The sequence below is a fragment of the Ascidia mentula genome, chromosome 2 (genome assembly GCF_947561715.1).
Source record: "Ascidia mentula chromosome 2, kaAscMent1.1, whole genome shotgun sequence".
Classification (NCBI taxonomy): domain Eukaryota; kingdom Metazoa; phylum Chordata; class Ascidiacea; order Phlebobranchia; family Ascidiidae; genus Ascidia; species Ascidia mentula.
Genome location: NC_138567.1, coordinates 12805097 through 12946822, shown reverse-complemented (window position 1 = coordinate 12946822; position 141726 = coordinate 12805097). Strand labels below are relative to the sequence as shown.

Here is a 141726-nt window from a genome sequence, read left to right as displayed (position 1 = left end):
TGTGTAAAACATAACATCAGGGTATAAAATTATGGCAATTTTTGTTTAGTCAGGATATCAAATTACTGACAAAACACGAGGCTGTATTCCTTTAAAAAGCGCTATTTAACTCATACTATCTACGGTGGTTTATACATAATATATTACCTCTTTGGCAAACTTTGTAGTTCTATTTCTCTCGCGGTAGTGTTATCAACGTTTGGGGTATTCAGCAGCCCTAAGCAAAAGTCCTCGTCTGCTACGATCGCCACATCAGGCAACATTCCATCAATTTCAAAATGTTGCAGTTCTTCTCTACGCAAAAAAAAATTTTTAAGTTGTGACGATTTGACATTTTTTATTTATGAATCTAGATCTTTGTGTAAAAAGTAATTTTAATCGTGGCAAATTTTTTTTATCAAATTACTGACAAAACACGAGGTTATATTCTTTCAAAAACTAATCCCATGAAGTTAAGTCCCAGCGTTCTAAGGAAACGTGCTTGTTAGCTTCGATAACGCCACTTGTAATGTCTACAGTTAAAATGTTTTTAAGTATGTCGGCGACCGCTACATGGCCTCGCTGTGAAAACAAGATTGTTTAACTCCCTCTGTCTAACGGCGTTTTATTCGAAAAGATATAACCTCTGTGGTAAACTTTGCAGAGGAATTTCGTTTGCCGGAGTGATATCAATCGTTGGAGTATTTAGTAGCCCTAAGCAAAAATCCTCAAATTGGTGAAGTTCTTTTCTAAGCATAATTTTATAAGATCATCATTGGATCACTTTCTGTTCATAAATTTCGCTTACCTTCCATCGGCAGTACTTTTAACATCGACATCATCTAAGCCCGTATTGCAATTTAGTGCGCCAGCTTTAAAGTTCCTTTAAAATGTTATCAACGAATTCACATGCAAACTGATGTTCATCGCAGTTGTTGCTAAATGAAACTATAACGTTGTAACATAAGGATAGACTTTAAACCAATAGCTATTTTATACTTAGAAGACATGCTAATATTAGGCTTGTAGAGACATAATATAAAAAAGGACTTGGTTTAAAATCACTCTTACGTATTGGATGCTCCAAACATAGGTTCTTGATTTTCAATGTTGTCAGTAGTGACTTGGTTTGACGGTTCTGTTGCTAAATTGACCAATTTCTCAGCGGCTAGTCCAATAGTTTTTCTTGTTGGCGTTGGTCGTGGATTTACGGTGGCGCCAATTGGTTCACTAAGGTCCGCATTTTCTGTTCTGTTCACTAAAAATCGCATTGGGCAAAAACGGAATTCATTTGATTTCATTTTATTTTTTAACAACAATTCCATTTACCTTGGCTTTTTCCGAACTTCTGCTCCACAATTGTCAGTGTCCGATGTACGTTTTGTCGTTCTACTGCAGAAACATAAATTAGATTTTAAAAATGTAAAACAATTTCATGCAAACTTACCTGTTTCTTGAACCGTGGATTTTCGGGCAAGTATTTTTTAAATGCCTTTGTAGATTCGACCTCGCACCAAAACTAACAAGCAGAATAAAATACAATTAGAACCAACAAACGAAAATTAAAAAAAATATTCAGTACTTACACTTTTTCGCAATGATCACATGTAACTTGTTTATCGCAAGAGGACAAATGTTTTTGCAAATGTTCTTTCTTCCAAAATCTAGCACCACAAGCGGCACATGGGAACGGCCGTTTCTTTCCCGGTGGTTTATCCATTTCTTAACGGAAACCTTTTGTAAAAAGTAAGCAACTAAATCAGTTTCGATCACACCTGCATTATAAACTATATTATATCTCTACCTTATAAACTATATTCAAACTTTCATTATTATTACTTTCTTACTGTACACATTTTTTAACTTTGAACTAATCTAAAGACCAACCTTCATCTCCACTGCAACTGCAATCTATTACTACTGAACCCTGTTACAACTCAGAACGCAAGTGAACAAACCGAAAGCCTTCACACCCACAACTCTTTTATACCATCTAGTGACCAATGCTCATTCAAAAAACTTCTCACTTGGGTTTACGTCCTTACTCGACCAACTCATTCACCAAATGAACCACTCTAAGTTATATTTCCTACAATATGGGACCAATCCCAACAGTGCGCGATTCCACAGAACAGTGCGCGATCTCAAACCAAGTTAAGATTGCCCGATCTCAGACCAAGTGAAGAGTGCCTGATCCCACATAACAGTGCGCGATTCCACAGAACAGTGCGCGATCTCAAACCAAGTGAAGAGTGCCCGATCCCACAGAACAGTGCCCGATCCCACAGAACAGTGCGCGATTCCACAGAACAGTGCGCGATCTCAAACCAAGTGAAGAGTGCCCGATCCCACAGAACAGTGCCGGGTCCCACAGAACAGTGCGCGATTCCACAGAACAGTGCGCGATCTCAAACCAAGTGAAGAGTGCGCGATCCCACATAAGTAAACAGTGCCTGATCCCACATAAGTGAAGAGTGCCCGATCCCTAATAAGTGAAGAGTGATAGCTTTCGCGGGCTGGACTCTACTACACCAATCTTAGTTGTAAACGGGTTCATATGAAACGTATGAAACCAACGTTTATATTTCGTTAGAACAAATGTCCAATCTTAATTATAAACGTATTCCTTTGAAACGTATGAAACCAACGTTTATATTACGTTAGAACAAATGTCCAATCTTAGTTGTAAACGTATTCCTTTGAAACGTATGAAACCAACGTTTATATTACGTTAGAACAAATGTCCAATCTTAGTTGTAAACGGGTTCATATGAAACGTATGAAACCAACGTTTAATTCACGTTAGAACAAATGTCCAATCTTAATTATAAACGTATTCATTTGAAACGTATGAAACCAACGTTTATATTACGTTAGAACAAATGTCCAATTTTATTTATAAACGTATTCATTTGAAACGTATGAATCCAACGTTTATTTCACGTTAGAACAAACGTCTATTCTTAGTTACAAACGTATTCATTTGAAACGTATGAAACCAACGCTTATTTTACGTTAGAACAAATGTCTAATCTTAGTTACAAACGTATGAAACCAACGTTTATTTTACGTTAGAACAAATGTCCAAACTTAGTTATAAACGTATTCATATGAAACGTATGAAACCAACGTTTATATTACGTTACAACAAAAGTCCAATCTTATTCATAAACGTATTCATTTGAAACGTATGAAACCAACGTTTATATTACGTCAGAACAAATGTCCAATCTTATTTATAAACGTATTCATTTGAAACGTATGAAACCAACGCTTATTTTACGTTAGAACAAACGTCTATTCTTAGTTACAAACGTATTCATTTGAAACGTATGAAACCAACGCTTATTTTACGTTAGAACAAATGTCCAAACTTAGTTATAAACGTATTCATATGAAACATATGAAACCAACGTTTATATTACGTTACAACAAAAGTCCAATCTTATTCATAAACGTATTCATTTGAAACGTATGAAACCAACGTTTATTTTACGTTAGAACAAATGTCCAAACTTAGTTATAAACGTATTCATATGAAACGTATGAAACCAACGTTTATATTACGTTACAACAAAAGTCCAATCTTATTCATAAACGTATTCATTTGAAACGTATGAAACCAACGTTTATTTTACGTTAGAACAAATGTCCAAACTTAGTTATAAACGTATTCATTTGAAACGTATGAAACCAACGTTTATATTACGTCAGAACAAATGTCCAATCTTATTTATAAACGTATTCATTTGAAACGTATGAAACCAACGCTTATTTTACGTTAGAACAAACGTCTATTCTTAGTTACAAACGTATTCATTTGAAACGTATGAAACCAACGCTTATTTTACGTTACAACAAACGTCTAATCTTAGTTACAAACGTATTCATTTGAAACGTATGAAACCAACGCTTATTTTACGTTACAACAAACGTCTAATCTTAGTTACAAACGTATTCATTTGAAACGTATGAAACCAACGCTTATTTAACGTTAGAACAAACGTCTATTCTTAGTTACAAACGTATTCATTTGAAACGTATGAAACCAACGCTTATTTTACGTTAGAACAAATGTCTAATCTTAGTTACAAACGTATGAAACCAACGTTTATTTTACGTTAGAACAAATGTCCAAACTTAGTTATAAACGTATTCATATGAAACGTATGAAACCAACGTTTATTTTACGTTAGAACAAATGTCCAAACTTAGTTATAAACGTATTCATATGAAACGTATGAAACCAACGTTTATTTTCCGTTACAACAAATGTCCAATCTTATTCATAAACGTATTCATTTGAAACATATGAAACCAACGTTTATATTACGTTAGAACAAATGTCCAATCTTAGTTATAAACGTATTCATTTGAAACGTATAAAACCAACGCTTATTTTACGTTAGAACAAATGTCTAATCTTAGTTACAAACGTATTCATTTGAAACGTATGAAACCAACGCTTATTTTACGTTAGAACAAATGTCCAAACTTAGTTATAAACGTATTCATATGAAACGTATGAAACCAACGTTTATATTACGTTACAACAAAAGTCCAATCTTATTCATAAACGTATTCATTTGAAACGTATGAAACCAACGTTTATTTTACGTTAGAACAAATGTCCAAACTTAGTTATAAACGTATTCATATGAAACGTATGAAACCAACGTTTATATTACGTTACAACAAAAGTCCAATCTTATTCATAAACGTATTCATTTGAAACGTATGAAACCAACGTTTATATTACGTCAGAACAAATGTCCAATCTTATTTATAAACGTATTCATTTGAAACGTATGAAACCAACGCTTATTTTACGTTAGAACAAACGTCTATTCTTAGTTACAAACGTATTCATTTGAAACGTATGAAACCAACGCTTATTTTACGTTACAACAAACGTCTAATCTTAGTTACAAACGTATTCATTTGAAACGTATGAAACCAACGCTTATTTTACGTTACAACAAACGTCTAATCTTAGTTACAAACGTATTCATTTGAAACGTATGAAACCAACGCTTATTTAACGTTAGAACAAACGTCTATTCTTAGTTACAAACGTATTCATTTGAAACGTATGAAACCAACGCTTATTTTACGTTAGAACAAATGTCTAATCTTAGTTACAAACGTATGAAACCAACGTTTATTTTACGTTAGAACAAATGTCCAAACTTAGTTATAAACGTATTCATATGAAACGTATGAAACCAACGTTTATTTTACGTTAGAACAAATGTCCAAACTTAGTTATAAACGTATTCATATGAAACGTATGAAACCAACGTTTATTTTCCGTTACAACAAATGTCCAATCTTATTCATAAACGTATTCATTTGAAACATATGAAACCAACGTTTATATTACGTTACAACAAATGTCCAATCTTATTCATAAACGTATTCATTTGAAACATATGAAACCAACGTTTATATTACGTTAGAACAAATGTCCAATCTTAGTTATAAACGTATTCATTTGAAACGTATAAAACCAACGCTTATTTTACGTTAGAACAAATGTCTAATCTTAGTTACAAACGTATTCATTTGAAACGTATGAAACCAACGCTTATTTTACGTTAGAACAAATGTCTAATCTTAGTTACAAACGTATGAAACCAACGTTTATTTTACGTTAGAACAAATGTCCAAACTTAGTTATAAACGTATTCATTTGAAACGTATGAAACCAACGTTTATATTACGTTACAACAAATGTCCAATCTTATTTATAAACGCATTCATTTGAAACGTATGAAACCAACGCTTATTTTACGTTAGAACAAATGTCTAATCTTAGTTACAAACGTATTCATTTGAAACGTATGAAACCAACGTTTATTTTACGTTAGAACAAATGTCCAATCTTATTTATAAACGTATTCATTTGAAACGTATGAAACCAACGTTTATTTTACGTTAGAACAAATGTCCAAACTTAGTTATAAACGTATTCATTTGAAACGTATGAAACCAACGTTTATATTACGTTAGAACAAATGTCCAATCTTATTTATAAACGCATTCATTTGAAACGTATGAAACCAACGCTTATTTTACGTTAGAACAAATGTCTAATCTTAGTTACAAACGTATTCATTTGAAACGTATGAAACCAACGTTTATTTTACGTTAGAACAAATGTCCGATCTTATTTATAAACGTATTCATTTGAAACGTATGAAACCAACGTTTATTTTACGTTAGAACAAATGTCCAAACTTAGTTATAAACGTATTCATATGAAACGTATGAAACCAACGTTTATATTACGTTACAACAAATGTCCAATCTTATTCATAAACGTATTCATTTGAAACGTATGAAACCAACGCTTATTTTACGTTAGAACAAATGTCCAAACTTAGTTATAAACGTATTCATTTGAAACGTATGAAACCAACGTTTATTTTACGTTAGAACAAACGTCTAATCTTAGTTACAAACGTATTCATTTGAAACGTATGAAACCAACGCTTATTTTACGTTAGAACAAATGTCCAAACTTAGTTATAAACGTATTCATTTGAAACGTATGAAACCAACGTTTATTTTACGTTAGAACAAACGTCTAATCTTAGTTACAAACGTATTCATTTGAAATGTATGAAACCAACGCTTATTTTACGTTAGAACAAATGTCTAATCTTAGTTACAAACGTATTCATTTGAAACGTATGAAACCAACGTTTATATTACGTCAGAACAAATGTCCAATCTTATTTATAAACGTATTCATTTGAAACGTATGAAACCAACGCTTATTTTACGTTAGAACAAACGTCTATTCTTAGTTACAAACGTATTCATTTGAAACGTATGAAACCAACGCTTATTTTACGTTACAACAAACGTCTAATCTTAGTTACAAACGTATTCATTTGAAACGTATGAAACCAACGCTTATTTTACGTTACAACAAATGTCTAATCTTAGTTACAAACGTATTCATTTGAAACGTATGAAACCAACGCTTATTTAACGTTAGAACAAACGTCTATTCTTAGTTACAAACGTATTCATTTGAAACGTATAAAACCAACGCTTATTTTACGTTAGAACAAATGTCTAATCTTAGTTACAAACGTATTCATTTGAAACGTATGAAACCAACGTTTATTTTACGTTAGAACAAATGTCTAATCTTAGTTACAAACGTATGAAACCAACGTTTATTTTACGTTAGAACAAATGTCCAAACTTAGTTATAAACGTATTCATTTGAAACGTATGAAACCAACGTTTATATTACGTTACAACAAATGTCCAATCTTATTTATAAACGCATTCATTTGAAACGTATGAAACCAACGCTTATTTTCGTTAGAACAAATGTCTAATCTTAGTTACAAACGTATTCATTTGAAACGTATGAAACCAACGTTTATTTTACGTTAGAACAAATGTCCAATCTTATTTATAAACGTATTCATTTGAAACGTATGAAACCAACGCTTATTTTACGTTAGAACAAATGTCTAATCTTAGTTACAAACGTATTCATTTGAAACGTAAGAAACCAACGTTTATTTTACGTTAGAACAAATGTCCAAACTTAGTTATAAACGTATTCATTTGAAACGTATGAAACCAACGTTTATATTACGTTACAACAAATGTCCAATCTTATTTATAAACGTATTCATTTGAAACGTATGAAACCAACGTTTATTTTACGTTAGAACAAATGTCCAAACTTAGTTATAAACGTATTCATTTGAAACGTATGAAACCAACGTTTATATTACGTTACAACAAATGTCCAATCTTATTTATAAACGCATTCATTTGAAACGTATGAAACCAACGCTTATTTTACGTTAGAACAAATGTCTAATCTTAGTTACAAACGTATTCATTTGAAACGTATGAAACCAACGTTTATTTTACGTAAGAACAAATGTCCAATCTTATTTATAAACGTATTCATTTGAAACGTATGAAACCAACGTTTATTTTACGTTAGAACAAATGTCCAAACTTAGTTATAAACGTATTCATTTGAAACGTATGAAACCAACGTTTATATTACGTTACAACAAATGTCCAATCTTATTTATAAACGCATTCATTTGAAACGTATGAAACCAACGCTTATTTTACGTTAGAACAAATGTCTAATCTTAGTTACAAACGTATTCATTTGAAACGTATGAAACCAACGTTTATTTTACGTTAGAACAAATGTCCAAACTTAGTTATAAACGTATTCATTTGAAACGTATGAAACCAACGTTTATATTACGTTACAACAAATGTCCAATCTTATTTATAAACGTATTCATTTGAAACGTATGAAACCAACGTTTATTTTACGTTAGAACAAATGTCCAAACTTAGTTATAAACGTATTCATTTGAAACGTATGAAACCAACGTTTATATTACGTTACAACAAATGTCCAATCTTATTTATAAACGCATTCATTTGAAACGTATGAAACCAACGCTTATTTTACGTTAGAACAAATGTCTAATCTTAGTTACAAACGTATTCATTTGAAACGTATGAAACCAACGTTTATTTTACGTTAGAACAAATGTCCAAACTTAGTTATAAACGTATTCATTTGAAACGTATGAAACCAACGTTTATATTACGTTACAACAAATGTCCAATCTTATTTATAAACGCATTCATTTGAAACGTATGAAACCAACGCTTATTTTACGTTAGAACAAATGTCTAATCTTAGTTACAAACGTATTCATTTGAAACGTATGAAACCAACGTTTATTTTACGTAAGAACAAATGTCCAATCTTATTTATAAACGTATTCATTTGAAACGTATGAAACCAACGTTTATTTTACGTTAGAACAAATGTCCAAACTTAGTTATAAACGTATTCATTTGAAACGTATGAAACCAACGTTTATATTACGTTACAACAAATGTCCAATCTTATTTATAAACGCATTCATTTGAAACGTATGAAACCAACGCTTATTTTACGTTAGAACAAATGTCTAATCTTAGTTACAAACGTATTCATTTGAAACGTATGAAACCAACGTTTATTTTACGTTAGAACAAATGTCCAAACTTAGTTATAAACGTATTCATTTGAAACGTATGAAACCAACGTTTATATTACGTTACAACAAATGTCCAATCTTATTTATAAACGTATTCATTTGAAACGTATGAAACCAACGTTTATTTTACGTTAGAACAAATGTCCAAACTTAGTTATAAACGTATTCATTTGAAACGTATGAAACCAACGTTTATATTACGTTACAACAAATGTCCAATCTTATTTATAAACGCATTCATTTGAAACGTATGAAACCAACGCTTATTTTACGTTAGAACAAATGTCTAATCTTAGTTACAAACGTATTCATTTGAAACGTATGAAACCAACGTTTATTTTACGTTAGAACAAATGTCCAATCTTATTTATAAACGTATTCATTTGAAACGTATGAAACCAACGCTTATTTTACGTTAGAACAAATGTCTAATCTTAGTTACAAACGTATTCATTTGAAACGTATGAAACCAACGTTTATTTTACGTTAGAACAAATGTCCAAACTTAGTTATAAACGTATTCATTTGAAACATATGAAACCAACGCTTATTTTACGTTAGAACAAATGTCCAAACTTAGTTATAAACGTATTCATTTGAAACGTATGAAACCAACGTTTATTTTACGTTAGAACAAACGTCTAATCTTAGTTACAAACGTATTCATTTGAAACGTATGAAACCAACGCTTATTTTACGTTAGAACAAATGTCCAATCTTATTTATAAACGTATTCATTTGAAACGTATGAAACCAACGTTTATTTTACGTTAGAACAAATGTCCAAACTTAGTTATAAACGTATTCATTTGAAACGTATGAAACCAACGTTTATATTACGTTACAACAAATGTCCAATCTTATTTATAAACGCATTCATTTGAAACGTATGAAACCAACGCTTATTTTACGTTAGAACAAATGTCTAATCTTAGTTACAAACGTATTCATTTGAAACGTATGAAACCAACGTTTATTTTACGTTAGAACAAATGTCCAATCTTATTTATAAACGTATTCATTTGAAACGTATGAAACCAACGTTTATTTTACGTTAGAACAAATGTCCAATCTTATTTATAAACGTATTCATTTGAAACGTATGAAACCAACGTTTATTTTACGTTAGAACAAATGTCCAAACTTAGTTATAAACGTATTCATTTGAAACGTATGAAACCAACGTTTATATTACGTTACAACAAATGTCCAATCTTGTTTATAAACGCATTCATTTGAAACGTATGAAACCAACGCTTATTTTACGTTAGAACAAATGTCTAATCTTAGTTACAAACGTATTCATTTGAAACGTATGAAACCAACGTTTATTTTACGTTAGAACAAATGTCCAAACTTAGTTATAAACGTATTCATTTGAAACGTATGAAACCAACGCTTATTTTACGTTAGAACAAATGTCCAAACTTAGTTATAAACGTATTCATTTGAAACGTATGAAACCAACGTTTATTTTACGTTAGAACAAACGTCTAATCTTAGTTACAAACGTATTCATTTGAAACGTATGAAACCAACGCTTATTTTACGTTAGAACAAATGTCTAATCTTAGTTACAAACGTATTCATTTGAAACGTATGAAACCAACGTTTATTTTACGTTAGAACAAATGTCCAAACTTAGTTATAAACGTATTCATTTGAAACGTATGAAACCAACGTTTATATTACGTTACAACAAATGTCCAATCTTATTTATAAACGTATTCATTTGAAACGTATGAAACCAACGTTTATTTTACGTTAGAACAAATGTCCAAACTTAGTTATAAACGTATTCATTTGAAACGTATGAAACCAACGTTTATATTACGTTACAACAAATGTCCAATTTTATTTATAAACGCATTCATTTGAAACGTATGAAACCAACGCTTATTTTACGTTAGAACAAATGTCTAATCTTAGTTACAAACGTATTCATTTGAAACGTATGAAACCAACGTTTATTTTACGTTAGAACAAATGTCCAATCTTATTTATAAACGTATTCATTTGAAACGTATGAAACCAACGTTTATTTTACGTTAGAACAAATGTCCAAACTTAGTTATAAACGTATTCATTTGAAACGTATGAAACCAACGTTTATATTACGTTACAGCAAATGTCCAATCTTATTTATAAACGTATTCATTTGAAACGTATGAAACCAACGTTTATGTTACGTTAGAACAAATGTCTAATCTTAGTTACAAACGTATTCATTTGAAACGTATGAAACCAACGTTTATTTTACGTTAGAACAAATGTCCAAACTTAGTTATAAACGTATTCATTTGAAACGTATGAAACCAACGTTTATTTTACGTTAGAACAAATGTCCAAACTTAGTTATAAACGTATTCATTTGAAACGTATGAAACCAACGTTTATATTACGTTACAACAAATGTCCAATCTTATTTATAAACGTATTCATTTGAAACGTATGAAACCAACGTTTATTTTACGTTAGAACAAATGTCCAAACTTAGTTATAAACGTATTCATTTGAAACGTATGAAACCAACGTTTATATTACGTTACAACAAATGTCCAATCTTATTTATAAACGCATTCATTTGAAACGTATGAAACTAACGCTTATTTTACGTTAGAACAAATGTCTAATCTTAGTTACAAACGTATTCATTTGAAACGTATGAAACCAACGTTTATTTTACGTTAGAACAAATGTCCAAACTTAGTTATAAACGTATTCATTTGAAACGTATGAAACCAACGTTTATATTACGTTACAACAAATGTCCAATCTTATTTATAAACGTATTCATTTGAAACGTATGAAACCAACGTTTATATTACGTTACAACAAATGTCCAATCTTATTTATAAACGCATTCATTTGAAACGTATGAAACCAACGCTTATTTTACGTTAGAACAAATGTCTAATCTTAGTTACAAACGTATTCATTTGAAACGTATGAAACCAACGTTTATTTTACGTTAGAACAAATGTCCAAACTTAGTTATAAACGTATTCATTTGAAACGTATGAAACCAACGTTTATTTTACGTTAGAACAAATGTCCAAACTTATTCATAAACGTATTCATTTGAAACGTATGAAACCAACGTTTATATTACGTTACAACAAATGTCCAATCTTATTTATAAACGCATTCATTTGAAACGTATGAAACCAACGCTTATTTTACGTTAGAACAAATGTCTAATCTTAGTTACAAACGTATTCATTTGAAACGTATGAAACCAACGTTTATTTTACGTTAGAACAAATGTCCAAACTTAGTTATAAACGTATTCATTTGAAACGTATGAAACCAACGTTTATTTTACGTTAGAACAAATGTCCAAACTTAGTTATAAACGTATTCATTTGAAACGTATGAAACCAACGTTTATATTACGTTACAACAAATGTCCAATCTTATTTATAAACGCATTCATTTGAAACGTATGAAACCAACGCTTATTTTACGTTAGAACAAATGTCTAATCTTAGTTACAAACGTATTCATTTGAAACGTATGAAACCAACGTTTATTTTACGTTAGAACAAATGTCCAAACTTAGTTATAAACGTATTCATTTGAAACGTATGAAACCAACGTTTATATTACGTTACAACAAATGTCCAATCTTATTTATAAACGTATTCATTTGAAACGTATGAAACCAACGTTTGTTTTACGTTAGAACAAATGTCCAAACTTAGTTATAAACGTATTCATTTGAAACGTATGAAACCAACGTTTATATTACGTTACAACAAATGTCCAATCTTATTTATAAACGCATTCATTTGAAACGTATGAAACCAACGCTTATTTTACGTTAGAACAAATGTCTAATCTTAGTTACAAACGTATTCATTTGAAACGTATGAAACCAACGTTTATTTTACGTTAGAACAAATGTCCAAACTTAGTTATAAACGTATTCATTTGAAACGTATGAAACCAACGTTTATATTACGTTACAACAAATGTCCAATCTTATTTATAAACGTATTCATTTGAAACGTATGAAACCAACGTTTATTTTACGTTAGAACAAATGTCCAAACTTAGTTATAAACGTATTCATTTGAAACGTATGAAACCAACGTTTATTTTACGTTAGAACAAATGTCCAAACTTAGTTATAAACGTATTCATTTGAAACGTATGAAACCAACGTTTATATTACGTTACAACAAATGTCCAATCTTATTTATAAACGCATTCATTTGAAACGTATGAAACCAACGCTTATTTTACGTTAGAACAAATGTCTAATCTTAGTTACAAACGTATTCATTTGAAACGTATGAAACCAACGTTTATTTTACGTTAGAACAAATGTCCAAACTTAGTTATAAACGTATTCATTTGAAACGTATGAAACCAACGTTTATATTACGTTACAACAAATGTCCAATCTTATTTATAAACGCATTCATTTGAAACGTATGAAACCAACGTTTATATTACGTTACAACAAATGTCCAATCTTATTTATAAACGTATTCATTTGAAACGTATGAAACCAACGTTTATTTTACGTTAGAACAAATGTCCAAACTTAGTTATAAACGTATTCATTTGAAACGTATGAAACCAACGTTTATATTACGTTACAACAAATGTCCAATCTTATTTATAAACGTATTCATTTGAAACGTATGAAACCAACGTTTATTTTACGTTAGAACAAATGTCCAAACTTAGTTATAAACGTATTCATTTGAAACGTATGAAACCAACGTTTATATTACGTTACAACAAATGTCCAATCTTATTTATAAACGTATTCATTTGAAACGTATGAAACCAACGTTTATTTTACGTTACAACAAATGTCCAATCTTATTTATAAACGCATTCATTTGAAACGTATGAAACCAACGCTTATTTTACGTTAGAACAAATGTCCAAACTTAGTTATAAACGTATTCATTTGAAACGTATGAAACCAACGTTTATATTACGTTACAACAAATGTCCAATCTTATTTATAAACGCATTCATTTGAAACGTATGAAACCAACGCTTATTTTACGTTAGAACAAATGTCTAATCTTAGTTACAAACGTATTCATTTGAAACGTATTAAACCAACGTTTATTTTACGTTAGAACAAATGTCCAAACTTAGTTATAAACGTATTCATTTGAAACGTATGAAACCAACGTTTATTTTACGTTAGAACAAATGTCCAAACTTAGTTATAAACGTATTCATTTGAAACGTATGAAACCAACGTTTATATTACGTTACAACAAATGTCCAATCTTATTTATAAACGTATTCATTTGAAACGTATGAAACCAACGTTTATTTTACGTTAGAACAAATGTCCAAACTTAGTTATAAACGTATTCATTTGAAACGTATGAAACCAACGTTTATATTACGTTACAACAAATGTCCAATCTTATTTATAAACGTATTCATTTGAAACGTATGAAACCAACGTTTATTTTACGTTACAACAAATGTCCAATCTTATTTATAAACGCATTCATTTGAAACGTATGAAACCAACGCTTATTTTACGTTAGAACAAATGTCCAAACTTAGTTATAAACGTATTCATTTGAAACGTATGAAACCAACGTTTATATTACGTTACAACAAATGTCCAATCTTATTTATAAACGCATTCATTTGAAACGTATGAAACCAACGCTTATTTTACGTTAGAACAAATGTCTAATCTTAGTTACAAACGTATTCATTTGAAACGTATTAAACCAACGTTTATTTTACGTTAGAACAAATGTCCAAACTTAGTTATAAACGTATTCATTTGAAACGTATGAAACCAACGTTTATTTTACGTTAGAACAAATGTCCAAACTTAGTTATAAACGTATTCATTTGAAACGTATGAAACCAACGTTTATATTACGTTACAACAAATGTCCAATCTTATTTATAAACGCATTCATTTGAAACGTATGAAACCAACGCTTATTTTACGTTAGAACAAATGTCTAATCTTAGTTACAAACGTATTCATTTGAAACGTATGAAACCAACGTTTATTTTACGTTAGAACAAATGTCCAAACTTAGTTATAAACGTATTCATTTGAAACGTATGAAACCAACGTTTATATTACGTTACAACAAATGTCCAATCTTATTTATAAACGCATTCATTTGAAACGTATGAAACCAACGTTTATATTACGTTACAACAAATGTCCAATCTTATTTATAAACGTATTCATTTGAAACGTATGAAACCAACGTTTATTTTACGTTAGAACAAATGTCCAAACTTAGTTATAAACGTATTCATTTGAAACGTATGAAACCAACGTTTATATTACGTTACAACAAATGTCCAATCTTATTTATAAACGCATTCATTTGAAACGTATGAAACTAACGCTTATTTTACGTTAGAACAAATGTCTAATCTTAGTTACAAACGTATTCATTTGAAACGTATGAAACCAACGTTTATTTTACGTTAGAACAAATGTCCAAACTTAGTTATAAACGTATTCATTTGAAACGTATGAAACTAACGCTTATTTTACGTTAGAACAAATGTCTAATCTTAGTTACAAACGTATTCATTTGAAACGTATGAAACCAACGTTTATTTTACGTTAGAACAAATGTCCAAACTTAGTTATAAACGTATTCATTTGAAACGTATGAAACCAACGTTTATATTACGTTACAACAAATGTCCAATCTTATTTATAAACGTATTCATTTGAAACGTATGAAACCAACGTTTATATTACGTTACAACAAATGTCCAATCTTATTTATAAACGCATTCATTTGAAACGTATGAAACCAACGCTTATTTTACGTTAGAACAAATGTCTAATCTTAGTTACAAACGTATTCATTTGAAACGTATGAAACCAACGTTTATTTTACGTTAGAACAAATGTCCAAACTTAGTTATAAACGTATTCATTTGAAACGTATGAAACCAACGTTTATTTTACGTTAGAACAAATGTCCAAACTTAGTCATAAACGTATTCATTTGAAACGTATGAAACCAACGTTTATATTACGTTACAACAAATGTCCAATCTTATTTATAAACGCATTCATTTGAAACGTATGAAACCAACGCTTATTTTACGTTAGAACAAATGTCTAATCTTAGTTACAAACGTATTCATTTGAAACGTATGAAACCAACGTTTATTTTACGTTAGAACAAATGTCCAAACTTAGTTATAAACGTATTCATTTGAAACGTATGAAACCAACGTTTATTTTACGTTAGAACAAATGTCCAAACTTAGTTATAAACGTATTCATTTGAAACGTATGAAACCAACGTTTATATTACGTTACAACAAATGTCCAATCTTATTTATAAACGCATTCATTTGAAACGTATGAAACCAACGCTTATTTTACGTTAGAACAAATGTCTAATCTTAGTTACAAACGTATTCATTTGAAACGTATGAAACCAACGTTTATTTTACGTTAGAACAAATGTCCAAACTTAGTTATAAACGTATTCATTTGAAACGTATGAAACCAACGTTTATATTACGTTACAACAAATGTCCAATCTTATTTATAAACGTATTCATTTGAAACGTATGAAACCAACGTTTATTTTACGTTAGAACAAATGTCCAAACTTAGTTATAAACGTATTCATTTGAAACGTATGAAACCAACGTTTATATTACGTTACAACAAATGTCCAATCTTATTTATAAACGCATTCATTTGAAACGTATGAAACCAACGCTTATTTTACGTTAGAACAAATGTCTAATCTTAGTTACAAACGTATTCATTTGAAACGTATGAAACCAACGTTTATTTTACGTTAGAACAAATGTCCAAACTTAGTTATAAACGTATTCATTTGAAACGTATGAAACCAACGTTTATATTACGTTACAACAAATGTCCAATCTTATTTATAAACGTATTCATTTGAAACGTATGAAACCAACGTTTATATTACGTTACAACAAATGTCCAATCTTATTTATAAACGTATTCATTTGAAACGTATGAAACCAACGTTTATTTTACGTTACAACAAATGTCCAATCTTATTTATAAACGCATTCATTTGAAACGTATGAAACCAACGCTTATTTTACGTTAGAACAAATGTCCAAACTTAGTTATAAACGTATTCATTTGAAACGTATGAAACCAACGTTTATATTACGTTACAACAAATGTCCAATCTTATTTATAAACGCATTCATTTGAAACGTATGAAACCAACGCTTATTTTACGTTAGAACAAATGTCTAATCTTAGTTACAAACGTATTCATTTGAAACGTATGAAACCAACGTTTATTTTACGTTAGAACAAATGTCCAAACTTAGTTATAAACGTATTCATTTGAAACGTATGAAACCAACGTTTATATTACGTTACAACAAATGTCCAATCTTATTTATAAACGCATTCATTTGAAACGTATGAAACCAACGCTTATTTTACGTTAGAACAAATGTCTAATCTTAGTTACAAACGTATTCATTTGAAACGTATGAAACCAACGTTTATTTTACGTTAGAACAAATGTCCAAACTTAGTTATAAACGTATTCATTTGAAACGTATGAAACCAACGTTTATATTACGTTACAACAAATGTCCAATCTTATTTATAAACGCATTCATTTGAAACGTATGAAACCAACGCTTATTTTACGTTAGAACAAATGTCTAATCTTAGTTACAAACGTATTCATTTGAAACGTATGAAACCAACGTTTATTTTACGTTAGAACAAATGTCCAAACTTAGTTATAAACGTATTCATTTGAAACGTATGAAACCAACGTTTATATTACGTTACAACAAATGTCCAATCTTATTTATAAACGTATTCATTTGAAACGTATGAAACCAACGTTTATTTTACGTTAGAACAAATGTCCAATCTTATTTATAAACGTATTCATTTGAAACGTATGAAACCAACGTTTATTTTACGTTAGAACAAATGTCCAATCTTATTTATAAACGTATTCATTTGAAACGTATGAAACCAACGTTTATTTTACGTTAGAACAAATGTCCAATCTTATTTATAAACGTATTCATTTGAAACGTATGAAACCAACGTTTATTTTACGTTAGAACAAATGTCCAAACTTAGTTATAAACGTATTCATTTGAAACGTATGAAACCAACGTTTATATTACGTTACAACAAATGTCCAATCTTATTTATAAACGCATTCATTTGAAACGTATGAAACTAACGCTTATTTTACGTTAGAACAAATGTCTAATCTTAGTTACAAACGTATTCATTTGAAACGTATGAAACCAACGTTTATTTTACGTTAGAACAAATGTCCAAACTTAGTTATAAACGTATTCATTTGAAACGTATGAAACCAACGTTTATATTACGTTACAACAAATGTCCAATCTTATTCATAAACGTATTCATTTAAAACGTATGAAACCAACGTTTATATTACGTTAGAACAAATGTCCAAACTTAGTTATAAACGTATTCATATGAAACGTATGAAACCAACGTTTATATTACGTTAGAACAAATGTCCAAACTTAGTTATAAACGTATTCATTTGAAACGTATGAAACCAACGTTTATATTACGTTACAACAAATGTCCAATCTTATTTATAAACGCATTCATTTGAAACGTATGAAACTAACGCTTATTTTACGTTAGAACAAATGTCTAATCTTAGTTACAAACGTATTCATTTGAAACGTATGAAACCAACGTTTATTTTACGTTAGAACAAATGTCCAAACTTAGTTATAAACGTATTCATTTGAAACGTATGAAACCAACGTTTATATTACGTTACAACAAATGTCCAATCTTATTCATAAACGTATTCATTTAAAACGTATGAAACCAACGTTTATATTACGTTAGAACAAATGTCTAATCTTAGTTATAAACGTATTCATTTGAAACGTATGAAACCAACGTTTATTTTACGTTAGAACAAATGTCCAAACTTAGTTATAAACGTATTCATTTGAAACGTATGAAACCAACGTTTATTTTACGTTAGAACAAATGTCCAAACTTAGTTATAAACGTATTCATTTGAAACGTATGAAACCAACGTTTATTTTACGTTACAACAAATGTCCAAACTTAGTTATAAACGTATTCATTTGAAACGTATGAAACCAACGTTTATATTACGTTAGAACAAATGTCTAATCTTAGTTATAAACGTATTCATTTGAAACGTATGAAACCAACGTTTATTTTACGTTAGAACAAATGTCCAAACTTAGTTATAAACGTATTCATTTGAAACGTATGAAACCAACGTTTATTTTACGTTAGAACAAATGTCCAAACTTAGTTATAAACGCATTCATTTGAAACGTATGAAACTAACGCTTATTTTACGTTAGAACAAATGTCCAAACTTAATTACAAACGTATTCATTTGAAACGTATGAAACCAACGTTTATTTTACGTTAGAACAAATGTCCAAACTTAGTTATAAACGTATTCATTTGAAACGTATGAAACCAACGTTTATATTACGTTACAACAAATGTCCAATCTTATTCATAAACGTATTCATTTAAAACGTATGAAACTAACGCTTATTTTACGTTAGAACAAATGTCCAAACTTAATTACAAACGTATTCATTTGAAACGTATGAAACCAACGTTTATTTTACGTTAGAACAAATGTCCAATCTTATTTATAAACGCATTCATTTGAAACGTATGAAACTAACGCTTATTTTACGTTAGAACAAATGTCCAAACTTAGTTATAAACGTATTCATATGAAACGTATGAAACCAACGTTTATTTTACGTTAGAACAAATGTCCAATCTTATTTATAAACGCATTCATTTGAAACGTATGAAACTAACGCTTATTTTACGTTAGAACAAATGTCCAAACTTAGTTACAAACGTATTCATTTGAAACGTATGAAACCAACGTTTATTTTACGTTAGAACAAATGTCCAATCTTATTTATAAACGCATTCATTTGAAACGTATGAAACCAACGTTTATATTACGTTAGAACAAATGTCCAAACTTAGTTATAAACGTATTCATATGAAACGTATGAAACCAACGTTTATTTTACGTTAGAACAAATGTCCAAACTTAGTTATAAACGTATTCATTTGAAACGTATGAAACCAACGTTTATATTACGTTACAACAAATGTCCAATCTTATTTATAAACGCATTCATTTGAAACGTATGAAACTAACGCTTATTTTACGTTAGAACAAATGTCCAAACTTAATTACAAACGTATTCATTTGAAACGTATGAAACCAACGTTTATTTTACGTTAGAACAAATGTCCAAACTTAGTTATAAACGTATTCATTTGAAACGTATGAAACCAACGTTTATATTACGTTACAACAAATGTCCAATCTTATTCATAAACGTATTCATTTAAAACGTATGAAACCAACGTTTATATTACGTTAGAACAAATGTCCAAACTTAGTTATAAACGTATTCATATGAAACGTATGAAACCAACGTTTATATTACGTTAGAACAAATGTCCAAACTTAGTTATAAACGTATTCATTTGAAACGTATGAAACCAACGTTTATATTACGTTAGAACAAATGTCCAAACATCGTTATAAATGGGTTCATATGAAACGTATGAAACCAACGCTTATTTTACGTTAGAACAAATGTCTAATCTTAGTTACAAACGTATTCATTTGAAACGTATGAAACCAACGTTTATTTTACGTTAGAACAAATGTCCAAACTTAGTTATAAACGTATTCATTTAAAACGTATGAAACCAACGTTTATATTACGTTAGAACAAATGTCCAAACTTAGTTATAAACGTATTCATATGAAACGTATGAAACCAACGTTTGTATTACGTTAGAACAAATGTCCGATCTTATTTATAAACGTATTCATTTGAAACGTATGAAACCAACGTTTATATTACGTTAGAACAAATGTCCAAACATCGTTATAAATGGGTTCATATGAAACGTATGAAACCAACGTTTATATTACGTTAGAACAAATGTCCGATCTTATTTATAAACGTATTCATTTGAAACGTATGAAACCAACGTTTATGTTACGTTACAACAAATGTCCGATCTTATTTATAAACGTATTCATTTGAAACGTATGAAACCAACGTTTATATTACGTTAGAACAAACGTCCAAACATAGTTATAAATGGGTTCATATAAAACGTATGAAACCAACGTTTATATTACGTTAGAACAAATGTCCAATCTTAGTTGTAAACGGGTTCATATGAAACGTATGAAACCAACGTTTATGTTACGTTACAACAAATGTCCAATCTTATTTATAAACGTATTTATTTGAAACGTATGAAGGCAACGTTTATATTACGTTAGAACAAACGTCGAATCTTAATCATAAACGGGTTCACTTGAAACGTGAAAAAACAACGTTTATATTACGTTGAAAAAACGTCGAATCTTAGTTCTAAACGGGTTTATTTGTAACGTTTTAACCGAACGTTTATATTACGTTAAAAACAATGTGCTGATTTTGTTTCTTTGAGGTTTTAACTGTCGTCTCGTATAACCCATACTGCTACGTTACACACAACGTATAAATCACGCCACAGTGATGTCTTTTTGAACGTCTTTGTTTAACGTTGTAGTCACGTTATTTTTTGCGTTCTTCGGTAATCCAACTAACGTCCATATTCTATGTCAAATTTTTTAACTTTTATTCGACATTTACTAAAAAATTAGTCAAGCATGTAACCATCTGTCGACTCTAAGGCAACGTTGTAAAAGTCGAAACTACGTAGTGTGTTTGCTGGGAGGGTCCTTTGTTTCCTTCACAACGGGTGTTTTCATGTTTTTCTTATGTATGATTATTGAAATGTGTGCTGCCTTTCAATATGTAAATAACTTTACCTTTTCCTGGCACCTTCTGTCTATATGCGGTTCCAAGCAGTTCGGCTCTCGTCATATTGCACTCGTTTACAGCGGTACTATACCTGCCTTTACGACGGAAACCATAAAATTATGAATTATAAAAACTTCATGTTCCAAATTTGCTTTCGGTGATGACCTTTATTTTCAGTAATAAATCCCAGTTTTATGGTAACTTAATACAGGGGCTCACAATGTCAAGTTACAACTGCATGAGGGTAAAGTTATATGTATGTGGAGGTTGACGCGTTGCCAAACCGTAAAAGTTTACAAAACAACCCGCAACCATTACAGCTTATCCTGACGTACTGCTCTTACTGTCCACTAAGTTGGATGTTGCCACAAACCCCTTCGGGCATTGAGCAAATGCGACGTACGCCCATTGTTAGGCACTTATCGGTTGATAATGGAACTGCGTTAGGCCAGATTAAAATTTGGGTGGGAATTGCACGTCCTGTCACTCTAAATTGATTATGGCCGAGCATTGCGAAATACGTACGCCCATTAGCGCGAATTGTCAAATAATCCGTGGCTTGCGCAATTGCGTAAAGCTATGGAACACTCGATGCAAATTTTTTGGGTAGTTGTTGCGCTGTAGTTTTACTACTATTACCTCGAAAGGTGTTGAATACATTTATAACCAAAAAAGGGATCAAATGTGCGATTACGTAGTCAAGAAAACATACAAATAAAAACTATTTTGCATGTCGTGACCCGCTATTGATCTTTGCACACTTGCATGCGCAGTTTTTCTTGAGACAAACTTCAAAACGTACACGCGTTAAGTTGCAACGTATTCAACAACCAAATTAATTGACTTTACACAAAGGAAAACCACATGCCATTGCAATAACGTAACCATTAAAAACAACCTAATTTGTCTTTGGAACGAAAAACGTAAGTTTTGAAACAGATGGCTAGTTTAAGCACCTGGTTTTCGAACTGGCCAAAACAATGCACGATTTCCATACCGGCAATCTACCGGCCTCCTACAACTCCTTATTTGCGTTAGTAGACACAGTGCACGATCATTTCACAAGAAATGCATCGAAAAAGAACCAATTTCACCCAAAGGTTAACACCACCTTCGACTTACGCATGCTAAAATTTAGGGGCCCACAGATATGGGAGGAAATGAACCATTTCATTAGATCGCTCTCCCGTTCATCATTTTAATAAAAAATCCGCCTGTCTTTCACATCCCAGTACTAACTAAGTCCTTTTGTCGTTTATTGCGTTTTTTTGTCCGCCTAAATGAACAATTTACTGCCGTAGGATACGTTGTCGTTTCAGGCCTAGGAGCGCCGCACACCGACATCACAACGTGCGATTGACCATCAACAAGACCTACGATGATTCAACAAGCGCAACCTCCATACGATCCCGACCGTCTCCAACCGAAAGCACCACGTTTGGACTGTCCTCGGGACGTTTAATATCTGTCGATGTGGATCAAAGGAAACGTTATGAGAACCGAGTTGGCGTTTGCATTTCGATGGGTTTTGCTTCGGCCAGCACGGCCGGGTGGCCACCTTTCGTCACATGCAACCTGTCGCAACCCATCACCTCCCAGTGCGACTGGCTGCGATCCTACGGAGAGGAAAATCTCCGTGAGGAAATCACCTTTACATGGGTGCCTGACTCGATAACCTTTATGGTTTTATCGGTGCCCATTCTATTTTCTTTCTTTATATATTGTTCTTACGCGTAGTTGCTTTTTGCAAAATAAACATGATTTGATTTAATTTCACGGGGTTTTAAATAGAAAAAAAATGCTTTGGCTAATATTATCTGTTAAACGGACAAAAATATTTCACGAATGGGGAGTCCGGACCCCTTAAACCCCCCAGGATACGCCAATGGCCATAGACATATACCAAAACATTGCAAACACTGGTGTATTCATAACCATTGAAAGGCAATTATATAACAATCGACATTTTGTATCAGAATTATAATGTTTAAATAAAAAGAAATTTGTTACCAAAAATTTTGGTATTATTGTTAACGAGGTGTCATCACAATTTCAAAAGGCTTTGGTTGCAAACTTAGCCCAGGAATATATTCTTCACTCAGTTTCCTGACTCCAGGTGGTCGTTTAAGCTGAAAATGTTGCAGAATTGCAACGAACATCATAAAGAGTTCTTGCTTTGCAATGTTCATGCCCAAACACATTCGTAAACCTGAAGAAAAAATTGTTTACAGTGTTATTCATGCAAATATTCCGGTCAAATATATTATTTAAAATAGTTATAAGGCAAACTATGCTTGTAAAAGTACCTCCACCAAATGGCATAAAGGCAGGTCTAATCCCAACTTTGCCATCAGGGTCAAGAAAGTTTTCAGGATCAAACTGGTTGGGATTTTTCCAATGTTCAGGTGAGTAGTGTATGGATTTATACAGTGGAAACACTATAGTTGATTTTGGAAGGACGTATTTTCCAAGATTGGCCTGTTCTAAAGTGGAGCGTACTATTCCTATAAACACAAAAAGCCACCAGTGTAACTTACATTGAGGCATTGGTTCACAGACCAAGAAAACTAAGGAAGCTTTGAAACAAACTGCTGATCAAATCGGGTAGTAAAGATCTTAGTTGCAATGAAGATGAAACAATGGTTAATAGAATAAACATTACTTTGATCCATAGTAAACAATAGCAAGCTTATATACAGATTATACTCTGTGGCACTCAAAACGATTTTGTTATCGGTGTTTGTGCTATTGTTGCTATTCTTACCAAAAGGTGCAATCGTGGCTTTTCTTTGTACTTCCAATATTGTTGCCTCTACATAAGGCATCTTTAGCTTGTCCTCGTATTTAGGTAGTTTTCCACTTTCCAAAACACTGTCAATTTCCATTTGTACCTTTTCTGTTGTAAAACACCTTTCCTGTTATACCCTTCATGTATTCTATTGTTTTTTGCAACCTTGTACTTTGGGGTTGTTCACCATATACACTAAAGCCCATTTTAGTGTTGTCTGAGTTGTTTCCGTTCCAGCTTGAAAAAAGTCTAGTATTGTTTTTCTCAGATCTGCAACAATAAGACTTCAATACGATGTTATATCTTCACAAATCAATACCATGTTATACAATTAAAGCTCACTAACATGATTCTGTAAATAAACTTGACTTTCGTGTTTCAAGTAAGTAATAATCGATAAAATCTCTTGGATTGTTTGGATCCATAGTGGTTTTGTGGTATTCAATCTCACCGGTCAGGAATTCTTCAATTTTTCTTTAAATCAATTTATTATTGCCGCTTACTTGGACAACTAAACAACTAGCAAACATTAATCACCTACTATATTCATGTATTTCCTTTGCATTTTTTGGAAGCCACAGTTTATAAAGGTAAGGAATGAATGAAACCAATAAGAATTGAGGTGTATTAACTTTAGTCACAAGCTGAAAGTACCTGTCGTTGTACTCAAGCAGGCGCTTGAATTTGGTATCACCATATGAATATCTACAAAGGAAGAAAAAAGTGTCCTCCCAAAAAATGCAGGCATTTTCTGCGCAAACAAAATCTAGCTCTCTAACCTGTTTCCAAACACAAAGTATGCAAGAACATTTAAAGTTGCCCACTCTAATGGGGAAGTTGGGTTTACAAGTGTTCCAGATTTTGCCGTAGTCTGGAATTCATTTATGAAATAAGGCAGCTCATCTGTGATAACTTTGTCGAAGTGATGATGGTTTAAACCCATGTTTCGCAACACAGTATAGAAAAATTTGCGATTGGCAACCAATTGGGGGTTATATGATGATGCACAGATGCCTTAAAAATATTATTAATTAAGATGCATTGAACTTTTTTATAAATAACTCACCCTCCAATTTTTCTCCTCTGGTTAGTTTCATTGCTAAATTAGATGGTCGCCCAGAAAATTGCCTTGGGTTATCAATCATCATCTTTACAAAAGTAATGTCGCCTTCATGTTTTAATTATGAGCATTGCAATTAAATTCAACTTTTACCTCTTTTATTAGATTGTATCCAGACACACAAACTACATTAGCGCCCTTTTGTTTTAAACTAAAAATATTTCCATATTTCCTGGACAACTTGCGTCCATCTGTGACATAAAATTTTATAAATGTTTGCGTTTTCAGACAGAAATCACTGCCACTCACTTTCTGTAAAATCTCCCAACAAGTAATGAAAACTTCCAATAAATGGTAAACCCCGTGGACCTGGAGGAAGACCTTTAGCCCTCCACATGCTGATAGATCCATTGTACATAAACCAGATTACCACAAGCAGTATAATTACCTCGATCCACATTTTAGTGCTTTCAAGAACGTATTGTCTTCTATAAACACTACAATAGCTGGTAGTATTAAAAAAAAACTGAAGTTGCAAACAAGAAGTCTTGAAGTCCGTTGCAAACAGTGTTGTTGAATCCAATATTCGTGATGCGAAACATTATTTCCTCAGACGAACGATGCAGCGTATTTTATTACGTGCGTGCGTGCGTGCGTGCGTGTGTGTGTGGGTGAAGCCACAGTTGAGTCCACACTCTTAAATCGTGACACAGTAATTTATATTTGGATGCGCTTTTCAATTGATTTAACAATTTAAATACATGGGGGAAATAACGTTTCCTTTTAAACTGAATGTGGGAAATAAAATAAGCAAACTGGTCATGTTATTTGTTGAATAAGTCTGCAGTATATAGCGCCTATAATCATAAGACAGGTTTTTAAGGTAAATAAACCAGTTTCGGGGTGTGTTTATTTTTGCATGTAGGCAAGTTCTTTGTATCAAATAGCAAAACGACTGTACATTTCCAGTAAACAGGTTGCGCAATTCCATCATGTGACATTGTACCTGAACTTCGAAATTTATTTGCTATTATAGGCTGGTACGATTTGTTTGTTCGTCCTTGAAGAACTATATCGTTGTAGTTCACGACCTAGTAAACAGGTTGCGCAATTCCATCATGTGACATTGTACCTGAACTTCGAAATTTATTTGCTATTATAGGCTGGTACGATTTGTTTGTTCGTCCTTGAAGAACTATATCGTTGTAGTTCACGACCTAGTAAACAGGTTGCGCAATTCCATCATGTGACATTGTACCTGAACTTCGAAATTTATTTGCTATTATAGGCTGGTACGATTTGTTTGTTCGTCCTTGAAGAACTATATCGTTGTAGTTCACGACCTAGTAAACAGGTTGTGCAATTCCATAATGCGACATTGTACCTGAACTTCGAAATTTATTTGCTATTATAGGCTGGTACGATTTGTTTGTTCTTCCTTGAAGAACTATATCGTTGTAGTTCACGACCTAGTAAACAGGTTGCGCAATTCCATCATGTGACATTGTACCTGAACTTCGAAATTTATTTGCTATTATAGGCTGGTACGATTTGTTTGTTCTTCCTTGAAGAACTATATCGTTGTAGTTCACGACCTAGTAAACAGGTTGTGCAATTCCATCATGCGACATTGTACCTGAACTTCGAAATTTATTTGCTATTATAGGCTGGTACGATTTGTTTGTTCTTCCTTGAAGAACTATATCGTTGTAGTTCACGACCTAGTAAACAGGTTGCGCAATTCCATCATGTGACATTGCACCTGAACTTCGAAATTTATTTGCTATTATAGGCTGGTACGATTTGTTTGTTCTTCCTTGAAGAACTATATCGTTGTAGTTCACGACCTAGTAAACAGGTTGTGCAATTCCATCATGCGACATTGTACCTGAACTTCGAAATTTATTTGCTATTATAGGCTGGTACGATTTGTTTGTTCTTCCTTGAAGAACTATATCGTTGTAGTTCACGACCTAGTAAACAGGTTGCGCAATTCCATCATGTGACATTGTACCTGAACTTCGAAATTTATTTGCTATTATAGGCTGGTACGATTTGTTTGTTCGTCCTTGAAGAACTATATCGTTGTAGTTCACGACCTAGTAAACAGGTTGTGCAATTCCATCATGCGACATTGTACCTGAACTTCGAAATTTATTTGCTATTATAGGCTGGTACGATTTGTTTGTTCTTCCTTGAAGAACTATATCGTTGTAGTTCACGACCTAGTAAACAGGTTGTGCAATTCCATCATGCGACATTGTACCTGAACTTCGAAATTTATTTGCTATTATAGGCTGGTACGATTTGTTTGTTCTTCCTTGAAGAACAATATCGTTGTAGTTCACGACCTAGTAAGCAGGTTGCGCAATTCCATCATGTGACATTGTACCTGAACTTCGAAATTTATTTGCTATTATAGGCTGGTACGATTTGTTTGTTCTTCCTTGAAGAACAATATCGTTGTAGTTCACGACCTAGTAAGCAGGTTGCGCAATTCCATCATGTGACATTGTACCTGAACTTCGAAATTTAATCGTATTTCAACAACTTTTCAATGCATGGAATATACACCGTTACGACAACTCTGTTCCAATCATTCACAAGCTGACTGTTTAGTAAACAAAGCTTGTTGGCACAATCACTGTGGAAGTAGTCGATGTGTTTGCACACGTGTGCCAACAACCTGTGTGGCCATGTAAAGACTGTTTTTGAGCCTGAAACAAACTTGTGTACTAATAAGTTTTGAAAGAAGTTCGAAACATGATGGTTACAAAGGTCCACGACTGCATTGGTCTATGGAAATACATGTATATTTATACTTAGCTGAAAAGGCATTTTTGTAGTTATACCGTAATTGCATGTAACCGACACTCACGTTGCATTGTACATTAAGCGTACCAAACATAACGTTGCAGATAAGTTAAGTTAAAACACACAAATGACAGCATATTAACCTGTTTGTGGACTGGTCACGACTGACCGTCGCAACACCGCATGGAAAGCAGCATACTGGAAAGCCTATTCGTCTGCCACCTTTAAGCCAATGCACTTAAATTTAAAAGGGTTTCTACAGTCCGATTTTAAATAGACGGTAGTATCACGGTGCAAAATTTGAGTAAAATTGAAGTTAAAACAAGCAAATGACAGCCTTGTTAACCTGTTTGTGGACTGGAGTTGATGCCTAAAGCATGCAGCATCATTTTGGCAGTTTGTTTTGGACGACAACACTGCACACAAAAAATGCGAGTAAATAATGTTTAGCATATATGAGGCAAAGTCACTGAAGAGAATACTTGATGCCTAAACCATGCAGCATCAGTTTAGCAGTTTGATTTAAAATTAAAGTACAACACTACGCAGAAATTAATACTGGTAAAGAATGTTTAGCAAGTATGTAGCAAAGTCACTGAAGAGAATACTCGATGTCTAAACCATGCAGTATCATTTTGGCAGTTTGTTTTGAAGTAAAAGTACAACACAGCATATACAAAAACACAAGAAAAGAATGTTTAGCTTATATGTAGTAAAATCTCTGAAGAGAATACTTGATGCCTAAAGCATGCAGCATCAATTTGGCAATTTGTTTTGACGTTGACTCTCTACTCTGCACAACTCTGCATCTGTGGTGTGACCTTTTTCTTCAAAAATGTCAAAAACATTAGTGATTTTGTTATTAACCCCGTTTACATGACTTCGATCTAACGCGGAGAGTGGTTTACGAGACAGCTTAATGCGATTAGGTCAGCTTAAACCCAATTGCGAGAAGTGGCGCGAAGAAGTTAGGTTTAGGTAATTTGTTTTTGAAGTTGTGGGTTTAGAAATTGCTGTTTACAACAAAACTTAAAAGTAATAAACTACTTCTAGTACAACTACGTGAGTATGCTGTATGTTGCAGGGGTTACAAAGATGTGCTTAACTCCAGTTTTGGTACATTAATTTTGATTACTATTGTGCAAGTGGTAAATGAATTGTGCAAGCATCAATATACAAAAAAGCAAGATTCATTTGAGGACCTAAGTTGCATTTTGGAGACCTGAAGAAAACAAATGCACTGCAGGGTTGTTGAACCTTGCTTTAAAGAAGAATGATGTATTCGTAAATATGAGACTCGTGTCCCTACTGATGTGACATGTACATTTTCGATCACAAAAAAAAAAATTTAGTTAACTGTTTTCATTTGCTGCTGGATGTGCTATAATAGAACAAGTCAATGCAAACTGGTTGTTTAATCATTTTTACTGCATCTTATTTATGCAAGGATTATGTGAACAACAATCAACCATAAAATATAAAACCAGGCTTATGTAAACCTTTTCTGTTTGACAAAATAAAACAAATATGACAAGAATGCCATGACACAAGTTTATGTTATGTAACTATCACATCTTCTGTATATTTGTTACAAATTAATTAACATTGGGCTGCTATGAAACATTCCATTCAGCCTTTTCTGACACTCAATTGTACATGGGATTACGTGATTAGACAGCTTCTGAAAAGGATCCTGTGAAGAAGGACAGAGATAATTAATACAACTAAACATGAAATTTTCACTTGAATACTCTTACCATGGTGTTGTTGTGAAGCATTCCATGAAAATTCAGCCTTGTAGTTTAATCAGAAATTAAAAAATATGGGTTGCAGCAGGCTTTCTAGTTAAATCATATATTATATATCTGGCAAAGTAAACTCACATTACAACCAAGGACAAATTTGCAGAAAGCCTTTAAAGGCGTAAACTATGTTTTTTTACTCAAAATTAAAGCAAAAAAAATTGGAGCAGTAGGACTTAATAACCAAAACACCTCTTTTGCAAATGTGAAAGATGTTTGCTGCATGAGATGGGGTTGATATCATCATATCACGCATCTCCATACACTTTCCCTCCATGATCTTTTCTATTGAAGAGAAAATGTTGCAGGTAAACAAAAACAGAATTTGATTACGTTGCATTTTTCAACAAGTTTCAAACATGATATTTTTGACCTGATATTTTCCTAAACATGCATCAATTATAAGTGAATGTCTGAAAGCGTATTGAAATGTTGGATGGCGCCCAAGCTTAAATGAAACTCAATCAATTTGCCTGACAAGCTGGCACAAAACAAATAATCTCAAAAACATCAATCAACAAGCAAAAAAATATAAATTGAAAATTCATATTGTTTGATGAGATTTGAAATGTCCGTTTGCCAAATTTGGGCGCCCAATCCGGTGGCTTGCTTAATTAATGCCTTCTAAAGGGTATTAAACGGCGTATCAGTTACAGAGGTCTGCAAAATTAAATTTTGGAACTGGGACGTTTGCTCTTTCGAAAAACTTTTTAAAAAATCGAACTTCAAAATCAAAATCCGAGGTAATTGCCTTTTTCTGAAATTGTGCTGGCTTGGGGGAAATGGGTTGCAAATGCCGAAACAACAGGCGTTTGCATCAATTTGTAATTGCCAAAAACAACAGGCTTTTGCTTTAGCAGTCTGTAATTGTAATAGTTTCCTATTGGTGGTGACAGACCGTTATGCCGGACAAACAATTGGCGCTAAACTATGTAAGTTTATAAAAATTTCCCCAGCGACCTAGGTCTTATGGGAGCTATTAGGCTTTTAAAGGGGTGAAACACAATATACCCTTTTAAAATCGGTTATTAATAAACAATTAAATGCTTATGCGAGCGGTTACAGTTTTTGAATTGTCCGTGTTTTTTGTTACTGTCGATGACTATTGTACCTCTCGTTGTGCAGAGTTGGTGCTGTTGTTCCGATCTCCTTCGCTGTGCTGGTCGGTTCCAGGGTGTTGAGTGGGGCGTCTTCCCTGTTGTGGAGACGGGTTCGCTGGTCCAGGTGGCGAAAGTGGTTCGTTCCTGATGTTGCGTTGTGGGGGAGGGGTTGAAGGTCCCCTGCTTCCAGATGGTTGTCTTCAGCGCCTAAGTGCGCTTAGCAAGCGGGGGGCCCATATTGAGTTGTTGCGTGGCCGAGAATAGAGTTGGAATTCCTGGTCGAAAAATATTTGAGAAGCTGGAGACAGATTGTCACCTGGGCGCCTGGTTTGGCGTACTGGTCGCCTGGGGTTGTACGGGCTTTCTTGACGGTTTTCCGGGTATCTTGATCTGCTGGCTGGTGAACCACGTCTGCTTCTTCTCTCTGATCTCAAGGGAGTTGCCGAAGACGGGGCACTATTGTAAATAACTCTAAGGGTCTCAGAGATATTTAACAGTGCCTCGATGGCCTGAGCGGTTATCGAGTCTCTTCGATTGTTAAACCTGCTTCTACCTCGTTCGATAAAAAGACCAGCTTCTGGATATCTTCCCGAATAATTATTGTAATCATAACTGTTACCAATTCCATTAAAACGGTACATTACACTTTCAATACAACGTTGATAGAATGTCAGCGTATAGAATGGCGAAGACTAGACTGGATTAGACTGAATTTACGGGTAAAAACTGGGTTCTTTAACGCTCTTCATTATGAGAGCTGATTGGTCAATAATGTCACGTGATATCATGAGGAGCTTGAAGTAATATAATACAAGAACATAGGTGTGATGTGACATAAGCATAGGACAACATTTTATGTGGTAAACAGGATGTTGAATTAATCACTTTACTCGAGAATATTCGATGAGTTTATCATATGGGCCGCAGTATGGGATTTTGCAAAAATTGTGCATTGCTGCACACGTGTGCCTACCAAACAGTTACTAGTTTTGTGGATTAGGCTAAAGATATTGTTCTTCGGCTATAAACAATGGGAAATGACAAACACATGCAACTTCAAAACATCTATTACACAACAGCAACTGACATACAAATAGCTTCCACCAGCGCATGCATTGATTTTCCACACGATAATGAAACAATATGGATTGTTACGTCATACAAGCTATGTGACGTGTTAATAGCTTCTTTAGGTGTGACACCGGAACACAGCCAGGTTGTCACTGCAACAACAAGACTTTTAGCAAAGATAGTTAAAGTAACAAGCTGCAGCTCACGTCAGCTTTTCCAACCTGGCTGTGTTCCGGTGTCACACCTAAAGAAGCTATTAACACGCCACATATGTTCCACAATCACCGCATAACTCGCCGCTTTAATAGCTGTCACTGCAACAGCAAGACTTTAGCAAATATAATTAAACCAACAAGCTGCAGTTCACGTCAGGTTTTCCAACCTGGCTGTGTTCCGGTGTCACACCTAAAGAAGCTATTAACACGTCACATCGCTTGTATGACGTAACAGTCCATATTGTTTCAATATCGTGTGGAAAATCAATGCATGCGCTGGTGGAAGCTATTTGTATGTCAGTTGCTGTTGTGTAATAGATGTGTAGGACCCATGAGATAAGTTGATTATAGTTGAAGTTGCATGTGTTTGTCATTTCCCATTGTTTATAGCCGAAGAACAATATCTTTAGCCTAATCCACAGAACTAGTAACTGTTTGGTGCGCACACGTGGCGCATGCATTTTGTGGCAAACAAGAAAAGGTGTAGGATCCTTGAAATTGTTCGTTAAGAGTAGAACCTATGTGCATTGAACTATCAGCGAAAAATATCACCTAGCAGATTGAACTTGTAGTTCGCACGCCAGTTTAGATATGCTATCAGCACGTGTGCAACTGAGAACAGCAAGTAGCGAATAAGGGAAATTCCCATGCGAGTATCTGCAGTTTCGACGGGTATACATGGGGTAATCCCCAATGAGGGTTTGCAACCTGGCTGTGTTCTGGTGTAGTAGCATTTACCGTCATAAAAAGGCTTCTTTTAACATGGATGAGAGGAGATAAAAAAATAGAATTTTAGACCAAAATAAAAATATTCCATCCCAGATTTTTTTTTAATGTCAATGGGATAACCTACACCAAGCAATGTACGACAGGTGGATGGGAGGTTTGCATGACCTTGTCTTTGCAACAGTTCTAAGAATTCATCTGCAGCATTGTGTCTTATCTGAAACTGATTTATCCAATTTACGAGTTCAACGTAGTTTTAACATCGTTTACATCAGAATCTGATGAATCAATACTGGAAAAGTCACAACTCATGTCATCCGCAAGTTCAGCACTGAAGTCACTTTGTAATTGTGATGTACAACCAATACTAGAATCTGCTTGTACAGAACTGCCATCATTGGTAACATTAGAAAATGACAGGTCTGGGTTATGAAAAAATATCTTAAACAGTTGGAAGAAATGGTACAATTTGTTGAGGATTCTGTCAAAGATGGCTCACATTCCTCAGAATCGGTGCTGAGCAAAATTGATTTGGTCACTTCAGCCAAACGGTCTCTTCTTACCTTTGCTCACTTTGTTTTATTCCACTTCCTTTGTAAATTTTTCGATTCGCATCCATTAACTTTACTATTAAATTATCTTGGTTACCGACAAGCTGCATTAAAATTTTTAACAGGAATGTGATTAAAGTCTGTCACATACTAAATAATCTTAGTTTTGAATTCAGTTTAGAATTCGATAACACAGTACATCAGGGGTTACTTTAAAGTGAGCCTTACTAGTGATTAATCAATGGCAAAATGAACCAATTTGTAGTAGAAGAGCCATAATATAACCATTAATAGTTTAAAACCTGGTTCAGTGCTTCTATCACACAATCTGCACGGTCGAATCAGTACCGATTTATATTATTGCATTTTATCTGTTATTTACATTAAAATGGTATCATACTTTACCGAATTCCTACCAGGTAATGCCAGAATTGTATCCATCACGTGCACGCTTTAAAAAGGAGGGAAATGACTAGAACCCTGCCTGTATGCCACGAAACGATTCCAGGTCTACGTCACAATTGTGTGTCACTGTAGCGCGTGTTGCATCACAAACGACGTTTGTAGGGTCTTGAAACAATAACTTGCTTTGTCGCATAAATTTGCTGTGGATGCAATATTGAATGTGTAGAGAAGTAATGTCTAAAATTAAATTTACGGACAAATCCGGTTATACCTATGGCCTATTATTTTTCTAACATAACCCGGTTAATCGCATAATGCCATTGCTTTGAAAGCAAACAAAATGTACTCACAGATCCAGTGAAAGGTTACTTGTGATTACCATGGTTGAGGTTTAAAACTGAATATTTTAATACAACGGGTCATTTGCTGTACATGCGAAAATGACTCCTGCGCTTCATGAAGAGAAATATTTTCAGTCTCAACCTATAACAAATTTTGTGAATATAGTTAATTGTTAGATCTCAGCTATTTTAAGTTAACACAGGATTTCCCATCACGCCCAAAGAGGCATCCTGTTCTGTGATCGTTGGCATTTTTTAATCAACCCAGACGCCTCGCCAGCAGCCATATGAAACTGGGTATTAATTTAAAATTGCATATGCTCGATATAGTTATTTACAAGCATATATCAGCTTCAAAGATAACATTCACATCATAATTACTTTAAATTTAACATCATTACACAATCAGGAATTGTGAACAAAAATGATCACTAAATAAAAAAAATGCTTAATGGTGGAGTTTCGGTTTTAGCCACACTTATATAAGCGTTCAGCGAGCATTGGGTTACCCGATACTAGCTAGTCGGCAACCACACAAAGGGTTCAGACACAATACAAAGTAATGGCCTAACGGTCAACCACATTCATACATAGGCTAAGGGACGTTCAATTTTGTAATGAAACTCATCCCTGTGCAGAACGTTTAGCCTTTTCAGACTTATTTGGTTGGTTGAACACACTTGTGCTCAACTAGGCAGCTACCTCAACTAGGCAGCTACCTTTACAGTGCACAAACAAAGTATTTGTCCTGATTTGCATTTTCAAGTACCAACACATCGAGTGCATTCAATCCAGTCCAGTTGTAAGAGGTCAGTAACATTATCATTGCATGATTTACATATTTTTTTGTCCATTGTATCATGAAGGCATTTATCCAGCAATCAAACTTAAGATTTCAAGCCTGAAGCTGTGCACAAAAGTGTTTTGTTGGAGACTTTTACCAGTTGCTAGCCATTTGGCATACATACAAATCATTACTCCACAACTTGATCCATCAGGTTGTTTAGTTCTTTGTGGACTTTCCAAAGTAGTAATTTTCCAACCAAATTTTGTTGTTAACAAATAGTTGACCATGACTCTTGCAGTTTTAACATTGTTGTCGGTTTGCAAACAAGGCATTGTCATTGGGTCGATGTACAACATTTTTCGGCTAAAGATGTCAACAACAAGCAAAACCCAGTGAAAACCTGAGGGGTTCCAAGGTATAAAAATTGCTTGTTTTGCCTGCAAATTTACTCCTTCCCAAACTTTTTTGATTGAAGCCTTCCTCTGCAATGTTTGAGCCACATTAGAACAAACATACAAGGTATGTGGGTAAATGCTTGTTAATTGCCATAGGTAGCTATTGATAACTTTATCATAAAGCCAACCAACTTTAAATCTGCTGTCACATTGTTTCAAGTTATAAACTTCCTCTGGCGGCAATGAGTCGTCAAGGGATTTTAACTCCAACAAGGAAATGAAATGAGGGCCATTTTGCAAAACCTTACTGGAAGCTTTGTAACCTTTAATGTGAGCTGTAATGTGTTGTTGTACCCCTGATTTTTTGCTTCTATCATTCATCAACGGCATTTCACTTGTTTGTTCACTGATGGTTGCCTTTGTTCTTTGTTTTTTCTTTGGTATGGGAAACAAAGTGGCTACCTGATGCAGTGGTTGCATGAGGTTTGCAAACTGCCCAACCCGTGAAGAAAATGGGTGTGGCTTTGGTCGCTTGCGAGGCAACTCATCATGAGAACCTTTTTCAGGGAATGTTGATCAACGCTTGAAACGCAGGGTTTAAATGCACTATGTTCAGCCGTGCCAGTGCACAAACGGCGTCTTTTAAAATCCAAACACATTCCCTTCGCTTTCAAAAAATCTGCTCCAAGCAGGGGTTTTGATACATCGGCAACAGTAAAACTCCACGCAAATTTTCCACACGGCAGTTGCAGGAAAAGCTTTTCTGAACCGAACGTGCGTATGTTAGTTCCATTTGAGTGCCGAGCTTTGCACCAAAGCGTTGATGGTAGTAACAGAAATTGTCATGTGTTTGGCGTAGTGTTGGCCGTAATTTGGCAACTGCAAAGTTGCAGCTGTCTTCACTGGCGTGCCATAAGAAATCTGCCTTCTTTGCTGGAGACCGAAGATCTATAAAGTCCCCTTTTGCCACATGAGTACGAATTTCTTCTGGTATTTGTTGGATAAACAAATATTCAAAAAGAAAGCAAGACCTATGTTGACCCAGCAATGCTAGCATCACGTCCATAATATCCGTAGGTTTTCGATCCCCACAACGGGGCATGTTTAGCAACTTAGATGTCGTTGCTACCGTGACAGACCAAACGTATTAAGAAGTGTATAAGAAGTGTTCTGGTGGAAAATCAAGAAAATCAATAAAACGTTGAGCAGTATCCTGATCCAAAGCCGCCACCACGTAAAAGTACTTGGTTTGGTCATCTAAAATTCTTTGCAAGGCGAACTGTGCTTCACCACACGCGGGGTTGTTTTACCGAAAATTGCGGTAACTTGAGAGCAACACCGTGTTCTTCCATTTTATCAGCAGTCGTGCTTAATACTCGGAGTCACCAATGTGGCGATGTTTATTCAGGCGCCAACAAATCAGAATAACGGGCACATCAACAAGCAACATAAAACGAGACACATGTAGAAACAGGCAATCGACTCATGTCACGGTTCGATAAATACGGAGTAGTCGGTGCAGTATAGCACGTCACGAAAAAACTTAATAACAAATAACAGAAAAATCGGCGAGTATCACAGACTGGGTCGCAAAAACGAGTAATTTGCGAAATGTTTGTCCGTTTTTAGGACAAAAATGCTTTCCTATGCGGTAAAATTAAGTCTATTATCCGGCCGGGTCCGGGTATTGAAAATTGGTCAATATCCGACCGGGACCGGGTACCCAAAACATAAGTATTCGTTTAGGTATTTTTATCGTTTTTGTTGTTTTAACCAACCCTTTATCATTGTCAAAAATTTGTAAAATTTCCTTGTTACCATTCGCGTGCCAGTTAACCAGATAACACCATTTCTTGAACGCAATGTTATTTATTTTTAAATCGTATCAAATTATTGCACGTTCCTGAAATTTTCCTCTATAATCTAGTTATTTTTTTGTTTTGATTCGACTTCGAAATTTCAATAAAAACAACGACTTCCACTATCTCTTCCTGGCTTAATTGGAACCTTCCAATATGGCCGGAGTCGTATTGAATTTACCTCAAAATTACTTCTGCGCAGACTCAGACTTGCGCTATCCAGTGTTTAATAGAGATTAGTAGGTACAGCAAATACAGGGTGGTGCAATAAAGCACAAATTCGCTATGGCGTATGTCCAAGGGGATTCGTAGGCCACAGGTTCACGTGACTGATTTTTTTAGGCATAACCATATGGCTTGAGGTTAAAGGAAAATTTCATGTTTAAAACGTGCAATAAATTGATTTAAAAATAAATAACATTGCGTTCAAAACATGGTGTTATCTGGTTAACTGGCACGCGAATGGTAACAAGGCAATTTTTCAAATTTTTGACAATGATAAAGGGTTGGTTAAAACAACAAAAACGATAAAAATACGTAAACGAATGCCTGAAGGCACACTTGATCCCAACATTATAAATTTATTTTGTCTTTCGTAAAATATAAGTAAGACGCGGTACAAGGCAAACCTGGACAAATTTTGTAGTGCATGTTAAAATAAAGTAATCACTGTACACAAAGAAAAACACAACTTTAATCATTAGTGGAAGCCAATAATGCATGCATGGACAGGTCATTTCAGCATGAGGTGCCTGAAGAAATATTGAACAAAACATAATGGTAATATTGTTAACGAGGTGTCATTACAATTTCAAAAGGTTTTGGTTGTAAACTTAGACCAGGAATATATTCTTCACTCAGCTTCTTGACTCCTGTTGGAGGTTTTAGCTTGAAATGTTGGAGCATTGCAACAAACATCATAAAGAGTTCTTGCTTAGCAATGTTCATGCCCAAACATATTCGTAAACCTGTTGGTAAAATTTTATGTTATTTATGTAAATGTTTGGATCGAACTTTTGACAAGCAATTATTTATAAAAGTACCTCCACCAAATGGCATAAAGGCAGGTCTAATTCCAACTTTGCCATCAGGGTCAAGAAAGTTTTCAGGATCAAACTGGTTGGGATTTTTCCAATGTTCAGGTGAGTAGTGTATGGAATGATACAGTGGTAACACAACAGTTGATTTTGGAAGGACATATTGACCAAGGTTGGCCTCTTCCATAGTGGCACGTGCTATTCCTATCAAGCACAATATATGTTGTCCAAAATGGTGCAATCGCAAAAATGGGTGACCCAAATCACTATCCAAAGTTATTTAAAAGTGAATCAACAACACCCTTGTTACCATGGTCCACGACTGTTCACCGCTCATAAATTACAGACCAAACAAGATTAAAGTAAGTTTCATTGGCTTAGAACAGCGTTTCGAGAGCATCCACAGCAAAAATAAGGTAATCTCTACTTTTATTACCCCCCACACCACACCTCCCCCCACCCCTCAACCAAATTCTTACCATATGGACCAATCGTGGATTTTCTTTGTACTTCCAATATTGTTGCTTCTACATAAGGCATCTTAAGCTTGTCCTCATATTTAGGTAATTTGCCGCTTTCCAAAACACTGTCAATTTCCATTTGTACCTTTTCTGTTATGAAAAAAATATCTTTTGAAAAAATTTGGTTGTTTATGTAAAACCTGTTTGTCACTGGATATTAAACTAAAATTATCTCATTATCATCTACTTTGAATGAGAATGTCAAACCTTGTACTTCAGGGTTGTTAGCCATATAAACTAAAGCCCATTTCAATGTTGTTTGAGTTGTTTCAGTTCCAGCTTGAAAAAAGTCCATCATTGTTTTTATCAGATCTGCAAAAAGGCATAAATGTGCATACATAATTATCACAACCACTAACATTATTCAAGCTCACTGACATGATTCAGTAAACAATTTGGACTTTTGTGTTTCAAGCAGGTAATAATCAATGAAGTCCCTTGGATTGTTTGGGTCTATAGTGGTTTTGTGGTATTCAATCTCACTGGTTAAGAAATCTTCAATATTTCTAAATTAACACTTCATTAATACCAGTTACCTCGACAAGCAATTAGCTCAATACATATTAAAAAAAATAATCACCTATTGCATTCCTGTATTTCCCTTGCAATTTTGGGAAGCCACAATTTATGAAGGTAAGGAATGAATGAAACCAACACGAATCCGGGAGTATTTACTTTGGTTATTAGATGAAAATACTTGTTGTTGTACTCAAGAAGACGCTTGAACTTGACATCACCATATGAATATCTACACAGGATGAAAAAACGTTTCCCTAATATGTACAAATTATAAAAAATTGCACACACCATCACCATTACACATTTAAACGAAATCTTGCTTTCTTACCTGTTTCCAAACACAAAGTATGCAAGGACATTCAAAGATGCCCATTCTAATGGGGTGGTTGGGTTCACTTGTGTTCCCGATTTTGCCATAGTTTGAAATTCATTGATGAAATAAGGCAGCTCATCTGTGATAACTTTGTCGAAGTGATGATGGTTTAAACCCATGTTTCGCAACACAGTATAGAAAAATTTGCGATGAGCGACCAATTGAGGGGTGCATGATGATGAAGCGATGCCTTAAATATATTATATATTGAGATGCATTTAACTTTTAATGTACTGGATCCAAAGTTAATCACCTTCCAATTTTTCTCCTCTAGATAATTTAAAAGATAAAGTAGTAGGTCGTCCGGAAAATTTCCTTGGACTGTCTGTCATCATCTTAACAAAACGATTAGTTTGAACAGAAATAGCGCCTGTACCTATTTACTATGAACGGGGTTGTTAAACGTTTGTCCTAAACCTTACCTCCTTGATTAAGCTGTATCCACACACACACACTACATTCATGTCTTTCACTTTCAAACTGAAAATATCGCCATATTTCCTGGACAACTTAAGTCCATCTGTAACGCAAAATTTCAAAAACATTTACAAAAAACTGCTTTAGAAAATCACGTGCCCTCTCACTTTTTGTAACATCTCCAGATAAATAATGAAAACTTCCAATAAATGGCAAACCCCGTGGACCTGGAGGAAGGCCTTTAGCCCTTAACATGCTGATAGATCCATTGTATATCAACCAGATTAACACAAGCAGCACAATACCCTCGATCCACATGTTCAACTACTAATCGATTTTCTTGACATTACAAAAGCCTGTGGTCTCTACAAAACTGATATTGCATACAAAAACATACGATGACTCACAAAATTGAATTCGTGATGCAACACATCATATCCTCATTCGCTTACCGTGCAGCGGATATTGTTACAAGCTTATAAAAATCAAGCTAACACCAACAAGTAATAGTTTATACAAATTAATAACCTATAGTACGTTCTTGTCGATCTTTGTAAAATGACAACTGCGTGTTGGAGAAAGTTCATCGCATAACAAAAAATGCAAGCAAGTTAATTTGGGACGAAAACGTTACAACGTACAGTTACCCAAAGACAACTCCTAAAATACTTCTTGTAGTCACCTTTATCGTATTAAAATAAATAGGCAGAACTTGCAAATATCTATTTTGCCACTTGAAAACTGCGTATTTCCTGTGAAGGCGTATATTTTTCATGATTTTAATGTTATTTTTTTGCTTGTGTATATTTGTTTATCCTGAAATCTCACAACTCAACTCATGCGTCATAATGTTATCTTAGGCCTACTTAACTTCCTGTTAACGACATGACCGTTTTTATGCAATGATGACTAACTCTCCGCCAAACATTTCGCAGGACTAAGGAGGACGGCTCTATCTGGTAAGTATGTCGATAAACCGATTTCGGTTTGATGAAACGCCCATCTTCGACGTAGTTCCACAATAAAGCATTTGTGTTATTGTGACATGAGCTTTACAAAACTAAATTACGACTTTAAAACATATTCCACATGTAGGTGCTTTTTCATTATCACCCATCCTTTTTTCACTTGCGCCGATGTGTAAACATTTTATGATTTTGCCCTCTACATAATAATTTTGTCAATCAACACATCACGATCTAAGACAGTTCACCGCAAGAAAAAAACGTTTTGAAATAGAGTAAACTCAGGGAAGAAGGTCCCTTGAAACATTTTGTTGATTTATGAAATGAATAGCGTGCACTTTAAGCATGAAATTTCGCCACTTGCGGCGTTGTTCCACTATACGCTGACGTTACTCGAAACATTCGTTTTTACAAATAAGCGACGATAGGCTAAAGTTATATTAACAGAAATTTAAACGGATAGAATAAACGCTATATGTTGCGCTGCCTTTGTCAGTCGGCCGGAGTAGCTCCTTTTGCGCCATGCACTCGGAGAGTGCAACAGGCCGGGATTCCATAATAGTTTGTAATGCGCAAAACACTCCCCAGTAGGCACTCGGCGTCATTTTTACGTATGTTGATAGTAGGTCGGACGTAAAATCGACGTCTATCAAGAAAATTCGACGTCCAAACAAGGTTGAGATTTGGTTCAAATCGCGACGTAGATGATCACCGTCTTTACTACGTCAATTAGACGTCGATAACTTGACGTACATACCTCGACCCAAAATAAACGTGGAAATGGCGTTGAATTTAACTTAAAATCCAGACGTAGAATTGGAGTTGGCAATTCAACGTCCGAATGACCTGAAATTTGTGTCGAAAACTACACGTATAGCTTTATTTGATATTTCAACGTCTAAACGACGTGACATTCAAGTCAAACACTTGACGTAGAATTGAAGGTGGGAATTCAACGTCTGAACGACGTGAAATTAAAGTCAAAAACTTGACGTAGAATTGAAGGTGGGAATTCAACGTCTGAACGACGTGAAATTCAAGTCAAAAACTTGACTAGGATTGAAAACTGATCTAATGCATATAATATATATTAACTCAGGTGATAGTGACTCGGACACTGAAGAGTTAATTGGGAGCGATGATGCTAATGATGATATTGGAGTCAAAGGCATGGAAATTTGCTAACATGCAGTTTTGCATTTCCTTCTAAATAAAGTACAATATTATGAACAACATGTAAAGCTGTGTAAACGCCAAAGTCAAGATTGTACAGTAAAATTCACATACTGTATTACATTTGCATATATAGCTATTACACCTAATTTATATACTTCATTTAGAAATGGAACTGCCAGTGTTGAGACAGCAGAAAAGAAAGAGGTCATATCCAATGTCGGAGGAACGTAAGTTGCACGAACCATGCGAATGTAGGCTATTTAAAATTATAATTTGAGCAGGTTTTGCATTACCTTTAAACAGGAGTCTTGTTACATTACTTACACATAGTTTGCTGTAAAGCTACATTTAACTATAAAGTAGTGCTTCTGACATGGGCTTTTTTTTGAACATGTTTAGAAAGCGTACGCGGCAACCACCCAGATCTTAGCGAGGCAGAATTTATTCGCAGAGCTGCTGAATCATGCTCCTGCACGGAAAGGAGGCAAGGGTGACTTTGCGGAGGATTCATTCAATTCTTCATTTTCCTCTGACTAGCTTGCCAATGTGATTCAATATTCTTGAATATTTTGTGACACTTGTTGAGTGCTTTGCATTAACTCATTTTCTTGATGTTGAATAGGCGTACATTGGTATCGATTTAACGTACACGAAAGACGTTGAAAAGCTTTTAGACGTGATCATGACGTCATTTTATTGACGTACAATTTACGTTGATAATTTTTCCCCAAAAGACGTAGATTAGTGTTTGCAATTTACACCGATTTTAAACGAGATGACGACTTCATTTTAATGACGTACAAAATACGCTGATAATTTCCACGCAAAAGACGTAGATTAGTGTTTGCAATTTACACCGATTTTAAACGAGATCACGACGTTATGTTAATGACGTACAAAATACGTTGATAATTCACACGCAAAAGACGTAGATTAGTGTTTGCAATCTACAACAAATGATGCTTCAAACTTCAACGTCGAAAAAACATACTGTCACGACCACTATTTATACGTCGAAACGACGTGCATGTGCCCGCTCGCAAACGCTCGCTAACTCAAAATAAGCGCAAATTTAATACATTTCCACGTTTCACACGCATATACCCTATCAATAACACAGCAAAAACTATTTAATGTGATTATCCGAGCACAAACACACCAAAAACTGTCTACAAGTCTCGCACGACCGCAGAAACCATTTGAAACACATTCGCCTCCAGTTTTGAAACGAGCGCGACCGGTGTCCAGGTCTGTTTGATTAAAGTTTGAAGATTTTTTGGCACGTAAGTAGCTGGCTTGCTTTAAGTGCGATACCTTAACAAATAGTTGGCAAAACTCAGTGATTTGGCGAAATTGGCGTAGGCTGTTGTCAGCAGATATGATAAAAACTTTCATTTTATGATTTTTTAGGACATTTAGATTAAAGAAGCAATACCTGTTCATTCTCCCTGTATGCACCCGATACCTCTGCATCGAAGCGAATCAATTTGGGGATAATCTGCTGAAGCAACCTCCGGTTTGGTAAAAGCTTTTACTGAGAAAATCTGCAGTTTACTGTCAATTACAAAAATGTGAATTTAGAAATTACGAAAATAACTTTATCAAAATCACGAAGTTGTTACTTTTTCATTTATAGCGTCTTATCATCCAGTTATTTTTTTGTTTTGATTCGACATCGACATTTCAATAAAAAAAATGGCTTCCGCTATCTCTTCCTGGCTTAGTTGGAACCTTCCAATATGGCGCCGTCGTATTGAATTTACCTCAAAATTACTCCTGCACAGACTCAGACTTGCGCTACCCAGTGTTTAATAGAGAATAGTAGGTACAACAAATACAATGGGTGGTGCGCTAACGCACAAATTCGTTATAGCGTATTGTTTAAGTCCCGGCTTGAGGTTAGAGGAAAATTTCAGGTTTAGAAAGTGGAATAATTTGATACGATTTAAAAATAAATAACATTGCGTTCAAAACATGGTGTTGTAAATAACTCTCAGAGATATTTAACAGTGTCTCGATGGCCTGAGCGGTTATTGAGTCTCTTCGATTGTTAAATCTGCTTCTGCCTCGTTCTCACCAGCAAACCGCTGATTCCAAATAAACAGTTTATTATCAGGCTGTGGGAATAAATCCCAAGCCAGCGAATAGCTTTTAGAGTCTCAGTAATAATAGCAGTGTAATAATACGATAGAACAAGTAGAATCGAATGGAATCAAATAGAATGAATTTACAGGTACACACTGGGCTTTAAAGCTCTCCGTACTGAGAGCTGATTGGTCAATAATGTCACGTGATATCACGAACCGCTCGAAGTAATATAATACAAGAACATAGGTGTGATGTGACCTAATCATAGGAGAACATTTTATGTGGTAAACAGGATGTTGAATGAATCACTTTACTCGAGAATATTCGATGGCTAAATCATTTGGGTCACATTATGGGATTATGCAGCACATGTGCAAAGCTGCACGCAAAACATTACGCAATTCAAGCACTGGTTTCTGTGACGTATGTTACAGCGTTATCTGGTTAACTGGCACGCGAATGGTAACAAGGCAATTTTTTGACAATGATAAAGGGTTGGTTAAAACAACAAAAACGATAAAAATACGTAAACGAATAGTGATCAAAACCTATTTTCAGTTTTCTCTCTGATCATTAGTGGAAGGCAATAATGCATACATGGACAGGTCATTTCAGAATCAGGTCCTTCAAGAAATATTGAACAAAACATATTGGTATTATTGTTAACGAGGTGTCATCACAATTTCAAAAGGCTTTGGCTGCAAACTTAGACCAGGAATATATTCTTCACTCAGTTTCTTGACTCCTGTTGGAGGTTTAAGCTTGAAATGTTGGAGCATTGCAACGAACATCATAAAAAGTTCTTGCTTAGCAATGTTCATACCCAAACATATTCGTAAACCTGTAGGTAAAATTTCATGTTATTTATGTAAATGTTTGGATCGAACTTTTGACAAACAATTATTTACAAACGTACCTCCACCAAAAGGCATAAACGCAGGTCTATTTCCAACTTTGCCATCAGGGTCAAGAAAGTTTTCAGGATCAAACTGGTTGGGATTTTTCCAATGTTCAGGTGAGTAGTGTATGGAATGATACAGTGGGAACACAACAGTTGATTTTGGAAGGACATATTGACCAAGGTTGGCCTGTTCTATAGTGGCACGTTCTATTCCTATCAGGCACAATATATGTTACTCCAAAATGGCGCAGTTACAAGAAAGGGTGACACAAATCACTATCCAAAGTTATTTAGAAGTGAATCAACAACACCCTTGTTACCAGGGTTCACAACCGTCCACCGCTCATAAATTACAGACCAAAAAAGATTAAAGTAAGTTTCATTGACTTAGAAGAGCTTTTGGAGAGCATCCACAGCCAAAAATAAGGTGGTCTCATTATTGTTCCCTTTTTACTTTTATTAACCCCCCTAACCCAAATCTTACCATATGGACCAATCGTGGCTTTTCTTTGTACTTCTAGTATTGTTGCTTCTACATATGGCATATTAAGCTTGTCCTCATATTTAGGTAATTTGCCACTTTCCAAAACACTGTCAATTTCCGCTTGTACCTTATCTGTTGTGAAAAAATATCTTTTTAAAAAATTTGGTTGTTTTGTTTTTGTGAAAACCTGTTTGTCACAAGATATTAAACTACAAAAAAATATCTCATCGTAAACTAATTCGAATGAGAATGTCAAACCCTGTACGATGGGGTTGTTAACCATATAAACTAAAGCCCATTTTAGTGTTGTTTGAGTTGTTTCAGTTCCAGCTTCAAAAAAATCTAGCATTGTTTTGATCAGATCTGCAAAAAAACACATAAATGTACATACATAATTCCACTACTACTATTCAAGCTCACTGACATGATTCAGTAAACAATTTGGACTTTTGAGTTTCAAGCAGGTAATAATCAATGAAGTCCCTTGGATTGTTTGGGTCTATAGTGGTTTTGTGGTATTCAATCTCACTGGTTAAGAAATCTTCAATATTTCTAAAATATCACTTCATTATTACCAGTACAAGCAAATACCTTAAAACATATTAAAATAAATAATCACCTATTGCATTCCTGTATTTCCCTTGCAATTTTGGGAAGCCACAATTTATGAAGGTAAGGAATGAATGAAACTAACAAGAATCCGGGAGTATTTACTTTGGTTATTAAATGAAAATACTTGTTGTTGTACTCAAGAAGACGCTTGAACTTGACATCACCATATGAATATCTACACAGGATGAAAAAACGTTTCCCTAATATTTACAAATTATAAAACAACCAAAATTGCACACACCATCACCATTACACATTTAAACTAAATCTTGCTTTCTTACCTGTTTCCAAACACAAAGTATGCAAGGACATTCAAAGATGCCCATTCTAATGGGATGGTTGGGTTTACTTGTGTTCCCGATTTTGCCATAGTCTGGAATTCATTGATAAAATAAGGCAGCTCATCTGTGATAACTTTGTCGAAGTGATGATGGTTTAAACCCATGTTTCGCAAAACAGTGTAGAAAAATTTGCGATGAGCCACCAATTGAGGGTTATATGATGATGAAGTGATGCCTATAAATATGTTATATATTGAGATGCATTTAACTTTTAATGTACTAGATCCAAAGTTAATCACCTTCCAATTTTTCTCCTCTAGATAATTTAAAAGCTAAAGTAGTAGGTCGTCCAGAAAATTTCCTTGGGTTGTCAGTCATCATCTTAACAAAATGACTAATTTGAACAGAAATAGCACCTAGACTTATTTTAATATGATCGGGGTTGTTCAACTTTTGTCCCAAACCTTACCTCCTTGATTAATTTGTATCCACACACACAAACTACATTCATGTCTTTCAGTTTCAAACTGAAAATATCGCCATATTCCCTGGACAACTTAAGTCCATCTGTAACGTAAAATTTCAAAAATATTTACAAAAAAACTGCTTTAGAAAATCATATGCCCTCTCACTTTTTGCAACATCTCCAGATAGATGATGAAAACTTCCAATAAATGGCAAACCCCGTGGACCTGGAGGCAGGCCTTTAGCCCTCCACATGCTGATAGATCCATTGTATATCAGCCAGATTACCACAAGCAGCGCAAATACCTCGATCCACATGTTAAACTACTAATTGATTTTCTTGATACTACAAAAGCTTGTGGTCTCTACAAACCTGATATTGCATACAAAAACTTGGAGAAGCAATGACTCACTGAATCGAATTCGTGATGCAAAACATCACATCCTCATTCGCTTACCGTGCAGCGGATATTATTACCAGCTTATAAAGTCAAGCCAACACTAACAATTAATAACCTATAGTGCGTTTTTTGTCGATTTTTGTAAAATTGTAATTGGGTTTTAGAGCAAGTTCATCACATCACAAAAATGCTAACAAGTTAATTTGGGACTTATACGTCATAAAGTATAGTTAACAAAACACAAAAAGCACAAAGACAACTCCTAAAATTATTGTTGAAGTTACCTCCATCATATTAATATAAATGGGAACAGCTTGCACAAATCTCCGCAAATAAGGATGATAATTAAAAAGCATTTACGTGATTAATGGGCGATTGCAAGGATGATACAAGTATTCTGCTTTTGGCAATTAAACACATATTATTTGCAATACGTCACTTAATTTATCGTGTCACACATAGGTAGGAAATTATTTTATAACGTGCAGTTCCGGCACCCGTATTTTACCACTTGCACCCTGCGTATTTCCGGTGTATATTTTCGTGATTTCCTCTCAACTCTATGCGTCACAATGTTACCTTAGGCCTACTTATCTTCCTGTTAACGACATGGCCGTTTTCGCATTGATGACCAACTCAACGCCAAACATTTCACAGGACCAAGGAGGACAGCTCTATTTGGTATGTATGTCGGTAAACAACGGAAACACATCTTTTGCAACTTCGTCCGACATGCAGTTGTTACGTTATACACTAACTGTTCTAGTTCTCTTGTTTCGGTTTGATGAAACACGTATCTTTGGTCTGGCCAATTTCTCGCATAGTTTCACAATTTTGCATTTTTGTTATTGTGGCATTAGCTTTAGGCCGCATCTCACAATTAAATCCTAAAAATTGAGTTTTAGAAGTCATTTGTCATTGTGCACCTGGTTACAGTTTCTCTTGTTTGCCAAAAACAATTGCCAGGCCTGATGACTCATGAAGGTGGACTACTATTGCTGAACAGAAAAAAAATTGATTGCAGCTGCATTAAGACAGCACATTGGGGGGGTTTGCAAAGGCTAACTGCTGAATTGTCGGTCCTAGAGGGGGTACAAACAGCCCTTGGGGGGGGGGGGGGGGGAGCAAAAGAGTTACAAGACATCTAATTCTTAATGAATTGTGTAGAGGAGGGTTGGTGGCTTCACTTAATCGCAAATGGAGGGTACTTTCTGTGATTCATTTTTTCACAAAACAAACCTACACTTTTTTCTGCTTTTTTGGTCAAAATAATGGCCAACAGAGGGTCAAAATGCCCCCGGGGGAGCAGTTAAAGTAGTTATCTTGATTATAAATTTGGCCAGAATTCCTAGTCAAGGATCGGGACTAACAGAAAATCACAAATTGAACATACTTTCTGTGATTCATTTTTCCACAAAATCTACCTCAATATTTGGGTAGTTTTTCAGCTACATGTTCAACTGCACCCTCTACCAATTTACTGCCTGACTAATAACCCTGAAAACCATAGAAAAACTGCCCCAAACACGCTGAAAATTGCCCTGGCAACAGCCTGTTCATCTGCGCTCATTTAACCAAAACACTGGCGCCCATGCATGACCCATTGCATTGTTACACAAAGAAAGTCTTTTCCATAGAAATACAGAGATGCGGCCTTTACCAAAACTAAATGACGATCTTTAGGACGCATATTGGTATTTCTATGAAAATAAGTTTTGGTGCCGGAAAATGCCTCTGTCACAATATAAATTTTACATCACAAAGCAAACCAGTGATGCATTTTACGGTTGAATCAGCGCACATGTGTGTGCTGTTGTCATGGCGAAATTCAGGCTGTATTTGTGGAAAAATGAATTGTTTAAGTGTCCAATCATTTGTGATTTTAAGAAAGATCCATCCCATATCTACAAATTTTGATCAGAATTAGTCTTTAAAAAAATGGTTTAGCCACTCCCCTAGGGGCATTTTGCCCCCTGGTTAGTCAATATTTTGGTAAAAAAAGCAACAAAAAATGGAACCGGATTTTGCAGAAAAATGAATCGTTTAACTGCCCACTCATTTGCGTTTTTGTGTAAGACCCAAACTCTTCTCTATGCAATGGCATCAAATTTAGTTGCTGAAAAAGTGCCAAAGCACCCCCCCAGGGCTTATTATACCCACCTGTTGGTCATAAGATCTTCCAGGAGGCTCAACAAGTCCTTCCTCTGTACAGTTTCATCCAGGAGCAAATTTGTTTTTTAAACTTTGAAGAATACTAGGTCCCTATATAAGTCACAATAAGACCCATCAACGGTCATTGGGAAACAAGCGTAACAGTCGCTAGATGCATTGCAGCAGCGGGCCTTGAAAACAGGATTTCTCCAATTTGATACCCATATAGGTCATTTAACACATATTTCACATGTAGGTGCTTTTCCATTATCACCCATGCTTTTTTCATTTGCCCCAATGTGTAATTATTTTATGAATTTACCCAGTAGGCCATATCATAATTTTGTCAACCAATACATCACGATCTGAGACAGTTCACCGCAAGGAAAAAACGTTTTGAAATAGAGTAAACTAAGGGAAGATAGTCCCTTGAAACATTTTGTAGATTTATGAAATGAATAGCGTGCACTTTAAGCATTTAATTTCGCCACATTGCTGGCGTTGTTTCATTATACGCTGACCTTACTCGAAACATTCGCTTTTACAAAAAGTTATATTAACAGATATTTAAACGGCTAGAATAAACGCTATATGTTGCGCTGCCTTTGTCAGTTGGGCGGGAGTTGCTCCTTGCGCCATGCACTCGGAGAGTGCAACAGGCCGGGATTTCATAATAGTTTGTAATGCGCAAAACACTTCGGGCCAAAGGAACAGATCAACTTTACGAATGCGCTGCGATTTCCAATCAAACGGAATTGGAAACCAAAAACACAGAGAAATTAAATAAACAAATTCTTCTTACCGAACTATACTGGGACCAGAGTTACATGTATCAGCCTTTTTCCAAATCAATTGCAAAAGGCAGTAGAAAACAACTGGCACTCACCCCTGTTTGAGATGATAATGATGGTGATAATAAATATGCCCTATGTCCATATTTACTTTATAAGACGAAAGGAAATTGGAATTTGTGGATTTCGTTGGGTGTTTGATGATGAAACGTTGCAATTAAGCTTTGCAAGCAACTTATTATTAATGCATTGTTGACAGCATTCGGGTATATATTTTCCACGCCTTTTCTAAGCCATGTCACGATCAAGCAATCCAATAACAACCGCTCGTCATACATTGCTGCTGTGTTTACGGAACATAATTTCCGATGTCGTGTGAAACACCAGTTTCCTGAAGCCTAACGTTAAGTGAAAATAAGTGTTATAGTCCTTACGATTTGTTTACTGTCTCTGAGAGTTCCTGACAAAAATAGAAAATAACATGATTATTCACGAAATTGCCACGACGTTTCAACAAAAAATTATCATAATTTTGAAAAAATAATACAGAAGACCAGCAGTAATGTTTAAAAAAATATTTTTTATAAAAAGTTGTTGAAATATTGTGCATAATCTATTGTGTATTCAAAACAAGGTCGAGAAGGATTTTCTGTTTTTTTGTGAACAATTTTATCAAAAATAAACCAATGAAATCTCTTATAATGTAAAAGTGATTTTAGTTTTTGAAATTGATAAAACAAACAGTAAAACTGCAAGGTATAGAAAATTCTTAAAACTGTTTTTTATTCAGATATCCATTACATCAAAAAAAATAATTCAGGAAAAACATCCACATTTCAAATACGACGAAGTGGAGGAAAATCAAAACCTTCACATAACAGAAAACACTTCTTTATCAGGGTCTACTTATATTCTTTTGGCAAAAATACTAGCTTATAAGAAGTCAAATGTGAACATGAAAAATTGCGAGTATTTTGAATGTTGTAGAGCTTTAAAACCTAATTGCAATAAGGAATTCTGAACAAATTGCAAACAACTAAAAAAATTACCAATCTTTCCATGCTCTTTGGAGGACATCAAATCACAATAGAAAAAATACAAAATACAATTGCTTTTTTCCCCCAAATAATATCTCACAAGGGGTGCAATGATGTCATTGGGAAAAAATATTTTTCCACAACTAATTTTAACCAGAATACTGTACCTCCAAATTTATTTTTCTGTTCGACTTTTCTGCTACATTTTTAACCAAATATATTCAACAACATATCTACACAATTTATTTTCCCGCCAGAAGAAATTAGAAATATCGCAAACATGCAAAATGCACTAGACGATAAACGGACCAGAGTCAAAACTGGTTTCCGAAAAACAGTTTTTTACAAAGTAGCTATATCGTCTCACTTGAGCGAATTCGCCTCTAAAATATTTTTCTTAGTGTGTGTTGTCATAACTGGTGATGTTTCCAGTTCAAAATTATCCGGTCTGATTAAAGGTTTAATCAACAGTTTAACCTGATTAAACAGTTTATTATCAGGTTTGTGGGAGTAAGTTCCAAGCCATTAAATAACTTCTTGACTTCCAGCAACTCTGCAGTTGTTCTAATTTATGTAGGCTACTATAAATAGAATCTGAGTCAAGTCAGCACATAATGGAAAAGGTAAGACAAACACAAAACAAAACATTTTAAACATTACTGTGTTCGTCATATGTTGCAAACAAGAAGTCTTGTGAAGTCCGTTTCAAAAAGTGTTGTTGTACCTATACTTCCTCATTCGCTGACTGTGCAGCGGGTATTATCACGCCAAAACTTGTAATCGTGCAGTATCGTCTTAACTAATATGTGGAGGCGTTTTGAAATTAATGGCCGTAGTATCTCCTTCTCTTGTTAGAAAAAAATCCGTTCGCGATAAAGAAAAAAACAGTTTACGCATCTGTCTATTTAAGATTACAATTGTGTTTTTGCATATCTGTCTCTTTAAGATAACAAGTTCATTACAACACACAATTGCAAACAACTGCATTTGTGACTGTATGTGAAAACAAAATAAACAGTATTTGTCGTAGAAATGTCAAACAATTCTGAAAAGCTTGCTCCAAATGACTATCGTCTTGTTTAAAAGTTATTTAAATTACATGGGGTAAAGAAATTCCAAAAGGCTGTTATTCATATGGACATATTTATTCAGATGAAAATGATCCATGATGATACTTATATAAGTGAGCTACATACAGTGTATACTCATGCAACCCTATAGTTGGACAGTATTTTGGATAAAAACAGCAACAAACAATGTAGGTTATTTTTTTGGAAAAATGAATCGCGTATGTCCCCTTCGTTAGTCATTTTTTGTTAAGCAAGCGTCTGCATTGTCTCAGGGTTTGCAACTGCCTTTTCCCAGCCATGACACGATTAAAGAATGTAATAACATCCACTCGTTATATATCGCTACTTTGTTTACAATACATGATTCTATGTCGTGTGAAACATCAGTTTCCTGAAGCAAAGTGCTGTGCAAGTGATGTAAATATCAGGGACTCGAACGGAACTGAATTTGAATCCTTTTTAACCCCTTGGCCATTGGATGTATTAGATGAAAATATCTGCTGTTGTGCTCAAGGATACGCTTAAAATTAGCATCACTACACTAGTATCTACACAAAAAACACAGATATTAAATGCTACAAAAATACTGACAAATATATGTGGTAAACGCTTTTTTTGCGGCCACTGTGATCTGATTATATTTGTTTTTGATTTGTTTAAGGCACAATTGCGGTCTATTAGCATGTGGTAATGGACGTATAAGAAAAAAAAACATGATTCGTAAAATAATATTCCAGAGGGGAATACCCCTTTACGCTCTTATTTTCGAAGCAAATGTAGTTTATTCGATACAGCTGGGAAAATACAAAAATATCGGCTGCGTTGCAGTTGTTCTTGGCACTGCTGTTGTCTCTCTTAATTCTTTCTCTTGCTCTAAAGTCAGTCAGCGTGAAACTGTTGTCTGTTCAGGGGATCCAATTTTTCTGTTAAAATATGGCCTGTAGTCTCGCAAGAGATTTTATTGTTGGAATGGGCTGAACGGCCTCACAGCAACATTGCTATTAATTTTGGGCCCATATGGACTTTTATGGGCCCGGATGCAACACAGTTCCAGTTCAGTTCTTGTAATCCTCAAACTCGGGTTTAGACAAATTTATACCGGATTTAATTCCTATTCAAGCACATTAATGTTTGGAACTAATCAATGGTTTTGTCTGTCTCATTTAACTTTTTTGCATTGAGCTTGCAACGGGACTTGCAACAATATTTGTTACCAATTTCGAAAATTTCATTGTCATTTAGTTTAGAGTACATTCCCGGGTAGATTAATGTCAGTAGCATTGACAAACTTTAAGTTCGTATCAATGGGTTCAAACATGCTGTGAAAGAATAGCTTACCTTCTCGTCATTGCGGAAAAATAGTTTATTTGGATTAAAATATATTGGCTTTCGCAAATGGTGGAAATCGTTGCAACTATGGGTAAGCAATGGGGAGTGATTCCCGGAATCGGTCATCACGAATTTATACCTTCTCGTCAAGTAACATCACGTGCTTTTTTTTATCACGTGCTTTTTTGTAGACAATCCTCGAGGTCTGTTTGCGCCATGCACCACCATCACCTCATGAACTAATTAAATTGCTGCCAGGGGCCTTTGTTTCCTTCATAACGATTGGTTTGTAAAAGTCACGTTGTGCTTTCATGTTTTTCTTATGTGTGACTATTGAAATGTGTGGTGCCTTTTAATATATGTAAATAACTCTACCTTTTCCTGGCAGTTTCTGACTATATGTGGTTCCATGCAGTTCGGCTCCCGTCATTTTATTGCACTCGTTTACATCGCTACTATGCTTACCATTACGACGGGAAAATATAAAATTATGAAAAAGTTCCAAATTTTAAAACATTTTGATTACCCTTTATTTGGGTAACAAACTTTGCCATACAAGCAAATGCAGTTTTATGGTAATTCAATACAGGGGCTCACAATGTCAAGTTACAACTGCACGAGGGTGAAGTTATACGTGTGTGGAGGTTGGCGCGTTGCCAAACCGTTAAAGTTTACAAAACAACCCGCAACCATTACAGCTTATGCTGACGTATTGCACTTACTGTCCACTAAGTTGGATGTCGCAACAAACCCCTTCGGGCATGAGTGATTAAAATGCGATGTACGCCTATTGTTTGGCACTTATCGGTTGATAATGGAACTGCGTTAGGCCGAGATTGACATTTCGTAAATTATGAAACGCAAATGATGCAAAGCGGTTGGCACAAATTTTGGGCCAATGCCACCCCTTCCTCTAAATACGCTATAATGCCTTGTTTGCCAAATGGTCATTGTGGTACTGACAGCAAATCGATAGGATACAGGAAGAACAATTATTCTTGCTTTCACAAACACACTTCGTGTCACAATTATTGCAAGTGTTCAATCATCTAAAACTTGCTCTAAACATCTTTGAATCTTACTGAAACTTCTGTGCACGAACATAGACAAATGTTTTTCGGATGCTGTTTTCCATGCTGTCTTGTAGTGTAGAAGGACACAAACTTAAACAAAAATATAATTTTGTATTGAAATACAATAATCGACAATTTCCACACAATATATATGTTGAAGGTATTTTTGTTATAAAACAGGTTTTGTGGTACGAGTCAAGCTTGCACGCAACCCGTAGTACATGGTAAAATAAAACATGTTCAGGTAAAAACAAACACAATTCTGTAGAAGATTTACAAATAATTCTGCTATAGACATAGGCATATATAGGATTGAGGGGGGTCGAAAATGTAGGGGGAATTTCACGTCCTGTCGCTCTAAATTGATTATGGCAGAGCATTGCGAAATACGTACGCCCATTAGCGCGAATTGTCAAATAATCTGTGGCTTGCGCAATTGCATGAAGCTATGGAACACTCGATGCGAGTTTGGGGGTAGTAGTTGCGCCGTATAGCTTTACTACTATTACCTCGAAAGGCGTTGAATACATTTATAACCAAAAAAAGGATCAAATGTGCGGTTACGTAATCAAGAAAACATCCAAATAAAAACTATTTAGCATGCAGTGGCTCGCTATTCCTCTTTACACATTTGGGTGCGCAGTTTTTCTTGAGAAAAACTTCAAAATGTACACGCGTTAAGTTGCAACGTGTTCAACAACTAAACTAATTGACTTTACAAACAAGAAAACCGCATGCCATAGCAACAACATAACCACTAAAAAAGGCCTATTTCGTACTTGGATTAACGAAAAACATAAGTTTGGAAACAGAAGACTAGTTTTAGGCACCGCGCGAAAAAAGTTTCTGGATTTCACGGGGTTTTAAATATCAAAATACAGTGGTATTTTTTTAGCTGTCAAAACGGACAAAAAAATTTCACAAATGCGGGGTCCGGACCCCTAGAATCCACCTGGATACGCCTATGGCCATAGACATACCAAAACATTTCATACACTGTTGTGTTCATAGCCTAACCATTGGAAGGCAATTATGTAATAATCAACTTTTAGTATCAGAATTATAATGTTTGCATAAACAACTTGTCTTAAATTTTGGTAATATTGTTAACGAGATGTCATCACAATTTTGAAAGGTTTTGGCTGTAAAGTTAGCCCTGGAATATATTCTTCATTCAGTTTCTTGACTCCAGGTGGTGGTTTAAGCTGAAAATGTTGCAGAATTGCGACAAACATCATAAAGAGTTCTTGCTTAGCTATGTTCATGCCCAAACATATTCGTAAACCTGTGGAAAAAATTTTTACAGTGTTATTCATGCAAAAAAATCTTGTCATATATATTAATTAAAATAGTTATAAGGCAAACTATGTTTGTAAAAGTACCTCCACCAAATGGCATAAAAGCAGGTCTAATTCCAACTTTACCATCGGGGTCAAGAAAGTTTTCAGGATCAAATTGGTTAGGATTTTTCCAATGTTTAGGTGAGTAGTGTATGGAATGATACAGTGGTATCACTATAGTTGATTTTGGAAGAACGTATTTTCCAAGATTGGCTTGTTCTAAAGTGGAACGAACTATTCCTATAAACACAAAAAGTCACCAGTGTAAATTACACGGAGGCATTGGTTCACTGACCAAGAAAACTAAGAAAGGTTTGAAACAAACTGCTGATTAAATAGGGTGGTAAAGATCTTTGTTGCAATGAATATAAAACAATGGGCAATATAGTAAACATTACTTTGATCCATAGTAAATAATAGCAAGCTTATATGCAGAATATACTCTGTGGCACTTAAAACGATTTTGTTATCAGTATTTGTGCTATTGTTGCTATTTCTAGCCAAATTCTTACCAAACGGTGCAATAGTGGCTTTTCTTTGTACTTCCAATATTGTTGCTTCTACATAAGGCATCTTAAGCTTGTCCTCATATTTAGGTAATTTGCCACTTTCCAAAACACTGTCAATTTCCATTTGTACTTTTTCTGTTATGAAACACCATTTCTGTTATACGCTTCATGTATTCTATTGTTTTTTGCAACCTTGTACTTCAGGGTTGTTAACCATATAAACTAAAGCCCATTTTAGTGTTGTCAGAGTTGTTTCAGTTCCAGCTTGAAAAAAGTCCAGTATTGTTTTTTTCAGGTCTGCAACATTAAGATTTGATATGTTTACACATCAATATTATGTTGTACCACAACTACTATCCAAGCTTACTGACATGATTCGGTAAACAAGTTTGACTTTTGAATTTCAAGTAAGTAATAGTCGATGAAATCTCTTGGATTGTTTGGATCTATAGTGGTTTTGTGGTATTCAATCTCACTGGCCAAAAAATCTTGAATTTTTCTAAAAAGTGGTTGAAAATTACCTTACCATGTTCACATGCAATTGAAAAAAACATTAATTACCTGCTGCATTCCTGTATTTCCCTTGCAATTTTGGGGAGCCACAGTTTATACAGGTAAGGAACAAATGAAACCAACAAGAAGCCAGGACTATTTACTTTGGTTACCAGATGAAAACACCTGTTGTTGTACTCGAGAAGCTGTTTGAATTTGGTATCACCATATGAATATCTACACAGTAAGTAATTTTTTTCGACCCGAAGGAAAATATGTTAAAAAGCTATGAAACCAGTCAATATCTCCATTACACATTCAAACAAAATCTTGGCTTCTAACCTGTTTCCAAACACAAAGTATGCAAGGATATTCAAAGATGCCCATTCTAATGGGGAAGTTGGGTTTACTTGTGTTCCAGGTTTTGCAATAGTCTGGAATTCATTAATGAAATAAGGCAGCTCATCTGTGATTACTTTGTCGAAGTGATGTTGGTTTAAACCCATGTTTCTCAACACAGTATAGAAAAATTTGCGGTGAGCCACCAATTGGGGATTATAGGATGATGTAACAATGCCTAAAAATCACAATGTTGTTTAAGTTCCATTGGATGTTTCTTGTACATGATATAATAATTAATAACCTTCCAATTTTTCTCCTCTGGATAGTTTCAGAGCTAAAGTAGATGGTCGCCCAGAAAATTTTCTTGGGTTGTCAATCATCATCTTTACAAAAAAAGGAGTTTTAACAGATATGGCAAGAAGACTTTTGGGGTGGTTCAAAATTTTACCCAAACCTTACCTCGTATATTAAGTCATACCCAGTGACACAAACTACATCCTTGCCCTTCAGTTTTAAACTGAAAATGTTTCCATATTTCCTGGACAACTTTTGGCCATCTGTAACGCAAAATTTCAAAAACATTTACAAAAAACTGTGTTAGAAAATCACGTGCCCTCTCACTTTTTGCAACATCTCCAGCTATATAATAAAAACTTCCAATAAATGGCAAACCCCGTGGACCTGGAGGAAGGCCTTTAGCCCTAAACATGCTGATAGATCCATTGTATATCAGCCAGATTACCACAATCAGTATAGTAACCTCGATCCACATTTTAGTGCTTTCAAGAACGTATATTGGCTTTCATAAACACTAAAATAGCTGCTGGCATTCAAACAAAATTAATGTTGCTGACAAAGTCTGAAACATCATTTCCTCATTCGCTAACTGTGCATCGTATTTCATTGCGCATTTGCGTGGTTTGAGCCATCACTTCCAGTCGTGCTAAACAAGTCATATCTGGAGGCGTTTTTGAATTGATCTGGTGTTTCCTCTCTTTCTAAAAGGACCGTCATATTGTCCTAACAATTAAACCATAGTATACTCTTATGGTAGTGCAACCATTGTCTCCGTCACGCATGACTTCCAGTATACTATGATTAAACACAACCCGTAAAATCTCTGCCGAAGAAGGCAATTGTAAAAGTATTTATCAAGTACGGATAGTACAAACATCATATGTGCTTGTTTTAAATATGTACCGTTCAAACGCATTTAAGTTCTTTTTGGGAAAAATAGAGTTGAAGAAGATGCATTGGTTTCGTTGTGGGTAGCCTATACTTGCCATCGTAGTAAAAAGGTTGACGCTTTATTCTGATTAATCTGCATAGCCTTCCAGTACCTGAGCTAACAGCCGCAAAGACTATTTAGTCAACTACCCCGTAGGATGTGCCGTTATATATTCATAGAATAAGGTAGCAACCATGAATCTACACCGATTTCAACCGTAACAGTTTGTAAATAGGCTACTTGCTTAGTTTTCTGCGTGCTTAATTTGGCAAACATGGTGCCAATACACGGTCTGTCAAGTCGTTTTGCACTTTGTTCATCGCATGTGGTTTTGCCACTGTGTCTGTTATATTCTCTGAATAAGGTCGGTTTGCATATATACTTCATAACTTATCATTTTTTTGCAACGTTATATTTATCATTTGTTGTTAAATCACTAAAAACATTTACAAATTTCCTGTAAATATTCTTTTATAAGGACCCCCGCATTACACTGTGCTTGCATAAACATATTGTCGTAAAATTTTGGTATTGTTGTTAACGAGGTGTCATCACAATTTTAAAAGGTTTTGGTTGCAAAGTTAGACCAGGTATATATTCTTCACTCAGTTTCTTGACTCCAGGTGGTGGTTTAAGATGGAAATGTTGCAGAATTGCAACGAACATCATAAAAAGTTCTTGCTTTGCAATGTTCATGCCCAAACATATTCGTAAACCTGTAAGCAAAAGTTATCACAAAGGTATTTATGGAAAAAAAAATGCTGATCAAATATATTACACAAAACAATGTGTACACAAGTACCTCCACCAAATGGCATAAAAGCAGGTCTAATCCCAACTTTACCATCAGGGTCAAGAAAGTTTTCAGGGTCAAATTGCTCAGGATTTTTCCAATGTTCAGGTGAGTAGTGTAGGGAATGATACAATGGTAGGACTAAAGTGGATTTTGGAAGGACATAGTTACCAAGATTGGCTTGTTCTGTGGTGGCCCGTGCTACACCTTGATACAAATAGCCACCCAAGTAACATACACATCATAATTGGACAAATTAATGAACAACAATAGCATATTTTTCAAAACTGAATTGTCCCCAATGCACTTGGATTTTTTTCAGGAATGCATTTCAGGAAACAATGGAAAATTTTTTAAATATAAGTTTGGTCCATAATAAAAATAGTAAACTTTATGTCAGGAAATAGAAACGTTTGTGTTTATTCTGATAGTTAAAGAGTTTTTGTCATTTTGTTTGTGTGTATTTCCCCAATACAAAGTGATTTGGATATTGCTGCTTTGCATCATTTTTTAATCCTCTAGCATAATTCTTACCAAATGGTCCAATAGTGGCTTTTCTTTGTACTTCCAATATTGTTGCATCTACATAAGGCATCTTTAGTTTATCCTCATATTTAGGTAATTTGCCACTTTCCAAAACACTGTCAATTTCTATTTGTACCTTTTCTGTTAGGAAATGAAATAACCCTTCTTATTCATTTTTAGTCTGTGGTTGTATTCCAAAGAAACTCATTTGTTTGTTACTGGATAGCTACATTGAAAAAAATCATCTACTTTGAATGAGAATGTCAAACCTTGTACTTCAGGGTTGTTAACCATATATACTAAAGCCCATTTCAATGTTGTTTGAGTTGTTTCAGTTCCAGCTTGAAAAAAGTCCAGCATTGTTTTTCTCAAAACTGGAACAATAAATCTTAATAGGTAAATATTAAGTATATCATGTTGAACCACAACTACTATTCAAGCTTACTGACATGATTCAGTAAACAAGTTTGACTTTTGAATTTCAAGTAAGTAATAGTCGATAAAATCTCTTGGATTGTTTGGATCCATAGTGGTTTTGTGGTATTCAATCTCAGCAGTCAGGAATTCTTCAATTTTTCTAAAAATCAATTTATTCTTGCCGCTTACTTGGACAACTAAACAACTAGCAAACATTAATCACCTACTACATTCTTGTATTTCCTTTGCATTTTTTGGAAGCCACAGTTTGTAAAGGTAAGGAATGAATGAAACCAACAAGAATTGAGGTGTATTAACTTTAGTCATAAGATGAAAGTACCTGTCGTTGTACTCAAGAAGGCGCTTGAATTTGGGATCACCATATGAATATCTACAAAGTAAAAAAAATGTGTCCCCCCAATGCAAACAAAATCTTGGCTTCTAACCTGTTTCCAAACACAAAGTATGCAAGGATATTTAAAGATGCCCATTCTAATGGGGAAGTTGGGTTTACAAGTGTTCCTGATTTTGCCATAGTCTGGAATTCATTGATGAAATAAGGAAGTTCATCTGTTATAACTTTGTCAAAGTGATGATGGTTTAAACCCATGTTTCGCAAAACAGTATAGAAAAACTTGCGATTGGCCACCAATTGGGGGTTGTATGATGATGAACCGATGCCTTAAAAACATTATCAATTGAGATGCATTGAACTTTTTTTAAAAATATTTCACCCTCCAATTTTTCTCCTCTGGATAGTTTCAGAGCTAAAGTAGATGCTCGTCCAGAAAATTTCCTTGGGTTGTCGATCATCATCTTTACAAAAGTAATGTCGCTTTCAAGTTTTAATTATGAGATTGCAATTAATTTTTACCTCTTTTATTAGATTGTATCCAGACACACAAACTACATTGACGCCCTTTAGTTTTAAACTAAAAATGTTTCCATATTTCCTGGACAACTTACGTCCATCTGCGACATAAAATTTTATAAATGTTTGCATTTTGGGCAAGAAAATCACTGCCACTCACTTTCTGCAAAATCTCCTAAAATGTAATGAAAACTTCCAATAAATGGCAAACCCCGTGGACCTGGAGGCAGACCTTTAGGCTTCCACATGCTGATAGATCCATTGTATATCAACCAGATTACCACAAGAAGTGTAATTACCTCGATCCACATGTTAGTGCTTCTAGAAACGTGTTGGCTTTTATAAATACTGCAATAGCTGATAAGTTAGTATTCAAACAAACCTGATGTTGCAAATGCAGCGTATCACTGAACAAGTAATTGTCTTTTCATATTATGCCTAAGGCTTAAGTCTGTTTGAAATAGTGGTGTTGTTCCGAAAACTCGTGATGTGAGACATCATTTCCTTGCTCGCTGGCCGTGCAGCATATTTCATCACGCGCGTGCGTACGTTAAGCCAGAGTTTGAGTCAGCACTCTTTATCGTGCCACAACAAGTTATGTCTGGATAAGTTTTTTGATTGATTTAGTGTTTCTTAATCTGTGAGCACTATTTCCGGTTGATACAATCGTGTTTTTTGTTTAAAAAGTGTTCATTGCATTACAAAAGTGCAAATAGGTGTATTGTGACTTTTGGAAACGGAACAAACAGTTTTTGTGGTAGAAAAATAAGATAACGCCGAAAAGCTTGCTTTAAATGACCGTCATCTTCTTTAAAAGCAATAACACGACCCATGGAAACGATCAATTGTAAAAGCATTTACCAAGTATGGATGAAAAAAACATAAGTGATGTAAATATTGTTGGCAGGAAGTTGGTGTGAAAATATTCGTCACCATGACACGTTCCCATAAAACGTTGTCCCCACGCGAATACACAAACCTACGCGAATACACAGCTTTTCACTGAGTGTATAGTACGGAACATATAGTGCTACTCAATGTGCTATAAACACTAAAAAAAACAAGTCGAAAAATACAGTGAAGAAGTCCGCAAATGAAAAATTTGGCTTTGAGTGGGTATTTGGATTTGCAAAATGTGGTAAAAGCGTTCATCTGCGGCCACTACGAACTGTGACCTGATTACATTTGTTTGAAGCACAATTACGGTTCATCAGCAAGTAGTAAGCTTGTTTAAAAATAAAACCAAGAGTTAGACGGAGCCGAGCGTGCCAATAGCCCTCTTCTCTTCGGCGTTAATTAATCTGCGAACAGTGTGAGCTTGATTCTTTGCTTGTCTGTATTGCCTTCCAAGCTGCAAAACGTACAGTAACTTACAGATTGCATATTTGTACGTGAAGTAACATCCCCAAGGGGAATACCCCGTATTGGCTCTGCTTCCGTAGAGAGTAGCTTATTTGTCATAGGGGGAAATACAAACCTCTCGGCTGCGCTGCAGTTGTTCTTGATCTATCACTCCTTGCCACTGTTGCCTCTCGTAATTCTTTCTCCTGCCCTGAAGCCAGTCAGCGTGAGAATGTTGTCTGTTCAGGTGATCCAATTCTTTCTGGTAAAATCCGTTTCGGAAGCTCTGAAACAAAATATGTAAACGGTGATTTGTGGGTTTTTCAAGGGTCGCGACAGTGGGAAATGATGCAACTTTTATTGAAATATTGACAAATTGTTTGAACCATAATGTATTCCTTTTGTATAAACCTGATTAATTTTTGATTTTGCTTCGATTGTGTCGGCCAAACGTTTTTCGTACTGCCGTTGTTTTTCCACGTCAGATCCTATCCTCATCAACGCGTGTTGCCTGCGAAAAACCGACAGAAGGTCAGTTGGTTGTGTCAGCAGTACTAGTTTTTCGATCATAACCTAATACAAAACTCATCAATATTAATAGCCGTAAACATGCAACACACCCTGGCATAATTTTGCAACAGTAGCTGTACCGAAAAATAAATTAACTGCTTGTTATAACAACCTCAAGTATATTGAGATGGTCTCGATGGATTAAAGGAAACTAACAATAATACCAAATATAATAAACACTATATTTTATATAGTATAGCAAATTTCAGTGTATTGTCGCAGAATACATGTCCCAGACATGATTTCAGTGGTACGGACAAAGCCCCCACTATAAGCAGTGATTCGCACAAAGCGCTTGCTTGAAACAGAATAAGCCCTGGATCACAGCACGAATATTTTACAAAAACCGTAAGTTGCTGTTCCTATCATATATATATTATAAACCTAAAAAGTAATCGCTTGCAGTTTTCGGGAACTTATCGATGGGTTATATGCACTGAGAAAACTGTCAAGCATATAGTTAATGATTTCAAATCCGAGACCAGGCGAAATTAATAAACTTGTAGAATATGACGTTCACCGTTTAGTGTCTTCGACAAACTTCGATCTCCTCATGACGTCACTCTCCTTGTCGGCCCACGCTTGCGTCCTCATCGAAGCGTGACGTCGAGCCAGGTGCTGCATACGATCTTTGTGTCGGTCGATCATGAAGTCGTTTGATCCAATTTTTGGTGCATAGATGGTGTGCTGCGACAAGTTAACCAAAACGTGTAAATATATTCATGCAAGGGAAAATGTCATTACGGCGACAATCGGCTTGTTCTTTTTAGTCAAAAATTACCAACAGAGAGTGATTTTATTATCAATATCAACAGTATAATATACTGGTATCTTTGCGAGTAATTTTAGGTATTTTCATGCAATGTAGCCATAATGCAATGTGAAATTAACGGAAAGATTTTTTTAGTTAAACCAACGAGACACAAACAACATTTGAAGACTTGCAACGGGAGAAAGATTTCAGGTAAATTATAGCTTTCTTCTAAACGTCAAACTCTTTTTACATAGTTCGTTCACACGAAATCTTAAGACTTGATCGAATGAACACATTCAAATAGTGTATTAACTTTTTTTACATAAAGCATGCTATTCTGGTGCTTTGAAAGCTGTGAATATTTAATACAAACACTTTTAACATTCACCTAAAACGACGGAAGGTTTGAAACTTGCACGACAAAGTCAGTGATATTTTTCTCACCTCCGGCCTTTCCACGTACGGAGTTCTCAAATGTTCCAACATTTTTGCACGGTCGCTTTTGACATTGGGATGGCCGACTGTGTGAAAGGCAGAGCCAGTGTTTAACGGTCCTTCGTACGACCCAAAGTCGGGATCTTTCCAGGTGCTAAACTACACACAAAAGTTGATAATAAATTTAAACGTTTCTGCTTGAAATTATCGCACACGTGCATCGCCAACAATTTAAAACAGGGATCGGAAACCTATGGCCTGTCAAGCAAACTCATCTGGCATGCAGACTTTTTCCAACTTGTCGTAATATATGTACAAACGTCTTTCCAAATGCTATTGTATTATAGGTCAAAAAACGAAAAAAGTAATCCTAATGAATGCTCATAATTTGCAAGGTTTAGCAACATTTTCTACTGAACAGAACGACATTATTAGCTGAAGTTGAAAAAATTGTACGGCTCGCTGATACATTGAAGTTTGGCATTGGCCTTCGGCTATAGGGAAATGTTGTCGACTCCTGGTTAAAACATGCATAATTGCAGTTGTCCTACCATTCCGTACGGACGCTTGCAAAATTCGGGACTGTGGTGGTTTCTTGGCTGTGGTGTCTGAGGCCAATATTTCTTCCATTCAGGACGCTCTTTATCATTCCGTGCTCTCAGGTACGACGTCTTGGTATTCGTACCTTTGTTTACCATCAACGGGTATGTTGCTATTTGCAGTTCGTCTTCCTCAAAATCCGAATCGCTGTCACTACAATGTTGTTGTTTTTCGTTTCGCGTGTTAAGTCATAATTGTAAAAACGTTATGTAAGTGTAGAAACGTTGGAACTAATAATTTTCACAATAAAAAAATGTATCTGTTGTTTATACCGCCACAGCGCTTCTATCTGTTCTACAGCGACGGCTTTTTTGCACTATAAAATAGAACTATACTTTATGTGCTGTATTTTCAATAGATGATTACGTAGTATTTCGATAATTCTAAGTGAGTCAAAAAATTGACACACTTGCACTTGGTTTTTTAATAATCACCACCATTTGTGCAAACCCGCAGCACCGTCTCTGTGGCGCAATCGGTTAGCGCGTTCGGCTGTTAACCGAAAGGTTGGTGGTTCGAGCCCACCCAGGGACGCTTATTTTGAGCAACACCTAACAAACGCTATTCATCAGCGGAATTACACAAGTGTTTTTTTGTTAACTCTATACCTGTATGAACTGCTCGACGTTTCAATTTTCATCTTTCGGCGCCGCAATTTGTCCATTTTTTCCTTTACTTCGTATTCCTCTAGCTGCCTGTCGACAGAGTCCGACAATTCCTGCTTGGTCATGTCTAAACCTGACCAAAAAACACTTTGCTGCCCACCGAATGATTACAAACCTGGTTTTGGTATTCACACACGAAATGCAGAGAGGCAAAGTCACAGAGAGATAAATAAACACACTTTTTGCTATAATTACGGCTAGAATAACTCGTATTTACCAACAACAACCTAAAACCCACAAGATAATTTTTACAACTCAAATGATTTCATTTTGCTCTGTGCAATTAAACAACCTTTTTTCTATCCCAAAACTATGTTCCATCAACTGTGTAGCGCAATGTACACTCGCATCAACACAAATGATAATCATAACCCTAGATTAACTAACACTCAATAACCTACCTTCCAGTTTTGGTTGAGTGATCGGGTACCTTCTCCTGTAAGGCAACACATTCTCCGGATAGAAAGGCCAAGGCCAGGTTCCATACAACAGATCAGGTCGGTGGAAAATGAGTTCAGGCCATGAGTTGAGCAATCGGGGAACGGGTGTAAGTAGAGGGTATGTTGGAAGGTAGTACATACCTCTATATTGCCAGGGATAGTACATGATGTGACGTCTAAAAAGAACGTGAATTTTTTCTCAAGCATTGATTAATCTGGGAAGTTTATCAATTCACCTCATTGCTACCAACGGATCCCAAGCAGCTTTCACGACGTCATCAACGTGTGAAGGAAGGGAAGGATAACCATGCGGCAAATCTGTTGCTTCACGAGAATCAATGATATCTTTTCTTGCAGTTATCTAAAGGCAAATTTTTGCTTACGCAAGCTACAATATTGACAAAAGATCAATAATTTTACATCAAAATTCCATACATTACAAAATGCATTGCTTTCAAGACAATCGTACAGGCGTACTCACTAACAACTTGCAGAACTTATAACACTTGGAAACACTCACGGGCATTTGTAGTTCGACAACAATTCTGTCATACAGAAGTTCAGGTATCCAAAGTGCTGTACCTTTGGCCACTGTCTCCGTTTTACCATTCCAAAAAGAAACCACTATATCGCTGTCTCGTTCGTCCCCTGCAACAATTTAATTTCCGCTGCAAACTGGAGCTAGCACAGTATAATAGCACATTCAAAACAACTCTTGGATAGGGTGTGGTTGTATGGCATGGCTGAGCAAAGAAGGCACGTACAATATTATTGTGGTAACAATGACCATTGTCCGAACGCCTACGCATTCTTCTTTCATTGTTATGCCAGAAAGCGGTGTTTTGTGGTAAATTTAAGTGCGTTTATTTTGTAACGAAACACACGAAATCATTGTAGTTCTCAGGTAAATACTTTCGTATTACTTTTTATTACAGCATATCCATGGTTTGCATAAAAAACATTCGAGGGTTGTATATAACTTATATAATATATAGTAGGCTAAGTGTAATATAAAGTTTGGATTTTTAAATATTAATTATATGTTGCTAACAGGACTCTATATGTATGTGTCAGAGTTTTATAAAATAGATCAGTCAGTTAGTAAGAATGAGCGTTTATTCACTGTGCCCTGGTAAATAAATAAAATGTTCTGCTATTAAAAAATAAAAAAAGTATATAAACAACTAGTTTTACTGCATTCTTCTCACCGACAGTGTGGCGTTTTTCCACACCACGCACAACTTTTCCTGGTCCATATCTTTTACCATCTGGTTCCCAGGGAGCCAAAACCTACACATACCAGTTATTGATAATGTTTTCAGAAGAGTTAAATTACAAAACACATAGACTCGGCCAACCTTGTCGTCAGCTACGATTGAATGACGTAGAGCATCGTTCAGGGCTATGATGTCATGTAAGGCTGTCTCCTGCATTCTCAAATCGCGCCCCTTTTTCGTTCGGTCAAACTCTATTAGGAACCTATGCCGATTTCCCTTCAAAATATACAACAGCACATCTAAAACTGTCGGTGAGAAAATGCAGTTATTTAACGTATTTACAAGAATATATTTCTCGTCTTTTTCTTGTGTCAAAGCAGCAGATAGTTTTTACAAGCATTCGAAAAAAAACTCACAGAGACTTCTTGTGCAATGTGGGCATGGTAATAATAACCATCTTCGTCCCTACGTGCTAGAATTCTAGTTCCTCGAGCAACCACGCTAGCGACCGGAGTCCGTTCCAGTGCATCCTGCATAACTTCGGTGTGAAAATGTGGATAATACCTGTGTAGCAAAATGCATTTCTTTTGTGTTTTATGCAAAAAAGGCAAATTAAAAACAAGTGTATATACATTGGCGTAGGCATGGCCCTCTCAATTTTGTAAGATAAAGATTTGTAAGACTGTGTTTTTCTAAATGAACACTCAGTTGATGATTTTTGATTAAAATAAGCAGGCTTAAATGCTTCCTCTTTCGTTAGACGAAGCCAAATCCCTTTACTCACTTAAACGAAAGCATTTCCTCCCACCAATTTTGTGGGCTTGCTATGCCAGTGTAAGTATAATTCTATGTCTTGGCTATCTGGAGTCTTTGCATGCATATAAGCAGCCACAATAACAAACAAATTACCTAAAATCTACTGTTAAACTACATTTGGTAATAGCACCAAAAGTGGCTTCCTAAACAAAGTAATACAGAATAAGTCATTTTGTCGGATAGGAGTTTGCACACCTGTAAAATGGAACATGGGGAGGTAATTCTGATGGTATTGTTGATAGGAGATTGACATAAGGATTTTGGGTAAGAGTTGCCTCAACGCTACACTTCTTCAAACCTTCTTTTGGTGCATAGGTGGCATTGTAGATTGGTGTTACCTGTGGTGGGAAACACATGATATTCATTTGGTTTCTGACTAACAAACAAGCATATTGCAAAACACAAAAAAGGCATTTTTTTATTTTTTTTTAATTAACATTTTTTGGGTTTTAATTGATTCCAGTTTCTTTTATGTTGCACAACTTATTTTTGATGCCTTTTTCTTAAATGTTAAAAAGGTATTTTTTCGGAAAAGGTGGTCCTTTTATCAATCACTTATAGCACTTATTTGTTTATTGTTATTATTTAGTTTTCCCCTATAACACTTTCAACGGTGTCACTTTTCAACCAAGCAAACATAAATTACACACAAGTGTAACACACATATTGTTTAAATTTAAACTTTCTGCTTTTTGTACCTTGTTGACATCTCCTACATTAGTCAAACAGACAACATGAAAACTTCCTCTTGTGTTCATTGCCAAGTTTTCTAGAAACATCTTTGAGGATGTTCTGGGTTCTACATCTCTGTCTGTTACAGAAATACAGTGGATAGGTCGACCATGACTAGCCTTGGTGATTTGGAAAACGATTTCATTAGGATCTCGGTCAGGCATGCCATCAGTTACCTGTTAATAAGTAGATGAAAATGTATACCTACTTTTATTGTAACCAATAATGAAGAAATAGAAAAGTGTCTTGGAACAAGACAAAACTATTAAATTGTATTTTTTCTTATCAAAGCATCATTACACAAATTGTAAAACCAAACAAAAACACTTACGAAATATATTCCATCACATCGTGGCTCATCAAAAGCCATTTGAAGTGCTGTCAGAGCATCACTTCCAGTTTGTGTTTCAATGCCTCGAAGCCACCTACAGGCGGCATTAACAGTTGTCGGAGTGCAGTCCACCATGCGATCTGCCCATTGTGTTATCTAAATAGAAAAACTTGCTAAAAAGTTCTGACAATATTTTTAACACAAAACAACCTAAATACCTCTGAGCTAAACTCAATTATGTTGAATGTAGTTCCAGGCCGATTGTATGCACGGTCAGTTAGAAGTTCCACGATATGATCTTTCACAAAAGAAAGAACATCGTACATTGAACCAGATGAATCAATCACAAACGTGATATTTTTTTCAGGCACCTCACCAAATATATTTGTCAGAGACATATTTATACTATTTACACACCTAAGCAAAACAAACCGTTGTACAATATTAGAGAAAATGAAGATCTACTATAGGTACTACAATGTGTAAAAACACAAAAAATATCAATTAACCTAAATTCACCACAAATTTCATAGCCTTTAAATCCAGTGTATTTTACACAAACAACACACAAAGTATACAAAGCCTTTGAAGTATTCACATCACTATATGTAGGCTATATAAACTTTGTGCTTCATGTGGATTTCTAATATCCACATTGACCACATACAAGCAATGAAAGCTAAAACAAAAACTGGGCATATTTCATTAAATACCTCCACTTTCTATAGCATTCGTCGCATTTAACCACATGCCTTTGTTTTTTGTAATACGAGCTCTGTAAAGTGCCCGCGTATAAAGCGAAACGATTAATGAAACGCACCATTAGTCATTACGCGAGATGTTTTGCCGCTTGTCTGGTTGCTGTTGACAACGAAAGGAAGTGACTGATCAATGAGATATTTTGATTTCACGTTTTTAACTAAATTTAAAAAGTATTATCAGGTAGAAACAAAAAACATCTAAAATGTTCTCTTAGTTTTGTGAAAATAGTCATTTGAAGTTAAAACAACAAACGGACGTCGCTTTTTATGACGTCACTTAAACATTTGTTACCACGTGACAAAAACTTATTCAACCATGAAGCAGCACATGTGTGTTTGTTGTTTTGGTTGAGGCCTATATTGCCCAGTTAAACTAATTTGTTCGAGTACAACCATTATGGATTTGTCAAAAATAGACGATCGTTTTAAGTCTGCGTTTCAAGACCGACGATTTTCATCAATAAAACAGAAGGACCGGAAAGTGAAAATCGACAAACGTTTTCAGTCCATGTTTACAGACGAAAGATTTAAGGTGAGTTTTTTTGCTTTAAAGTAAGCAAAATTACCTACTTTTTTGTTTCAGCTCAAATACGAAGTTGACAAAAGAGGAAAACCAATCAATGAGAGTTCATCTGAAAACCTAAAAAAATATTACAGATTGTCGAAGAAAGATGCCAAACAGTTGAAAAATGAAAGAAAAATAAATCGGGAAAGTAAATAAAATAATTCTTAGTTACCATGATAATGTTCCCGTCCTAATTTGTCTGTTTACAGAATTGAAAAACTTATTAAATGAAGATGAAATACAAACAGAAGTAAGGTCCAACAAAGTTAATTCAGATGAGAAGGTATTTTCTTCATCAGATGAGGACAGTGATGTGGAATCTGAATCAGAGTATGCATACTTATTATACATGTCGCTGAGAACAATAGCAACATTTCATTTACAATAACTTTTGTGACAGGGAAGAATCAAGTGATGACAGTGTTGACCTGGCCCGTGGTGAAGGCAATGTTGAGACAAGCTCAGATGAAGAAGAAGAATTCTTCAAAGACGATGCTGTAGAAAATGATGAACATTGGGGTGAAATAGACAAGGAAGCAGAAAGATCTGATGAAATCAGTTCTCGTCTTGCGCTCTGCAATATGGACTGGGATAGAATTAAGTAAAGAACTTTAATGTGTGTATTACAGCTTATGTTTGCACATTAGTGTTCTGTTCAGTGAGTTGCAGGCAATTGTGCACACTATTTCAACCTATCGGGTCTCATAAGTAAAGTGTAATATTCTGTTTCTATCTGAAGATGGAGACAATGTAGTTTAGTAACCAAGAATATGCTTTCTGGCTAATTAGCATTACTGTATTGGTGAGACCAAATGGGTTGAAGCATCGTGCACTGTCAGCAGCTCACTAATTATTATTGTCTGTATTACTTTTACATTCTTTAATATTTTGCTGTTTCTTTTAGCAATAGGACATAAAAATTGGATGTTTTTAGAGCCCTTGATCTGCTGGTGCTGTTTGACTCTTTTAAGCCATCTAGTGGTGTTGTGAAGAAGGTTTCAATATTTCCATCAGAGTTTGGTATAGAACAGATGAAGCAAGAAGAGCAACATGGTCCGGTAGTTAAAGAGGTTGAAGATATCGACAATGAACAAGTAACTGATGGAAAAGAGGGAGATAGGTACATCCTGCTGTTATGTGAAAACGCAATTACATGCAAGACACACTAAGTTTTTCTTAAACTTTTTTACGTTTGCAGTTTCAAAGTTGAAAAGTTACGAAGGTATCAGCTCAATAGGCTCAAGTACTACTATGCAGTAATTGAGTGTGATACTGACAAAACAGCTGATTCAATATACAAGGTACATTCCATTCCTGCAGGATATATGTCCTGTATTGAAAATGTGTTTGGTAAGAAGATATTATTTTGCTCACAGGAATGTGATGGAATGGAATATGAAACAACCTCAAACAGAATTGATCTTCGCTTTATTCCAGACGACATCATGTTTGATGAGCATCCTGCAAGGGATACTGCTGATCAAATACCTGATAAGGATGAGTATAAGGCTCCGGAATTTGTTACCACCGCCCTTAATCAGTCAAAGGTATTATGTTCACAACTTGCGCCTAAATTGTACACTAACATAATTTAAACAAAAATAACTCCAAACAATTTGGAATCATGAAATGTACATATTATTACTGATAGTGAAAAATGGTTTTAATATTGATGGAACTGGCATGTTCAGGTTGATTTGACTTGGGATGAAACCGATCGAAAACGACTTGCAATCACAATGAGAAAATTTAATGAGGACGAATTAGAAAATATGGATTTGAAAGATTTCTTAGCTTCATCAAGTGGTTCTGAAGAAGAAGAAGACAACCGTCAACCCACACCTAGGATTGGTAAAAACATTTTTATGCAAATTTTACATCATGTGGTAAATGCTTGTGGTCTTCATTCATTAGTCCAGGGGTCTCCTAAACAACTTATTTGTCACCCTTATAAAAATCACAACAGTTTGGAACAATTTAAACTATAGCTTGCATAAAAAAAATCCTTGTTGTTAATTTTTAATTGCTACATTACATTAAAGGAATCTCATCGCGAACAACTGATGCGGATCAGATTGCTAGATACAGAAGTTTATTGTTGGGTGATGACGATGAAAATGACAATGAAGACAAACCGAATGACATTGACATGGAGATTACCTGGGAACCTTTACCAGAAGAAAGTGCTGTGAGTGTACACAAAAATCATGTGATAACAATATGTTTATATGTCCACATATTCATAAGGGTTAAACCAACTAAATTATATTTTTTGAAACAAATATGTTACATGTTAAATACTTGCTGTATATTTTATGCTGCAAGTTCCAGCCAATCTAGGTTGTTGGGCAAATTTTTTTCTAAAAAATACCGGAAGTGATTTGGGATCATTTTTTCTTTTTCAATACTGCAGCAAAATGATGAAGACTCAGATGATGATTCTGAGGAAGCAGAAGAAGAGGAGACTGTAAAGGAATCAAGGAAGCCAATGAAAAGGAAGAGGAAATGGGAATCAAATGATGAGGGTGAAACTGATGAATCAAAACAGCAGCGTGCCCAACTTGAGATGTTGATGATGGATGCGGAAGATTTGGAGAAAACACATTTTAACATTGATGAAATTGTTAAAGAGCAACAAGCATCAAGAAGAAAGAAAAATAAAAAACAGGAAAATGGCGAGGGTGCAAAGGATGATTTTGAAATTAACACAAAGGATGACAGGTACAGATTACTTTAGGAAGTTTAATTCTTCTTCATTTAATCATAAAATTTACACTTATTCAGATTTAAAGCCCTCTTCACCTCATCTGATTTTGCTCTTGATCCCAACAATCCAGCTTTCAGAAAAACTAGGGCTATGCAAGAGTTGGTTGAAGAAAGACAAAAGAGAATTGCTGCTGGTTTGAGTGATAACACTGAACCTTCACTGGTGCCAACTGTGGACTCTACAAACCCCAAAGAAAGTTCGTTATCTCAGCTTGTGAGCTCTATCAAGGCTAAAACAAAAACACAGTTCTCAAAAAAGAAAGTAGTCATTTCAAAAAGAACACAACAAAGATTGTGAAGAAAATTGATTTGTCGCTAATAAAATATTAAAACAAATAGAAGCAATGCATTCTATGGCAGGTTCAACACACTATGAAGGCCTTTACTTGGTGATTTTATATTATTATTATAAGATGCACTGGCATCCCAAGAAATGAAAAAAATCATGCTTCTGGTAGGGTTTATGACCCTGGCTACTGAGATAATGAAGCACACCCACTCTTGACCAATTGTTGCTAATGATATGAGTTGTGTTAGTCACAGTTTTAGCTCATTGGTTTTTAACCTCTTTGGGGTTGCATCAATCTAAAAATGATGTAAATATTTGCGACACTCCAGGTCAAATGCTACAACTTCTGATTATAGTTATTTATTTTCACATGCAAGTACTTCGAAATTGGGGCCGTAGCCGGGTTTTTGTAACGTTGGTAAACCATTTACCTCAGGATTTTTCTTAACATCTAACATTTAAGCATCTTCAGGTGTAATCCCTATGTTCGGCAAAAAAACACACACACAACTAATATTTGCGACTTTATTGTAATAAAACATGAATTAATGCCAATATTTAGGGCCTTGACACTTCCATAGTTTTTATGTGATAGATCAAGTTAACCAAAGCCGCTGGAGTCACGCCCTGTATTCTCGTGGCGGCGGCAATATTTTGTGGTCGCGCTTTCGCCAGTTTTTCTCGCACTTCCAACTTGAGCGTTTTTAACCTACTATAGTCCAATGTGTCGGGGATCAATAGACATTCTTCTTTACGTAGAGCCTCTATTTCGGCTCCTTGTGCATCGAGCATAATTCCGTACAACGCTTCCACCTTCAATCGTTGCAGCATGCGATAGTTTCCAATAACTTTGGACGAACAAGGAAATTCCGCCAAAAAACGTTTTGAAGGTTCATCTTCGCGTAAGTTTCCCAAAAAGTGAAAAGCGCTCACTGGCGCTGGAGTGGGATTCGACAGCGTTCTGATGCCCGCCATTCTACGCCAGTCATTGACTTGTCTCGATGCCGCTTTCAACTCGGAAACGCAGTTTTCGATGTTGGTTGATCTATCTTTCGCGTTTTGCATTCTTAACCACGAAACGCAACCGCCGTCTTTGAAACCACGCATTGTTAAACGTTGATCTGCATTGTCGGGGCGCAAAGACATTCGGAATTCCGAACGACTTGTAAACATTCTGTATGGCTCATTCGTTCCCATCGTGGTCAAATCGTCAATTAAAACTCCAATGTAGGCCTCACTTCGGTTTACAATGAAACTGTCGAGTCCTTTTACTTTTCTTGCAGCATTGATTCCTGCAATTAAACCCTGGGCCGCTGCTTCTTCGTATCCGGTCGTGCCGTTGATTTGTCCAGCGAAGTACAACCCAGGAACTTTGTACGTCTCCAAAGTTTGGTCAATTTGCCTTGGGTCCATGTAGTCGTATTCCACTCCATAACCTGGTTGCGCAATTTCAGCATCTTCGAGGCCTTCGATTAATCGAACAGCTTGTTTCTGATACTCCAGTGGCATCGTACAGTTAAAACCCTAAAAACACGCCAACATCAGTTTCTTTGCAGTGTTTTTAGGCAGTTGTGCACACTGTTTCGGCCCTCATCATTCGCAGTGTATTATGGTAATAAATCAATGACAACAAAAATAGTTTTTCAGGCTCACTATCATCCCAGCCAAACTGGATCAGAGCCAGCAAAATACAAAATCAAGCTCCTGGTGAGGTTTCAACTCAGTCTTGGCTACAGGATGGTTTTATATGTTTGTGTATTTTGTTTAAATTTGGACAAAAAAGCTGTCATATAACCAATGTGTTTTATCTGACACATTTGGGACAAAAATGGCATGTGTAATCAAGGCTTTAGGTTTATGTGTGAATGCCATAATTAGCCGACCAACACTCGCAGTTCACTTTAAAAAAGTCAATAGGAATTGACCTGTAAATAGATTATGTCTGAATCAAATCCCTCTGGTTCCAACCAACAATGGTATTTGTCCTGATTAAAACGCAGGATTTTGGACTCGATCGACGGACAGTATCTTGGACCATTGGCCTCTTCCACAACAAGCTTGTTCAAGTGGAGGGAATCTGCAACAACAAAACAGCAAACTAAGTTTATTTTAGCCAATTTTATTGTTTTAATGGCAAAATTTTTGGTATATAGTTTAAAATTATGTGCAGGTTGCTATCTGGAACACAGAGTTATAGTTATACTAAAATAGATACAAATTGCCTCAACATACCAAGAACAACCTTTCTCAGTGCTGGTTTAGTGAGTGTCGTGTAACAAACAAGTTGGTCTTGTGGATCAATCCACACCTTGTCACTTTCAAATGAAAATGGATGTGAAGGGTTGTCTGCATAGAACGAGGACATGCCATGAAACCTAGCAAACAACAAATTCATTTCCAAAGCTTATGTAGATTCTTGGAATGAACTAAACATATTGTACAAGTAATTTTTACCCATAATTAAACCTATATCAGTGTATTAATAAGTGCTAAATATGAACTAGCATGTAAAAAAATCTTCCAGCATGAGTTCACTGGTTTTCACTTACTTAACTGAGCTTTTGTATATTCTTGGAGGTGTTCCAGTTTTCATACGACCCATCGCAAAACCAAGATCTTCAATGGTTTTTGCAAGTCCCACAGCTGGTTGATCTCCCATTCTTCCAGCACTGGAAGTCTCGAGACCAATGCATATTTGCCCACGCAAAAATGTCCCAGCTGTCAATATCACACTGTGAGCACTGATTGAAGAACCATCAGACAACATTACACCAGTGCACCTTTAATACAAACAAATAGTATTCTTTGTTTAAGAAATAACACATGTTTATTATTATACACTGACCTGCACTTGGCTTCAGGGTTTATTGTCTTGATTTTTTGACGGTCAACATTTTCTGTGATTAAATCTTCCACTGACGCTTCTATCACTTGCAGGTTTGGGGTATTGAAGATTTCCTCCTGCATATGTTTTCTATGGTAACATTTCAAAATTGGAATAATTGTTATGGGACTTTTTAGTGATATTCGGGTGTACTTTGTCATGCAAACCAAACTACCAATTCATGTAAAGACATGTAGAATGATGTTGACAAACAAATTCAAACTCGTTACTGCCGACAGTTTTAAAAAAAACTTTTAAGAGAACAGGACGAACTAACATGCAATATTCAGGTTATATTTACCAAAATTTAAAAATATCTCTTACTTGTACAAAGTTCTGTCAATTTGAGCTCTCAGACCCCATACAGCAGGTCCACTACTTTGGTTTAAAACTTTGTAGTGTGTTCCAGATATATCACATAATCTGCCACAAATTCCATCAAGGGCATCAATTTCCCTGACAAGATGACCTTTGCCTATTCCACCAAATGATGGGTTGCATGACATTTCACCTGTGAGTTTAAAATGTATTTATTTTTAAACAAGAAGAAATAATAAAAAGTCAACCAAAATTTGTGGTGTTAGGACTTGGATTTTGTTCGGTATCACAATTTGCAACATACAGTCTGGGCGACATTTTTCTCCACTCATAGTATTTAAGAAAGGTCAAACATAAAGGCAAGTAATATATGTGTTTATACTTCACATATAGAGTAGATTCAAATATGCGTAATCCTCAATTTATTTTCTCATAAAAATCTTGGGTGATTTATATGCTGACCTTGGGGGATTCATATAAATTAACAATCATACATTTATGTCACATTTTACATGAACGTTCACTCAATTAATACAACAGCTCAAGTTCCCTGCAGTTAACTTAGGTTTGTTCTTACCTATGGTGCTTATTTTGTGCGTGAGAAGAGCAGTTTTACATCCCACCCTTGCAGATGCAGCTGCTGCTTCACAACCAGCATGTCCACCACCAACTACAACAACGTCAAACTTTGCTTCCTCACAGAAATCTTTGTTAGTAGAAGGTTTGTGCGACAGATATCTCATGAAATATTTCACATGGTTGGAACGTGACAGTGAATGCAGATGTTTCATGTTCAAAAATTCTACATGTTACTTCCTAAATACCATGTTTAATGAATAACCTTCAAAAACAATTATGCTGTAGCACATTTCTTAACATGCAATATGGAACAGGAAGAAAAATAAGTGTTGAACTGGTACATGAGGCATTGCATGCATGTGATACATGTCATAGGAGAACAAATTTTCATGAGAAAGGTTTTGAGATTGAACAAAATTGAAGAACATCTATTATCAGCTGGATGTCACAATGTTCGCATTCCTTGTTTTTGGTAGACGTTTAATGTGATATATTAAATGCACAAGGGCAGTAGGTGTTATTCCTTGAATTCGGGTTGCCGCGGCAATATTTTGTGGCCGTGCTCTGGCTAACTTTTCTCTTTCCTCCATCTTGAAGGCACTAAACTTGCTGTAGTCAATTGAGTCTGGAATTACTAAGTTTTCTTCACGTTGTAAGGCATCAATGTGTTTTTTCTGTGCCAGTAACAGACTAGCATAGCTTGCTTCAGCCCAAATCCTGTGTTTGGTCCACACATCCACACCCACTATTTCTGGAAAATGATTTAGTAACGTCATTATATTACTGTCTTTGTTCAAATTGGCCAGATATGCAAAAGCTGATATTTTGTTGGGGTTCTTCACTGGGTTATTCAGCTTTACGATGTCGATCCAATTACTTGTTAACTTCCTTTCGCTTTTTAGTAAATCCAAACAATTAGCAATGTTTTGTAATCTTTTTTTAGTGTTTAAAAATCGGGTTTCTGACACACACCCACTGTCTCTGTAGCCCCTAAGAGTCAAACGTTCATCAGCATTGTCAGGTCTTAGACTCATTCTGAATTCAGATCTGCTGGTAAACATTCTGTATGGCTCGTTGGTGCCAAGTGTGGTCAAGTCGTCTATTAGAACACCAATATAGCACTCGCTTCTTTTGACTGTAAACTTAGAGAGTCCTTTCACTTTTCTTGCAGCATTAATTCCTGCAATTAAACCCTGGGCCGCTGCTTCTTCGTATCCGGTCGTGCCGTTGATTTGTCCAGCGAAGTACAAGCCGGGAACTTTGTATGTTTCTAAAGTTTGGTCAATTTGCCTTGGGTCCATGTAGTCGTATTCCACTCCATAACCTGGTTGCGCAATTTCAGCTTCTTCAAGGCCTTTGATTAATCGAACAGCTTGCTTCTGATACTCCAGTGGCATTGTACAGTTGAAACCCTATAAAATAAAAAGATTTAAGAAGTCTAAAATATTTTGGTTTTGTTTAAGGTATACCATGTCACAGAGCACTCTATGAATTTGAATGTTCAGTTAAAACTAGATTAGAAATATTCATATTAAAACAGCTTTGCAAAAACAACTTGTTGCACATAAACACTGCAATATTTTCTTTTTTGTATCATGTAAGATAAAGCATCATCATTGTGTTTAATATACCTGCAGATACAAGACATCAGAATTTAAACCCTCTGGCTCAAGCCAGCATGGAAACTGGTCGCTTTTGAAGCGCAAAACCTTGGACTCAATAGATGGACAATATCTGGGTCCATTAATTTCCTCCACCACATGTTTATTTAAATGCAGGGAATCTAAACAATACTTGAAATTAAAAATTGTACAACATTACTTGGGAAGTACAATTATACTTTTTAGGGTAATAGTGGTTTGTGCAAACCATAATTGCAACAGTCACTGTGTTACTTTACATGATGCTCTACATTCTGAATAATACCTAAAAAAATGCCAAGGGTTTTTTTGGAACTTTTTTTACTAAAAAACAAAATTTTGTCCAGATCTGGATTCCTGGTTAAAATAATTACTGTAAAAAGCCTAAAGGTTGTTTCAAGGAATTACCTAGAATGTTTTTTCTCAGTTCAGGTTTAGTTAAGGTCACGTAACACACATATTGATCTTTCGGATCTATCCAAACTCTGTCGCTTTCAAATGAAAATGGGTGAGAGGGATCGTCTCCAAAATAAGGTGTCATTCCATCAAACCTGATAACAAATATTTTTTATTTCGCACCCAAACTTTATTTTTGATCAGGAAATAATAATAAAAAACACATAGGAGTTTCCAAAATAAATGGTTATAAATTCAAACTTACTTTACAGAGTGTTTGTGTATTCTAGGAGGTGTTCCTGTCTTAAGGCGTCCAATGGTGAAAGACAAGTTTTCAATTGTCTTTGCAAGGCCGATTGAAGGCTTGTCACCAACTCTTCCAGCCATTTGGGTTTCCAAGCCAATACAAATTCTGCCACGGAGAAAAGTCCCAGCAGTTAAAACTACACTCCCTGCACTTATTTTGGATCCATCTGACAAAACAACTCCAGTACATCTGAAAGGAAAAAAAAAACTGTCACCAAACTTTACACACAAGAAAAAGGACTTCACTGTAAAAACATAACTAAAAAAGGGTATATATATAAAATTCAACACAAAAATTGTTTTGGTGGTTTCTCTGTAATTCATTACAATGTGTAGGACACTCAATAAAATTTGCCTAAAACTCTGCAGTCATGGCCATAGGCGCCTAGTTTTCATTTTTCCAGGGGGGGGCGGCTATGTTATGACGTCATAATTTGTGACTATGACGTCATCAAGGATCGAAAAACTGTGTTTGAATTACAATGCATGAGGCGTATTAGCCAAAAGGGCGGCGTTAACAATAAACGCATGAGATCGGTCTACGACACGACCAAAAAATACCTGTACCTGTTGGCATATCATACTGCGAGACTAACGTTGCAACAACCGATGTCAGTTACGTAAGCGAAACTAGGTCAACATATTTTGTGTGCGTCGCGTAAGAAACACATTGTTTTTGGGTGTTTTTTCTTCGAACGTTACAAATGCGACGAGTTACATGGTGCGGACAGACGCGCGCAATAGCCACCCGTTTTTTTTGGGAAAAACCTGGGGGGGCACCGCCCCCCCCGTCCCCCCGGACTAGGCGCCTATGGTCATGGCACCAATGGAGGGAAAAGTATTACTTTTAGTTTTTTAAAAGATGCAACTATACATTTGAAGTAATCATACTTGCATTTGGCATCCGGACTTATGTCAGTCTCTGTTACATCAAGACTTTCTGTAACTAAATCATCCACAGAACATTCCATTACTTCTAAGTTAGGAGTGCTGAAAATCTCTTTGTGCATGTTTTGTCTTTGAAAACAAGATTTTTTTGTCACCTGACTGAGAATTCTTTAAACTTTTGCAACTTATAGCTTGTTATGTAAGGCAGGTAAAGCAACATATCAACATTTGTTCCAAACAGCGATAGTGGTAGATGTTTAAAAAATTAAACAAAGAACATACTTGTACAAGTCTCTATCAATTTGTGCCCTAAGACCCCAAACAGCTGGCCCACTACTGCGATTCAAGATTCTGTATTGAATACCAGAAATGTCACAAATCTTTCCACAAATGCCATCAAGGGCATCAATTTCCCTCATAAGATGCCCTTTCCCTATTCCTCCAAATGATGGGTTGCATGACATTTCCCCTGTGAAGTTTCAAAATGTGTAAAAATGATTAAGTAACAACACAAAAAATCCTGTTTTATGCACAATTGTCTTTTATTGTTGTCAGCTTTCTTACAAATAAACTAAACTCAGCAAAACTTCAATGTTAAGATAGCTTGAAATTTTACTTTTAAACAGGCTATTTATCAAATATGTTTTCTTAAGGATGCCCGGAGGACTGATGCATTCCAACTTGCTATATACGAAACACTAAAGTATAATTTTCATAAACAAAACATTTTTACCATAAAAAATATTTTACCAATGGTTGCTTTCTTGTGAGTGAGTAGAAGTGTGGATGCACCAACTCTTGCCGAGGCAGCAGCTGCTTCACATCCCGCATGACCCCCACCAACAACCACAACATCGTACTGCTTTACACTCTCTAGTTGTTCTGCTGCAGATTTGTGGAGGAACCTCTTACATGAGAACCAAATCTTTTTCCATGTTACATTTTTAGCTGGTCTGATAGCCAGAGTAGGACTCATGGTGAAAAAAGTTATGTTCCAACCATTTTACAGTACTTAACTGAACAATTCTGCGAAATAAGAAATAATTTCTCTATGTTTTACGAGCAAATGAACTGTTTAGCCTACATCAATACACAAAAAAATACACACAGTCATATTGAGCAGTTGAAGCATGTAAATACATCAGGTTCATATTGTATAAATACTGAAATTATTAAATAAGTTTAATTTAAATTCTGAAAACAACTCCAGGTATTTTTGGTAGCAAAATAAATATCTTCAACAACTTCTAAAACATACATATTTTTTTCCACAAATAGCATTTAATCCTTTACAAAGTAAGCAGCAAGTGTGTGGTACACTGTAACACTTTGTCCACAGAGCCATGGTACTTTCTCATATGAGTAACAACATTTTTTGCCTCCATAGACCGAGCAATAGTTTGGGCAACTTCGTTATCTGCCAGTAATGTTCCCAAAGCAACTAAGTAACGGAAGCTAGCTTCAGGTGTCACACTGCCATGAGCTTCAAGGCATTTTAGCAACGGGGTGACAGCAAACAAGTGAACTGTCTGGCAATGTTCAGCCACAGCAGCAGGATTTTGTCTAGTAACAAGAACAGCATAGTTGATGAATAAAGTAGCAGCAGCAACTTGAATGTTTTTGTCTCCAGCAGCAGAAGTATCATTGAGGAATTCATTGGAGCTAACAGCTGTGAGAATACTCTCATGACCTGCAATCAAAAATGCAACTCCTTCATCTGTGAGAACAAGATTACAAAGGATTCTGACAGCTAAAAGTCTATTAAGGTGAACAGCTTCTAACTTTGGTTGGTTTAAAAGCTTTAAGAGCATGGTAAGTAGTGTCTCAGCCTTTGCATTGCACACCAGCGTGCCAACAGTTGGGCATCGCACAAGGGCAAGTCTCAGCAGGTCCAGAGCCGGAAATATTGACTTCTTGTCTTCATTCAACAAAGCCCACAAATGTTCTATAAGATTGGCATCTGGTTCTTTGTCGTTTATCAGAGTTGCCAAAGATTCTACACTTGCAGAGCAACCAACAGAGTCAATCAAGTCTTTAAGCTTTCCCAGCATCGCATTTACATTGGCTGATTCAAACAAAATGAAACTAGTCTTCGGGTAAAAACTGTTTGCATTTGCCGGAGCAAAATTAACCTCCACAGGTTTGTCCACATCCATAGCATCAGATCCAGGTACATAGCGAGATGGATTTACCATCGGGTCATTTCTCTTTGTTTTGCCAGAAGAGCCAGCATCACCATTTGATGTGCCAGGTATGTAACGCCCTCCCCCTGTGAATGGATCAGCCTTTGGCATGCCACTGCTGTTTGAACTGTTGCTACCAGGAATATAACGTCCACCTCCAGTGTATGGATCTGTGTTAGCACCATTTACTTGGTCTCCTCCAGATTCAGGGACATAGCGACCACCTCCAGTAAATGGGTCTTCATACTGAGCACTGGAGTTGCTGGAATTCAAAGAAACATCAGCATTTTCTATAATAAAGTTTGCAATAGTTTCTAGAAAGCTTTGACTCAGATCTTCTTCATCAATAAACCTTTGTGCGGCCACCCAGGGATCTTCTGTTATGTTGTATGGAAGGTTTAAAGGGGGTTTTCCTTCTGCTATGTCAATTGTGAAAACATAGTCATAATCTTTTCCCTTGTAATTTGTCTTCTTCTGAGATTCACCTGTTCCAATCATGTTCCCTACTTTCATCCATTCACCATCTGCCATGTTCCATTGAAAGACTTCAACATCTCCATTGTCGTTGCGTATAAGTTTGGTTTGGCCATCCTTGTTTCCAGGAGTCTGCAGAGCTTCAGAGCCAGGCAAAGCATCCATATCAATGTCACTTTGCATATTGCTTGCAGTGGCTGGGATTTGTGAGGCTGCCAGTTCCTCCTCAAAGGCCACCTTAGTTGCAGGGTCAGCCACCCTCTCACTGGATCGAGTGAAAATTCGGACTGTGGCATCACTACAGGCTCCGGCAATGTCATCATTGTTTGTGTAAATAGCTTTCCAAACACTTGTTGCGGGTGTTGAAATGGTTTGACTTGGATGACTTCCCGATATTTTCCATAGTCTCATAGTTCGATCTTCGCCCGCTGTCAGAAACTCTGACCCATCAGGTGACACAACAACAGAGTAAACAAAGCTTCTGTGCCCATAATAAGTTTGCAAGCAGCTTCCTTCAACTGACCATCTTCTGACAGTGGTGTCATTTGAACAAGACAGAAATTCATCACTGGAAATTGCTGCCAGTGCCCTCACACAATCTGTGTGGTCAGTTAACGTAAAAACACAATGTCCAGATTTCCAAAGTTTTACTGTTCGGTCGGCTGATGCTGTTACAATTAGACTGTCTTTTCTTGGCATTTCAATAGCACCCCACACAGCAGCATTATGGCCAGACAAAGTAAGCTGGCATTTCGTGTTTGCTAATTCCAAAGAAGCAAGATCCCAACTCTTGGCAGTTTTGTCCCATGAAGAACTAAGCAGTGTTCCCGATTCACAAAACAAAGAACAGACTGTATTGGAATGGCCTGTAAGACATGCTACAACATCTGCTGATTTTGCATTGAACACTAGGATTTTGTGGTCATTGCTTCCAGTGATAACCAAGCCCTCCGGGTATTTTTCAGTAGGTTCAAGAAATACTACACTTGATACAAAACTTTTGTGTCCACTGTAGCTTTGAACTTGCTCATAATCAGTGTTGTTTACCTTTCTCCACAGTTTGGATGTCATATCCCGGGAGCTTGTTAACAACTGGCCATAGGTGATGTTGCTTTGACATAAATCTCGGACATCGGCTTCATGGCCTCGTATGGTCGATGAATATTTGAAGTGGTTGCCGCCTGACATTTTAGTTTTCCGTATTTTACAAATTTATACAGTTGTAACACAACAACTTCTTTTACCTATTTTGAAAATGTACATATGCCTTTAAGAAAACATTCACTATTAATCATAACAGCAAGTAAACTACAATTCAAAAAGCTGATTACGAAAATGTATAGCTATTTATATGACAACAATATAAATGTTGTAAACAGGAGGTTCACTAAACTAAATTTACTCTGCAATCTGTGCTACACCTGTTTTATTGAAGAACTCCATCCACGCCATAACGCCAATGTATTTTTCTGAATGAACATCCTTTACTTTGAAACAGGATAGTCCCAACGAATACATTTGCAAAAAAATAACATTAAGCGCAAGGCAAAACAAGTAAACGCCACGATTTACATTTTTAGAAACATCCATTGACTCACAAATTCATGAAAGAAACCGTACCGACGTTCTCAACCGGTTCAACGCAACGCATGACTTGGCAAATAGAGAATCGTTCTACGCACCGGTGATCACCTAACCTTGAAAGGGAACAAAGAAACTATGCAAAGTGTTTGATAATGTTTTCGGTGGCTCAACATTTGATTACTTCCAATGTGTACAAATATGCCTATTTGTTTTTTTCAGTCCTAGAGTGATGAATTGATTCTTGAAAGAGACTCTACGACCATCTCATGGGGATTACCCCGGTTCATGCATGTTTGAAGGATTTGTTCGGTTTTGTGTGATAGAGACAGCTTGAAAAGTACGGTGGTCGGAATTACAAATTGCGTATTAAGAATTTACGAAGTAGAAAGTCGGTGCTTCGCCAGAGTGGCACAAAAACTGCTCATTATTGCTGGGATTTACTCCAACGACCACTAGTAAGGTGTTATAGGCTATATGGTTGGCCATAGGTGTCATAAATCGTCACATTGTACGAGTACCTTAGATAACGTGCGTGTGCCTCATTAACGAACGTGCACGTTATTTAAAGCCTGGTCAACAGTGTCAAAGTCCGAATAAGAGCGACATCATGTGGAATAATAAGGTTCGCGCGCGTTAATAAGCAGCACGTTCGCTATGGCCAACCGATTCAAAAATCAAACTCATGTATGCGTACCTAATTAACGAACATTCAACTTATCAACGTGCTCGTAATAGTAACGTGCGCGCATGTTAAGTTGGCCGATAGTGTCATAATCATAGGTAAAATTACTTTTATTGTCATCGTACTTTTTTCATTTCAAAAAACAAATAGTTAGCTTCAAGTCACAGCTTATGGGCGTCGATATGCTCTTGTTTTCTGCTTTCACTTCTGCGAATATCACTCATGTATCCATCTAGTGCAGGGGTGCACAACCTTTTTACTATTGCCGGCCGCAACACACACACCACTGTGTGCTAGCGGCCGCCACTGAATATACTGCTTTTTCAACGATATACCCCTGATAATTACGACAGGTTGACGTGAGCAATATTAGAAAGGAATGGAAATGATTCCATACCTGAAAAATGTACACTATTTATTATCTACATTTTCCAAATTACGTATATTATAAAATATTGTATACAATGTAATGAAATGTCGAATTATTCAATGGCTGCCTTGTCCTTGCAAGCTAGGTTCACGTCTCCATCATAAAATAATCCACTTCCCATTTGGGATTAAACGCCCTTTTCTCTTTTTTTTAACAACCTTTTGCGTTTCAGCGACATGACTGAGCGATTCCGCTGTTTAGCTTTTCGACAACTGCATTACTGCACATGCGTTCATGACAATTCACCGATATGCTATCAATGTGTTATGACGTCACCATCCCTATTGTTTCGCTTTGTCTCGAGTGCGGTGGCTACAACAGTTACTACTCGCTACAGCGAACGAATGTGTACAACGCGGAAATGGAAATGGTCCTAATTAAAAGCCTAACTCTTGAGACCGCTAGAAAAACAAGTTTCAGAAGCAACGACGGCCGCCAATGCATATATTTTGATATAAATGTGCACGGCCGCAAAAAATAGCGTCCGCGGCCGCATGCGGCCGTACGGCCGCAGGTTGTGCACCGCTGATTCTAGTGAATATGTGCAGTTCGCACCGTTTGCTTTGTTGTCTCCCAACCCTAAAGAGAACCTGCAACGTGAGTTTAACTGCAATCAACTCTCCTTTTGGCAAACTTAACACAATCAAACTGCGAGGTAAATATGCAAAACTTTGTAAAATGCCAACTTAACATGTGCTAAAGAAGACTATTATTGGTAATTTACCCTTATAGATTAAACCAGGAATGGGCAACCTTTAGCACAGCCGGGCCAAAGCTGCATTTGATTTGATGACAAAAATATGGTGTTTTTGGTGAGTAAATCTCACATAGCCTAACCGCTTCATAAAAGATATGTGTAATTTAACTGCCCAATATCATCAAACTAGGGATTTAAGGCTTAATACGTCGTAATTTAATTGTGTTGAGTTTGCCAAAGGCAGGGTTGATTGCAGTAAAACCTCACGTTGCAAGTTCCTGTTGTGGTCGCCAGACATTAGGAATATTTTTTGTCCGCCTCGCCAAAAAATAATTGCGGACTGGTCTAACAACCAAGTAACTTATGACACGGTTGGCCATGAAATGTATCCTATTAAGGTGCATGTACACTAATAGCGAACGTGCTGCTTATTAACGCGCGCGTACCTTGTTATTCCACTTGATGTCGCTCTTATTCGGATTTTGACACTGCTATTGGCCAGGCATTAAATAACGTGCAAGTTCGTTAATACGGCTCACGCACGTTATCTAAGATACGCGTACAATATGACGAATTATGACACTGATCGCCAACAATAGTTATAGTCCCTTCCAAATGAACTAACATATGAATGACCTTTTTACTTTATAACATGTTCTGTCGCTGGTGGTTTACGATGGACCATAGGTTCCGATCGACAAACTATAACTTGACCCTTATGCGCAGGTGGAATGTGACTTCGGCTAATAAGGTTCTCTATCAATAAAAAACATCTGACATTCAACGTCGTTTCCCAGCAAATGGATAAAATTCAGCACATTTTAGCTACTACTTCGTGCTCAACCTGTAACCACAACTAAACTGTAACAAATTTACGAAATTGATACGCCCAGCACCAAACCAGTGAATAAGCTATCCAAAACAAACGATTCGCTTTAAATGGCTTAGTTTTTTTGGTTATCACGCTATGACGTCAAACTATAATGGTGTTTCTTTGTAAAATGTATCGCCGCTTTGACTTGTTGTAAAAAATTACTGCAATACACCTATGAAGGATTCTTAACTGTGATTTGGCTGATACAAATTTATTAACCGTTAGGTGGCGCGTAACAAGTTCAGTTTTACAAAAATTGATTGATTACATAACACAAAAAATAAAATTTTGTGTTTATGAAATTCTGTGAATAGTGCACCATCGGTTCATAGAATTTGGGAGCTTTAAGCCTATGGTTTCGGATTCATCGCGTCTGCGCCATCAGGATTGCAAGTATTAGGTAGGAATCAACAATCCCTGCAATAGTTTAACTACACTTTTCTTGTTCCTGAAATTTATATGGGATATGTGATCTATTATCGTGTTGATCTAATTTGGGAAAATAAATGAAATACTTAAAAATACTCGGACGCCAATAAATTAACCCAAGACTAGCGTAACAGCATTAAAGATTTGTTTCTTCAACACGGATCATTTCAATGACATCCACGTACTGTACACCAGCTTGTTTAACATTAGTGAACTGTACAATAACCGTGTTTTCGCTAAAACCGTGTTAAATTCTCTTCAGATGATATCTTTTATTGAATAAAAGTTCCCTAGAAAATTGTGCATCTGTACTTTTTTACTCGAATCATCAAAAAGGTGCGGGTAAGTTTGGTGAATTTTTTAGCAAAACTTTAAATGGATATTAAAAATACAATTATTCCTGGTTGTCGATGATATGTCATATTCGTGTCAAAGTTCAAATGAACATAGTTCCGTATTCAATCAAGCATAGCGAGTAATAACTGCAAGTTGTGCTGCAACGTAAACAATTGCTTCAGCCTGGGGTATGTTTTTTTTGCAGGTTTTTAAACTGCCCTGTATTTCCAACATGATGTTAAGCGATGTACCTTTCCTTGGGACTGTTAGCAGGATATAGTCGTTTTAATTAACGTAATTAATAATTAAATAGGATTGACTAATCATTTAGAGCGTCATTAACGAATCCGGCTACAGATTAGAGATTAATACGTTAAGAATCGCTTGTCGTAAGGTTGAATAATCTTGTGAAAGTTGGAAAATGTTTTTATTTGTTAATTCTTATCAACTAACTTTTATTATTAAACGCTAACCCGGACAGCTTACATATATTGAGTGTGGTAAGGTACCGTATATGTGCTAGTACATACCAGATTTAAAAAAAAACAATTTAGGTCCAAAGAAATTTGTTTGTAATATGCGGGCAGGACGTATTTTGGCAAACGTTTATTGCGCAGACAATGCATTGATTATTGGAATTTTTTAAGTTAATGCATTTGCAAATTTTTTTGCTCTGATCATAAGCAAATTTTCACCATTAACCAGTCAGTTTGATTTGCAGATCTGTTCCAATTAAATATCGATAAAATTTTGATTATGTTCAAGAATAGTTTATCATATCATTTTCTTCATATTGGTTCGACAAAATCACAATTTTTTATCTAAGATTTGAAATGATTAAAATACTTTTCTTCTATTAATAAAGCTTTGGTTGCAACTAGCGCAAATTCTGAGTAAATTTGCTTTTCAACATGGGTGTCTAAACCCTTAAACTACTGAACATCGTTCCTATTGGAATCTTAATAAACCAAGTCACACTGAATCAGCAAAATGGCCTCAATTAGCCAACCCATTGAGGTTGTACATACAGTAACTGATGGTAAGTTTTTAGTGGAAAAACACTAAGGTATGTACATTTATAATTTGTATTCTTTGTTTCTTGTTAGCCAACCTTACCGGACATATGGAAAAAGTGGGGTTGGAAAGTTTTGAATTGCTAAAAGTACTTGGTACTGGAGGTAAGTTTTTAGTTGTCAGAAGCGTTGATTGTGCATCAATAATCTTTGGTGTTTTTCAGCTTATGGAAAAGTGTTTTTGGTTCGCAAAAATTGTGGCCACGATCAAGGAAAATTATATGCCATGAAAGTTTTGAAGAAGGCATCAATCATTACAAAGCCTAAAACTGCCGAACACACTATGACTGAAAGACAAGTCAGTTTCGATTGCTACTTTTTGTATTTTATTAATACTTTGTTTGTAATTAAAAAATTACCAGTTTTATTTAAAAAAATTGTTTGTTTTACTTTAAAGGTCCAATTTGACTAAACATTAGAAGTGTCCAATTTCAAACATGATTGTTGTTGGAGACCATTTAGCTGTAAAAAAATCATTTAGTTGCCGTGGATTTAAACTCTCCTTATAACCTTAAGGTGCTGGAAGCAGTTAGACAATCACCATTTCTCGTTACTCTCCACTATGCATTTCAAACCAACTCAAGACTTCATCTGATACTAGGTAAGTCAACTGTTTTGATCTATTGATCGACAGACAACAGTAATTAAATTTTTCTGATAATTGTAAATCTTAACAGACTATGTAAACGGGGGAGAACTTTTCACTCATTTGAACATAAGGGAAAAGTTTGCTGAAAAGGAAGTTTGTCTGTTCAGTGCTGAAATTCTGCTTGCTTTGGAACATTTGCATAATGTAAGTTTTGTATTGACTTAAACAGCCACATTATGTTGCAAATTTAGATTTTTACTCAATAAAAAAAGTTGTTATGTCACAACTTTTTTATGTTTGTTTATTTAAATCTAAGTTAAACAAAAAAATTACAATATAGAAGCAAATTAATAATCAGTGAGCTGCAGGCAGTGAACATTGTTTTGACCTATCAGATCTCATCAGTGCTATTGGTGACTTGCTGACTTAACTTCCCATTGGGTACCAAGTTATGTACAAACCATGATCAACACAACACACACTTAGGCCATAAAACTTTTTTTTAACCAATAGTGTTGTAAGCTCTGTATCACATAAATCATGCCAAAGCAAATGTGTCAATAATTGTCAGTCAGAAGCTTACCATTCTGATAGGTCAAGACAGTGTACATGGTTTGCACACTGCACATCACTGAATTACAATAAAGTTCAACATTTTGATCTGTTATTTCACTAAGTTTGTGTCTTAAACCACTCTATCTATTTTTGTTTGCAGTTGGGTATTATTTACCGAGACATAAAACTGGAGAACATCCTATTGGACTCAGAAGGACACATTGTTCTAACTGATTTTGGTCTTAGTAAAGAATTTCTAAATGATGTAAGTCCCCAGAAAGCAACCTTTTGTCTTTCATTTATTCATCGACTGCCAATTTGCTTTATTAGATTTTATAAAAAAACACTATAGTGAAGAATTTTCCAAATACGTACTGAAAGCAATGTAGAAGAACCATTTTATTGTTATTCAGGATGACAGAGCTTATTCATTTTGTGGTACGATCGAGTACATGGCCCCAGAGGTGATTAAAAGTAATGGAGCTGGCCATGACAGGGGTGTTGATTTTTGGAGCCTTGGCGTGCTGATGTATGAACTCTTGACTGGCGCTTCCCCATTTACTGTTGAAGGGGAGAAGAATACACAAACAGAAGTTTCTAAGTAAGTGTATTTTCACTTGTGTGTTTATAACCTAGAAAGAAAATGCAAAAAAAGGTAACTTTTTTCCTGTATTGTCAATGTCGTTTGTAGGTTTTTCTGTTTTGATTAAAATTTTGTTGCTAACTGAAAATCAATGATAGTAATTTACATACGTTGGTTTCTGTCATTGTAAAAAACATTCCATACATGCTTAATTAGATCAATGTATTATTCAAGTGAATCAATTATTCAAGTTTTCTGTAATAAATTTATTAAATTAGTATCAAATCGATAAACTTATTCCACTTATGTCAAATTATTCAGCAAGTTTTATTCAGTGTGTATGTTATAAAGTCCGCAAGAGCCAAAACTTAAAACTCCTTTTGGTTCCGATTGAATCAAAATAATTAGCTGATCCAGCTTTTAATCATTAGGGAACAGGTCAGCCTTAACCTTTGAGACTAATCAATTACATAACAACTTTTATGCCAACCTTGCCCAAATCCTGTAATTTATTGAGCTGTATCCACGTCATTGACTTATAATTACCAGTGGGGGCCGACACTGGTCCAACTAGGTTTATTTTCTATTGTAATCATCATTTCCTGTGAGGCAATGTTTCTGGCTCTTCAACAACTGAAGATACATCTTGTAATGTTTGCATTAATGACTTATGATAACATGTGGGTAAATGTGTTTGCAATTAGGTTTAGTCAACACTTCAGGCCTCATTGTAAATATTGGGATTCCTTGTCTTTCCTTCTATCTCTGATATACTTTTATGTTAAATGTTTGTATACATGTAATTTTTAAAGCTATTATTAAAAAAAAACGTTTTTCAACACTTATAATCCTTTTAACATTGTAGTAATAAATGTAGTAGTGGCATATCATTGAGCCATAGCATAGCAATAGGAATGAATAGGCGCAACAACCTATGTAAATTTGTTATTTGCTATTTTCAGACGCATCCTGTACAACAAACCACCGGTTCCTCACAATGTATCGGCAATGGCATTGGATCTAATCTTCAAGTTGCTGGAGAAAAGTCCAAAAAAGAGACTTGGATGTGGTTACCATGGCATTATGGAAATAAAGGACCACCCCTTTTTCAAAGTAATTTGTGTATTTTGGCATAGAAATACTGTGTTGCCTAACTGTCAAAAGACTACTGGAATGTGGAGCATGCTCTGTCTCAGTATGTTGTGTGTCACAGCACATCTGTCTGATAATTTACCTTTTTCCATGTATTGTCATGCAATTACACATATCAAGGACATGCCCTTAAAACTTTCAAATACAAAAAATGTGTCTATTTAGTTTATAACTTAAGCCTTGTTTCTGTAATTATCTTTTTGATAGATTATCATGTTTTCTGAATAAGGGCATATTATATCCTTAATTTTGTCTCATAATTTTATGAATGAAAGGATTGGGTGATTTAAATCATGAACAGGAAGGATGGAGTGGTTATTGTGATATGTAGGCACTAAGCCCAGTCACAGAGGAAACACCTTGCCACATACCATCAACACACAAAAAAATCCCCCAGGATATCCTGCCTCACTCACACGCTCACTGTTGAAATCAGTTGTCACATGAAACCTTTCGCTTTGTTATGGTATTTGCTACTTCTGTTCATGACAATATGCATCAGTGTAATACATATAATTTTGTTTTTTGTAAGCAAGAATTGAAGACAATCACAAAATACTATAAAGCTAATTAAATTTTTTTTTTGCAACTTGGTGCTTTTTTTACCTTCACTCCCAACAAAATAGAACTTCGAACTGCAAGATTGGTGAACAAAACAACATGATATATTCCAAATTTAAAAAAAATATTTTTGTTAAGGTTCCTGTCAGTGATATTTTCATGTACCTAACAAACTTTTGTTTGTGCAGAATTTGGTGTGGGAGCAGGTAGCGAAAAAGAACGTGCCAGCTCCGTTCAAACCAGCTATATCGAGTGACATGGACACAAGCAACTTCGCTGAAGAGTTTACACTGATGCCTGCTGATTATTCACCGGCTGCTACACCTGCAGCAAATGTCACCTGTCCATTTAAGGTGGGTTCTTTATGATCTACAGTACCACAAACAATGTTTGTTGTCCCAACACTATGTGGTATTTTTGTAAAGTTGAGCATTATGTTATGTATAAATAAGTATTGTCATATTTTGTGTTTAACTAGTACTTTATTAAATGGAATTGCTTAACCATAAGGCAAGCCTTTTCGATTCCCTTTTAAAGTATCTTGAAAAATCATTCCATGAAGTACAAATACCTTTAAGGTTATGATTAATTAATATTGTTAATTTTAGTTTCCAGCATAAATAAAATTAGTATCATGTTGAGTACAGCTACGATAAAATTGCCAGCATAATGATTTTTGCCAATAGTAAAAATATTTTGTTTACAACTGACTATGTCAGATTGTGGAAAATTTTCCTGGGTAAAGTTTGCTACAATAAATATGCCTATTGCAAACTGCACACTTCATCAGTGTCATGAAATTCTCGTACAAAAAAACAGAGTTTTATGTCTTTGCATGAGTAAACAGCAAACAATACTTTTAATATCTCGTTGCTGTGGAGTCTCAGCTGATACATTGAATGATGATTAATATGTTTTGAGATGTTCGGTAGCTGATTCATTAAGAATGCAGCCTTCTGACTTCTTTCAACCATTAGCTATGACCCTGTTTGCCCTTCTGATCTTTAAGCCTTGTTGTTTATGGATCACAAACTTTGCTTTATAAATTATTAAGTTCAAAATCGAAGCTGATTTTGATATGTCTAAAAAGAAAAGGCAAATCTACCCAGTGAAAACTTTTATTATGTGTAGAAAAATCACTTTTCTTAGTATATTGATTTAAATTGGAAGTAGTAAATTTAAAATAAATATATATTTTGTTGTTTATTTCGCACTGATAGGTTTTTTTGACAACATTGTTGTGTACCCTACTTGTATGACATAATAATGACAAACAATGTTTCATTATTTCCTGTTCAACTGTCATAACAACACATTACCCACCATGTCATTTAAAATCATGGTACAGATTGTTGTAGTTCTTGGTTGTCATCTTAAGGTTGTTATTTAAAACCACTTTACATTCTCAACTTTTCTTTGTTTACCAATTGTAAGAATTGCACCATCTGAAAGTCTAAACAATCGTGTACTTTGTTGCAGGGTTACTCCTTTGTTTCCCCGTCCATCGTTTTTGGAAGACAAAACGTCCTCAGCGATGATATTTTGCGACCTCAGAAAAATGCTGGCCGTCCGTCTCCAGGTTATCTTCGCAAAGTCGCCCGTGAGGCGACCGACAATGAATTCTTCAACTTATATACTCTCGACTTGGGGGGAGCACCCCTGGGGGATGGCAGTTTCTCAGTTTGTCGTAAATGTGTTGAAAAATCCACTGGTAAAGAATATGCAGTCAAGATTGTCAGCAGAAGGTAAGTAGAATGTTTTGAATCTCTGAAAACTTTGTATGCGGCATTGTGCTTATGTAGTTCTATTTCAATAGGCAACAATAGTGGAATGCAAGTTTAAAATCTGTATCCTGTAAACTATCATAGTTTCTAAGGCACTGTATGGCATTCATTATGACAAAAATGAGCTTGAGCCAATTTTTTGACCCTTTATTTTGATTCAAGAGTTTCGTTGTATGTGCAGATGGGAACTTCAAACTATGCGCGAACTAAACTCCCTGAGACAGTGTCAAGGCCATCCTAATATTGTCAAGCTTCACAACGTGTTTCATGATAAGGTAACTTACTACTGTTGGCATCTTATGATTGTCTATTTTAAACAACTATACTTTTGTAAGTAAAAGGAAACTTAATTTTCAACGCATCAGAATGACAAAGTCTGAATTAAATCACCATTAGAAAATTTTACACATGAGTTACATCAAGTGTGTAGAATTAGGTCGGTTAGAGTAACAAGCAAAAGTTTCTCAGAAAAGTGGCGAAAAACATTACAGAGAAACTGAAGGTTTCTGAGAAAAAGGGCAGATTGTATACCTCTGTTGCTTTAGGTCATGCCTTGGTGCTTTCCCATAATACAAGGTTCCTTTTCTCAAAAGGGAACTTCCCTGCTGTTTGACTTTTGTGTGAATTGTTTGAGGAGTGTGTTGCAATATGTGTTGTAACTATAGGCTACCAAACAGCTTTATCCAATGCCCTAATTAAATCGAACTTGTATGCACAAAAGCAACTAAATAACAAGTGACTTTTGTTGTGTGTGTGTGTGTTGCCTTTGAATGCATTTATACAGAGTTCTGTGTACAATTGTGTTTACTAGGCACTGGTAATCAGGTATTATGCTCATGTTTGACTTGACATGGTAGAAAACCTTGCCCATCAATGTAAGTTTTGATTAAAGGTTAATAATTTTGTTCTTGGTTTCAAAGCTTGTTTGACAAAAAGTCCTTCACAGTAGAAAAATGTGGGTCTAAAATATTTTGAAATTTGCACATAATGGCCTGCATTTGTTTTTTTTGTGCACTTGTTTCACTATATTTGACATGATCCAACCTTTGGCAGCTCTATTTTTTGTTGAAAAATAAAATTTGGCTAAAAAGACATTATTCATCTATTTGTATTCATTAAAAGAACATGTTAACTACTTATTTTTTATTTGTTTCATTTTTGAATGGGTATTTTTTGAACTATAATTTTGTACGTTGTACCATCACAGCACCACACCTTCATTGTACTGGAACTTCTGCAAGGCGGTGAGCTTCTCTCAATGATCCGGCGGAGGTCAAAGTTCACAGAGGCTGAGGCAAGCATCATTATGAAGCAGATTGTGTCTGCGGTTGCTTTCATGCATTCTAAATTGGTTGTCCACCGAGATTTGAAGCCAGAGGTATGCCCATATGTTCATGGTCTGTTTGTTAGAGAGGTGTTGGCTGTAAGTGTATGAGTGCTGTGATTGTTGTCATAGCAGTTTTAAGCCTAACCTTTTTCATTTTTACTTTAAATTACTGTACTTTCAAAATTTAAAAGAATGAAAAATATATATTTTTGTAGCCAACTTTTTTCATGTATGTTTTGAATTACTTACTTTTCCAATTTTGAAACAAATTATACAGGGTTTAGTTATTGTACTGCAATATTTAACTATTCTGAGATACAAATACTACCAAACAACTTATAAGCATGACTGTGCAAAGTATTGAAAACACTTTACATATAAACAAACAAAACTGGGAATATCAATCAAATCAGATCAAAATTCAATTGTTTGAATGCAGTCTTGGTTATTTCCATAAAATTTACATGTTTTTCCAGAACATCATCTTTGTTCACCCAAGAGAGGAAAACAACAATGACACCGCAGATATCCAACAGCTTCGTTTAAAAATCATCGACTTCGGCTTTGCCAGGATGAAGGTGGTCAACACTGCAGGGGTGGGAATGTCAATGAAAACCCCTGTCTTTACCCTGCACTATGCAGCCCCTGAAGTTTTGGATGTTTCTGCTTTTTCTGAAGGTAGCGGAGTGGGTTATGATGAGTCATGTGACCTCTGGAGTATTGGCGTCATACTGGTAGGTTGTGTTGTGCTCTCAGATGAACTTCTATAAGTTGCATACCCATTCTATTTCATGACTTTATGCATAGCTGTTTGTCCTTTTAATACGCAACATCAGTAAACTGTAAACCAAACACAATGTTGGTATGGTGCATGCCAAGTAGCAGGCACCCAACATTTTCCCTAACATTGTGTAAATCAGTTAAAGGTAACAACATCTGGAATCATACTGACAATTATTACGTGGGGCTAAAGTAACTTAAGCTTTTTGCAAGTTTGTTTTAATTTCTTTTAAAATTTCGTGAATAGAAATTCTTGTTTCAGTTTGTGACTACTAATTTTTTGCACAGTATGCAATGCTGTCTGGAGAAGTTCCATTTGTGAGGAATGGGAAAAGTCTTGGGGCAGCTGAGATTATGAGTCGGATAAAAAAGGGAGAGTTTGGCTTTGATTCCTCATCTTGGCTCAATGTATCAGAAGAAGCCAGACAACTTGTTCATGGTTAGTAATATATCTCTCCCATTTTGTTCACAAATTGTGTCAGTGTGTGTCTATTATCTGTTCAAACAAAATAATTATTAATCATCTTTAACTGTTGATTTAACAAGCTTAACTGTAAATTACCTTCTTAAACTGTTCATTTGTTACTGTTAGGTATAACTTGAGAAATGTGCAGTATCCCTATTTTTACATGTGCAAAGTTTATTTCTTGCTTTTATGCTAAATCATGTTATGTGATAGGTTTGCTAACAGTAGACCCTAAGGAAAGGCTCAAGATCCAGGACCTAGTCAGCAACCCCTGGGTCCAGGGTGCCTGTGCCCCAACGACACCTCTTCTCAGCCCCTGTAAACTGTCCCCGGGACCCCGTTTACCCACTTCTTTCAATGCAACCCTAAAGGCCTTCCACATGGCACAGAAAGAGGGATTCCAACTGTCGTCGGTCACCAATGCTCCTCTTGCACAAAGGCGCAACCGAAAGCGTACCCGTAAACGAAGTGCCAGCACTGGATCCGACAGCAGAAGTAGTGGGTCAAGTGAAAGCCTCGCCACGTCATCGGCGGTGACGTCATCCGGTACGACGTCATCGGGATCAACGCCGGTCACTTCACCCACTGTTGAACTTGCCGAAGTTGTACTCCCTGCAGAATCATCCACGTCCCTTTCCTCGCCCGTTGCTAAGCGACCGAGGTGCTCCACGTCGGAAGACGAGCGCTGTGTGGAAAGGGAAACAGTCGTGGTTTGCAATCCACTTGCGAACACACAGTACACTGCGCTTGCGGGGTACGAATCTGTTATCACCAGCCAGCGTTGCTCGAGCGATTTGGACTCTACAGACAGTGGAGTCCCAAACAGCCTCTCATCTAGGGAACCGTCCTCTTCTATCGGAGGCGAATCCGGGTACAGGACTTACGGCGAATCCGATTCAAGTCCTCCCTTCCTGGGCGTAAAACCCGACGACCCAGCGGCAACCGGTCCAAACTTCCACCGCCCTGACGTGAGCGTTATTAGGACTGCGTGATGACGGTGCCTCAAAATCACAACCCGAATTTACAACCCAGTAGAGCATATTGTTGCCCGTGAGGAACATAGTCTTACGCAATGTGATGGTTTGCGGAATGATGTAGTTAACCTCATGCAGTATTGGCGTTTTGGCATTTGGGCTTCGGTTTTTATTCGCGCTTTAAAGTACTTCGTTGTATATTTATTAGTTAGGGCGTTAAAAATGGTTTTGCTTGTTCCGTAAAATTTGTATTTTATAAGTCTGCACTTATTGTGTGTGGCATCCATGGTTTATTCGCCAGAGCCAGTGTTTTGCGCGGTATGGCGCCACACTCCCCCCGATTGTACTTTCATGTTGCAAGCACAAAAAGGATATGTTTGTTTCTTTGGTTACAACCACGCTAAGTGCGTTGCATATCACCCTTCTGATTCACTCTTTCTTTACAATAATCATGCCCAAGCGCTATAGTTTACTACAAGCAAATTTATGCCTTATGACATCAATTACAAAGCTTCAAGCCATTGTCTATGCATCTTACCATTGAGCATAACCACTGATTAAATGTACATAGTACACAGACACACGCATCTTGTCCCACAGTGTTACTAGGGCACTTTTTCCATATTGTCGGCTTAAAGGATGCCCGTTTTTTTTTGCATAAGGATCACATTTAAAGATACCTAACTTAACCCATGAAACACATTTGTGCTGCATGGTGATTTAAATTGTTCACTGGCTTTTTTCGGTGAATAGTTTCAAAAAGTAAGGCTTTTGCACATTTGCTTTTCAGGTCTGCGGATATGCTTGGTTTGCGTTTTGTTTAAAATAGTGCACGGACCTTATACTTTTATGGATTTTGTGTGGTTTAATATTGATCCTTTTTTCAGGAAAGACCTGACAAATCGTTTCCGAAACTGGTCTCGTTGCACTTTCGTCGTTTTGATTTTTAAGTAGCATTTTTACTGAGTATTGCGAAATCAGGACGTTTCAAAGCCCAATGCATTTTGTAAGTGAACGTATATAGTCCATACGCGTATAAGTTTTCCAAATAAGTATAAGTTGTATGCATAAGTTTATCTCAAACTCGTAGCTTTTTTGCGGTGATTGGTCACGGGCACAAAAATGCGTAAACTTTCGTCACATTTTGTTTTCAAAATTTTAACTGAAAAGTACTCTGTCCGGTCTGGCGGTGAATAATCCCAGCACCTGTTTGCTTGTTTTGGTGAAATTATACTTTAGCGTTGTGTTGTTGCGGTTGGCGAGTGTTCCTTTTCCCATTGTACTTTCCTCGTGCAATTTGCGGATCGCTTACGTTATTTTAGTGTCTTCTCTCGTTGCATATTGAAATAAAGTTTCGTTGTTTGCTTTAACTCTCCATGTATTAGTGTATAGTGAAAAGACAAAAATTTGAACCACAATACAAATACATTTTCATTCATACAGTGAGTATTAATACTGTTTTTTTGTTCTTTCACATATGCAAGGCCGAGTGGAATAAAACTTTAGTTTTGATTGTACTTCGAACACTGGAAGCTACAGTGTTGAAATCATCTTGCTCTTCGAAAGGTTGTATTGTTTGTTCAGCCGAAAACTGATCGATAACTTATAAGTTTTAATAGAGGGTAAGGGAACCGTACAAGAAATAAGTCTTTGTCTTAGGAGAGGCCAACGTCGTCGATTCGCTTGGAACCAAAACTTGACGACTGTTTTAAGTAGTGATCGAGTCGCTCTTCAAATGTAGCCAAGTGACTAAACAAAAGGAACCCAGAGGTCGGAGCTGCCCTAGGCGAAGTGTTAAGCCCTGTGAAGAGTTTTCGGCCATCTGAGAGAAATACCAATTTTTCGTTGGCAAGACACATTCTGCGTGGTTATATCGCTTTTGAATATATCCGCCAATCGACTTTACGAGATTATCGAGAACGAACAAAGCTAACACAGATGTTTTCTAAGTATTTCAGTGTGAGAAAATCGAACGCGAACGCGAACGCGTCCTTCAGTGTGGAGAAGTCAAAATCCTATTTCTGTGGTGGTTGAGATTTAATCTGCGTGCATCTGACGTATGACAGCAATAGCAATTAAAATTATTCTGTTTGGATGAGAATCTGATGTCCATTTGCGCCAATTGACTTTAAAAGTAGCCTATTTTACTAACATTTATTACCAGTGTCTGACAACTTTATGTAAATATAACAGCAGTAGTAATATACGTTCTATACTAGAACAATCAAGGTGCTTAGATGTGTATTGTAGTGATGTCCCCAGTTCCAAATTATCCGGCCCGGACGGATCCGGATAGTTATCATTCAAATCCGGCCGGATAATTTGGACCCGGCAGTATGTTAACACCGATTCGTGTATTTTATCGGTATTGCATAAAGTTTTAATTGCCAAACATAATGCTATGTTTAGGTTAGCTTATCATGAGTGGAACAAATAAACGTGGGCATTTATTATTATGGTAACACTTCACGAAAAACCTTTACAACAAACAACAGAAAAATCGTAAGTCGGCGAGTATCACAGACTGGGTCCAAAAAACGGGTAATATGCAAAAAAAACGAATATGGAATCTGTGCTCATATTCGGCGAATCTATTCGGGTTCGGGTTCGCCATGGCACATCCCTAGTTCGAGTTTTTTTTTGTTTGAAATCGGATAAAAGAAAACACATAGTATGCACACTATGTAAAAATGTATACCAAAAACCAATTTCTACGTTGGAAGAACTGTGACGTCGCTCATTAAATTTGCCGCCAAATGAATCGAAGAAGATTTTGTTATTGCTACGCAGTAGGGGCAATAACTGCTTTATTGCTTATGAAGTATGCTCTCAAAGTTTAATAGTAGATAAACCAACCGGTAGAAGAGCCCAGCAATTAATTCCAATCCCTTTGTGTTGTAACCTAATGTTATTACTGCGTGGGCAGCATCAAGGCCCGCTCAGAATACAAATCCAGAATAATGATATTGCCTGTCACGTCACAAAGGCATTTAAAAGGAAGCCCCTGTTGACTTTTTGTGGGCCGCATTCTATGCGAGGTATCGACAATCCACTTCAGGTAGTGTTTAGATAAGACGAGGAAGCAATAGGTTACAATAATGGCGGGAACATAAACGTCCACATGCGCTGTGTAAATACGTAACCCCAATTTTTCAGCACATCGCTGTGATGAATGCCGAAGTGGACCCTGAGCACATATTGATTTCCATGGGCGGGCATTGTAACCTGAATTTAAAGCTCTTTCAATGTCAGAGTCAAACAGCTGCCGTGTTGTTGGTTACAAGTGGTAAAGTTAGCTGGTAGGGAAACGTGGTGCGGGTAAAGCAACTGTTGCATTGTCTGAAGTTGGAATAAAGAACTTTATTTGCTGAGGCATGCAAGCCAGAGCACAAACGAATTGTTTGACTATTTGCTTCCATATATTTCATTACTGGCAACTGGATATATTTCACAGCTTTCAAAGTAAGCACAGATTTAGGACATAAGAATAAGCATTTTGGTTGTGTGAGGTGGAATCTTGTTTGAAAAGATTTTTCACACAAACTGGACAAAATGGACGACACCTAAGATGCGTGGTTTCAGAGGAGCAAAGAGCAAAAGCAAGCCCGGCAAAGCAACTAAATCAAGGTAAAATTTTAAAGTACATTTGTATTTGAACGTGCATTCTCGTTTTAATGATACAAGATAAAATACAAATACTTAAAAATTGGCAACATGAAATGGTGCGAACCTTATTTCCTTCGCAAAACTTTGAAGAGCTTTGAAATATTTTTGACACAGTTAACCTCATTACTGAAACGAAGTACTCCATAACATACTTGAGCCCAGTAAAGTAGCCAATCCAAACGTATGTCGCTGGTCAACTGCAAGAACGCACTTGAACCGTAGACAAAAGCCAGTCTGTCCAACCGTTAGAACAGCAGAACAACAACACAGCTTACCCATTTTGTTACTCGGTTGAGTAATTTCAGCACGTTTTGCGCGACGTTTCTTTAAAAATCTGTCCCACTGCTACGAAATACCTATCATTTGGGTAGAATAATTTATTTTTCTGGACATGTCCCCCGTAGGCACTTGAAATGGGCACTCGTGGATAATCGTCCTTGTTTCGGCGTCCCATCCAGGCATCTGTGCAAATACTCACCCACTTTATTCAATCGATTTTCCCTGGTTAACTTTACTTTCCCCGACATACAAAGCTTGTGCGTTGGGAAGAGGACATGAGTGTTATTGTTATTGCTAATGTTAGCAGCAAATCAACGAGATTTTGCTTTTATTTACTTTAAAGAACTCGTGCGCTTTTTTGGCGTTTAAATATATGTGTTTTAGAAACTTTACACAATTGAGGTTTTTGGTTTATTGGCTTATAATCCAAAGATCTTATACAAGGAATTTAGATGAGAATTAACATTTTGGGAAATTTAAGACATTGTCGTATACTAATGTTTAAATTTTTGTCTTTTATATGTAAGAAGAAATTCTTTGTTTTTAGTGAAATTGAGTTTTGAAAGTAGTTTTATATTTATGCGGGTAAAGGCGAAAAGGCAACAAAAAGCTATAAAAGACAAGGCACAATGTGTGCACGGTTAAATGTAAAGTAGTCGCAAATTTGCGATGGACAAAATAGTGGAAGAAAGGTGTAATTACGACCGTGGACGTGACAGACTCTCAGCAAGATCAGAAATACCTCGCACGCCTCTAATAAGGGGAGCGCGGAATTATTTTCCCGATGGAGTTAGGATGAAAAAGATTGAGATGTCTTCTTCCTTTCGAAATTCATCGTCAAAGCGACGATCGTTAGGGTTGGAGGACTCTTCCCCTCGTGATTCCGCTCCTCTTCATCTTCTCTGGCCTCCCACGACCGCGCATCCTCGCATAAGGGACTGGATTGATGCCTCGACCAGTTTTAGCAAGTACAGCAGTCGTAAGGAAAGCGACAACCTCCGACATGGCGTTTTGCCAGCCACAGCTTGCGCCGACACCGGCCGGCAGACGTCGTTGGGGCCAATAGTGCCTCTGCGTTCCAAACAGTGCGTGGAAATTTCTTACGCACAAAAAGCCGATCGAATGAGTAGATTTCCTTCGAGTCGCGTCACCCGCTTTGAACCGAAACCATTGAAGAGGGAAGCGTCCGACTCATCGTTGTCATCTTTTTATTCCGACAGGAGCGAAGTCAGCAGCGTCCAGAGCACTGACTCGGAAGCAAAGAATGACCAGGCCAACTTTCGCAATCCACCATCTTCCACCACCGATTCTTCAGTAAACTCCGATCCGCCGGACTCCGCAAACACCGAAAACCAAGTCAGACTTGAATGCAGTTCTAATGAACGAATTCATGACTCAGATGTTTCGACAAATGAAACAGTGGAACGCCTGGATTTTCAGGTCCACGTGCGAATTCGCCCAATCGACGACCAGGAATTCGGTATAGTTTTAAAATCTTGGTTTTTGTTTATTTTACTTTATTTCAAGAGCATGCCTCTAAGTCTGCCAAAATTACTATTTTTAACAAAGCAACGAGTAATGTTTCAAATTCCTGTCCTCTAAGCCGTTCGCAAATTTGGGTCGCGAAATATCATCGCCTGTGTTAAGGTGTCAATGCAATAATTTCATTCTTACGTCAGGGTTACATTGTGTTGAGCAGAATGTTTGGCAGTCAAATCACATATAATCTTTTTTGGGTCGCAAGACATTAGAATATTGTTTGTGGGTCACGCAAAAATGAGTTTTCGGACCCCTGTTCATTTAAACCTACCTTTGTATAACAAGATGTTTTGCGTTTATTGGGCCTTGGTGAATATTATTTTCCATGCGTTTTGTCTATAGGCAAACACAGTTTAACATCGTGTTGTGCAGTGATATACAGTTGACTTTAACCCATGAAGCGTACTCACATAATGCTTGTGAAGTTTGACCAACAGATTTAATTCGTTTATTTTGTTAAAGTGACATCGATAAAGGGATGAAGACAATGTGTAGCCTTCTTTTGGCACACCATGAGGTCTTTTTCAATGTTACTAATTAAATTTTTCCACATAACAGGTGGTGGATCAAGCAGCAGATTACGCAGCACTTCTGTTAAGGGAGGAAAAGTTGTTGTGCTTTCAACAAGACCGAGCGCCAAAAAGGAAAATGTTAGTCAACATATTTAGAAAGTAGTTGTGTATGTTCTGAGATTGCCCCAATTCAATTAATATATTTTTATTGTTAATCGTTTTAGGTTATATTATTTGGCAAGAGATAATATATTAAAAAGTACTTTTGGTTAAATACTTCACAACATTTTACCTTATTCATACACCGCCATTGTTACCCATAGTCTTTAGCAATAAGTTGTATTTACCATTTAAACGATATACCTAACCATGTCCAGGAAAATATATATTTCCAAAACCAAAAAACCTTTTGAGTGTGTGAGTGAAACGTATGCTGTACGTATTAAGTCAAGTTTCTGTGAAAGTTTTTGTTTAAGAGTTGCTTTGATTTAAATTCCAGACTGTAACAGCTACCATGTTTTCGCGCTTTCCACAGAACGGCAGCAAGCACTCATTCCGTTTCGACTCCGCACTCGACGAGTCGTCGACGCAGAAAGACGTTTATGACGTCACGGCCCATCCCCTTGTCGAGATGGTGTTGAAGGTGTGTCGTGTGTAGTTGAGTTGGCCACTTAACGCTTTAACCGACCCAGTAGTCCCGGTGAAGGGTGTCAAATATTTGGACAAACAACTCTGGCGCGTGATGTGTTGTTACAAGCATGTAGCTTTGAGCCGCTTACATTATGTGGATTTATTATTATTTGGTCATATTGTCTGTCACAATGTTAATATTTGAAAGTCGCAAAGTTACAACTGTTTCATTTGCAAATAACACACACGTGTTCAATAAGCTGTGTAAAGACATTCAATCCTAAGCTTAGAATCCCTTTTACGATTGCCACTAGTACTCAAAAAATATTATTGGAATTTAACAAATTGTATTATTGATTTTCCACCTTGGTTATTTTAATTTTTTTCTTCTAGGGACACAAAACCTGTTACATCACGTACGGCTCGCCTGGAACTGGAAAAAGTTATACTTTGTTTGGGAAAGCAAGCAGCGGAAAACACAAGGGAATTATTACCAGGGCGGCGGAATCCATACTCGCATGTAAATGAATGTAACATAACACTCGTTTTTGCTAATAAGATATTTCGGATGAGACAGTCGTTTTAAAAAAAAATTATAATATTTGTTTGCTCAAAGACGAGTACGATGGGACAACGATAGTGTCGAAGAATATCCACGCAATTAAAATATTTTTATTTGCGATGTTGTGGGCATTTTTAATTCAGTACATGGCATTGCAAAAGTTTAAACTACGCTACAATTGCTACAACTGTCTTAAATGTTGAAATTACATGTTTGTTATCTTTTTTGTTCGATCTGTGACGACACAGCGATGGAAAAAATACCCGATGACGTGAAACTGACGATGTCGTTTATTCAACTGTACAACGAAAAGTTTTACGATATTCTGGTAGGTTTTCAAAAAACATTTTGCATCAATTTGCCATCAATAATATTTTACGTCAAACAAAATTTCCATTTCAAAACAGGTTTCGGTACTCTGTAGAAAAATGTCACTTTACACGGCTTACATTATATTGGGTTTCCTTTTATTGCACAAAGGATTCCTCAGCAACTGACAACATCCGCTTTCACGACACGGGCGATACGTCGAAGTTGGATGGCATCACCGAATTGCCCGTCAACCACATTGATGACGTCAATAAACAGCTTCGTCGAAACCCTAACCGACGTAATTTACGATTGTGTGAAGTACTAACTCACGAATGTGTGACCATCTAACGTGTTTTTCCCTTAGTTCGGGATGCTGGGAGGAGCCACACTATCTTTACTCTCTACTTCCGCAAAGAAGAGGAGGAGGAGGGTGAGGAGGGATCGAGATCGACGAAGATTCGGGCGACGGTCGGGAAGATGGACTTTGTTGATCTGGTTGGAGTCAGTAGAGTAAGTAATGGTTTATATGCAAAACGTTCCGCAGGATCAAATATTAGTGAGACTCCCGTTTCCAAATGCGAACGGTTTAAATTTAAATTCCTTTGGAATTGGAAAATACCATTTTTTTCACAATTCAAGTAGGAACAACAATTCCATTCCGTTTTGATCCCAAAAAGTTTCTGTGGAAACAAATTTCAAAAAAAAATTCGGTAGAAACTCGGACTTGCAACAAACCTTTGGTTGTAAACCTGGCCTTAAGCGAACGTTACTTATTACACTTCCTGCATCACAAAATATTTTCTCTTATTTAATTGCTGGAAGTTGTCTTCGGTCAACGTAAATCGTATTATTAAAAACCAAAATGGGTTTGACCAGTCCTTGAATTGTAGCATTTGGTTTTGTCATGTTTGTAGAAACTAAAAACCAATTTAAATGGACCTGGTTTGTACGCAGTCAACCAAGCACTCAACTCATGATTCGACCGGAAACAACGCAACTGCGAAAGCAAACAAATCACTCCAAGTGTTCAGCAAAGTAATTCACTCCCTCACTGAGCCCGACAACCAGCAACCTACACCTTACAGGTTGGAGTACTTTGAAATTCCAAACGCGATTTTATTTATGTTGTATTATTACTGTTTATTTAATTTTCTCTAATGCAATGAATGTTTTTTTGATGATTACAATTTTTTTATAATATTCATTAAAAAGCTAAAGTTTATTGTAACAGTTCGGTGAGGGACGCTTAATGTTATTCGTGAATGTATATTTTCAAATAACTTGTTGAATGACGCAAATTGGTGGAACCCCCGTATTATAATATTCGGTCACATGAGTTATTTCAAACAACGCAAGTTTTTTTGCTATTGAATTTCGAGGCTGTTTCTGGATTTCTTAGTGATCTTAGCATCAGGTTATGGTGTCATGGCAACCATACACCCAGATCCGAAATGTTTTATGATCCAGCCATGACTGCGATACTACAAAGCCCCAGCGTAAACCCAGGTGAAAAACATCACAAGAATCAACCTAAATTTGTCGCTTTTAAACAACAGAGATTCGAAGCTAACGAGATTGCTGAAGGAGCCGCTAGGTGGAAATTGCGTCACCAGGTTGCTCGTTGCCGCCTCCCCGTGTCCAAACTCGGCCCATGAGACACTTGTTTGTTTGCACTTCGCAACTTCAGCCATGTCGGTACACAACCAGTCACTGCCGCAAGTCGATGAACGCGTCATCAAAGAGGAGTCGCCTGTTCCAGAACAGGTTTGCTTATTTTGTTGTTTTTTTTAGAGAAATTTGCTGCGTTTTAGTCTCTAGATTAATTCAAACAGAATAAGGGGCGCAACAGTTTTTTTTACAAAGAGTGAGCATCATAATTTTTGCCAAAATGATCTCCTACAGGGCTTTGTAACTCAGTAATACATAGTTTCAGTGTCAAAAAGCAAGATAAGAATAGTGCCCTGGTATATCTTGTCCAATCGCAACAAGCGAAAAACAATTCTTGCGTAGAATTTTAACTCAAACCTGGCTTCAATGCTCATGCAATGTTATAGCTAGCAAATGACGGTAAAATTCAGAAAATATGCTCTCCTCAATTTGCAATTTGTTCTGGTTTCCTTCCGTCGGCATTTAATGTGACACAAAAAAACGCTTCCAATGGTCCTATTTTGGTTTGAACTTGTTGCAACGCCAGACACACCGTGTGTAAAAGACAGCGTGTTATACACTCAAATACTCATACTGTATTTAGTTGGTGGGGGTCTTGAGCCCACAGGGCAGGATTTTTGTGAAACAACTTTGGTACGGTTATGACTCCACGTAGGCAACGTCCCACGGAAAAACAATGAACTCCAAAACAAACAAAGGCCACTTTTATCCGACCGGCAGCCGTGTTGTTTTCCCTTTTGTCGGCTGAGCTGCGTTGAAAGAACATGTTTGTCTGTCAGCTCATATGAGCGTGTATATATGTTGTGGTGATTTTCGAAATAGGCTGTTGTTAAATACGTCCAAATGTCGGCGGCAGTATGTGTTACAGTGTTTACATAATCTGGATCATAAATCCAACACAATACCACACATATAAGTCATACTTATGCATAATAAAGTTTTAAAGAAGTGACCCAGCAGCATAAACGCCGTGTGTTACATCTACGTTAATTTGTGCCACAAAGTCAGTTCCTTGAAAACTAATTTAATTTTTTCAGTTCCTTAAAAAGTTCATTAACGTACCTAAAAATGTTTAATTTGTTTGGATTTCAGACCGAGCCTCCTCCGGCGATCGAAGACACCAATGGTTCGGACAAGAAAACGACATTACAAGAACAAACATCCCAAACAGCTACTACAAGCCAGCCGGCAGTTTACACTGGCTCTCTGCCACCAATCAATGCCAGATCTTCCCTTGTATGCGGCTCCAACGTCAACATGGAATACCCTCTGTCTACCGTCGAAAATCCCCAAAACCCGGAGAATTCGCGTAACAGAAAGGACAGCGTTTCAAAAGGCAGGAGGTCGAGTCAAGAGGATGGGGTTGAAGGCAAGTCTAGTGAGAAGAAGTCGAAGAAACGTCACAAGACTACGTCATCGAACGCGAGCGCCGCCGTGCGGTTGAACTTTACCGGAGACGGGAAGGAAAAATCCCCGTTGTATTGGCAGCAAATCAGCACGTCAGGTGCAGAGTTGATGTCGGGAGGCCAAGTGGTTGCCCTGCCACACATCACTGGCTACTCGCCGCAGGGTGACGACAGCAGAGTCGGGCGCCGTCTAGCGGCGAAAGGCAGCGAATCGCCCGGAGTGGTTGACAGGCGACAAGGACTTGAGTACGCGTATTCAAGAACACCAACGCCTCCCAAAGAAACGATGTTATCAAATAAATATTCTGTTTCCGCTGGGGTCTTGTCGACGAAACCGCCATCTGGGAGCAAAGATATCGACCACAAGGAGGCGTTCGCAGCTTCGTTGATGCCCGCTGCGTTTGACGTCATCAATAATCGGGGTGAACCATGTGGCGACGAGGCCTCGTCCACAAAACGTGCCCACGGTCGTGGCTTGGGGTCAGTTTCTGTGGAGAAACCATGTTGTGCTACTTGTGTGGAACGTGAGGAACAAATCAAGGCCAACTACGACCACTTAATTATGTTTTCGAAGAGGGATAGGGTAAGTAATGGTTGCTGGAGAAGATGGGTTTAATTTCGACTATAATGTCCAACGTGACTAGTTTTGCTAAAGTTGACACTTTTAAGAGAAAATAATTTTTTAAGAGAAAATGTCACAAAGACTACAGGAATGGTTTTTGAACATTGTGTCAGACATTTCTGTATACAGGATGTGAAGCAACAAAAAATTGAAGAACTCGAAATAATGTTGAAAGAGGCCAAACATGGCGACTCGGCGATTGAGATTGAAAACTTGCAACGGGAAAGAAATGAATTCTTGGAGCAAATAGTAATTAATATCAAGCTGTTTAATAATGTTTAGTGACAGGGTTTTGAGTTGTGTGTTTCACTTCGTTAACAAATTAAACATGTATTCAATATAACGAATTTTTGTAAGTATGATAACAATTTTTCCACAAACTTCTGTGTTTTGTACTTGAGCGGCATTAAACATGTTTAATTCACGTAACGAGCACAAGTATAACAGATTTACAACAGTTAACATTTCAATGTTATTGTTTAGGAAACACTGCAAGACAACCTACACAAGTCGGAGGAAATGATTGAAAAGTACAAACAAAAAACCGCGACCATGGTCACCCTGGCCGAGTTTCATAATCTCCAAGAACAACGACAGCGTGAAGTCGTTCTCATGGTGAGGATTGGGTTTGTTCAAAATTCGAACCACTCAACAAAAAGAACAAAAAAATTTGCTAGGAGCAACAGCGCGATCAAATCCAGACCCTCTCCGTCGACTTGGAGGAACAAACCAAGGGAGCAAGTCGAATGCTGGAGAAAAAATCTGAGCAGAACCAATCACTGGAAGAGGAGATTACTCAACTTAGGAATGAAATGAAGAAAAAGGTATTGAATGTTTAAGGTAGAGGATTTTGGTTCTCACTCTTAGTACGCTATGTATCGGGCTTCATACGGCGTCATGCAATACTTAATTGACAACCATTTGACATGTTTGAAAAGAATTTTGGCCAAACATTTGGTACGTTTTTTTGAGTTTTGGCAGATGGTTCATTTATACTTATTTGAACATTTGCTATGTTTGTGAGGTCATCGTACTGAACTCCAAAAACTATAAACTATTATTATTATATTCCCAATCTTAATGTTTGCAGTTAAGCAGCATTTAAACAGAACACCTGAACATTTTGTACTGTGTCATTTCTTTTTGCATGAAACTTAGGAACGCGACGCAAAAACTACTTTCGAACAGTGGCAGAGCGACTTGACCAAGAGTAACCTCGAACGTGATAGGCTGGCCGCGCAGTACGAAAACGCGGCGAGAGAAACTTCAATAAGACTGGAATCTGCCCTTGCCGAAATTGAAAGTTTGAAGGAAGGTCAGGCGAAAAAGGAAAAAGAATCCAAAACCAGACAGGTTTGCTACGAAACAATTGTAATAGATAGAAATATCTGAACAAATGGTTTTCCTCAAATTAAATGTAAAAAGCCAAAGCAACGATGCTGGATATACTAAGCAGACGTTCCAAACGCAACTGATGATGATCACAGTTGTGCGTGACGTTTGCTCAATATGTCCAATATCTTATCTTTGACTTTCTTAGTCAAAGCACTTAAATGCAAGGATTGGAAAAAATTTTGTTGACAGGATGTACTGCAGCGTGAACTCAGCGCCGTGATGCTCAAATTTGCTGCCTCAAAGCAGGAGGTGGAAAAATTGTCCAATCAGAAACCGCCTGCCAGTAGTCATAGCAACAGGCGAAAATCTTTAGCGCAAGTTGTAACAGACGCCGCCACTAACACTGAAGATTTGATGAAGGAAAAGCTGAACGGTGAGTTTTATTCCTCACATAAAAAAACCGTTTGAAGGAAACAGGGCGTAGAGTTTTTGGATATGTCAAACTGTATACTATAGGTCATTAAGAATGTCAAAATAATTAGCTTTTTACACCACAGCGGTTTGAGTTTTGATATGGGTATGCAAATGTACCTCTAATGAAAAATTCGGTTTTAAATTTGAGCCAATTTGGGCAGGTTTTTTAATTTTTTTTTTAAATCTACTCTTTATTCAATGTCTGCATCGCTTTATGTATTTCAGGTTTAGCTTACTCCGTTCAGTGTTTGAGGTGCGCAGCGAAGTACGCGATTGCGAACGGCGAGTTGAAGGATTGTCCCGACGTTCGTGACGCCGAAATGCGGATTCTGTTGTTCCAGGACACTAAAAACCGGGAAATTTTGGTTCAACTGTAAGCGTAAACACAGAGATACTATATTTTCACAGAACTTATCAACTAAAATAGTTTTGTCTGCTGATCTACATTTGGTGGAAGATATTACATGTGCACGATATTTTCCAAGTGAAAAATAACGGCATTGTTACAACAACATTATTCCAATATACATATTATATTGTGCATACAACATGACAAATAAATGTGTTTACCATTACACTATCTAGGAACATAACTCACAGTGTTATAAATCCTTAAAACTTCAAAATACTATCTATATTCATTGTAACTAACTTCATATGTTTTGGTGAATTTTGTCATACGATTTATTTGTTACAAATTAAAAAAATCTGCAATAATTTAGAGCTCAATAAAAAACAATCTTTGCTGATTGCGTTGCCAGGAAACGCGAACGTGACCTTTTGCGTGACGTCATGAAGATCATGTACTGCCGACAGTGGTTCACGGAAGAGGGGAAGCCCCACGTCAAGCGGACCCTGCGCAGAGTGGGAATAGATTCTCGCGAACTGGACGTTATAAGAAAGAAAACTGCCACATAGCCTTAACATCACTTCCTTTTCACATATTATCATTGCTGGTGTCTTTTTGTGCTTACCTCGGCTTTTGGTGATAATCGCATTTCGCTTCTGAACTACTTTTCCGAAGGATTGTTTCGTGGTTTCCCACAAGTTCGATTAGGTCAAACTGACAATACCTTTTTATTTTTATTGACCGGCTTTTTTAAATGGTTGCTGTTAGTCACAACACCAATGTAAAATATGTGGGTTATTATGTTATGTCCCCGACGTATTAAGGTTGCGCCATTTTACTTCGTGTAATTTTACAACATCAAGTTGTACAAGGAACAAACACGCATGTATGTATATCATTTTTTTCCGTGGCAGTTCATGGCGTCATACTTTCTCACTTTTACTTTTATTTCTTGGTTTTCAGTGACTTGAAATCTTGTGTTTTTTTGCACTCCACCATTTGATTCCATTCTAATTTTCCAACATTTGTTCCGCTGTACTTTTCCAACAAGTTTACGAACGCAATGTGCAACAACGATCAAGAATGTGTTCGCAAAAAATCAATTGTTTACTGCAAGGTTGGACAGGACCCCATGACGAGTAAACTGTTCTCTTGGCAAGATTGCAGTTGCGGCCTCGCCGAAACTTTATGCCTTGTATTTTTAAGACTTTTACTTTGTTAAAATTTGTGCAAAGTGGATGAAAACTGAAAATAGTCAACAACATCACAAGCGGTAGGAAGCATAATTCACAGTCACGCTAGGATAGTATATATGGGTATTATCATTTAGGCCAGTATTTTTCAACCTTTTTGAGCCACGGAACCCTTTTTTTATTGAAATAATCTTGCGGAACACCAAACTGTTGGAAGTATTGCGTCATTATACTTAACCAGCAACAGGCTCGCGCCATTACATTCATATTATTACAAAACGAGTCTTATTGTTGCACAACAATAAATGAATTCACGATAGAACATTCAAACTGGTGATAGTGGATGATTACTTTCATAAAGCTATTTACGCCATTTGTGATAAACAAGTGATTTCCAACCCGTGTTCCACGGAATATCAGTGAAACTAATAAATTTCTTGCGGAACACCTGACGATCTTTCACGGAACACTGGTGTTCCGCGGACCACCGGTTGAAAATCACTGATTTAGGCAGTACACAACTTGGGATTATTGTCTACATTAAAGATCTACAGTTTAAGTACAGCTACTATGCTGCACTCTTTTCGGTTTTGGGGGAAATTGTGATTCTATTGCCTGTTGGATTTAAAAGGTGTAAGTTTATTCGCCCCGGCCGAATATATTCCTGTCACAATTACGAAAAAGATCCTTTTTCACAAAATTTATTACAAAAACTACGCAGAATGTCCATTACCCGACTAGATAGAACTTACATATCGCTGTGTCAGCATACACAAAAACACCATTACACACTGGCGCGTATACACTGATGACATTTAAACCAACCACTCACCTTTTCTTGTAATTCATATAAATGCTTATGCGCTAGACAGCAATATAGAGGAAACGGTAAATGCGTCAAGCGACACGGCTTAATTTTTTTTGTTTAGACGCCATCTTTGTTATATTTCGAGTGAATATAGTGAGGAACAACTTGATACAAAAAATTTTTACTCATACTCGATGTATGATAAGGTGTTCCTATAGGCCTATGACAGACCTTTAAAAATCCGCTTGTTCGATTGCGCCCTAAAAAACGTAAAAGTTTTCAAATACTGTCAGTAAACGTTTGGCACATTAGCAATAAGCACGATATGTAAAGTATAGCAGCGATCGCGAGAATGAAAACACTGAATAAGATGTTTCACAACGTTTCAGGAGGGATTCCAAATTAAATATCAACACGAGTTGCTCTCAATTCAACTATGGTTTGTCGCTTGGTAAGTTCACAAAAAATCTACTTATCCCAATGAAAAGCTAACAACAAAATTTTAAATTAGGCTTTTTTATGTGAAATACAGACAACCAGTTTTTCACATGATACGAACAAAGTGGAAATTGGACGTTTTGTGTATTTTGGGGCAAGATTTCAGTTGCGATTTCAAAACTCTTCCACCTCCAACTCCTTGGGTTTCGTGTCTTCCTCCTCTACATCGGAATTTTCCTCCGATGACGAACTTCCGCCGCCAGTGTTTCGGGCAAAACTCACTTTCGTGGTGACTTTAGATTTTTCAGTAACTCTGCATGAAAGATTGGGTAAAGATAAAGCTGACAATATTCTGTAACAATGAGGATTTGAGGCGGATGCGATGTTTTTTTACGATTTTCCAAATTTTAAGTTTTGAGAAAGAAATTTTGATAAATGATATTATTTGGATTATGAAGTCAAACACGTCAATATTTCAATAAAACATCACCAATAACAACACAAAAAAAACAAGATTGATATTTAACAAAAGAAAGCAAAATTGCCCCATTTAAACTAAAAAAAAAAGTTCCATACTTTTTGTTAGCCTTGTAACTTGCCGAACTGTCTACGTCGTCGTCACGCTCGAATGCATCGCTCGCATAGCTGTCATTGGTTGTTAAAAGGTCACGTGATTGAAAATGCGCCGACCCATCCGAACTGGCGCTTAAGCGACTTTTGTTGATGACGAAATCGTCGCTGAGACCAGAGCTTTCCAGTATTTCGCGGTATCGCTTTTCGGCCTGAGCTTTGGCCATTTTCTGGCAGGAACAATTAATCGTAAATATTATTTATTTGTTAACGGCAAAAAACTTCGATAAGGCGAATGTTGTGGTGAAAACGGCGAAAAAGACACTAAAAAACAGCACTTGTCAACATACTTTAAATAAACATCCCTGAATTGCAAATTCCCCATTGGTTTCCATTTAAACAAATCACTGAAGTCAGTTGGAATCATAATAAAAGTCATGATATTGCATTTAGTATGCGCATATATACGGTATTTGTAACGTTACTAGTCGACACAGAGAGTTAGGTACAAACCTCATTATGTTGTTCAAAAAGCAACGGGCGATCGTCCACTCGCTGTTTTACTTCTTGTAAGAATTTATTGTATTCGATCTGTCTTTCCCGAAGTTGTTTCCTTTATTAAAAGTTAACATTGGGATCAGCAAAATATGATCTTGCAATAAAAGACACGAAATTACAAATCAAAATCGACTGTTTTTTTGCATAATGCACTACAGCAGGGGTTCTGAAACCTTTTAGGCTCGCGGCACACACGGATCCTCAATTCGTTTGAGGCACACCAAACTGACCAAAAAGATATCGACTCAGACGTGATATACGAATAAAACTGCGTGGACCAATTGTGCACCGCATCTCTGACAACATTTCTATTTATAGTTTAAAACAGAGAGCATATGGCACCTGTAGTTTGAATCTGGCGCGCATTGTTGTTTCGCGTTATAATCGAATAAAACACAACAATGCAAACTGATTTCAACAAAAACTATGCAAGGGAACTATTGGTTTTTTTTTGCGGGGTTTGCTCATCTGTGTAAAAAAAATGCCTTCACAGATGGGTAGTTTACTCTTCATGTCACTGCCATTCGTGATGGAATAATTTGCTACCTTTAGAAATTTTGCATAGTTCACACACATAGAATTTCCCTTATCGACCCGCCAGACTTACTTGTACTGCTTCAGTTTCTTTTCTTTCTCGGTTTCTGACGTCAGCGCGACGTCATTTCCGGCCGACTTCTGTGCGACTTGTTGAGCGATCAATTTTCTCCTCTCCTTCCGTTCTTCATCTTCCTCCTTGGCTCTCTGGATGATCCTTTCGGCCTCCTGCAGGGATCGCTTCATGTTTTCGATGCGAAGCCGAGAGGAGTCGGTTAAACGAGCAGGTATTGAATCTTCATTAAAAAACAGTAAGTTTATTGTTCAAATAAACACATACATTTTTCTAGAATGCAATATACGCGATTATTTAATAAAAACGTGCTTCAAATGAAACGCATCCTAATCGGTTTACCGGTAATCGACATGTCCACCGCGGTCTTCGGCCTTCGCCTGCTTTGCTTCGGCTTTTCGAAACTCTCATCAGGTTCCACAAGCCGCGTTTCGAACTTCTGTCTCGACCTCTCGCTCGTCCTCAACCTGAACGGCTCAGAAGCTGTTGTCTCTCTGTCCATCTTGTGCTGATAGGATTCGAACTGCTGTCGTTTGTGCAGAGCATCGAAGTCTGGAACGTCGTGTGTTACGGGGCGGAACGAATGAGCTGTAGTTCTGTCCACTTCGCGTTGCCAAACGCGTCTCTTCTCGCCCGCCATAACTTCGTGAGCTTGCATGCGAGGTGGAAGAGCAGAGGACCGCATGAGGTCTTCTGACCTGAGTGTAAACACATTATTACACACATTATGAGCACAAATTTTCATAAAGATGACTGGAATTAGTAATGTGTGGTGGCCGACTAAGATGATTTATTCTGTGCCAACAATCCAAAAAGCTAAGACATTTAAAGGCGTTAAGCTTCAACGGTATACTTTTGCCCACATTTTTGTTTGGGTGAAAGTTGCATTCAGACACAGTGTTGACAATAAAACTTCAAAACCCTTGCAGGTGTTTTTGTTTTGTTGTTGAAAAAACACTAAACTGAATGTTTGGTCTCCATCTGCCAACTATACCCCTAACAATTACACTCAATTAATCCTCATTGAAAAGTTTGTAGGTAACCTTATACACAAGGTAAGTTTCAAACTTCCTTTCACTCTGTGTTCTTATGGTTACAATGTGTTCTACAACACACACCACAAACACATACAATTGATTAACTATTGTTGATACCATTGTTGTACATGCCAGAACAGGTATGTGATTAACAAATGACAATTATAAACACTACAAAGTGGTTTTAAAAACAAATACACAACCCAGGTTTTTTTAAGTGACATTAGTACTTACCAGCAACAAAAAAGTCATAAAAAATGTATTTTTTTGTATGTAACATCTTTCCAAACAACATAAATCGATGAACAGGCAAATACAATTTTTCACTGACCTCATTTTCTTTTTAATCTTTCTGTATAATCCCTCCTCAATGATGCGATCTGACACAGTAGGGTCATGGACACTATAAGGAACAGGACTAGCTTCAAAGTTTGACATCTTCTTAATGTTCCTTAGTTTCTGTAATTCTTCTTGTCTTTTTTTATGCTCCTAAATTTAAAGTCACATTGTCAACGTTTGGTAAAGCAATTACGTCTGTACAGAAAATGATCAATATCACAAATGGTTCCTAATTAATTATGGATACTAATAATTGAAGAGAAATGAGGCGAAACTGTAACAAAAATCATACAAGTAAAAGTATAACAAACCCTTTCTTTCCGTTTTTCCTCATCCCGTTCAGCGAAAGAAAAAGGTTTCTGTAGGGCAACTAGAGTTGAAATTGCATTTTCGCGATTAAATCTTGATCGTTGCTCCTGTCTTTCTCTAAACTCATCGAATAGGGGAAGGTAAATATGAGCAGGGGGTTCTCGAGGTCTTATTCGAAAACCAAGTTCATCTTCCTCCTTTTCCCTTCTCTCTCTCTCATGTAGCGAAATTTCATGTGATGAACTGCAGTATGGATATGAAACTCATTTAAACTAGGAGGATTGTAAAAATCCTCAACACAAACAGCAACGTCGTTTGTATGTAGAAAAATGAATTTCTCAGCAGTTACATGGATTTTACTGTTTCTGTTTGTTTTGAGGATTGTAAGACATTTTTTGTTAAAACACACTTTTAGTTTTTTGTGACAAAAATGATTAAATATTGAGGTCAAAGATGTACTGAAATTCTGGAGTTTTTTTTTATCAGCTAATATTATTTGATGCATAATATACTCTGCAAGCGGTTGAAAGTAACATACTGTATGATTGAGCATTTAACTGCATTAGTCATCAATATAAACAAACCCAACCTAGTGTGAGATTTTCCCTTCTTTTCTTCCTCTCTCAATGTCATCTTAAAGGGTTTTGGAATGGTAATAATTGGTGACCATTCTTTTTTCTTGGGTGGTGCACTTCTCGGTCTTACGTTCCTCTTACTTTTTAGTTGGTCCTTTGTGCTTCTTTTCTCAAGGTAACTTTCCAGTGTAAAGTCTTCCCACATCCTGGACACCACATCTTCGGTTGACTCAGCATAGGATGACATGGCACTTTTTTCCTCATCATCAGTGTCTTGTGAGCCATCAGATTGTGAGTCCTGGTATCTTGGCTCATGTGATTGGGAATTCATAATTCTTGAGGAATCCATTGGAATTTGAATTGGTTCATCGTCAGACTCATCATCATCATAATAGCGATTTTGGTGACTGCCACACATGCTGCGTTTGATCTTTATGGCTTCCTGGTGGTTTCTTGCAGAGTGATTGCACTGCCTACAAAGGTCACAACAATTTAACATGGTTCAATATACAAATTTCAGTTGTTAAACCAATAAGAGCAGACAATATTTAACATATTATTATGCTCAACATACATACATGCTATATAGAGAGTTCAAATAAAAGACACTACTCCAAACCTGTCCATGCTGTTATCATACCTCGAATTAGAATCCTCATAAAGTTGTGAAAGCAACTTCAGAGTCTTTTTGTGCTCTTTTTTGAGATTTTGAAGTTTAGAATAAAACTCAGCAGTCAGAGTTTCCCTGTTTGAGTCGAAGGCTTTTAAAGCAATGGGTTCTGAGTTTGAATAGGACTTAAAATTTGGTGGCTCCGGTTGGTGAACATACAGTGGGTCATAGGCATCCTGCACAATAAAAATTACAACGCAAATTTATCAAAATGTTGTTTACAATAGAATGTTTTATAAGCAAAGTAGAGCCAATAACATCAATTGGGTAAGCTGCAGACAGATGGCCACTGTTTCGACCTGTAATGTTTTATGTTTGCATTGTACCAAAAGCAGTCTATTTGTAAATTGCTTTGCCTATAAATACACATCGTAATACCTTGTGCATAAATAGCCCAGTATCATATCACTTCTGATAACACTTTATTTGGATCATACCTGAGTTTCGAGTGACAAGGCACTGCCTGCTTGCTCAAGGCTTTCATCCAAAAAAGTCTGTCGTTTCTTTGTTCCTGCTGTAACTGGTCTTTTTACTGATGCCATTGTCAGTTTTGACATGGAATGTGCATCCATGCTTGTTTGTGTAATAAAATCAGTAGTCAGAAGGCGTATTTGCAGGCAATGCAATATATTTTAGAAGGATGTATAGCTTGCTGTTTGCAAAACTTGACCAAATTATGCTATTTGTTTGCTGTTTCCGTGAGCTTTAATAAAAGCTTTTTTGGGTTGGAAATTTCTTCGAGCTGTAAGAACAAAAGTGAACTTGATAAATATAAAAAAAACAGGCTCAAACTAACCGGTTAACATTTATTACGACCACTAAGTAATCAACAAAGGCCGGCTGATCGCGCTTTCCTGTTTACAGTAACCATTACGGCGACAACATACGTAAATCCAGCGGTTTGAAAAGTACAAAAAAAATATTTAAATTCGTGTGATTTCTATCTAAAGTATATTTACTATAGCTGACAACAACCGATTAGAATACAGACAACAAAACAAAAGCAAGTTCAAAACTTTGTATCTATTATTCACCTATTTTAAGCCATGTTATGCGTAATAAAGACTTTAAGATCATTATCTTACTTTGTGACAAAAAACAAACGAGTATTTGTTGTAGACCTACTCAGGTCCGCATGAGGACCCAAACCACTCTAGGCGGCCATGAATAGCAAAATGGGGCCCATCGGCAACCCAATGTTTGCTTTAAAACCAAGGGACCAAAAAACCGTCTTCGCACCCATACACGTTTTTGCGCTTTGCAAGCAAGTATTGTTGGCGATCATGAAAACGAAAACCGACCACACCACAAGCCGTATGCAGCAAGATAACTTTGGTAAGCATAATTTTGTGTAAAGTGCGTGATATACAGCAAACAATAACATATTTGACACAGTCGTGTTGTCTCCAAAACGTTTTTTAATCTGCGGGAATTCGAATTATGGCCTAGTCGCAAAGAATTGTCTGGTGCGATTTAATCTATTCAAGTGGGAATAACAAATGGGAGCATTCAAGGGATTTACAGGGATGATTGCATATCGCGGAACAATGTTAACTTCCCGCAACAGAAACTCTCTTATACAGAAGATATTGTTTTTCAATTATTGTCTTGTTTCTCGCAGAGGTCTCGGTGCGAGCAGGAAATTTTTTCGCCAGGTTTCAAATTTCATTCGCCGAGGGAGCAGCTTAGCGCGCCGAGAGGATTCGAGTAGAACACATCAAAACGTTACTACTCCGCCACGGTATCCGCTGCAACCTTTAAAACAGCGGCAACAGTTTATACGAAAGCGAGCACAATCCCCTTGGCAACTGGGAGGCTAATGAGATGTCAGAGCGAAGTACCTGCCCGATGAGTGCACTTGTTCCCTACGAACGGGTGCTGAAAACAGAGCATTCCCCCAAGACCTTCAGGCACCGACTGCACGGAGTTTCACACGCGCAACATACAGATTTTCCGCTTACTTGTGTAAGTAGCACAACGGTTTAAAGCAATTTATAAATCGCTTGAAACATTTTTTAATGCTATATATACCTTAGCGCAGTAATTTTCCTGATATAATTAAAAGGGCTTCAATAGCAAGTCAACCGGTAAATCTTAACCTTGCCTTATATGTGTTTTACGCATAATTTTTTAGGTAAATTTATGCTTCTGGTTGTGTGTTGAACATGACAGAGGGTATGTTACTCTTATATAGAACAACGAAAAAATTCATACATGACAACTAACATGCATGATTGCAACGTTTTATTGGCAGCGACCCGAATACACTCCGCTGTTTTAAAGTACTTTGTATGAACTTAATATGTTTCCAACCATGCATACAATATGCTATAATCTGCTGGTAGTTTTGCCACATAAACCATGACCAAGTTACATAGAACCGCAATAAGTTCGAGCGCTGCGGTGCGCTGGTCCGTTTTGTCAATTCCAATTAAAGTTGCTGTAGCGCCGAGCCAGATTAACACGGCTTCCAGAGTTAATTTATGTTTATGGTGGCGTGTGCCCTAGTGCGGTCAGCAGGCATCTAGTAATTGATTTGTGGCCGCAGTGCTGACCGTGGAGCCAAACTCGGGGTCGTAAGCTGATTTTGCAGGTATACAAACTTGCTTATGTTGTACTTAATCATGCACTGCTGCTTGGTTTTAAGGTTAAAACCGCATTCTCTTCGTCTTATCGTTCAGTGGAAAGGCGCTGTGCGTTGGCTGTAATAGCACAATTATACGTTCCAAGTTGCGGAGACGAATTCGAATGTATACGCGTTGATTATGTACAGGATATGGGAAAAACAAAAAAATGTATGTGCATTTTATACAGTATAGCATATGGGTTTACTTTTTGCAGCAATGATTCTCAAGGCAAAGGGGGCCGCATATTTTGAAAGCAAAATTTTTTAGCAGAGTTTTCGTTTGGGAAAATAGTAGCTGATAAAAGTTTCCAATTTGAGCCTCGAGTCTTGACAGGTCGTATCAGAAATGACGTCGCAGTGTGGAATTTTCAACTTTATCGTTTTTGAATGTTGCTGATTACATGTGACAAGTCGCTGATACATCGGGCACCAAGAAATTTTTTGAGCGAGGTTTGGAAAAACGCTTTTGGGGACGAAAAGTATACGGCACGTTTTGTTAGTATTTACTTTTACTATTCAAAATTGTTCCGTTTTCAATCGCTTTATTTGTGTATGTTCCTTTTATAAACGAATACACTAGGTGTTTGTGAAACAGCTGTTCATCGGGCGAGAGTGTTCTTTTTGTAAGGAGTCGTTGTGGTTTGGCCAGTTGGCCCCTAATTTTCTTCGTAAGTTCATGAGGGATCTAACCTTTAACGTCATAAAGCATCTCTCAACCTTTGTTGTCGTGCCTTCGCATATTTCCCAATCCATTTAAACAAGGATTCGGATGAGAGCTGCTTTGGTTATTTCAGCACAAAATCGACTTGTTTCAACATTTCTGTAATTCTGTAATGCAATGCCTTGGCTGCGAAGCCTGTGAACCTTATTTCTGTAATTAACATTTCAGCTGTTTTGCATGTAGAGAAAACAACGGTTTGTAAAAAGATTCACTTTAAGACACCAAAAAGTCGGGGACTCGTTTTTGCCGTTTGAACTGCTGAATCCGGAACAAGTACAAGCATGGAAAATGTAATCCCGCAGGGCTCGTCTTCCGTATTGGATCATTCATTTATTTGTGTGCGTAGTTGAACAAGCAACGTGCTTCTGTTCCTAATCTAGAAACGGGACATTTTGAGAAAACAAACCCGACAGGCGTTCTGCAGCTGATTCACGTCCTCGGTGATTGTTTGTTTCGAGAAATCGGGGTCACACAATCTTTGCAACAAACGCGCAGAAAATGCTCCCCACAGAGAAAGATATTTGAAAAAGTGCGGGTGTTCGTAACTAGATATTTCGCGACTTTGACCTGCTTGGTAGATTTTATGGCCTTTTGCTGTTTGTCGGGTAATAACATATTAACGTCCCCGCTTGCTTGTACTTTAAATCAGTGTTTTTTAACCACCGGTCACTTTTTACTGGGTCCCTAATATACAATATTTTCCTTTTGAATAGATTTGTTATGGTAAAGGTGCATACTTTTGGAACTCTAACAGTTCAAGGGTAAAAAGATTGTGAACCACTGCTTTAAATTAAGAGACGGTAAAACAATTCTGCACCAATGCTTTTTTAATTCTTTTCACAAGAATGTTAACCCTTTTTGCCTATCAGTTATAGATTCCATTGTTGCAGCTGAACGTTATTTAACACCGACAATGGTGATTGTCTTAAATACGCAGTGCACACACCTGTAGCATCTGGTATTGAGATCTCCAGCCAAGTCTTCCGTTTTATTTCCTTTTAAACACTCGAACCAAACTGTTGCAATTCCTTCGGGCACCACGTGTACCGGTTGTTCGTGGAATTGTCGGCGCGCCGAGCTGCTTGGAAGCATCCCGCGGTTAACGCGGCAATTGTTGCATCACACACGTTTTCGCAGTTGGTGGTTGGTTATACGCATAGGGATTGCTACAGAACAGGTGTCCAAACGGATTCTTCCGGAAGGAATCGACTTTAAGTATGTCACTGTTGACAAAACCAAAAACATGGCGTGCATCCGTTTCTCACAGATAGAGTTGGCATGTTACCAATCTAAGTATATCTGTTTTTTTTTAAAGCTTGATGTTTTGTAGCGTTCCTCTGGTTAATCCTTTGTATTCTACAAAAAAATTAAAGAAAATCACGATACTTTTGTCCAAGAACAGTCTGGATTTTCCTTTTGTTGTTCCCATGAAGTTCGCGCCCCCAACTGTTACGTTTCGTCCCAGACAAATCCGATTATCTACTAAAAGTCGCTAGGACGCTTTTACGTCAAGAAATGGCGACTCCCACAATTCGATTAATGCTTTCCTACATAGAGATTTTGGGGATTACGAGTCATTTACTTTGTCTTCGTTGCACAGTCTATAGGAAACACTGTGCTGTGTTTTGTGATCTTACAAAAGGCTGGAAACTGTTTATGACGTAACACTGCTATTCGCAGTTGCATCTGTAAAGATGGAAGAATAGCTAACGACAGTAACAGTGGCAGTTTGCGATTTTGTAATGTGCTTGTTACCGTCACAGGAGGTGTAGTCTTTATGTCTTTGGGTATCCGGTTATAATTCTGTGGGTGATGTGTAATGGGTTTTATTCTGTAATTTTGCGAATGAAACAAAATGCTTTTCTGAATAGTCAAGTTAGCCATTGCGATTAGTAACCCTTGATTACATTTTGGTCAATTTTACGTTCAGCCAGTGCTATAAGCAGAGCCAATCATATAAATCCGCAAGTTGCTTGATTCGAAGTTGTCTCACGGAATGCTTGGGCAGTTCAACATTGCTGTGTAAACCGCGGTACAAGGAGACGAAATTTGTCTTAATTGGGACAAGGATTAAAGTTAGGATCGATGATGTATTTGGCGCATTGATAGTTTATATTGATCATTTCTCTTTCTCCGGGGAACTTTAGGCGAAGTGCGAGATTTTGTATTTTGTTACACAAACGTTATTTTTGTGGGAACGAGTTTTCTAAAACATACTGGAATGTATCAGAAATATTGCGGGATGTTTTGCATGAAAAATGTTTTTTATCATGTATGTTTGTTCCGCATAAATTTCTTAAAAAATGTCCAAAAATGTCCGCGTCACCTTCTGCGGTTATCAGATATCAAACCATTAGGCGCCCTTGCCAATCGCGAACAAGAAATGTAATTCATTTTAGGGATTTCACCTGACGAAATTAAACCCCATGCGATTCCCTGACGTCTGTTCGAAATTCCTTCTCCCTGGACAACGTCCGCTTCCTGTCCAATGCAGGTTGTCGCATTAAAAAAACAATTACTCTTGGCAATGAGATTGCGATAACGTACGGATCGCGCGTTAGGACGAACGCAGCGGGACCTGGAGCCAAGCAGCGCGACAGTGAAGGAAAAAACAGTCGGCCTCGGTTAAGAAGGAAGCGTGCTGTGGCGAACAGCGTCACTATCTGAAATGATAAAGGCGACTCGTTGCTTGTTCGCATTTGATTGACTGGATTGAGGCAGTCCAGGACACGGTAGATAGAAGAAAAAACAGAACGAGATGGAAAGGGTTTTAATAGGAGTTGCGATGATTTTACGACTTTAGTTGGTGGGGACGCGCCGGGTGTTTGCGGCCACTAAAAGAACGCCCGCTTTTGTCTTAGATTTTGTCTAATAAGCAGTTTTATGGGATGCGTTGCACGTGCGATGGAGTGGGTGTCAGTGTTTCAACTGTTCTCAACATTTACAAAAAATCAGCCATGTATTTTATCTGCGCATTATTCAATGCCAGAGAGAATATTTAGTTGTGACTTCAGGCTCCTTCAGCATGCTACTTCGAAGTAAATTATGTGTATAGCTTTCTTGTCAAATAATTGTGTGCGCCATTAAAGCTACAACAGCTTACACAATTAGAAATTATTTAGCATTCGGGTGCAGCTTTCAACTCGGCCAATTTTACCATACGTTCGTCTGCCAGCGCAAAGAAAACTTCAAACAATAAAGAACGACAGAATTATTTCCTCAAATTATTTTTCTCACTTCGAACTCAGTTGCACTGCATTGAAATCGAAACCTTTGGACAGGCTCAGTATTTTCTTTGCTCACAATTAGGGAAGTAATCAAGCAAAATGTTGATGCGACAGAAGCAAGCCTAAATGCTGGAGGCTACAGGGTTTAGCGACTTTCTTAATCTACTGTGATTGGCTCAGCCCTACGTGGGAAAGTGAGGATACTAAAGGGTTTTAAGTGGTTTATCAAGTCAGGGTATGCGACGAAGACTGGGGTATTGCTAGATTGCATTCAAGGTTGATCTTGTTCTTTGTAGTTGATGGAGATAGTGTAAGCGACTGCGCTGATGTCGCCTTATCTTTTTTGATTGCCACCACTTTGACTATTGTGACTCATCAAGGCTGAGGAATATGTTTTGTTTCAATTTTTTCACAACAATTTGTCTTTTTCTTCAGATTTCTTGACTTTATATTTGGATAAAATTATTATATTGCTGATGATACTATTTGGTGGATTCAGCCCATTGCGGGTAAATAGGAACGTGAGAAAAATGCCAAACGGGCTGAGGGGGAATATACAATGGAGCTTTTTCATCAGCTTGCTGCTTTGGAGCTTCCAAGGTAGGGAAATCACGTTAATTAACGCCCTCGTTTTTTCGTTAATTTCCTTTTTAACCAAACTTCCCTATTGAGTAAAGTTTTGAAACAGGATACGATGCAATCGTCAAAACTGGATTTAAACATAAGTACGTAATCCGTTTATCAGAAGCGCGCGATGTGGGTATGACATCATAGCTCAGTGAACCATCGTCTTCTTATATTAGATTCAAGCTGGAATGCTTCTTATCAGGCGCCCCCACGCTGGCGTAATGCGATGTTTACGTTTAATATGCAAACAAACATGCGCCGAATTACATAAGATGCGTCTTTGTGCTGGGTGTGCGCATGGGAGTTTGCCAGTGGGGTAGCTTGGCTTATATAATGGGAGTTAAAAATTATGCCGCTTTCGCTAGTTTACAATACTGGATTGTGTTGCCAGAAACAAAGCCACCCTGAATTTTTTCAAATAAAGAAAAAGTTTTTTCATGTTTGCGAACTGAAGTTTGTTTTAATATCGTTGTTGTAGCACTTTGCCACGAGATTATTAAAACGTCACTAATAAGATAGACTTAAGATTGTAAAACTGGACGTAAACCTAATACAGTGAGAATTGTGGTTGGTTAGTGTGGCCGATGGTAAATTACCCAATCAACTGTTCAGGAAACGCCCAAACGTTCGCCGTAATTCTTCATCCATCGCAAGGCGGAGCGTTGCTTTTTACTACGCCTTAATTAAGACGAAACACGTTGCAGGGCCACATTTTCATGTTGCTTTTATGAAGCCGCCAAACTAGACACAGCGCCCGCTGACGCTGGGGGCCATGGGCCGGCCAGTGCCCGGTCTCGCGTGTTTGTTTTGTTCACTGCCAACAAAGGACTTCGTGGCGACGAACATCTCGCAACGCCACCATTTTTTCAGGCCTTTTTATTTCGGCCGAATGGCAGCGGGATCCCCGCGGCCCGACCGTATTTCATAATTGTTGACGGGATTTTTGACTTACGAAGTTCCGGCGGGTCTCCATAGTAACGCGACGTTTGACGCACTGCTTTTATTCCGTCGATCGCCACTGTGAAATCCATTTTCTTTTCTCTTTGATTTGCCGCTCTAGTTTTTGGATCAGCTTGTACAATTCATTAAAATAAATTTACTTAAATATTTAAAACAAGTTTGTTGGTGATATCACGAGACCATACGCCCAAAAGCATTGGTGACCTATTTCAAAACGAGCACGTTCCACCAATCTTGGCGCGTTTTGCGTCGTTGTAACTTGAAGGCACTTAATCTTAAAAATTTGGGCCAGGATCATCCTAATCTTTAATAGGCCGAACTCCCCTGTGCGCTGTAAACCTGTCGTAGAGAATTAATGCACTGCAAAGGGACATACGGTAATCGGCATTGTCCACCTTAATAATAATTACCCATGTGATGTCGTTATCTATTGTTTGTTTGCATTAGAAATGCTCGCGGAATCAGCCCCGGTTCGTTTTCTCCGCCAGCCTTCAAACGAGACCGTCTTCGCCGGAACGAGGCAGATTGTCATTCAGTGTCACATTGAAAACTACCAGGTAAACGTGTGGAGATTTTGGTCTAAAGCAGCCTGTTTGGGAAAAGGTTATTTTGACTATGTGTTTGGTTGCTGATGGTTTTTCTTGTAAGGGAATTGCATTTATTTTAGATTAGCAGATACGCTATTCTTCCACAAAAACCTGTTCATCGGGCGTCTGGTATTTCAAATTCATCATTAAACTTTAATTTCGAGTTCCAAAGACTTCACTGTGCCATAAATGCAACCCCGTAGCAATTTCATCTAAGAAAAAACATTTAAATTGTATTGTTCCGAAGATTTTCATAATTTTTTCGCTTGTCTAATGTGAAATATGTTACAGAATACTGTCACGTGGACGAAAGACGGCTTCGCCATATTTGGTATAGACGGATACTCGCCAATAAACAGATACAGCTTGCAACACACCAACACAATCGGTAACAATTACCTTGTTATAACCCCCATTTCCACTAAATCTGCTACCAATACATACGTAACTTTACATTTAACTGGTGATAATTACAGCATTTTGGGCAAAAAACGAAATATTTTATGACAAGGTTACGACCCTAATGGTCTCGCTAACAATGTGATATGGAAATGTACATGCTGTAATTTGTATAAACGGTTTTCTCCTTTAGGTGAACAGAATTTGCGAATTGAGAACGTCACAATCGACGACGACGGAGTTTACGAATGTCAAGATCCACTCGATAAAGTGCGCTCCAGGAAAGCTTACATCAACGTCCAAGGTGAACCTTTTTATAGTCGCTTAGGTCTTCCCAAAAACTATATTCAAGAATGATTTACTGTTTTTGATCAATTTCACTATAATAAATATTGGAAGCCAATGAATTATGTGAGCCACAGGCAGGTGGGCAGAAAGTGTTTGCTTGGTCGTTTGACGTGCAAGATCGGCTACAACAGTCACCAAGCTGCACTGATAAGAACGAATAGGTCGAAACAGTTGCCATCTGTCTTTAGCTCACATAACTTTACTACTTTTTTACAGAAAATGCAACGTGCTTTATCGTTTTAAAAACACTTTTTTTTTCTCGTTTTTATAGTTTTTAAATGCATAAAAAAGAAAAAGTATCTCTTCAATATATTCTGGCGTTTTAAGGTTGCTTAATATGACAGCAATTGTCTCCATCATCAATAATAAAACAACTTCGTCTGCTTGGTAGTGCCACCGAAGCGCCTTGTCATTTCGCCCGTCGACCAACAGGATAGAATTACGGTAAGGGAAAACCAGCCAGTTTCCATCCAATGTCGCGCCGTGGAAAGCAAACCTCCTGCTCGGATCACGTGGAAGGTTGGGGAGAACGACGTATTTCGGCCAGTTGTTGATAATAAAATTCCAGGTGAGTGTGGGTTTGTTATGAAAATTCACTAAACCCATTCTTACGTTTCTTTATATCCTGTACGTGTAAATGCAGAACAATTAATGTTTCTTGTTTTTGACAATATCATTTCGGAGTGGTAAACAACGTGAGAAATATTTGTTTTATGAATGAAATCAGACAAACTTCAACAATGTGTAAAACGGGCCTGTTTACAAAGGGATAAGCAGAATCCCACTGTTTGTGTTGTGAGCAAACCATAAGTGACAACAAAACTATACTTTTTGTCAGTGAATCGCTATAGAAGCAAAATATATATGCTATTGGTGTGCTATAAAACCAGACAGCGTGAAAAAACTCTTCATTAAGTCGAAACGATTGCCTCGTATTTCAAGTCGTGCTTTTCAACCTATATAAAACCCGCCAACCGCCCTCGTTCTTATTGAACTTAACCAGGCTGCCATGTTTGGCATTTGTTTTTAATCCGACTATGCTTTATCAAAACACAGGCAGCAAGTTGACCACCAGTGTTAGCACCTTGTCCTTCACACCCGCCAGGTCTCACAACGGTTCAACCGTACAATGTTTGGCTTCACATCCTGTTTCACAATCTCCTATTGTCACTACGGCCGTCTTCAACGTATTGTGTAAGTAGACAACACTGGTTTAAACATATAGTAATGTTAGATGCAAAGAAGGTGGTGCTGGCTATACTTTATATAAAAAAAACCAAAGCTAAGATGCTGTCGGGGAGAGATGCTACTAAAGATGAACACGGTTGTGTTGCAACGTCTGCTTAATATATCCAACATCTTATCTTTGGCTTTCTTATAAAAAAATGCTTTAGTGGAAATGATTTCTCTCTAACTATTTTATTTATAGCCATTCTAACGAATATTTACAACCTTAAGGACATTTCATCCATTGAAGTATTTAAGAATATGTGAAACTGTGTACAGTATTATATAAAGTCATTGTTAAATTTGTGGACAGTACTTGCATTTTTCTCAAATTTATTATTTGTGTAACACAGTCATTACATAGCTTGTATTACTATTTATCATTTTCTTACAAGATCCTCCCGGTAACCCGACATTGTCCGATTTTGCTGCTGATCGTTTGATTGCCGGAAGAAACTTGTCTGTGCAATGCATAAGCTTTGGTGGCAATCCTCTTGCCGAGATATCCTGGAAAGTGGTATGTCTACATTATAAGTACTGCTTTATAGTATTGGAAGTTACGGAAATTTGTTTTTACGGGACTTTTCGCCCGGTTAGCAGAGTGGGTTACATGTTTTAAACATCGCACCTTTGCAGAAAGGTGAATAATAAATTATTATTCGCAAACTTATATTATGAATATTATCATTCGATTAATATTGGCAAAATGCGTCTAGGCCTATTATTGAAAATTACCCAAACGCGAGCGCAAACATGAAAACAGGGTCAGTATTAATACGCCCACGCCTCGTCAACGCTCATCGAAACGACATCAGCGCTTTTCGCCTTCTGCTTACCGTCGCAAAAAAGTGTCGAAAAAACTCGATACAGGCTGTTAATCGAAAAAGCTATTTACAGTTTTGATTATGACGACGTTATAAGGATTCTTACGCGCCATCGACTTGTGTTACGCGTCCTTCGCACCGCGACCACTTCGATTAAAGCAAAGTCAGTTCTTGTATGCGATCGCCTTAGTGGTGTTCGTTGAGCACAAGGGGTGTTTTGTCCCAAAGTTGTCGAAGCCGGTCAATCGGAAAATCGTGTATCGATCTCAGCTTTGCGGCCCATCAAGTGCAATCGCGGTTAAGAGGCACGAAGATTCCAATGGCCACTCTTGTTTTGTTTCCAACACCGAGTTTTCTACTAAACCTTTCAGTGGTGTTTTGGGGCGTTTTTCAGCTCACCAAACTTGTAATAAGAACGAAGTTCTTTCACTGGGAAGCAAGTCACGCTCGGTGGTTTTCACCCACATTCAAAAGCAAAAGCTTCCGAAAAACGTGAAACGACAGAATACGTTTAATGCGAACACCTTAACTGAATAAACGTTTAGTTCGAATCGGGGGGAGGGCGTCCGCTATCTTCCAAAGATAAGATTTAATGCTGTAACTGGCTAAGTCGGCCCACATCCCGGCGGTTTCGATAACAGTTGAGATATCGCGATATCTCATTATCGTCTTCTGTGCACGTGCTGATTAAATACCTCGACGGTTATCGACCCACAGTGCACTTGGCAGGCGAGTAAACGCCAACTCCCTCAACCCGCACGTGCTTACTCGACACTTTCATAATTTCCCTCTTCCCGACGACAAATCGCATCCGTCTCTGTCTGCCGTCTCTTCGCGATACTCTGGGCCTCCATCGCAATAAAAACAGGCTGTGTTACGATTGAAAATAAAATCATGTCCTGTTGCACTGGGAATAATAAATTTTATCGTTTCTTAAATTAAATGACAGTTTGTATTTCATGTCTCTAAAGGTTAGATCAAATCTTTATTTTACAAGGTCGAAAGACTTCCTTTTATTTACTGATATGTTCAGGGGCGCTCATAGGAAGTACATTATGACCGCATTTTTATGGAGAACTTGTAATAACTAACAACACACTCAAAAAGGTGGGGATTACGACATTCTTACCATTTTACCGCGATTTAGGGTGACCGAGACGTACTCGGGGAGCTGACAACATCCGATGATCGAGCAGTAAGCGCACTTCGTTACCGACTACAGCCAGAGGACGATGGCAAGATGGTCACGTGTTCTGTGAACAGCCCAGCCCTAAACTCTGCCATGACAACACAAACGAGAATCCAAGTTCTTTGTGAGTGAAATTATAATCGTGACGGTTATCAGATACATGGAGATAGTTGGAAATGTGATAAAACAATAAACCTTTGCCTTGTTGTAACAATTGTGCACAAAAGGAATATAATTCAATGAAAGAATTATTGTTTGACTTTGAGCACAGATTGATGATTACCTTTAAAATCCTCGCAACCAAGCATTGTGGTTGTTCTGTTTTGAGTAACTTGTAGTTTTTTCGCGTTAAACCTGCCCAGTATTCGGCGCATCAAATATTTGCGCCGATTGTCTGTTCGCTTGTTTGAATAAATGTTGCTTTCAGATTCTCCATCCGACATCGTGGTATCACAACATCCGCAAGATGGCGTATTCGAGAACACTTCAGTTTCCCTTACTTGCCGAACTGCCCAAAGCAACCCAAGGGCGACGTTAAGTTGGTGAGTAAACGGATTTATTTGAAACAACCTCTGAAAATAAGCACAATTTAAACTTGTAAGATTCAATGTAACATGTATTGTTTATTAGGTATCGCGATGGTTTGCCTTTGACGCCAGACAGCGGTGACGTCATTGTAACTACGCTTGACTTGAGCTCGCACTCACAGAGTACCCTAATGATAACTAGGGTCACAAGGAGAGACGCGGATGCAATGTATTCGTGCCGTTCAATGATATCTGAGCTGAATTACCAAAAAGACGTAAGTGATATTCTGGCTACTGTATCTCTTTACGACTTATTTGAAGACAAATACTGTCTGTTGGATGTGCTGTCAGGTTACGTTGATTTATGCTTTTGCAGACACCAGCTGTCGTCAATATCAATTATCCTCCCCTTTACGTCACTGCTCGCGTGTTCCACCTTGCGGAAGGTGGAGAACAAGGCAAGCTTTACTCGGGACAAACCGTTCAGCTAAAATGCACCGCAACAGTAAGTTGGATTATTGATTGGTTAAATGCATTTTAGGAAATTACTTTTAAAACGTCGGAGTTTACAACATTTTTGACAATCTTGAAAAATACGTCTTTGTTTCGGTTTTGGGAAATACGATAAACGAGTTAATAATCTGTGGCTTGTCTAATTTTAGGGTGGAAACCCAGCCCCAGAACTTTCATGGTACCGGGATGGTCAACTTATTTCTTCTGACGAACGGCTTGTCACTCATATCGACCCCAGCCAAGTACTTGATTGCAAAGCTAAAAGCATCACATGCAGCGTCATAGAAATCGTACTCAACCAATCAGACAACGCGCGCAAATTTGAATGTCGCTCCAATCACGTGGCTTCGAACGTGCCGAAGCGTGACAGTATTGTTCTTGAGGTTGGTAATTGCGGAAATTTCTGGTAATAAACGCTAGCAGCGTATGTAATCAAACCTTACTTTGATTTTTAGGTATTGTACCCGCCTGCAAGCGTACAAATATCGCAGTTTCCCCAGATTTTGCTCAGTGGACAGAGAATGAGTTTGGTTTGTGAGAGTTCGCCCTCATTTCCCATATCTGCTGTAACGTGGTGAGTGTAATGAACAATAAGCACTTGCACAAATGCGTTTTTTTTGTTTCAATACCAACCAAAGGGGGACAAAAGAATGCCCTGTACAAATTAGACGAAGTTAAAGGAAATTTCTGGGCCAGTAGCTTGGAATTCAAACTAATACATTTCTGATGGGTGGCTATCATTGTTAACTCCAACAGGACGCACTCATGCAATATTGCAATTTTATGACACTGTTATACTTGCATATTGCTTGAACAAAAGGATCTAAAAGCAAACCTAATATGCATGTAGGGTAGCACTCACACAAAAATATCCTTAAACATTTTTGCTTTCAGGTGGTACAACGGAAAGTTAATTGAAGACGGTGCAGTGGCCGCAGATGTGAATCCCACTGTAACTAACAGCAACCGTCCTTCCAGTAAATACGTTGGCTTCATCACAAGAAGTCAGTTGTACCTCACACCGACATCTTCGTTTGATCAATCAAGAATAACATGCAGGTTTATAGATAGTTTTAAACCGTCTAATAGATTTACAAATTAAGGCGGAACACAGATTTTTTTTTTTTATATGATTAACAAGATTCAAGTGAAAAAAAATCCATTTTTAATATTCAAAAACAGAATTTGTTCTCCATATTTCTTCAGCAAAACATTAGATTTGTTGCAATTTTCGACAGAAACACAGCCACTTCCAAAAGCAAGTAACGATTTTTTTTAATTAAGGGCGACCAATGAGGTTTTGGAAAAGTCGACCGAGAGCGATGTGATATTGGATATCAAGTTCCCACCTCAAATAAGCATCAAACCATTAAAGTTCAACACAACAGTCAACAGCAACAACTTCATCGTCCAAATACCAATCAGAGCCAACCCTAACAAACTAACTTTCCGCTGGTGGAAATATCTGCGCCAATCAGGTGCTGTTTCCAGCTCACGTGACAGGGAGCTGTTGAGTGCCGGGGTGTCAACCTGGGGACGCAAGGTGGCGTTACCTCGCAGTGATAGAGTGCATTGGACGACGGATCGGAATGTTCTTAGAATTCTTAGTGTCCGAAATGAGGACGGTGGATTGTACCAAGTTGAAGTGACGAATGACCGAGGTTCCCTGATTGTAAACTTCACCATCGACGTGTTCTGTAAGTTGTTTTGCGTTCATGGAACGATTATATAAGACCAGTAAAGCATCAATATTTTTGCGCATATAATTAATAGCATTAAAATATACTCTGGTGATTCGAAAGAAATAGAAATACCTTTATTCATGTTTAAAATGACGACTTCATGCATAGTCATTATAGTTAAAGTTGGAAGTACAATTGCACTTTTCTTAATATAAAATATAAACAAATATTATGAGAGATTCAAGTTTTTTACACTTGTGCTGCAATGCAAAGTAACAAAAACAGTGTTTTATATTGACTTTGCAGAATATCAATTAAATTCTAATTTCATTTAGACCCTCCCAAGATCACCCAGATGGTCGCACCGAGTGACGTCAGGGTTGGAAGTGACGTAACACTCCTGTGTGAGTTCGAGGGTCATCCTCTTTTAAACACTGAGGTGCAGTGGACGAAAGTGGTAAGTTTCTTTAACATCCCAGACGTAGACCATTTCTGATAAACGTTTCCCAATGCAAACAAATGCATTTATAATCCTTTTTCCAAAGATACATTTTCAAACGTTTTTCGCCAACACCCCGTTCGACATTTTTTAGATTCCAAACTTGCGTCGAAACAAGTTGGAAGTAGTTTTGTCCAAAAACTCTACAACGTTGATACTACGTAACGTGACGTCACACGATCGGGGGGAGTACCGTTGCGTGGCAACAAACGGAATTGGTCAAGCGGCGGAAATGGGTGTGGAGCTTTCTGTACAATGTAAGAATGTGTGCATCATGAATGAAAAACAAGCGGCAAATTTATTTTGACCAAATCAACCAAATTCTGGCGTAGTTTTAGTTGAAAAAAAACGCGTATTGTGATTGGATATAGTAAACGCAAAGCAATTCATTGTATTACTCGCGACATTTGTCGTTGAAAATATCACAGAATATTTGCAGTAATAAAAAAACGCACATTGCGATTAATGGGTTTGCTCGAAAAAACGCAATACGTTGATCATACAACGCAGAAGTAGCCTGTGAACCTACGTTGATCATAGTTCTATTGTTCTGAATCACATAGCCTTGGGCTTTCTAAACCACAACTACAACCTTGTCTTTTTTTACTTTAGTTGGTGCGGAAATAGACCGAACAAGATCGTCATTAAAAGTGGCTCGTCCGCCCTCAAGTGGCGGAAAGATGTCGGCCGAACTTGTGTGCATGGCAACGGGGAATCCCAAGGTATCGTTCTCTTGGAGGGACGACGACGGTTCGGTTATTGTGTCGGGCGTGAGCGACAGTTTGGAGACCGGGTGAGTTTTAAGATCTTACCCGTATATCTTTTAAAGGAATAAATGTAGCGCTTTTGTTGGGCAAAAAATTTATTTTTAAGTTTTAATTTTAAACTTAAATTTGTCTTATTATGATATTCTCAAGTACCGATTTTAGCCGAAAGTGCTGTCGTGTATTTTCAAGGCAATGTATTTTCTATACAGTTACGTAATCGACGAGGCAAGTTACGTGAATGACGTGTACACCAGCATGCTTTTCGTCAATACCAGAGTAGTTCATTTAGATGAAAGTCTCGCTTCAACATTTCGTTGCGTAGCAACCAATTCCCTAGACCAGGACGAGATCGAAGCCAAACTCGTGCCGAGGGGTATGAACTTACGATAATTTCGAAGCTGTATATCGTTTCCTCATTGTGTAACACTTTTTTGTTCCACAAGGGCCCCCAGACGCGCCGAGTGACATCAAAGTTATCAACGTCACTCATGACGCAATTGCTCTTTCGTGGCATGCTGGGTTTGACGGAGGGGCGCCACAAACTTTCCTGCTCCAGTATTTTCCGTAAGTTATGTTACTTAACTGTGGGATTTGGTTGTAGTTACTGCCAGTATTTTGCCTATGCACGCAGTAGTATAGTATATAAGGCAATTACAAATTCAAATTTCTATTGTTAAACTGTCGGGTAATTTCTTTGCATATTATTATAACTTTAATTATTTTGGGCATTTTCTACCCCTCTTGACACGCAAAAATTCAGTTCTGGCATGAGAATTTCGGCTTTGTAAAAATCAATATGTTTTACCAATCATTTTATTTAGGGCGTCTTCCGCCTCATCAGATTGCAAGTTTGACGATGAAATCGGCGAATGGAGGCAAATAAACGTTCCACATAGCCGCACTTCATATGTCATCGATGGATTACGTCACTCCACGTCATACGCTGTGTGCATGTTAGCATTCAACACCTATGGGAGCAGCGGAGCCATCAAAGCGCGCCTAGTCACCACATCACGTAAGAGTTACTATACCATTTTTTGAAGCTGATGATGATATTGGCGATCTATTAAATTTTAAATTTTGTTTTTAAAGGTTTGAAGGCAAGTCCATCAAATTCAGGACCTGGTAAGTTGCGGAATGAAATCATTTTAAACGTCGATTTTATACTGTAATTAGCGCACATTTTGTAATGGAACCCATATAGACCCACACTGTTATGCGCTTACCATCATATTTCCAACATTGCAGGCACCCATCTTCCAACGAACTACCTGCTAATTATTGCAGCATCCTGTGCGTTGGTGTTGGTGGTTCTAATCCTTCTGGCATGCATCGTGGTTCGCTATCTGAGACACCGTCGTGTCTCCAAACCGAAAAGTATGAAAACTTTCTTTCGTTTAAAGTGAAAATTTTAGGTTTAAATATGCTATTGTTTTGAGTCAAAGATACATTTCAATAGGTCAAAAATAATCCCGATATGTTGTTGTAACACTAAGTTTAAACATATAGACATAGTAAATGCAATTGAAAGTATTTGACGTTTTACTTTACATTCCTATTAAAATTCAAAACAAACGGCACATGAAGGTATAGAATGCTGAGGTATGTCCTTTTAGGGAAGTGAGGTTTGTTAATTTCAGTTCATATTTATACCTTGTCCATCGCATTTTAAACTGGTTCATATTTAAAAATAATCGTTGTCGTGACTTTTATGTTGTACAACTCTTAATTTAAATACTTTGTAGGTCTTCGAACTGAGAGTGACAGCCTTCCAACGCCGAATGCAAGTTTAACGAGCAGTGAAAACGGGGATCATCACCATTCCGTTCATCAAACGTCATCATTCATGCGCGCAAGCGTAGACTGCGGTATGAGGGAGCTGAATTATCTTTATTGATCTGCATTCCATCCTACTCTTTGATTTAAGCTTGTGTCGTACTTACTGATGTTTGTATCATACAAACAAATTGTACTTGTTACTATTAAGAGGATTACATTTAAAAACAAACAGACTTGTCGAGTTTCTTTCAGTATCCTGCATTTGTAATTGCTTATATTTCCCATGTATTTAGATTAGCTACAAATAACAATTATAAATCAAGCAAAATACCTGACATCTGCACCTGAAATCCTTAACGTATGTAAACTATATAACTCTCTATTTCAGGCGCTGCAGATGGCGCACATCGTTTCGGAGGCAGCGGACAATCGCTGGAGCGTAACAGCATGTCACGTGTTGCCTACAGCGCTGACGGAATGAGCGGAGCACGTTCGGTGAGTTGTTTTGTCCTCTGGGTATTTAGCAACAATTTTAAGTACTTGGACGTGTATTTCATCAACGCTTTTAACAATCAGGACCTCTCAAACTTCGAGGCACGACACGTGACTTACTTGCAAGGACGTAGGTCGTCACGTGACACCAGCGTGAGTTCTCTGTTGCACGATGAGGCGTCATACACCAACGGTAAGTGTATTTTTTGTCGGCAGGAATATGAAGTTGTGTGCATACGATTGCAATGACACGTTGAATTTGCAAACAGTAGGTAATCGTTAATGTAAAATGTTTATTTGCATTTGCTCAACGCAAAGCATTTTACGTAAATCGCATAGTTTTGTACAATGATCAAGCCCGACTAAGAATTCAGTAGCAAAATGTTTTTGACGCTTCTCCACAGAAATGTACCAAAGGTGTGGAACGATGCAGTCTGTGCCTAGAACCAGATACAGCGATTACTTGCCGCATAACCTCCCACCATCAAGCGAGCGAGGTCGGTTTTTGGACCGCTGTAGTGTAGACATGCTTTCCTGCGCTGGAACCAACCAACATTCAACGCCAGCATGCAGCCATTCGAATGACTGGGACTCATGCGTCCGCTGTATTGAGGAGAGGTCCCTCGTGCAGGCTTCGGGTCGCTGTTGTGACATAATAAGACACGCTGGGGAAATTACCTATCCACAAGGTTAGATTTCAGTCCGCAAGTTAGTAGTGTGCTTTATATTGCCGATTGCGGTTTTTGTGTCGCGGTTGTGTTGAAGAATTTAATTTGTTTGTCCCAAGTTTTCATGCAGTGTTGGAGTCGCACTAAACACGGTCGAGGAAGGTCACGGTTGGGACACTTTTAATTAAATAAAACACAAACAAAGTTTTCCAATCTCACAAACTTTTAACAAGGTTTTTTTCTGACCCAAAAACAAAAGCAAGCCCTATGTTTAAAAAATGCTTCGAACTGTAAGACTTATCCGATAACAACAAAGAAATTGATAGTTGAAATTCGCGGCAACTTCCTGATGCGTTTGACACTAAACGTAGTCACGCAACGGTTCGGTGCTGATTTCGATATCGGCGGTTTCTTGTAATCTCTTAATCACAAAAAAATCACTTAAACTGTGTAATGCATTACCTTATAACCATGTACAAATGTGATTTGTTTTTGTTGCCTCGTAGTATATATTGTATTGCTTTTCAGGTCAACGCTACCATTCTATGTCGCTCAACCCGAAACGACAAGCCTCAATGACGTACAATCCATATCCTCCAATTCCTGACAACATGCCAATCGACAGCTTGAACGACCATGGGATGCAACAAACTCAGACACGCGAAACCTGTCAAACTCTTCCATCCATGCCACGTTCCTATTCCACGTCCTCGTTTTTAAACTCAAAACGCCGATACGCCTTTGACGATCGCTGCTATCAGCTACAACCTCTTCTATCTCCAGAAACCGACCCCTCTCACTGTAAGACGACGTCACGCCAAGACATGGATGCACTTTATGCGGTAAATGCTGTGTTTGGGAAATAGATGTTCGTTTGCTTACAATTTGTTCCAGATGTTCGCTTCTCAAACGGAGGTTAATTTTAGGTAATCGATAAACTATAGATCCAAAGCGTTTCGGGTATTTGGACTCGATTCGTGAAAACAAACTCGATATAAAATGCGTTTTTTTGCCTGATTTAGTTTTATGATGGTTAGTTTTTCTGGTGTAATTCCGTCTAATTTTAACTGTAGTTATGATATCGAAATATTTAAATCTCCATCTAGAAAATATTGATGTTTTTGAAAGAAAAAGATAATTGTTATCTCATGGTTGTCATTGATGCGAACCTCAATAAAAAATGTGTTATGGTAACTGCTTTTTATTCATACTCCAATGTTTTCTATCTTCAGGTTAACGTCCAAGAAGCCCCCAAAAGACATTCCCCAGACATCCCTAATGAGAGCGGTTTGTATGTTCTGAACGTGGAGGAATGTGACGAGGATCAGATCCCAGTTAACTCTCTTCCTCTCTCCGCGAGAGGAGGAATCCCGTGCGTGAGGAATAGTTGGATCTCATCATCTTCTTCAACATCGGATTACGGCTCACAGCAATCGGGTTTACGCGAGAAACAGGTACTTGTTTGTGTAGTTAATTGTCTATGTTCGTCCTGATGTCTCGGTCAAATCTAGAGTGAGGACAATATATAATCTGTCGGTCATGGATTTGTAATCGCTTAGCGGCATTTATTGAAATAAATTTGTCAGTGCCGTAAGGGTCATTGAAAAAGTCGTAAAATAATCATGGCCAAGATATCCTGGGTTCGAATCCCATCAGTGTAGTAGCCACCAAAGTTTACTCAGACTGAGTATATTCCGGAAGTAAAACCGTCTAAATATCACGGTATAAAGTTGCGCAAAGGACTAAAGTTGATATTCAACAACTGCCTATTTTGCAGAACTTGGAACCTGTGATAGCCGCAGATACTAATTCCTGCACGAACAACTCCGAGCTTTCTGCTTCCTCAACAAGACAACTGGTCCCTGGTAAAATGGTCGCGAGTTCAGCAGTTGACTCAATCTCACAAGATCAGGTTTCGACTGCAGTACTTCCGCCTATTTCTTTCCAGGATAGTCCCAATGAAACAACTGCTTCCAATTCTCAAGGCCAAGACGAACAAATGGTGTTTCTGGGCGTCGACTCGGACGGCACACTTTTTGTTTGACGCCTTTGTGAAAACCTTTTCCAAGTCTGTTTAGAGTTCACTATATACATTGCATTTGTTATTTTCAGTTCTAGAGTGCACCGCAAATTAACTCTTTAATCTGTTTTGTGAAAGTATCGTTATCCGCCACACCTAATATAAACAGTTTTGTATAAATTATTTCCAATGCAGTTTTGAAGCAGGGTTTCCTTTAGCAAACATACACTTTACAATGCGCTCTGCCATTCGATTTCAAGTACATCTTTTCGTGTTCCTCCTTTCATTCCGCCATTTGCTTGTCTCACTACTTGTACATGCCTGTAATGCGTCTCGCAAAAAATAAAAATGGCGACATTCAAATTTGTTTTTCGTAAAATGTTCTTTGTTGCCGCTTAGTTAGCCTAGTTGTATGAGAGCTATGGGTAAACTTAAAAAATCTTTGCGATTTAGGCGTAATGTTCGATTCGAAATAACAGCATCAATTTACATCAAAATAGACACAACTAGTTTCCAGTGTCAAGATTTCTTTTGACAATAGTAGATAATCGCCTGCAAAAAAAGGTTATCTTATCGTTATTCATCTCGGCGTACGAAAGCAAGCAATTATAAGCGTAAAGGATTACGGAACTCATCAGTTAAATCAAGAAGTATACCAAATTGTGTTGTACTGAATGTCAATCGATTAATGAGTGTCCAGGTGGTCATTTTTGCTTACATGATGCGAAAT

General features: G+C 36.8%; 15 protein-coding genes and 1 non-coding gene across 16 annotated transcripts; 5 read left to right on the top strand and 11 right to left on the bottom strand.

Annotated features, from left to right (window-relative positions):
- Positions 1-23938: 23938 nt before the first annotated feature.
- On the bottom strand, positions 23939-26228 carry LOC145890162 (cytochrome P450 2U1-like). The gene is made up of 10 exons (XM_082981195.1): positions 26066-26228; positions 25910-26007; positions 25763-25844; positions 25476-25710; positions 25234-25401; positions 25043-25170; positions 24862-24966; positions 24673-24804; positions 24215-24412; positions 23939-24117 (listed from the first exon to the last, which is right to left on the bottom strand). Exons 1-10 carry the CDS (start codon positions 26214-26216, stop codon positions 23939-23941), a joined length of 1476 nt encoding a protein of 491 aa, XP_082837321.1. The 5' UTR covers positions 26217-26228.
- A 9423-nt stretch (positions 26229-35651) lies between these two features.
- LOC145890161 (sentrin-specific protease 2-like) lies at positions 35652-36353 on the bottom strand. Its single transcript, XM_082981194.1, has one exon. The coding sequence runs from the start codon at positions 36351-36353 to the stop codon at positions 35652-35654; it is 702 nt and encodes a 233-aa protein (XP_082837320.1).
- A 2258-nt stretch (positions 36354-38611) lies between these two features.
- LOC145890160 (cytochrome P450 2U1-like) lies at positions 38612-41007 on the bottom strand. The gene is made up of 10 exons (XM_082981192.1): positions 40857-41007; positions 40695-40792; positions 40526-40607; positions 40228-40462; positions 39961-40128; positions 39759-39886; positions 39588-39692; positions 39339-39470; positions 38866-39063; positions 38612-38790 (listed from the first exon to the last, which is right to left on the bottom strand). Exons 1-10 carry the CDS (start codon positions 41005-41007, stop codon positions 38612-38614), a joined length of 1476 nt encoding a protein of 491 aa, XP_082837318.1.
- A 4573-nt stretch (positions 41008-45580) lies between these two features.
- On the bottom strand, positions 45581-47979 carry LOC145890159 (cytochrome P450 2B15-like). Its single transcript, XM_082981191.1, has 10 exons — positions 47829-47979; positions 47666-47763; positions 47496-47577; positions 47197-47431; positions 46923-47090; positions 46728-46855; positions 46562-46666; positions 46304-46435; positions 45835-46032; positions 45581-45759 (listed from the first exon to the last, which is right to left on the bottom strand). Exons 1-10 carry the CDS (start codon positions 47977-47979, stop codon positions 45581-45583), a joined length of 1476 nt encoding a protein of 491 aa, XP_082837317.1.
- A 7699-nt stretch (positions 47980-55678) lies between these two features.
- Positions 55679-59228, bottom strand: LOC145889162 (cytochrome P450 2U1-like). The gene is made up of 10 exons (XM_082980049.1): positions 58818-59228; positions 58656-58753; positions 58498-58579; positions 58197-58431; positions 57924-58091; positions 57734-57861; positions 57555-57659; positions 57366-57497; positions 56896-57093; positions 55679-56798 (listed from the first exon to the last, which is right to left on the bottom strand). Exons 1-10 carry the CDS (start codon positions 58966-58968, stop codon positions 56620-56622), a joined length of 1476 nt encoding a protein of 491 aa, XP_082836175.1. The 5' UTR covers positions 58969-59228; the 3' UTR covers positions 55679-56619.
- Positions 59229-59845: 617 nt separating this feature from the next.
- LOC145889152 (cytochrome P450 2U1-like) lies at positions 59846-62549 on the bottom strand. The gene is made up of 11 exons (XM_082980034.1): positions 62413-62549; positions 62191-62351; positions 62034-62131; positions 61894-61975; positions 61606-61840; positions 61383-61550; positions 61192-61319; positions 61012-61116; positions 60752-60883; positions 60227-60424; positions 59846-60140 (listed from the first exon to the last, which is right to left on the bottom strand). The coding sequence occupies exons 2-11, from the start codon at positions 62339-62341 to the stop codon at positions 59962-59964; spliced, it is 1476 nt and encodes a 491-aa protein (XP_082836160.1). The 5' UTR covers positions 62342-62351; positions 62413-62549; the 3' UTR covers positions 59846-59961.
- Positions 62550-62751: 202 nt separating this feature from the next.
- Positions 62752-70344, bottom strand: LOC145888912 (uncharacterized). The gene is made up of 17 exons (XM_082979783.1): positions 70150-70344; positions 69932-70087; positions 69567-69776; positions 69064-69206; positions 68469-68616; positions 68194-68328; positions 68044-68125; positions 67356-67483; positions 67072-67196; positions 66797-67011; positions 66339-66468; positions 65682-65883; positions 65140-65289; positions 64462-64628; positions 63783-63882; positions 63508-63657; positions 62752-63381 (listed from the first exon to the last, which is right to left on the bottom strand). Exons 1-17 carry the CDS (start codon positions 70327-70329, stop codon positions 63280-63282), a joined length of 2523 nt encoding a protein of 840 aa, XP_082835909.1. The 5' UTR covers positions 70330-70344; the 3' UTR covers positions 62752-63279.
- Trnan-guu (transfer RNA asparagine (anticodon GUU)) lies at positions 66191-66264 on the top strand. Its single transcript has one exon. It is a non-coding gene; the product is annotated as a tRNA-Asn (tRNA).
- A 675-nt stretch (positions 70345-71019) lies between the features above and the next one.
- LOC145889209 (ESF1 homolog) lies at positions 71020-74334 on the top strand. The gene is made up of 11 exons (XM_082980109.1): positions 71020-71224; positions 71276-71405; positions 71467-71587; positions 71658-71858; positions 72192-72377; positions 72456-72558; positions 72634-72804; positions 72949-73108; positions 73300-73445; positions 73671-73978; positions 74042-74334. The coding sequence occupies exons 1-11, from the start codon at positions 71090-71092 to the stop codon at positions 74319-74321; spliced, it is 1941 nt and encodes a 646-aa protein (XP_082836235.1). The 5' UTR covers positions 71020-71089; the 3' UTR covers positions 74322-74334.
- Positions 74335-74836: 502 nt separating this feature from the next.
- On the bottom strand, positions 74837-78305 carry LOC145890543 (5-taurinomethyluridine-[tRNA] synthase subunit MTO1, mitochondrial-like). The gene is made up of 7 exons (XM_082981649.1): positions 78092-78305; positions 77521-77707; positions 77158-77286; positions 76862-77092; positions 76545-76687; positions 76238-76389; positions 74837-75836 (listed from the first exon to the last, which is right to left on the bottom strand). The coding sequence occupies exons 1-7, from the start codon at positions 78303-78305 to the stop codon at positions 74871-74873; spliced, it is 2022 nt and encodes a 673-aa protein (XP_082837775.1). The 3' UTR covers positions 74837-74870.
- A 50-nt stretch (positions 78306-78355) lies between these two features.
- Positions 78356-82306, bottom strand: LOC145890542 (5-taurinomethyluridine-[tRNA] synthase subunit MTO1, mitochondrial-like). Its single transcript, XM_082981648.1, has 7 exons — positions 82074-82306; positions 81606-81792; positions 81327-81452; positions 80395-80625; positions 80142-80284; positions 79725-79876; positions 78356-79505 (listed from the first exon to the last, which is right to left on the bottom strand). The coding sequence occupies exons 1-7, from the start codon at positions 82297-82299 to the stop codon at positions 78528-78530; spliced, it is 2043 nt and encodes a 680-aa protein (XP_082837774.1). The 5' UTR covers positions 82300-82306; the 3' UTR covers positions 78356-78527.
- Positions 82307-82612: 306 nt separating this feature from the next.
- LOC145890540 (phospholipase A-2-activating protein-like) lies at positions 82613-85244 on the bottom strand. Its single transcript, XM_082981647.1, has one exon. It carries the CDS (start codon positions 85166-85168, stop codon positions 82613-82615), a length of 2556 nt encoding a protein of 851 aa, XP_082837773.1. The 5' UTR covers positions 85169-85244.
- Positions 85245-89882: 4638 nt separating this feature from the next.
- LOC145890414 (ribosomal protein S6 kinase alpha-5-like) lies at positions 89883-100302 on the top strand. The gene is made up of 15 exons (XM_082981406.1): positions 89883-90051; positions 90119-90190; positions 90250-90383; positions 90602-90686; positions 90763-90878; positions 91390-91494; positions 91643-91830; positions 92775-92925; positions 93714-93878; positions 95005-95270; positions 95491-95584; positions 96517-96687; positions 97113-97370; positions 97705-97855; positions 98096-100302. The coding sequence occupies exons 1-15, from the start codon at positions 90003-90005 to the stop codon at positions 98872-98874; spliced, it is 2784 nt and encodes a 927-aa protein (XP_082837532.1). The 5' UTR covers positions 89883-90002; the 3' UTR covers positions 98875-100302.
- Positions 100303-102389: 2087 nt separating this feature from the next.
- On the top strand, positions 102390-113191 carry LOC145890158 (uncharacterized). Its single transcript, XM_082981190.1, has 18 exons — positions 102390-102483; positions 104022-104281; positions 104899-104990; positions 105388-105495; positions 105876-106002; positions 106293-106372; positions 106525-106654; positions 106721-106866; positions 107311-107441; positions 107913-108120; positions 109117-110013; positions 110182-110301; positions 110536-110667; positions 110730-110876; positions 111211-111405; positions 111637-111820; positions 112087-112234; positions 112623-113191. The coding sequence occupies exons 1-18, from the start codon at positions 102425-102427 to the stop codon at positions 112777-112779; spliced, it is 3321 nt and encodes a 1106-aa protein (XP_082837316.1). The 5' UTR covers positions 102390-102424; the 3' UTR covers positions 112780-113191.
- Positions 113192-114126: 935 nt separating this feature from the next.
- Positions 114127-120076, bottom strand: LOC145889014 (protein FAM161B-like). Its single transcript, XM_082979889.1, has 10 exons — positions 119752-120076; positions 119285-119490; positions 118659-119117; positions 118072-118312; positions 117753-117910; positions 116727-117082; positions 116385-116607; positions 115733-115832; positions 115226-115449; positions 114127-114962 (listed from the first exon to the last, which is right to left on the bottom strand). The coding sequence occupies exons 1-10, from the start codon at positions 119884-119886 to the stop codon at positions 114824-114826; spliced, it is 2241 nt and encodes a 746-aa protein (XP_082836015.1). The 5' UTR covers positions 119887-120076; the 3' UTR covers positions 114127-114823.
- Positions 120077-126328: 6252 nt separating this feature from the next.
- Positions 126329-141283, top strand: LOC145889107 (nephrin-like). The gene is made up of 30 exons (XM_082979990.1): positions 126329-126488; positions 127923-128032; positions 128354-128450; positions 128655-128765; positions 129201-129377; positions 129866-130003; positions 130432-130553; positions 132008-132173; positions 132477-132591; positions 132680-132851; positions 132953-133081; positions 133239-133472; positions 133545-133663; positions 133984-134148; positions 134374-134786; positions 135107-135228; positions 135365-135527; positions 135883-136063; positions 136247-136410; positions 136481-136601; positions 136859-137052; positions 137130-137162; positions 137286-137414; positions 137783-137905; positions 138205-138311; positions 138393-138501; positions 138713-138997; positions 139505-139818; positions 140209-140430; positions 140754-141283. Exons 1-30 carry the CDS (start codon positions 126365-126367, stop codon positions 141018-141020), a joined length of 4926 nt encoding a protein of 1641 aa, XP_082836116.1. The 5' UTR covers positions 126329-126364; the 3' UTR covers positions 141021-141283.
- The last annotated feature ends 443 nt before the right edge of the window (positions 141284-141726 follow it).

Excerpts from the sequence above, each read along its gene's own strand:
- LOC145890162 (XM_082981195.1), bottom strand. The coding sequence starts at position 26,216 with ATGTGGATCGAGGTAATTATACTGCTTGTGGTAATCTGGTTTATGTAC. Across the intron at positions 25,845-25,909 it reads GATACAATCTAATAAAAGAG|ATGATGATTGATAACCCAAG; the intron begins GTAAAAGTTGAA and ends ACTTTTGTAAAG. Across the intron at positions 24,413-24,672 it reads AGCCACGATTGCACCTTTTG|GAATAGTACGCTCCACTTTA; the intron begins GTAAGAATAGCA and ends TTGTGTTTATAG.
- LOC145890161 (XM_082981194.1), bottom strand. The coding sequence starts at position 36,353 with ATGCCGTTGATGAATGATAGAAGCAAAAAATCAGGGGTACAACAACAC.
- LOC145890160 (XM_082981192.1), bottom strand. The coding sequence starts at position 41,007 with ATGTGGATCGAGGGTATTGTGCTGCTTGTGTTAATCTGGTTGATATAC. Across the intron at positions 39,693-39,758 it reads CAAATTGTTTACTGAATCAT|ATCTGATAAAAACAATGATG; the intron begins GTCAGTGAGCTT and ends GCCTTTTTGCAG. Across the intron at positions 38,791-38,865 it reads CTTTATGCCATTTGGTGGAG|GTTTACGAATATGTTTGGGC; the intron begins GTACTTTTATAA and ends TTTTACCAACAG.
- LOC145890159 (XM_082981191.1), bottom strand. The coding sequence starts at position 47,979 with ATGTGGATCGAGGTATTTGCGCTGCTTGTGGTAATCTGGCTGATATAC. Across the intron at positions 47,764-47,828 it reads ATCTGGAGATGTTGCAAAAA|ATGGACTTAAGTTGTCCAGG; the intron begins GTGAGAGGGCAT and ends TTTACGTTACAG. Across the intron at positions 47,432-47,495 it reads TAGAGGAGAAAAATTGGAAG|GCATCACTTCATCATCATAT; the intron begins GTGATTAACTTT and ends ACATATTTATAG.
- LOC145889162 (XM_082980049.1), bottom strand. The coding sequence starts at position 58,968 with ATGTGGATCGAGGTTACTATACTGATTGTGGTAATCTGGCTGATATAC. Across the intron at positions 58,754-58,817 it reads AGCTGGAGATGTTGCAAAAA|ATGGCCAAAAGTTGTCCAGG; the intron begins GTGAGAGGGCAC and ends TTTGCGTTACAG. Across the intron at positions 57,094-57,365 it reads AGCCACTATTGCACCGTTTG|GAATAGTTCGTTCCACTTTA; the intron begins GTAAGAATTTGG and ends TTGTGTTTATAG.
- LOC145889152 (XM_082980034.1), bottom strand. The coding sequence starts at position 62,341 with ATGTGGATCGAGGTAATTACACTTCTTGTGGTAATCTGGTTGATATAC. Across the intron at positions 62,132-62,190 it reads TTTAGGAGATTTTGCAGAAA|ATGGACGTAAGTTGTCCAGG; the intron begins GTGAGTGGCAGT and ends TTTATGTCGCAG. Across the intron at positions 61,551-61,605 it reads TACTTTGTGTTTGGAAACAG|ATATTCATATGGTGATCCCA; the intron begins GTTAGAAGCCAA and ends TTTACTTTGTAG.
- LOC145888912 (XM_082979783.1), bottom strand. The coding sequence starts at position 70,329 with ATGTCTCTGACAAATATATTTGGTGAGGTGCCTGAAAAAAATATCACG. Across the intron at positions 66,469-66,796 it reads CACTCAACCAAAACTGGAAG|GTTTAGACATGACCAAGCAG; the intron begins GTAGGTTATTGA and ends TTTTTTGGTCAG. Across the intron at positions 65,884-66,338 it reads ACGTCGAGCAGTTCATACAG|TGACAGCGATTCGGATTTTG; the intron begins GTATAGAGTTAA and ends ACAACATTGTAG.
- LOC145889209 (XM_082980109.1), top strand. The coding sequence starts at position 71,090 with ATGGATTTGTCAAAAATAGACGATCGTTTTAAGTCTGCGTTTCAAGAC. Across the intron at positions 72,378-72,455 it reads GATGGAAAAGAGGGAGATAG|TTTCAAAGTTGAAAAGTTAC; the intron begins GTACATCCTGCT and ends TTACGTTTGCAG. Across the intron at positions 73,979-74,041 it reads ATTAACACAAAGGATGACAG|ATTTAAAGCCCTCTTCACCT; the intron begins GTACAGATTACT and ends ACACTTATTCAG.
- LOC145890543 (XM_082981649.1), bottom strand. The coding sequence starts at position 78,305 with ATGAAACATCTGCATTCACTGTCACGTTCCAACCATGTGAAATATTTC. Across the intron at positions 76,688-76,861 it reads ATATACAAAAGCTCAGTTAA|GTTTCATGGCATGTCCTCGT; the intron begins GTAAGTGAAAAC and ends GTTGTTTGCTAG. Across the intron at positions 75,837-76,237 it reads CAGACATAATCTATTTACAG|GGTTTTAACTGTACGATGCC; the intron begins GTCAATTCCTAT and ends GCGTGTTTTTAG.
- LOC145890542 (XM_082981648.1), bottom strand. The coding sequence starts at position 82,299 with ATGAGTCCTACTCTGGCTATCAGACCAGCTAAAAATGTAACATGGAAA. Across the intron at positions 81,793-82,073 it reads TCACAAGAAAGCAACCATTG|GGGAAATGTCATGCAACCCA; the intron begins GTAAAATATTTT and ends GAAACTTCACAG. Across the intron at positions 79,506-79,724 it reads CTGATGTCTTGTATCTGCAG|GGTTTCAACTGTACAATGCC; the intron begins GTATATTAAACA and ends TTTATTTTATAG.
- LOC145890540 (XM_082981647.1), bottom strand. The coding sequence starts at position 85,168 with ATGTCAGGCGGCAACCACTTCAAATATTCATCGACCATACGAGGCCAT.
- LOC145890414 (XM_082981406.1), top strand. The coding sequence starts at position 90,003 with ATGGCCTCAATTAGCCAACCCATTGAGGTTGTACATACAGTAACTGAT. Across the intron at positions 90,879-91,389 it reads CTTTGGAACATTTGCATAAT|TTGGGTATTATTTACCGAGA; the intron begins GTAAGTTTTGTA and ends TTTTGTTTGCAG. Across the intron at positions 95,271-95,490 it reads GTCAAGATTGTCAGCAGAAG|ATGGGAACTTCAAACTATGC; the intron begins GTAAGTAGAATG and ends TTGTATGTGCAG.
- LOC145890158 (XM_082981190.1), top strand. The coding sequence starts at position 102,425 with ATGCGTGGTTTCAGAGGAGCAAAGAGCAAAAGCAAGCCCGGCAAAGCA. Across the intron at positions 106,003-106,292 it reads GGCGGAATCCATACTCGCAT|CGATGGAAAAAATACCCGAT; the intron begins GTAAATGAATGT and ends GTGACGACACAG. Across the intron at positions 106,867-107,310 it reads ATCTGGTTGGAGTCAGTAGA|TCAACCAAGCACTCAACTCA; the intron begins GTAAGTAATGGT and ends GTTTGTACGCAG.
- LOC145889014 (XM_082979889.1), bottom strand. The coding sequence starts at position 119,886 with ATGGATGCACATTCCATGTCAAAACTGACAATGGCATCAGTAAAAAGA. Across the intron at positions 118,313-118,658 it reads AAGGGAAAATCTCACACTAG|TTCATCACATGAAATTTCGC; the intron begins GTTGGGTTTGTT and ends TCCATACTGCAG. Across the intron at positions 114,963-115,225 it reads AGTTACAAGGCTAACAAAAA|AGTTACTGAAAAATCTAAAG; the intron begins GTATGGAACTTT and ends TCTTTCATGCAG.
- LOC145889107 (XM_082979990.1), top strand. The coding sequence starts at position 126,365 with ATGATACTATTTGGTGGATTCAGCCCATTGCGGGTAAATAGGAACGTG. Across the intron at positions 133,082-133,238 it reads AGCTAAAATGCACCGCAACA|GGTGGAAACCCAGCCCCAGA; the intron begins GTAAGTTGGATT and ends GTCTAATTTTAG. Across the intron at positions 134,149-134,373 it reads CAATCAAGAATAACATGCAG|GGCGACCAATGAGGTTTTGG; the intron begins GTTTATAGATAG and ends TTTTTAATTAAG.